This window comes from Thalia democratica, chromosome 1 (assembly GCF_965202585.1).
Source record: "Thalia democratica chromosome 1, ktThaDemo2.hap1.1, whole genome shotgun sequence".
Classification (NCBI taxonomy): domain Eukaryota; kingdom Metazoa; phylum Chordata; class Thaliacea; order Salpida; family Salpidae; genus Thalia; species Thalia democratica.
Window position 1 is genome coordinate 50,249,647 of NC_139165.1, and position 129,544 is coordinate 50,379,190.

At 25.4% G+C, this 129,544-nt stretch overlaps 7 protein-coding genes across 10 annotated transcripts; 5 read left to right on the forward strand and 2 right to left on the reverse strand.

Moving 5' to 3' along the window:
* The first annotated feature begins 3,256 nt into the window (after positions 1-3,256).
* Positions 3,257-6,994, forward strand: LOC145837210 (ATP-dependent RNA helicase TDRD9-like). The gene has a single exon (XM_082944988.1). The coding sequence runs from the start codon at positions 3,263-3,265 to the stop codon at positions 6,992-6,994; it is 3,732 nt and encodes a 1,243-aa protein (XP_082801114.1). The 5' UTR covers positions 3,257-3,262.
* Positions 6,995-7,971: 977 nt separating this feature from the next.
* LOC145831333 (growth hormone-regulated TBC protein 1-like) lies at positions 7,972-18,937 on the forward strand. Its single transcript, XM_082938556.1, has 9 exons — positions 7,972-8,068; positions 11,331-11,488; positions 12,184-12,230; positions 12,364-12,451; positions 12,510-12,676; positions 13,017-13,177; positions 13,468-13,576; positions 14,469-14,654; positions 18,574-18,937. Exons 1-9 carry the CDS (start codon positions 7,992-7,994, stop codon positions 18,664-18,666), a joined length of 1,086 nt encoding a protein of 361 aa, XP_082794682.1. The 5' UTR covers positions 7,972-7,991; the 3' UTR covers positions 18,667-18,937.
* Positions 18,938-19,991: 1,054 nt separating this feature from the next.
* On the forward strand, positions 19,992-25,714 carry LOC145830362 (polyribonucleotide 5'-hydroxyl-kinase Clp1-like). Its single transcript, XM_082938261.1, has 9 exons — positions 19,992-20,296; positions 20,586-20,694; positions 20,885-21,021; positions 21,299-21,446; positions 22,511-22,623; positions 23,071-23,264; positions 23,892-24,071; positions 24,381-24,550; positions 25,331-25,714. Exons 1-9 carry the CDS (start codon positions 20,127-20,129, stop codon positions 25,418-25,420), a joined length of 1,311 nt encoding a protein of 436 aa, XP_082794387.1. The 5' UTR covers positions 19,992-20,126; the 3' UTR covers positions 25,421-25,714.
* A 6,229-nt stretch (positions 25,715-31,943) lies between these two features.
* Positions 31,944-68,156, reverse strand: LOC145849134 (centrosomal protein of 290 kDa-like). Of its 2 annotated transcripts, none has more exons than XM_082954231.1 (63): positions 68,000-68,156; positions 67,367-67,474; positions 64,783-64,977; positions 63,837-63,992; positions 63,538-63,720; positions 62,901-63,110; positions 62,569-62,733; positions 62,243-62,312; positions 61,328-61,413; positions 60,567-60,746; positions 60,230-60,363; positions 60,041-60,104; positions 59,854-59,976; positions 58,882-58,941; positions 58,602-58,751; positions 58,508-58,540; positions 58,204-58,335; positions 58,116-58,139; positions 57,849-57,974; positions 57,712-57,735; positions 56,339-56,470; positions 56,238-56,261; positions 56,023-56,169; positions 55,047-55,169; positions 54,778-54,930; positions 54,369-54,518; positions 53,344-53,478; positions 52,749-52,892; positions 52,552-52,666; positions 52,187-52,299; positions 51,846-51,963; positions 51,280-51,414; positions 50,963-51,114; positions 50,552-50,707; positions 49,907-50,041; positions 49,569-49,706; positions 48,592-48,745; positions 48,173-48,298; positions 46,264-46,411; positions 45,086-45,218; positions 44,713-44,796; positions 44,542-44,643; positions 44,325-44,431; positions 44,095-44,218; positions 42,205-42,345; positions 41,600-41,812; positions 41,327-41,475; positions 41,037-41,130; positions 39,612-39,725; positions 39,253-39,414; positions 38,992-39,131; positions 38,555-38,689; positions 38,358-38,493; positions 37,946-38,059; positions 37,626-37,729; positions 37,304-37,481; positions 36,480-36,647; positions 35,826-35,996; positions 35,446-35,570; positions 35,238-35,379; positions 34,953-35,029; positions 34,654-34,744; positions 31,944-32,655 (listed from the first exon to the last, which is right to left on the reverse strand). In XM_082954231.1, the coding sequence occupies exons 1-63, from the start codon at positions 68,102-68,104 to the stop codon at positions 32,383-32,385; spliced, it is 8,103 nt and encodes a 2,700-aa protein (XP_082810357.1). In that variant the 5' UTR covers positions 68,105-68,156; the 3' UTR covers positions 31,944-32,382. The 2 variants fall into 2 exon arrangements, with proteins under 2 accessions (XP_082810357.1, XP_082810356.1); XM_082954230.1 differs by having other exon boundaries at positions 62,243-62,411.
* Positions 68,157-73,661: 5,505 nt separating this feature from the next.
* LOC145831503 (uncharacterized) lies at positions 73,662-75,125 on the forward strand. Its single transcript, XM_082938784.1, has one exon. The coding sequence runs from the start codon at positions 73,687-73,689 to the stop codon at positions 74,800-74,802; it is 1,116 nt and encodes a 371-aa protein (XP_082794910.1). The 5' UTR covers positions 73,662-73,686; the 3' UTR covers positions 74,803-75,125.
* A 287-nt stretch (positions 75,126-75,412) lies between these two features.
* Positions 75,413-77,835, forward strand: LOC145829334 (gamma-tubulin complex component 4-like). Its single transcript, XM_082937102.1, has one exon. It carries the CDS (start codon positions 75,597-75,599, stop codon positions 77,574-77,576), a length of 1,980 nt encoding a protein of 659 aa, XP_082793228.1. The 5' UTR covers positions 75,413-75,596; the 3' UTR covers positions 77,577-77,835.
* Positions 77,836-87,135: 9,300 nt separating this feature from the next.
* On the reverse strand, positions 87,136-107,562 carry LOC145848290 (uncharacterized). Of its 3 annotated transcripts, XM_082953857.1 has the most exons (16): positions 107,285-107,562; positions 106,880-106,983; positions 105,981-106,141; positions 103,375-104,171; positions 102,728-102,928; positions 100,669-100,836; positions 98,974-99,132; positions 97,683-97,797; positions 97,223-97,400; positions 93,990-94,099; positions 93,697-93,852; positions 93,440-93,539; positions 92,950-93,102; positions 90,864-90,998; positions 90,436-90,456; positions 87,136-88,709 (listed from the first exon to the last, which is right to left on the reverse strand). In XM_082953857.1, exons 1-16 carry the CDS (start codon positions 107,485-107,487, stop codon positions 88,477-88,479), a joined length of 2,994 nt encoding a protein of 997 aa, XP_082809983.1. In that variant the 5' UTR covers positions 107,488-107,562; the 3' UTR covers positions 87,136-88,476. The 3 variants fall into 3 exon arrangements, with proteins under 3 accessions (XP_082809983.1, XP_082809989.1, XP_082809984.1); XM_082953863.1 differs by lacking the exon at positions 90,436-90,456 and having other exon boundaries at positions 87,136-88,097; XM_082953858.1 differs by lacking the exon at positions 90,436-90,456.
* Between the last annotated feature and the right edge of the window lie 21,982 nt (positions 107,563-129,544).

Below are 129,544 nucleotides of genomic sequence, written 5' to 3' on the forward strand. Positions count from 1 at the left end.
TATTTTTTTTTAAATTAAAGACAAAGGTGCGTTCTCTAAAATAAAATAAAAATTTTTTAGATAGCTTTTAAGGTAAGGAAAATAATTGACATTAAAGTTTTATGTTTTTTGAAAAATTAATAAATTTGCCTATAAAATTAACTTTATGCTCGTGTTTTACCAGTCTTGTTTGAAATGTTTGTTTTTATCTCAGCTAAACCAGTTATAAAACAAAACAGTTAAGTGAGAATTTTCGTGTAATAAAAAAGTATTTCAACTATAAGGTTATAAATTTAAAAACATAACAGTTATAAATTGACTCAAACAAATTTAGGGAGAGTGTATACAAGAAATTTTTTAGAGTTCATACTTCATCAAGACTCAATTAAAATGACTTATCATTTATAAAAAATAAAACCTGAATAGAGTCTTAAGGTTAAAAATCCTCAAAATATTTTTAAAAACTTGATCTATATTAATACCCTTTTGACAAAGATGAAAATTAATTGTAGCCTAAGTTATTTTGTTTTTTAGATCTTAAAAAACCTAAAATTTTAATAAGATTTTACATATAGAAGTATGAAATTTAGTTTAGTTAGATAAAAGAATAGCTTTTTTGTATTATTTAGAATTTTATTTATTATATAACACATTAAAGTAGTTTTACACTCTATCTACATTTCATTTTACTTTTTAGGATAGTTTTTTAAATTTTATACTAAAAATGGACAAAAAACTAGTACATTCAAAAACCTGGAACAAATTAAGATCAGTAAACTATGACATAATTTTTAAAACACTTATAGAAACCCTGTTTGTTTAACAAAAAAAAAATCACAATTTTATTTTTTTTCAAATATTGAAGTACATTATCATCTTTTCAGTAATTTAAATTATTTTTTTATCTTAAAATTTAATCTTATACTAAAAAAAATACTATAAAGCTTTCACTTTTAAAAACCTTTAAATTTTTATAGAAAACCATTGGTTATCTGTACTTTTTATTTTATTTTAATTTTTGTCTTAAATTTGGGCTAGTTTAATGTTACTCATACTAGTGTATAGTCATTCCAACTGGCTTTGTTTTTAAAGAGTGACAACCCTGTATATTGACAAGTATAAATGGTTACAGTAACTTAATTAATTTTAATAAAATTTGAAAATCTGTTAAGAATAGTTGATAAAAATAAATTCATATGAATAATATGCTTTGAAAAATAATTTAACTAATAAAGATTATTTCAAAAGTTTATTATCTTTTTTGTTTTAATTAGAACATTCAATAGGCTAAAAAGACTATTTTAACAAAGTCTTTTCTTCTACAGTTTTTAATCAGCTGTCATCAATTTTTTAGAAATTGTTATACAAAAATTATTTTTGTCATAGAACAATTATTTTGAAAATTCCTTTTTTCAAAATAAAGGAGTTCATTATAAGGTTTCAGTAGGGTTGCCACACACTCAGGCTACTGAGAATAACATGGCTAGTTTAAAATTTTTAAAGAACTTTTACAATCTATGCTAGTTTGATTTTTTTGTAACTCGGGCTAGTTTGATGTAACTAAGAATAGTTTTTGGTAACTTAAACTATTTATTTGTCTTTATGAGTTGTAACCCTGTTTTACTTACAAAATATTTTTTTATTTTAAGTTTAAAAAATGTATTTTATAATTTTGGTTTAAATTTAACTACTGTAGTTCTCTACTTAGATATTTAAGTTAACATAAACTTAAGATTCTACCACATGGATCATCAGACCATCAGCCCTTGGTAGACTTGTCAGTATCAGTTTGGTTTTTATAAAAACTTGTCAGTCAGTTGCTACAATGTATCATGTTTTACCATAAAGCTATTGTTTGCTGGTATGATCATTTACTGTGCAACGTTTAATACATTGTTGTTAATCTGACAAGACAGCTGGTACTATTATTTAATACAATCAAAAAAAACAATGGCAAAAGTTTTTATATTTAACTTTATGTTATTTTAAGATTGTCTCACTGTACAACAAAGTACAGGCTTTTTGGCTCTGTTAGACTTTTGCTGATATTTTATTTGATCTTAAATATTTAAGATACATGAAACAAGTACTATTAGTAGTTGTGAACATATATTAAAAATAAAATCTATGTTAGCGCAGCTTGGTTAAAAAAGCTTTATTTTTGGCAAAGTTTGCTTTAATAACTAAATTACATCTGGCATCAAAATTAGGACCATAGGAAGTAAGAGCTTTTAAAAATGTTAATCTTGTTTTAAATATCTCTAACTTAGCTAACAAGTGGCTTATACTGTTTTGTAAAATTTAAATTAGTTTTTAAGATTTGATGTTACAGATTTGGAGAGTTCAATAGGTTGGTTATGGAAGAATTAAAAACAGAAAAACAAACTATTTTATTTAAAATCTATGACTTCCTACAGTTTTCAAGCAATTGTACTTGAACTTACTCAGTTTAATCTTCACTTAATAATAAAAGTTCTATTTGGGAATCTTTTCATTTTGAGTATTTTTTTTATAAAAAAAAAGATAATTTGTTTAATTATTGTTTTCTATTATTAAATTAGTTTTTGTTTTTTTTAATCATTACAATAGGACTTTTTTAACGGAATAAATATTTCCTGTAAAGTTGAGACCAATTGACCAAAAAAAAAAGAGAATATTTTTCAAAATTCCACCAAAACTCAGCAATATTTTTCCTCCTAATGTTTGCATTGGAAACTTTTTACACTACTGACAATATCTGAAACATTAATTAATATTTTTTTTGTTCTGTGAAAAGTAAATAATAGTACATTATTATTATAGCTTTCATATAAGGTCTAATGTTAATTATTGTAAAAAAAAATTTGATGCTTTAATGCCATTTATCATTTTATGTTATGCTATTTTACTATTTTTCCCTGTACCTGTTTTTTTATTTATACTTAAACATTGTTAAAATAGTTTTTAAAATTGAGTGATTGACAATTTTAGGGTTTAAATTAAATGAAAATAAATATTTTGTTTTTTTGTTTAGCTATAATTAAAATCACAAAACATTATGAATGACAAATCTAAAAGTGGTAGAATGCTTGCTAAGTTGACACCTAATCAATGGTTGGATTGGCTCAATAATAAAACTGTGAATGTAAAAGTCATATCAGAAAAAAAGTATAAAGATGTCTATGAGTCAAAGGAAATTCCATCTACTTCTTTAAACAACAATTTAGAATCTTATGTTGACAATGTTGACTCAGAAAATAGTGGAGATGATGAAGAAAGTATGTTTGAAAGTGTTTGCGGTGAAATGGATAATTTAGACATTGACACTATTTTATCCGCACAAGATCCAGCTATTAAGTCAAATACTGATGTTTATAATCATTATGATTTTAAAGAAAAGCCAGATTGTGGACTTCCTATCTATGCTTATAAGAATGATATTTTATCTACTGTTGAATATCATCAAGTGACAATAGTTCATGGTTCTACTGGCACTGGTAAAAGTACTCAATTGCCAATGTACATACTTGAACAGTATGCCAGGAGAAAGAAGTACTGTAATATTATTGTCACACAGCCAAGAAGACTTGCTGCACTTAGTGTTGCTAGAAGAGTGTCAAAAGAAAGAAAATGGTCTGTAGGTCAAGTTGTTGGCTATCAAGTAGGATTGGAAAAAGAGACTTCATGTGATACCCGCATTACATATGTAACTACTGGTGTTTTGTTGCAAATATTGATCAGAGCTAAAAGTTTAAACCCATACACCCATATAATAATGGATGAAGTTCATGAAAGAGATAAAGATACTGACTTGGCACTTTTGATTGTTAAAAAGTTATTGTTTTTAAATTCTAGACATGTGAGAGTTGTTTTAATGTCAGCTACAATGGATACTACTGATTTTGCTAAATATTTTAGTCGCGTTGAAGAAACTACATGTAGTATTGAACTTGCTCCAACAATTTCAATTGAAGGGAAAATGTTTAGAATAAGTGAACACTTTCTTGATGATCTTTCTGTTTATGGTACTTTTCCAACACCTGATTATGATAATCCTTGTATTGAACCAATGATGTATGATTTGGCTGCCAGATTGATTTGGGATCTTGACCAAAAAGAGAAAAAAAGTAATAAAGATTCTTCTGCTTTAGGAGCAGTTTTAGTTTTTTTACCTGGTTTATACCAAATTGAAGAAATGGAAAATACATTAAGAAATTCTCAAGCATCTAAAAACTTTTTAATAATTTCTCTTCATTCTACAATTACTCTTGATGAACAACGAAATATATTTTCACCTTTGAAAAATGGTTTTAGAAAAGTCATACTGTCTACAAATATAGCTGAAAGCTCTTTGACAGTACCAGATGTAAAGTATGTTGTGGATTTTTGTCTCACTAAACAAGTTATAAATGATCATACAAGTAGTTATCAAAGTTTACAGCTCCAATGGGCATCAAAGTCAAATTGTAAGCAGCGTGCAGGTAGAGCTGGTAGAGTTTCAGAAGGAATGGTGTTTCATTTAGTGACTCGTAAATTTTATAATGAGTGGATACCAAAACAAGGCACTCCAGAGCTACAAAGATGCTCCCTTGAGTCAGCAATTCTAAGAGTTAAGCAGCTTGATCTTGGGTCGCCAAAACACATATTGCGACTTGCAATGTCTCCACCTAATCTCACTAATATTGCTAGATCTATAATGTTACTTAGAGAAGTTGGAGCTTTATCTGCAAGCTCTAAAAAGCTAGATGGTAGACTAACATTTGTTGGAAACGTTCTTGCTTCTCTTCCTTTAGATATGAGGCTTGGAAAATTACTAGTGTTGGGTTATGTTTTTGGTTGCCTAAAAGATTGTATAGTTATTGCTGCCTGTCTCTCAAAGTCAAGTTTTTTTGTTTGTTTACACCAACATAGCAATCAAAGTTTTAAAAAGAAGTTAGCATGGGCTAAAGGAACTTTTAGTGATTGCTTGGCCAGTTTGAATGCTTACAATAATTTCCAGTACTCAAAAGAAAATGGTATTATTAAATCTCATCGAGATGCAATGGACTGGTCACGTAAAAATCACATTCATTTGAAAAGAATAAAAGAAGTTGAGTCTCAAGTTCAAGATCTAACTCAACGATTAGAACGAGTAAATATTCATACCTATAGAAGAACACCAGTTTGGAATAATGAAAGTAAATCAGATTCCTTATTGATACTTCAAGTTGTGCTTGCTGGAGCGTTTTATCCTAACTATTTTGAAATGAATAAAGTTTGTGAAGAAGTTGCTTTTAGAGAAATGTCTACTTTAAACCCGAATACTACTGTTACTATTAATAACTTACCGTTGGGTGAAGGACCTTTGTTTAAGAACTCAATTATTCATGCATTATCAGAATATGGTGTTTGTAAAAAACTCTATTATAATGGACGCAAAGTTATGGTTGAATTTGAAAAAGATAAACATTTAAGTAGTAGTCAAATTCTTTCTTCTGTGTATTTGGCTTCTAAAGGAAGGAAAAACTTCAGAAAACGACTTCAAGTTTATAAAACTTTTATTAAGCCTGATAAAAATAGTTCACCATTAACTTCAGAACAATCAAAAGCATATTCATTTTATTATGAAAACACCAACATAAAAAATTACAAATGTTTTTTACCAGTTCCATTATTAAAAAATCCATTAATTCAGGTAATGGTTACCCATGTATCATCACTTGATAGCTTTTGGGGATTAATAGATAATGAAACCTCACACAAACATTTACATAAAATCAAAACAACTATTCAAAGAAGTTTAGAAGCCCAAAAGTTTTTAAGTAATGTGAAAAATAATAGTTTTGTTCTTGCACCGTACAAAGATGGTTTAAATTATGACTACTACAGAGCACTTGTATTAGAAACAAAGCCAAAATTAAAAGTTTGGTTTGTTGATTATGGAAACATTGAGATAGTTGAAAATTTTAGTAAAGTTATAGATATGCCTTCAACTCTATTGAATGTTCCTTTTCTAGCTGTTAAGTTTGAGCTCTGTAATGTTATGCCAATTGCTATTAATGAAGCTTCAGCTAATTTTTTGTCAAATATTTTTCAGAACTGTAATTACAGTGTTTGGATTAAAGTATATAGTATAGTTGCTGATGTAGTCAGAGCTGAAGTATGTATTAATGGTTGGAATGATACTCTAAATAAGTACTTAATAAATGAAGGAAAGTGTGATGAAATTGATGAAAGTTTGTTTTCTCAACAAGAGCACAAAATATGGGAATGGGCTGAAACTGATGAAGAGACATTTAAGTTGTGTTGTAATCAATGGCATGTTGTTGATGGAATGGTTAGAGGTAAGGCTTGTAAACCTTATGGTCATGAAACATCTGCTAAAGGTCCCTTTTCAACACTTGAAACAGAGTATCATTCAATGTTTAAAGCAGGTTCAAACAAAAGTGTTAAAGTGTGCCATTCAAGCATAAATGAAGTAGTATTGGATACTGATATAAGTGGTACTCGCAAAAGGTTCATGGTTGCTTCTGACATATGTGTTAGTCAAACGGGAAGCTCAATGACCTGTAGGGACACTACACTGCTTCCTGCTATTCCAGCTTTAAGCTCTTTGATATGCATAACTTTTGCACCTATAGTTGATTTGAGATACAGCAAGAGTTTAAAAAGGTTCACTGGAGCCTTGTGTGGTCTTGGCGCTGTGACAAATCTTTCAGGAGGTACAGATGCTGTATTGCCAGAACATGATATTGAGTTAAAATTTTCCCGAATTATTAGTAAACAAGATATAAAAGCAGTCAATGGTATAAGAGCAATTGTTAATACTGCAATTGGAAGTTCAAAAAAAATATCAGAATGGAATTTACAGGTTATGCGGCGTTTTCAAGAAAGTATTAGAACTCGTCTAATTCAACTTATACACAAACCAAGAATGCGATGTGATGAAGTTTTTGGCGACCAACCTTACTGTTGCTGGAAATCTAATAATGATAGTATTGTTAAAAATGAGTACTACCCTATAATACATATAGACTTTGAGTCAGAAGATTTTTGAATTATTTCAGTAAAAAGTCATAGTCAATGTTATTTAGTATCTTATTTGAAATAATACTTAACTGTTAAAAATAAGAATTTTAATATTTTATAGCAATATTGATCTACTTAATTTAAGAAACTGTTGCTTTTAGAGAAAATCTTTATTTTTTTAGTTATAAGTATTTTTAAAATTTCAAACTAGAAGTAGAGAAAGGTTAATTGTATAGTAAAAGTATAAAAATTAAAACAGATATGTTATTTATTAGTACTTATATGTTTAAAAACACCATAGTTGACTTTTGATATGTAAAAAGTCTTATAAATTAAAAGTATACCTATAACTCTAATAATCTATTTTTCTTTTAGCTAAGTAATGCATGAAGTGATTCTTTTGTATACATAAAGTTTGGATTACTAGTTATTAAATGTTATCAAGACATTTTGTTTTACAAAGTTTAAAGTACAAATTTTGTTTTAAGATCTAAATACCATGTTGAAAATCGAATTATCTTGTTTTTTTAAAGCATTCAAGTATAAAAAGTTTTTGACTTTAGGCAATTCGAATAGTTTTAAGGTATTCTTACACAATTTTCTGTCATGTTGTTTAGTTTTTATTTCAAGTACAATATTACTAAGAATTAGATTAGTTAAATTCGTTTTTTCAAGTTACTCTTTTTATTACCAATATAGGAGATACAATTTTTAGATTCAGTTTTACAGAACAGTGAAGCCATAAATTTTTAAAGTTATTATTTTAAAATAGATAGAGAACTGTTGAAATTAGTATTTCTCAAAAACATAATAAAAACTTAAAGGTAGTTGAACATAAATTACATTCTTACACAGCAATTACATTGTTCCTATAATTTTTAAGTTGATTAACATCTTTTTTAAAAATTTAAACAAGTTGTCAAAATAGCTTAACATTTTTTTTTCAATAAAATATTTTTTTCAATATTATTAAATAATAAGTTACACTCATAAATCTCTAGAATATTGATAATTTAAAATTTTTAATGGCAACTAACCCCGCTAAAGATGTTAAAAACTATACAGAAAAGATGAGGCAAGATAAAGCAAGGCAGCAAACTAGGTGAGTAGTTAGTATAATTAAAAAAAATATTTGTCTTAATATAGATCTTAATTTATGCAAAGTTTTACTATACCGAAACTGATTTTAGAGACCAATATTTATAGAATTGATTTATTTATAGATGAGGCTTTGGCTTTAATGTTAAAAAGTATGCTTGTTGGTACTAGTTTGGGATATTTAATTATTAAAAGTTTGAGATTCAAACATTAACCTATCCACATGTTTAAAAACTTGCTGAAAACTTAAAAATTTTATGGTGACAAGTAATGTTAAGAAAAATGAAAAGAAAAATAAGAATGTTTAAGACAAAACAAAAGTAAGTTGTTTGCAAAAAAGATTTTTGCAACACTAAACTGATAGTTTATAAGTTATAAGCTCTGTTTTATATTGTAAATACAAAAGTTTGTTTAAAATTTTTTCTCTAAGTACTTGTTACATACTACTGTTATAGTTATAAATTAGTAATGAAAAGTATTATTAAAGTGTGCCCAAAATACACTTTACAAAAGTTTATAGAAATAAATTATCAGATTTACCAAATAACTGTTACAAATTGTATGATGATTTTCACCATCAAGTTTGTATAGTTAAACATATAATTTATTCAAGTCTAATACATGTAAAAAAACAACTTACTGGTAATGGTGCCTAACACATAATTTTTATACTACTAGATAATTGTTATTATTTAATTGAAGACTTGTAATGAAGTGCTGCAATTACTTGCATTGCATATGTTTTGAACTTTGAGTATGTAGAGTCAGATAAATCCCCTCAACAGTAACTTTTACTATGTTGTTTTTAGATTTAATTATTATTGTGTGTATAAAGTACCTACTGATAAAGTTGTATAAAATTTAGTTATTTGTATGTTGATTTTCTAATATTGTTGAAACATAAAGTTATTATCTAGATCATATTTTAAAATTTTAAATCTTTTGAGTAAGATAAATAAGTATGTTTTATAGTTTACTGCTCACTAAAACTTGATTATTATTAAGTTTTAACTATTTCAAGTGTTCAAAAAAGCTAAATAAGTGATTGGTATTTTTTAAATATATAGCTATGATTCGTATATTTTAAATATAGTGCTTGTATTATTTTATTGTGGTTTGTTTATAAAATTGATAAAATAAAATAATACAATCACTTTATTTCAAAAATACAAATTACTTTTAGAACTTTTTGGAACACTTGAATTTTTTTTTACCAATTTTTTTGAAGCTTTTTTTTATATGTGTTATATTGAGTACTTAAACTTTTATATAGAATTTTGTTTGTTAATTACTTTACAAATGTGGTTCTGGGTACACAAAAATTGTGAGCTTACTAATGTTTATTTAATTACATCATATGGTTTTAGTAAAAAGATAGCATAACACTTGAAAAAAAAAAAGTTGCTTTTGGGAGGCAATATATACAGAGTTGCAGAAAAAAAATCTGGAAAAATCTTTAATTGACAAACTTTGAAAAAAACCTGGAATTTTAATAAATTTCACATGTTCAGTAGTAAAATTTCGAATTGGAGTGTTCTATATCTAAAGCAACACTCATTGAAATGACATTACATTATTAATATCTTTCTAGTTTTATTAAGTTTATTACTTAGCAATTTCTTCACGCTTACTTGGTGATCACAAGTTAATAACCTTTTTTTCTGTTTATATCTGTAAAGGCACTAAAAATCTATCTCCTACGTTTTTTAAGATAACTACCTCAAACTTTCAGGAAATGTTCCTTAATATGTTTAGAAAACTATGTCAGAAAGAATTTTTTTAGAATTAAAAAAGAAAATTTTATATAAAAAATAAACAAAAAAACAGTTTTTATTTTGCTTTTTTGTTACAAAATTAATATATTCTAATTTTATTTAATTTCTTTCCAACAAAATTTTCTAAATATTGGAAGGAACATTTCCTGAAAGTTTGAGGTAGTTATCTCAAAAAACGTAGGAGATAGATTTTTAGTGATTTCTAGTTAATTGCTGTTTTAGTTTGTGCCTCCCATAAGGAGCCTATTGTTGCCTCCGACTTTGACCGGATGTATCTCAAAAATTGTTTTGAATTTTTTAAAATCATCAATTGTTTTGAAATAAAAAGCATCTTGGAGCTTAGTAAAAACTGTATAAAATAAGATCAAATTGTGAAAAAAGTGTTAACCCCCCTATGCCCTTAAATTTTTTTTTTTTTTTATAGTTTATGATAAATAAGTTTAATTTTAGGTAATTACCTAATTTTATTTATGTATTTTAAAAAATAAAATTGTTAGCTGAAAAATTTGGTTAAAATAACATAGAATATAATATATTTTCAGTTTGATATTGGTGCAACATCATCCTAAGTAATTACCAAGAATTTGCTTTTTTATTAGAAATTTGCATATTTTGTGTGATTATGACATAATACTACATCAAAAGTAGTTGAAATGTCTTTAAATGTATGTCTATATTTATAAACTTTCATTTAAGATATAAATGATAAATCTAAACTTTTTTTTTTTAATATTTTTAAAATTCCAACATTCAAAGTCTTTTAAACTATAAAAGGAACGTTTCCTGAAAATTTGATGTCTCTATCTCATAAAATGTAGGAAAATATAGGTTTTTAGTGATTTTTTAAATTTCCGAGAAAATTGACCCCAAAAAACTTGCGGTCCATACGTTTGTACCAGAAACTTTTTATAAAAATTACAATATCTCAAAGGTTAAATAATATTTTTTAATTCTATAAAAACTGGCTTGTAGTTTGTACTTTAAGCTTTCATATAAGATCCAATGTTATTTTAAGTAAAAAAAAGTCAGACACCCCTATGCCCTTAATACAATATGTTTATTTGACATGCTTAGTTTTTATATAGAGTAGGCCTAAGTATGATTAATATTATTATTAGTATAGTTTAGGTTGAATTTAGTTATGGTTTTAAGTGTGGTTGTATACTACATTATAACCTTACAAAGTATGAAATTTATATATAATGATAATGCTTTCTTAAGCTAAAAGTTAAAAACTATCAATCTAAAAATACTACTTTTTTGTTAACAGTTATTAAATTTTTGGTTTTCAATTAGAGTTTTAAGTTATGTCTTTTTCCTAGGTTTAATTTTTATATTTATGTTGATTAAAAAAATACTGAGTTTTTACTGTTTTTTTTTAATATTAAAAGACAACATTTATATATCAAACTTTGTTTAGCATACTTGTAATTATATCCATATTTCTTATTTAGAACATTTTTTTATCTTTAAAGCTATTAATTATTTCAGTGAAATAGATCCTTATGGGTTTACACGGAAGGATACTTTTAATTATGCTGAATATCAACAAATCATGAGTCAGTATTTACCAATTCTAACTCGTAGAACTATAAGGTGGTCAAAAGTCATGAGCAATAATGCCAAAGAAATTCGTCATTCCAGGCAAAGTTAGTTACCTTATACTAAAGGATGCATAATTTCTTTGTTATTATTTAGATAATTAAATGTATGTAATTAATTAAAAATGATTGTTGTGTGATTGTATCATGTAAAATGTTTGTCAAAAACTATATATATATCTTAAAAATTTAATTTATATTCTAAAAAAGAGGTTTTTGTACGTAAAACTTTTATTTTATTAGTTATAACTTAAAAAAAAATTCTTATGCTTGAAAAAATGTAGTAAATGTGGTTAAAAGCTAAACAGTTATTTTTCGTCTTAAAAAAAAATACGTCATAGAGTTTCTATAAGTGTGAAGACAGTATTTAAGTATATATTCTATTTATGAAAAACTTAAAATCTTTATCTTGAGTAGAAAAAAAATTGTTATAAGTTAAAATTAACTGTATAAAATTAAATATAAAATTCACTTCTTTAATTAATAAAGCTCATTCAAGTAAGTCTTATAAAAAACATTGTTTTCAAATAATTATTACTAAGAAGTTATCATCATTATTGAAATTACAATAGTGATTATAGTATTTTCAGAAATATGTTTTTGAAGTTTTGTGTTATTTAATTGAAATAATATCTTAATTCAAATTAGTTTATATTTAATAAAACATCTTTTTTTTTAAATTATTGCTTGTATAAAGTTAATTACAGGTATAAAACAGCAAATACAATATTATTTTTTCACAGTAAAACGTTTTTGCCGAAAAGGAATACCATCAGAGTTTAGAACACAGGTTAATTTATTTATTTGGTAGTCAAATTTTAAAGTATTTAATATTAGTTTGTTTTATAAGGTGTTTTCTTGATATGTTTGTTTGTGCTATAATAATGTATGTAAATTCTGGCAGTAAAATCTAAAAGTTGTAGGTATGGATGGATTTAAGTGGGGCAAAGAGAAAAATGAATCAAAATCCTAAATTGTTTACAAAAATGATAAACATGCCGCCAACAGAAGGTAGTTTACTAAAAAAAAAATCAAGTTTATAGTTTTTAAATGTATGCATTTGTTTAAGATGCTGTGAATTCTGCAAAAGTTGAATCACAAATAAATACGGATTTGGACAGAACTTTTCCTGATAACATTTATTTTAGTGATAATTCAACCAATGACCACAAAATAATGTTATTTCAAGTTTTAAAGGCTTATGGTAATTACAGACCTGAAATTGGTTATTGTCAAGTAAGTTTTTATTGTATTATTTTTGTTTTTAATTATAAGTAATGTTATAATTTAAACTGCTTGAATTTTGTTCTTAAATCTTTTGGTGTTTTAAAACTACTAGTTATTCAGTTAATATTAGAATTATAGCCAACTAATTTTTATGTTAGTTAATTACTAAATAAGTATTTTTAAGTCGCACACAAATGATGTTACTAATGACCAATCGTAAATATTGTTTTATTTGCTTGATTACATAGTTACAAAAAAACTATTACGCTCCATATTATTCTAATTATCAAGCTTTATGTATTATGGTTTTACAATTGTTTTTTTTTTCTAAAATGGAATCTTTAAACAGGGCATAAACTATTTAGCAGGACTTTTGTTATTAGTAACAAAAGACGCAGAAAAGAGTTTTTGGCTGTTGAGCTGTCTTATTGATGACATACTTCCTTGCTTTTATGACTCTACAATGGCTCACACGTTGACTGAACTTGACGTGTTAAGTCATCTAATAAGGTATTGTTTTTTTTTCAACTTGATAAACTCATTCTAAGATTGCTTAAAAGCTGTTTTATTATTTATAAAAAAAAATTTTTTTTTACATTAAACGCTATTTTAAGTAAAGATATAGAACAGTTCTAATTTTTATTGTGATTAAATTTTTTGCTCAATAATGTGAAAATTAAATTAAAATACTAATGCGTAAGTTCTATTTAAAAGTTTTTATCTAGAAGTATATATTATTTTTAAAATTCTAGAAAGATAAGTGCTTCTTTTTATTTCTTATTGCTAATAAACATGTGCAGTGAAAAATTACCTGAGGTTTCAGAAAGAATGAAAAACGAATACAAACCCTGGATGATTATTTCTTCCAAATGGTTCATCTGTCTATTCATTGACATTTTGCCAATTGAAGTATGAATTATATTTCATATATTTCTGATTTGATAATAAAGCTTTATTTTTATTGCTTTAGAAAAATTACCCACTGAAATTTTGTACAGATTAGTATGGAATTCTAAGGCTAGAATGTAAAGTAGTTAAAACCTATTTTATACTTATGTACTTTTTACTTTAAAGATGACAATCAAAGTTCTCAACTAAAATATAAGGAGAATGATTAGTTATAAATTTTATACTAAAAGGGATTTGAGGTTTATTTTTTAATTTTAGATTATTATTTTATTTTGACGGTTATAAAACTAGAATACATATGTTTTGTTGTTCATTAATATTTTTATTAATTAAAAAAAAATAGTGTGTATTTTTTTAATTATCAACAAAGATTTGAATACAGTTAGTGTTTTCTAATATAATTACTAGTTACAGGTTTGCCATTTTACCTGGAAAAACCTGGAATTTAACAATTTAGGCAAAAAAAACCTAGAATTTTAACAATTTTAACATGATCAGTAGAAAAATTTTTCTATTAAAAACACTTAAAGTAGCTTTACGGTATCTTCTTAATGTTTTTATACTATTTTACACAGTTTCTTACCTTAAAATTAACTTTAAACTAAAAGTAGTCCTGGAAGAAATTTGGAAAACCTGGAAAATGTTTTGAAAAAAGCGAGTGGCAACCCTGTATATATAAAAATTTTAGTCGTTGTTTGTAATTATTCTGTGAAATCTGTCAAACCATTAATTGAAAACAATCTTAAGTTACTCCAGAAATTTTTCTGTGCATATTGAAAATATGGTTATTAAACTATTTAAAAATACTATGTATGAAGTCGTTAGTATAGTTATTCTGACTAAACCTAGAGCTTTTTAGACATAATTTTTATTTCAGTAAAACAACTTTCAGACTGTTTTGCGAGTTTGGGACTGCATGTTTTGTGAAGGATCTAAAATAATTTTGAGAACGGCCTTGTACATCGTTATGATGAAAGAAAATGAAATAACTAGCTCTCCAAGCTTGTCGCAAATAAAACATGTATTAGATAATCTACAGGAAGATGCTCAAGCTATGTCGTGTCATACGTTTATTGAAGTTTGTTTTCCACTATTTTGATTGAAATAACAGTAACCAACTTATAGTTGTTTTCTTACAGTATAAATAATTTTATTTATTGCATTTTATTTTTTAAGCTTAGTGTGCTTTATAATTTCAAGCAAATTTGTAACTATAAACTTGACAAAGTTGAAGTTAAAATGATGCACAACTTTTTATCAACGCAGGTTTTGAAACCTCAGTAAGATTTTTTACTTTTTCATTCTTTTTTTCCGTACAGATAAAAAATTGACTGAGAAAATTATATATAAATAGATGGGACATCATTTTGTTTATTTACTTATATGCAAAGCTTCAAACAAAAATATAAAATACTTTTGATTTTAATATTGTAAATAGATTTCTCACTCGTTGATTAAAGAGAGAAAAAAAGTATTTGTCAAAATCAAATCAAAAATATTCTATACTTTTGTTTTAAACTTTGTAGTTACGTTAATGAAAATTATATATGTGATCCATTTAATTAATGATAAATATTCTGGTTATTTTTTTATATTTACAGAAAATAATGGTTAAAAAGTTTAAAGTTGTGTCAAGAGTTAAAATCTGTCCCGAGGTTGCTAGACACTAAGCTTAAATCAGGCTTGTTTGAAATTTCAGAAAAAAGTGAACTTAGGTTAAAGCCATAGAAGAACAAAGTGTTATCTAAAAATACTTCATATTGGCTCTTGTAACAAATTCTAGAGTATGAACTATATGTCACATTTTGTAGTAAAATAAAAGTTGAGATATAGTACTTTAATAATAAAATTCCCATACAAACGTTTGGAACATATATTTTTCATCTACAATCTTCTCAGAATTTTAATATTTATTACTAATTGGTCTACTTTTAATTTTTTAAGCTAGAAACTTTAGATTTCTAAACCTTTATTTAGAAGGTTAAAAAAAAAGTTTTTTTTAATTTAAAAATATTGTAGTATGAATATTAAATATTTAAAATCGAAACTAGAAACCCTACTTATTTTAAATGTTAGTTGAAGTTTTTTCTAAAGCACTACATGTTTTACCCATTTACTTAAGTAAACTTGAGACTAGTTTGTAGTGACTTGGGCTTGATTTTGTTTCAATAAACGATAACCATGAAATTAATAGTTGTAAGATTTCATTTAAAAGATGCTAATTTTGTCGTAAACTCTAAAAAGACAAAATAACAAACAGAAATCTGTTTTTAACTCAACAAGTAATTAACACATGTACATTATAGTCTTATTCAAATTTTTTTAGTATTAATCTCGTTATCCTAAAAAAACTTTCTCTGTATCTACTTATTACCAGACGTTTAGACTTCATTGAAAAATTTTGAACAAATTCCAATTAACTAAAAAAGAAATCATTAAAATTTAGCGTATTTTGATTACTAATAAAGTTTTTTGATGATATGTACAGTACTATTGTGTATATGTCTAAGTTTATCAAAGAACTATGTTGAAGTTTTTTTATTGTCAAAAAAAAATTTAAATTGGGTTCTTCAAATCCTAATAGTTATAAGACAAAGTCAAGTTTTCAAGTTATTTATTGTTAATATTTTTTTGTTTGTCTAATGGAACGATCTTTCACATGCTCTCCATTGTTTTTATGTAAATTGTTTAAATATTGAATGTTGAGTTTTCCAAAATAAGCTCAACCAATGAAGCGTGTAGTTGCACAAAAACATTACAAAAATATAGATTTGTGTTATTATTAGATATAGAGTTTGTATTGAGATATTGCTGAAAGTTATTATTTTTTGACTTTTTTTAGAACTGCATGTTATTTATTTTTGTATGTTTATTATTTAAGTATTAAGAGTTTTTATTTAATAATACTTAATTGTTTTAAAGTTCTTAAAATGTTTTCTAGTTATCACATTAAATATATTTTTTTTAGTATTTTTCACTAAACTTAAATTGTTCTTCAGTTTTATTTATTTACATTTGGTTTATAAAAGTAACTTATATTTCTGAAGTAGAGTTTTTATAGTAGTGTTCTGTGGTTCTTTTTTTAACAGATACATTGTTTAATTGTCTTGTCTGATTTATATTAAGTAGCATCTAGTATTTATAAGATAATACCTAAATAAAGTAGGTATTTAAATATGAGTATACCAACACCCATAACCTACATTACCATTGTGACAATGTATAAAGTTACTTGTTTGTTGATAGGCATGGGACTAAAAGAAAGCAATAAGAGCATGTGAATATTTTTTTTTCTTTTTAGAAGTTTAAGTTTTAAAATTAATAACATTCAGTCGTAATAGTGTCATAAATTTATTAACACATTTATATATTTCAAAAAAAAAAGTAAGTGTTAGTATTTCAGAAAGTTATAGTTTTTAAGTAGTTTTCCGCCTATTTCTAGATGAGTTAAATTAAACAAAATCCTTATTTAAAATAAAAGTCTAATATATTTTGTTAGCTTTTTAATTGTACTTAATATATTTTTTTTTTTTTGATTAAAATATTTTTGATTAGTTTATTTGATTAATTAATTTGTTTAATTAATTTGTTTAATTAATTTTATAAGTTAATTGATTACAGTAACCTCTCGCATCTTTACGCACTCGTGACGTTACGCACTCTCGTTTAGTTACGCACTCTCGTTTAGTTACGCATTTTAGAATTCTAAAAAATTCAAAAAATAAAAATTTTAGTTTTTTTTAGTATTGCACAAGTTAGGTTTGTTGTATATTTTTAATTTAAAATATGTTGTTAAATGCTATCTCACCTTTCTATATCTTTAGACTTAGTAAACTTATGTTCCTTGACTAATTGATAAGCATTTAGATTAATTGTGTTAGCAATAAGAGATTAAATAAAAATTCTGAAAGAAATATGACTGTGTTAAATAATGAAAGTATAATGAAATTATGAGAGTTAAAAACACAAAAAAACAATACAGCACACTTGCACTATATATGAATAAAGCAACACAAATTTTAATATAGACACCACACCATTTTTTAATTGTAACCAAATGCTTTATTACAAACTGAATTTGCTAAGTAGTATAGAATATGAATGTTAAGTATCAAATAAATGACATTTAAATATAGATAGAGATAAAATCTACTTATTATTTTAGATATATTTTTAACCTATTTTTTAGTATATGTATAGTTTTATCTTTTGTTTTCATATTTATAAATAAAGTAAACAAATTGTTTTGAGTGAGAAAGTTCCCAGTCTACTTTTAACTAGAAGCAATATCAAAAAACAGCCATTATAGTTAGTATATTTGGTACCTCTTGTATCTTTACGATATCTCGCATCTTTACGCACTTTTTCTGTGGACACAATGTGCGTAAATAAGCGAGAGGTTACTGTACTTGATTTATTAATTTTATTAGTTAATTTAGTTATTTGATTATTTATTAGATTAGAATAAATTATTCTATTTGATTACTTTCAATATTTTACTTTTGAAAAACAATATGCCTTATTAATACTGAAAATTTATTTATAGAAATTATAAGTTACTAGCTTTATATAAATTAAATTTCATGAAAAATTGAACATGGAAGGTTTTCTTGGTGAAATTATTTTGAATGAACTAATTTATGTATTTATGAAGCTAACTTCGGCTTAATGAAGACATATTTATTTAATTTTCCTTGTGCAAATGAAGTATTTCTAACAAAGTAGATATGTTGCATATACAATTAAAGTTGTTAATTGTGCTTAATCGCTGTTTTTTTTTCTTTATGTTAAAAACAGAGTTTTAATATATTTTTTTGATTGAAAGCTCAATAATATGTAATATGTATGTTTAATTCACAAATTTTTGTTATTTTTTGTGAAATATATAAAAGTATTACTTAGCCACACAAATATTTCTCATTGTAATCTATTTGTTATAATTAAACTTTCGTTATTTTTTAGTAATCAAGTTTAAACAAATAAATTTTATGTAACAGGATATGCTCGAGAAAACAAATCCAATGAAACGTTCAAAAATTGCGTCATTACGAGAACATTACTTGAATATAGTTCAATCCTCAACAAAATAGTTTTATCATATTCTTTTTGCTTATTGTTACACATTTAATTGTGATATTAGTCATTAAAGTTTAAGTAAATACACTGTTTTGTATATTTTGCAAACTTCAAAACTTGTTTATCATAATTTACACGCCTTTATTACATTTTATCTGAATTTATCGTACTCAATACTTTACCTGCGTATACTTTTTTTTGCAATAAATTATTTCGTTACTGTTAAATTTTTAAAGCAAGTAGATTACTTGATTTCATGTTTTTTGGCAAGTCATATAATCTTAAAAAGTTGCAATCACATTTTTGTAAGTGTCAAAACTTTAATTTTCAAAGTAAAAAAAAAGATTATGATTAATGTACTGTGTATATATTTATACTTTGTTTATTATTACTTTTATGAATATTTTTGTGTAATTATTTTTTTAGTAATTTATGAATTCTAATTCTTCAAAAGTATGATAAAAAAATCAGTTGAAAACTTGCTCTCAATCATTATGGTATATTATCGTTTAAATTTTAAGTACACTTTACAGTCATGATTTTTTACAAAAAAAATTATGTCAGTTGATTAAACTATTGAAACTCATACTTTGTTCTTTGTATTTTTTGATGTTTAAATGTTTCTTTTTGGTGTTTTACTTAGATAAACATCAAAGGAATGCCAATTATATTTATAGTAAGATCTAAGTTAATTAATATTTAGATTCAAGAGTAAAACAATGAGTTTAGTTCGTTTTTAGGCAATCTAAATGATATCAATAAAATGTTTATCGATATTAAATATTTTTTTAAACAAATTTAAATTTTACGAGTTAAATTTAGTTTTAGTTCACCATTAGTATATTTAGTTAAAGTTGTTACAAATAAACAATAATTTTTTTGATTAGTTTTGGGAGTTTATTTAGTTTGTTTATTTTATTGACTTTCTTGGGTGCACGACTATTCAAATTCGGACAATTCAAATTCCGACAATTCAAATTCTTAAAAAAAAATTGAAAGGGCCACAACTAAAAAAGTAATGTCTATTTGTCAAATATAAAAAATACATATGTAAGTCCTATTAATATCTTCAAGCAATTTTTTTCTTTTTGCAAAACATTGAATACTTTTTGGTATATGGTTTAAATAAAGTAAAAAACATAGTTATTTTTAGTAGTTTTAAAATATCTTAAAAAGTATTTAAGATTTTGCAAAAAATAAAAAGTGGCTTGTAGATATTAATAAGGTCTACATAAACATTTTTTATTTTTCTCAAATTTCAATTACTTTTTGAGATATAGTCTTCTAATTATTTTTTTAAGAATTTGAGTTGTCGGAATTTGAATTGTCCGAATTTGAATTGTCATGTAACCGACTTTCTTACCTATAGTTAGCACATTAATTAAGGAACGCAATTATTAATACTACCTTTCAGATAACTTTAATTTGCTTTCTAATACTTTGAAAAGTTACAATAATTATACAAACACTAACAATGGGCCTCTCAAAAGAAGAAATATCTGAAGATTCACGCAACACGAGCACCTTTGTTCTGGAAAAAGAAGAAGAATTGCGCTTCGAAGTCGAGTCAAACTCCACCGAAGTCCACTTGCAGCTCATTGACGGAACTGCTGAAATATTTGGATCTCCTATTGTCAAGGAAAAGTAATTAGTTTTTTACGTGTATTCACAGTTAAATGATTTAAATTATTTTCTTTACTTCTTTTTTATTTGAGTTGTTTTTGTTAACTCGGTTTAGGATTAACTAGTAAATAAAAGCATAAATTTGAGCAACTAGTTTATTTTTTTACCACAAACTGACATTGTTTTGAATTCTAAAAGCTTTTTTAAACACCTGACTGAAATAAAAAATAGTAAAGTTGTTTAGTATTTTAGTTCATAACGGTTTTTATTTTTTTGCAAAAAAAGTAAAATACATTGCAATGTATAACAGGGCTTACATCTTTCAATCCCAAGCTAGTGTTGCTGTTTACAGCTTTAATGGAGCAACGGTAACCTTATCTGGCAATGAAAAGTGTGTAAGTGATGCGTACGTCTCAAAGGTAAGCGAAAATGAGTGTTGACATTTTGTCATAACAACATTTAAATCCAGAGTTTTACTTGAATATTTTTTTAAGTTGATTGTAGATATATTTATAAAGCGATAGTTTTTCAGTTTAAGAAATTTTAAGCAAAAAAATTGTTTTGATTTAGCAATCAGAGCCAAGTTAATTTAATTTTGTATCATTTTAGGATACCCCTAACATTTTAGCTGTTAACATACATGGAGTTTTGGAAAACATGAGAGATCAGGCCGCAAAGGAAGGTAGAAGAGGACCGTGTGTCATGGTAGTGGGCTCCTTGGAAGTTGGAAAATCCGTTCTTTGCAGGTAGTAATAAGATTTAACTCGTGCATTAACTGGTTCGAAACTGTATTATATTAATAAAACTTTTTGGTTATATTAACTTAGTTGCAAGCCTGTAATAGTTCACAAACTTTCTACTTATTTAAATTTAAAATTAAAAGACTTTTAAATTTATTAAGTTAAATTTAATTAACATTTACGTTTTTTAGTTTTGTGATCTGACCACTTTAAATTACAAAACTTGTTTTATTAAATAAGTTATAAAGTTATACAACTTATATTTTGAAAATTTTGTTAACAGGCAACTGATCAACTGGGCTGTAAGGTCAGGTAGAGCACCAACTCTAATAGATCTGGATGTCAGCAACAACAGTATTGCGATACCGGGAACAATTTGTGCTCTTACTACTCGAAAGTTTGCAAGTCCCGTCAATGGATGGGATTCTTCAGTTGGTTTTGTTTTATTTATGTAAAAATTTTAGAAATACTTGACAGGGCTTAATTTTTGAAAAAAATGTAACAAAATTATTACTGTGTATAGAAAGACTTGAGTTTAATATTATAGATAAATCAATAATAATAGAAATTAAGAATTCAATTTGTTCATATACAATTAAAAGTCACATACAAATTTGTCACTATATCTTATAATGTTTTACTAAAAGCATATAAAAGTTTAATTAGTTTATCTCAAATGTTTTCAACGCTCTTAAACATGATTTACTAATGAAAACAGCATAATTTGAAAATTATTTATTGCATCTTTAACTTATGCACTGTATTTATGTTTAAAAAGTTTGAATATTTATTTTTTGTTCAAGTACAATAATAACTTTTATATAAAAAACACAAGCTTGATACAGCAAATCACAGTTCTTAAAGTTTTTTATCTTTAACTCAGGCTAGGTTCAAGTTTTTTCAGGCAATCTGGATTTTTTTTTGTGCCTATTAGATTATTTTAAGTTTAACTTAAGCTATTTAATACTTCTATTAATTTCATAAGAAATATTTTAGTTTTTTTAGTCTATTGAAGCTCAGCTATTACTTTGACTTTATACATCGTGGCCACCTTCACTTATTTACTTGATTTAAGTCGAATTATAAGCTTAACTCAGGCTAGTTTTTTATGGCAATTATGTATCTATAAAACTTTAATGTTTTTAATTTACTTTTTTATTTTAAGTATAAGGGTAAACCATATGAACACTATCACCTTTATTGTTTTTACAATAGAAGTTGTAAATGTTTTCAACAGACTGTTTTTACTTTTGTATGTCATTAGTTATATATAAATTTTCTTTTCTTTTACTAAATATTTAAAAAACACATAGCTAGAAACATATATTATTACTTTTTTTATTTTTCTAAAATTTGATATAGATAAAGTTCAGTTTTTTAGTTTCGATCTTTTCTAAACTAGAAATCAATTGAACCTTGATAAATTATTTTTAGTGATTCTGTCGATAGTACAACTTTTACAAATTTCAATTTCACTTAACACTTTTACTTTTAGGAGCAAATAGTGTATCATTATGGGCACACCACATTGCAAACTAATCCTGATCTCTACAACACTTTATTGGCGCGATTATCCGATGTGTGGGATACTAAATGTTCTCTTGACCAGTTAGTTAATAATTATTTAATTTTATAAGTGCTGTAAAAGTTTTTTTCTCATTATTTAACTTTTTTTAAGTAATAGAACTACAGGTAAGAAAGAAAATGATTCTATATGTTTTTTTTTTTTGCTATTGGATAACAAAACTCTTTAAGCTTAAACTTACAGATTATAAAAATTCTCTATTTTGCGTTATATATACATTTTTATGAAATGATTGTAGTATAAATTTAGGGAAGACGGTACTTATGCAATTATTTTTTCAAACAATGTTTAAAATAACTCTTGTAGACTTCTTTATCCTCCTTGATTTTAATTACACAGAGTTTTAAACTAAATACTTTATTTTCTTTGTGAAAACACTTTAACATACTTTTCGAATTTGAAAAGCCGCTCTTCTCTAAACACGACTAAAGTAAAAGCAGCCAACATGCTAACCGCCGAAACACCGACAGGGACTTCGCGTCGTCGGGGTGCGTCATCGACACGTGCGCCGGGGTGAAGGGCGAAAACTACGAGGCGATACTGAACATCTGCAGGGAGTACGCGCCGAGCGTGGTGGTGTGCGTCAACAACGAGATGGTGTTCAACAAGCTGCGCAGGGCCCTCAGCGACGACGTCGAGCTCATCAAGTATCCCAGGTCCACGGGTGAGATTTTTTTCTTGAAAAATTTTTTACAGCAGTGTACAGGAGAGTTTAAAATATGTACCGATAAAGCGTTGCAGGTTTTAAGTATTCTTTTTTGTATTTTAAAGTGTTTAAGTCCGCTTTAATTAAGTTTGTTTATAAAATAAATTTTCGGCTATAAATTTTTAGATTTTTATCATTAAAAACACATTTTTTAAACTTTATTTTTTGAAATATTTTTTGATTTTGTTTTAAAAAAGATCGTAGTAAGTAGCGTATGTAAACAACTTTATTTTAATAGATTTTCAAGTAACACTTTTTTGTTGAGAATGATAATAAGTAAAGTAGTATAAAATTGAAATGCGTATACATTAAAAAAATATTCTCTTTAAAAAAAGTTCTCAACATATATTTATACTTTAAATTTAATGATAATTTATAATATTGATTCAAGTTTTTGATCGTTTTATAACAATATTCTAAATTTAATGATAAAAACTAATCATTAAACGAAACACGATTAAGTTCTACATAGTTTAAGTATTATGTAGCGAAGTTATTAAATAAATTTAATACATACGTGTCAGACATAAGTAGTTTTGTTCTGTAATATTCGTTTGTTTCAAATCGGTCATACAATTTTTTTAGGAGTTCAAGAAAAGACAAGGCAAGCGCGAATGGACAGCCGTTATAATTCCATTCATAAGTATTTTTATGGATCGAAAGACGAGAACCCCCTCTTTCCTCACACCGTATATCTCAATTTCGACGATATCATGCTTTACAGAATTGGAATTGACGACATCCCGGAATCCTGCCTACCAAGCAGTCAGTAAAAAACTTCTATATTTTTCAAAATAAAATAAAGTGTTTTAGTCCACTAAGTTAAGTGGCAAAACAAAAAAAAGCTTAATTTTTTTTAAATGAGACTTAAACTAGGTTGTGATACCAAATGGTTGTGCTCCATTTTTGATATATAACTATATACAAAGAAAATAATTTCAATTAAAAAAAAAGATAATCAGTGTTGTCATTTTTAGTAAGTTATAAAAACTTTAAATAAGTTTTATCAGTCAAAAAAAAAAAATTAAAAAATAAATCTAAATACTATTAAATAACACAAACATTTTTGTGCAGATTACGAGGAAAAGGAGGACAAGGCGACCAGTGTGATGCTGATCGAGCCGACCAAGGACATTGTCAACTGCCTGCTGTCGGTTTCACTGATGGAAGATGAGGACGAGTGCTTGAACGAAACCAACATCGGCTTGTTCCTCGTCGTTCTGGACGTTGACGTCAACAAAAGGGTAAGATCATAAGTGCTGTTAGTTAATGTGTTTTTTCAAGTTGCTTGAAAGGCAATGTAAGCATTATGGATGTTTTTTTTTTTGTTTTAGGCTTTTGCTGCACTAGGTTAAATATAAAATTTTATATTATATTTTTTATATAACACATTTTTTTGATACAGAAGGTGGCCATAAAACCTGGAAAATCACAGATATTAAAAATCTAGACAAAAAAGTTATGAAATGTTTTATATAAAAAAAAAAGATTAAAACAAACAATTGAAAATATTTTTATTTGTTACTTGTTTTCTGTACATCTAACAAAACTAAATAAGAAATGTTTATATATGTGACTAGTAAAAATAACAACTTCAATAAATAGTGAATAGGTACCTTTCTGTAAACAGTAATAAACACTTTTTAGTGAAATATTTCTGATGTTTAGAAAATTCTTTAATTCTTTTTTAACTTGATGTTTTTGCAGTAATTAATTGTTAATTTATTTAACTTGATGCTGCTTTGAACCAACATTTTTGTAAAATAAGAAAATAGAACAAAAAATAGTTTAAAAAACATCTTGTTTTACATGTAAGGCTGCTGATATAGTATACTAATGAGTAACAAAACTGTTACAAAAAATATTGTGAAGTTTTTATAAATGTTCCATTTACTTATTCTTTCTATTTTAGAAATTGTTTGTTGTTTTATAATTCTATATTTATCTAAAAAAACTTCAAATAAATCAGTGGCCACCCTTTGTTTACTCTTTTCGGTTTTTATTTATTATACAATAAATTGCAGACGATGAAGGTTATGTCGCCAATAAGTGAAGATAATTTTCCGAGCAAGTACCTTGTTGTATCAAACATGAGATTCGTTGAGAAAAGTTGATTCCAAACTAACTTGTTTTGTTTCTTAGGCAAATTGTGTGTTCTTCTTTACTTTTTATGTTGAACTTAAAACGAAGTGATTTTGTTATTAAAATAATATAACAAGTTACAATATTTTTTTAGCTTTGAATATAAATAACTTGTTGCTTTTTTAATACATGAAGTGAGAAATGTTATAAATTATATTTTAATTGTTATTGCATTATTGCAAAAAATATTTTTTAATTATTGTGACCAATTTTTACATGGTATGTAAATAATTATAACTTTTAGTTTCATGAATTAAATAGTTTATTTACAGTTTTGTTGAAATATTTTCTAATTTTTTTTTTTCAATAACTTTTCATTTACATTTATTTGAGCTGAGAACTTTAATTGTTCATTTTAAAACGTAAAGTTTAATGATAAATAATTGATATAATTAAAAAAAATTGAACTTTACTTATTTTTTAGCTAAATAAACTCATTTTTTAAAACTTTTAGTGTTGTTTTTACTTTAAACTGTATAGCATAAACTTTGTAATTTGTATAAGGTTTTGTATTTTTTTTTTGGAAACAAGTTAATAAAAGTTTTGTACAAAAGTATGCTAATTTATGACAAAAATAATATCTCCTATTTTAGTTCTAAAATTCTTATAAAAATAAAGAAAACTGGGTTCGAGGTACTAATTTACGATTTTTACTTTTATTTATCTATAATGTAGTGCTTTTTAAATGACCAACTGGACATAGTTGTGCTTTAAATAAGTAAAAAATACATTATATATTTTACCAAAATTGTTATAAAGATTGAAAATTAATTTTTCTTTTTGTTTTAGCTTAGTTTATCAAAAAAAGTCTCAAAATAAAATTATTTAAAAGATAGTAAAAAACATAGTAACCTACTAATTGAATTTAATAGTTTAGCATATTTATTTTTTAACATTTATGATTATTTATCAAATGAGGTCAACTTACATAATACTGAGGATTAAGTAAAAAATAAACTGATTGCTTTGCAAAGTCAGTTTTATTTGAGCAGTATAGATTAGATCTATGAACTGCACCAGCAACAATTTTAGCAACTAGGATTGGAAAAATACTTTCTATTTGAAAAAAGTCGTTAACTTGTTTATAATTTAAAAAACATGTTAATCACAGTGCTATTTTTTGTACTCTAAATTAGCAGTGTACTGTTTTGTTACGGTAACTTAGCTAGCTACCTACAATCTTAATTTCAATGCTTATACTTAAAGATAGTATTTTACACATATAAATAAGTTGATCAGTGGCGTGTTTTGATTGGTTTCCTGTGCAACCCATAAAAAATTGGAACAAACGTAATAAAAAAGAGATTGAATATGGGTTTTTTTTAAATTAGTTTACTAAAAAGTTATATATTACTATAAAAAAGATAAACATTGTAAACACAAAGGTATAAGATGTAATATCAACTAAAAATATTTTAAATACCCTTTCTCTTAAGAAAAACAATTTGTGTTTCAAAAGAAGTTATCTTTGACTCTTTTACACCTAAATCGTGAATATAGTTTTGAACTTATCTCCAATAACTAAATTAAGTTGGAACATTAGCAAAAAAAATTTTTTTTTGCATATTAATATCAAAGCTCTAAACACAGTAGAATCTTGGCCATTTTACTTATAATATTAAGAAAACAAATCAAAACTTTATTTGAAACTATTTCTATTTACTAGCTCATCTTGAAGATTAGAAAAACAATCAAACATTTATGATAACTTTTTTTAAATATTTAAATTAACTGATGCAGGGAAAAAAAATCACTAGTAAAAACAATTGACTTGTGTCCTGGACCGATTTGCGAATTATTTATAAATCTTAAATATTTCAATGAAATAAATAATTTTTACAAATTATTAAGGTTATTCTAAACTCTTAACGCATTTTTTTAATACTAATTGTCTAGGTATAAAAAAGTTTTATTCAATTCTTAGTCAAATATTTAAAGCTAAAAAACGTAATCAAAGAAAATCTTAGATTTTTAACCGATTTATCTATAAATAATCATCAGATTGAGCAAAGATTCATTCTATACCATCTTGCTGCTGCTAACATGTTATTGAAATAGACATTTGTATTTTTAGTTGTTTAATGTAAAGTTCTTTTTCAAACAATATTATTTCTTATAAGAATTTTTTTTTATTTAAATTCTTAGTAGTTAAATGTAATATTATTTTTTGCATTTCATAAAGAATATTCTTATAATATATTATTATACCTAACTGTGTTTAAGGCTTTAACTCTAATTATAGAAAATATTCTATACTAAAGTTTTTATAACTTTTTTTTTAATGGTTCTTTATACAATACGTTTATTTATGTCAAGTCTAGTATTTATAAGTAGTATATATATCTGCATTTGTTATAAGTTAAGTATAAACTTTACTATGGTTTTAATTGTGGTTGTACACTTCACCCTACATGGCGTCCTCAAGGTAAAGAATCACCAGTCTTTTAGGTAACAGTTATTTAAGTAAAAGACAGTAATTTACTTCATATGCATGTTACTAAACAAGATTAATAGTACATTATTAAACACAAAATTATGTTAATTTTCGTTTAGTTTTATTTTCTTTCATTTTTCTTTTCGTTTAATGGATTGTTCATTACTAAAGATCTAAATATTTAAATGATAAAAAAAACTATGTGTAATAGCTCGTAAGAAACTTTATAAGCATGTGGTGTACGACTCGATAACCGAAAGGTTCCTTTGTACACCAGGTCCTTCGACCGATCTTTTTGAGCGCTTTTTTATCGTTCAATAAACAGTATACTCAAACAAATTTTCTTGTATACATTTTAAATTTTATGTTTAACGTAGTATTTATCACATTTTATTGCACATTCTTATAGTTTTGTCATTTTTGTTATAAAAATAATTTTACTTAACAGTAGATCTAGAAAATTTTACAACAAACCTTGCATTTAACTTTTAACTCACATTTACTATCTGTCCATTTAAAAGCCTTTGAGTTTTTACCCATAACCATAAAGAAAAAGGGGTTAGGAAAACCAATAGGCAATAGGGGTCATATTGAACAAAGTATCATAGCGGGTTTAAGTAATAAATAACATGGGTGTTAAAAAAAGTCCAAATAAGTTAAAGAAAGTTTTGACAATGTTTTAGTCAAAGTAAACCACAAAGCGTATTGACACAGTTTCACTAAATTAAGTTGGAATGATAACTAAAAACAAAATTTACGTATTGATGTTATAGCTCTAAATACAGTGGAACATATATTGGTTTTTGAAGGATTTGGTCCTAAGACCTGGTGTAGAAAAAAAAAGTTCGGTTATCTTATTAAAATCTTATCTATGTTTAAAAAATGTACTATAAAGGTTAATAATTGTATATACTTACTCAAAAAAGCATACTGTTGCTTGATATTAATTCTTGACTCTTTTTTTTTTTTGTGATTATTTACCGAAATCAATTTATGACAAAGAATGCTGTTTAACAAGATTCACATAATTTTTTTTTATCATGTTTAAATTGTTGTACTAAAAAAAAGCCATTAAAAAAATTATAGAAAGTTAGGGCGGGGGTTTGTTGAAATTTTATAAATTATCTCATTAAATTGAATAGAAATTCAGGGAAATTCTATGATTTTTTGACGGAAAACAAGTTAATATTTAAGGAAAAATTTCAAGTTCAATTTTTCTTTTTTAAAGCTGGTTTTTAAATTTTAGATTATCTTTAATGTTAACTATCTGAACTTATTAAGTGTATAGCAACCCTAGTTCAAACTTTTTTTTAATAAGCGTTTGTGTGGTATGACTGTAAATTAAAAAAAAAAATTGTTAAATTAAAATACTTGATTGTTATAACTTACAACTTTTAGTTAAAACAAATCTTCAAATAGAATGAATAAGATGTAATGATAGCTTTAACGTATATATTTCTACTAAATATATAAGCTCAGTTATAGTAATATTTTAGTGATAAATATATAAAACTCATTGTTAACATTGAAATGAAGCATAATACTAGTTAACTTATATTTATTTATAGCTCTTTTAAATTGATCTCATTGTTTTCTATGAATTTAACGTTTTAATATTATTACTCTACTAACACTTGCTTTTTAATACAAACAAGAAAAAAAACTAAACAATAATAATTAAGAAAACCTTTTAAGTGTAGTTAATTTAGTTTTACATTATTGTCTAGTTGTTGTTTAGCAGTATTTTTCTTGTAGAGTGCACATATCAAGTGTGTTTTTTTTAATGTTTTTAACGAGCAATTTTTCTCATCAGATCGGATATGTTAAGTATTTTTGGTTAACTGTTGTGCTCTTTGGAGTGGAGGACAATGTTGTTTGTTTGCTTTATGATAAGCGGTTATCCTTCCAGATTTATTTGGTTATTGTTTAGAATTATTCCTTTTTGATTATTAGTTGTCCTATTTGTCAATGCTTATATAAGGATACACGAACAACAAAGTGTACAGAATTGACTGTTAGAGTAAAAATAAAATTAATATACTAGAACTTTAGTTATACTGTTAGTTCAAAAAAGTATAACTTTATTTATGTTAAAAAAGGTGAATTATGTTAGCTAATATTTTTCAATCAGGTATTTAAATTAAAAAAAAAAATATTTTAAAAGTATATTTTAATAAAAATTTTCGAAGAAATGTACATAAAAAATAATTTTTTATCTTAAATTGACCACTAATACATAAAGTGAAAATTATACTTATTGTTATTTTATTTTTTATCTTAGACATACTTTTGCGCACATAAGTTAGAAAAAACAAAACTTAAAGTAATGCTGGACAAAAGTTAGACACTAATTTCTAAAATTTGTTAAAAGCAACAAGTTATAACCAATAAAACCATTTTTTTTAAATGTTTTTATCTTGTTAATTTTTAGTAGTATAATCTAGTACAGTGCTTCTGAAATAGGGTTCCGCGGAACCCTAGGGTTCCGCGACGTCTCTCAGGGGTTCCGCGAAGCCTATCGAAATTTAAAAAAGAAATTTGAAAAAAAAAACATAAATCATAAAACTTCAAAAAAAATGGAGCACATAAAATGGAAAACATATATAATTATAGCATTTATTGATCTGCTTAGTGTGTATCAAGCGGTAGGACTTTAAATGGGTATTCATTATTAATAGGTGTCCTGGTTACGCAAATTTTTGCAAAATTTTGAATTTCTATTTTTAGTGAAGTCATGAAAATACTGGTATTATCACTAAAGCAAACAATGTAGGAGCAATGAACTTAAGCATGCAAGGGGAGCAAAATTTCATTTTTGTCATGACAGACAAGATTGAGTTGTTTAAAAATAGAATTAACTTTAATAGAAAAGAAAAAGGTTAGCAATGGTAATTTTGCGATGTTTCACCGGTTTGATGAGGCCCATGAAAAATGCATAGAGTTCATCTTCTCTGACGAAATATACAACCACTTTGATCTTTGGTCTATAAAGTTTCAACATTATTTTCCTGAAGATGTTCGCATCGGAAATTTATGGATTTTAAATCCTTTTATGTTTGATATTGCTTCAGAAGAAGTGAATCTTCCTACAGATACAAAAGACGAATTGATGCAACTATCTGAAGATAGCAATTTAAAATTGAGTTTCAAAGGGAAGGAGCTTTTAGATTTTTGGATATGTGCAATTTCAGAGTACCCCGTTTTAGCAAAGAGCGCAGTAAAATTTATTTTACCATTCACCACCACTTATCTTTGCGAGTCCGGCTTTTCGCATGTAACAAACATTAAAACGAAGCAAAGGAACTGTATGCTGACTCCAACCTTATCTACCTGTCTCCGTCTCAGTCTATCCTAAATCCAGTCGCGCATTGACATGCTTCTTGCTAAGAGACAAGTTCAAGTTTCGCACTAAATGTTTTTTATTTAATTTTCGTTAGGCATTTTACCTGTTTATTACAGTAATCTGTGAATTCGATTAGGTTCATGTTTATTTCGCTATTGTTTGTAGCTCTCATTTTGTTTTTATTATGCAAGGAATGATTTTTATGACGTTGCGATTAATCATGTTTGCTTTCGTTTATTTATTATAGAATCATAAAATACCTATTGCCTCTGGCGCACTTTGAGTTTGACTCGACTTAATACTATTACAATTGGTATGATTTCTGAAAATGATATAGTTTTGCTAAAAAATTAGTTTTTCACTGAAATTCTTTTGGTTTTGAGTAAATATTATATTAAACATTTATGTAAAATTAAATTAGGGGTTCCGCGGAAAAGTTAAAATTAGGAAAAGGGTTCCGCCACTAGAAAAAGGTTCAGAAGCACTGATCTAGTACTTAAGTACCAATAACTTATATAAATATGTTACTAGCATCTTAAATAGAACAAAAAGCTTATAAATATAAGTTAAATTTTATTAAAATATTCTTTTTTTAAAGAATTACTTATACTTATATTTATATTATATAAAAGAATTTTTAGTTTTCAATAATGAATAATGTATTTTAGTAAAAAATACATTTTTGCATAACAAAATGAAGTCTTTTTATAATGTAGGATAACTTAAAACTTATATTTCAATCTATATAAGTTTTATTTAAATAAAAAGACTCCTACTGACTAACAAAAATAGTTCACTTAAACAAAACTTTTTGTAATCGATTTGTACTTAAATTTAAATTTAAGTTAGTAATTTAAATCATTGGCACAATAAAAAACAAGTTAAAAAATGAATCATTAAAGAAAGTACATAAAAAATATGACATAAAAGTGTAAGCTATTAAAAAAGACATATTTAATAAAGTTTAACGACATTTTTAATAAAACTTATAACTCTGAAACGGTAATTTTTGTAAACATTTGACTGCATAGGTTATTATATGTGCAACAAAGACTTATTACAATAAAAAAAAAATTTGATGTAAAAAACCAAATAGTAACAGTATAAAAAATAATAAAGTAATCAATGAAAAGAAGTATTTTTACTTTCCTACGGAATTAATCACTGTCAATTGAAGGTAGGCTGACTGAGAATCCGTATTGTTGCGAATAATTTCTAAGTTGGTCCTCGTACAAAACATTCTTCTTGACAGACTCGGAGTAATTGTACTTCAAATCTTCTATTTCTTCAAAAAAGTTCTCATCAAACTGGTTGAGTTCATTTTGCAAGTTTTCAATTTTGCTTTGTAAAGACTTGTTTTGGTCGACTTTTTCTTTCAACTCATTTATTATTTTAGATTTTTCTTTTTTGAACTTGTTCATTTCATCACTCTATAAATAAAAGACTATTTTGTTTAAAACCACAAAAATAATTTTATCGAACATACTTTTCAGACTTTCGATAGAAAATAACTAGAACATGTGGAAAAAATATTTAAATAATGTTTATATATTTAGAAAACTTTTAATAGAGTTTAAAAACTATTACAAAACTGAATTCAAATTGATAATATAATTTATGTTATGCAAGGGAGTTATAAAGTTAAATTGATTAATTAGTAACTTAGTGAAGTATTTCAATATATTAAATATTTTGATCGATACTAAATTAATAATTTTATAATTAGGTTAAAACTATTTTACTGATAACTTAAAAATAAAGCTTGAACTAGAGTAGGGTTTCCCAAAATAGGCCATTTTAGAAATTCAGGGGGCCATAGCTGCAAAGGGGCTAAAGGAGGACGTGACTGGTAAAGGTGCCATAACGCTATAATTTTAAGTTTACACTTTTTGTTCTGGAGTTGATGGTGAAAAGCAAAAAGAAAAGAAAAAAGTTCTAGGCGTATTTAAGGGAAGTTTTTTTTTGAGAAGGAGGCGTTATGAAATAAAGTTTGGGAAAACCTGAATTACAGTATAATAGCTCATACATCTTAATATGTCAAATATATGCTGAAAAAATTATAAATAGTTTAATTTATTCTAATCAAACTTATTTTAAGTGTTAAACCGGTTGTAAAGCACAAAACATGTAGCTAAATACTAGAAAAAGTTTTTTTCAAAAAAAACATATATAACATACTAAAACTTTGCAAACTTTAAGTTGAAGCAACAATCAAGTTAATGCATAAAATTCTCACAAAAACAATATAAGATAAAATATTTGCTGACAACTTACTTTACACTGACAAAGTACTCGTTTTTGGGTCTACTTTTAGTTTAAAGTTAAGTTTTTGATTTAAAACTGTGTTAAGTAGTGTAGCAACATTGAAAATATACTGTAAAGCTAGTTTAAATGTATTTTTATATAAAAAAAAAATACGATCACAAAAAATACTTTATCTATATGATAGATTTTTTGTGCTAAATCAAAAAACTTAACATGAAAAAAATGTTTAAAATTTTAGGTTTTTCCAGTTTTTTTTTTTAATTTTCAAATTCAAGGTTTTTAGCCTAAATTGTCAAATTCCAGGTTTATCCAGGATTCCAGGTTTAGTGGCAACCCTGATGAAAACAAAAAAGTTAGGAGTTTATATAAAATTTTTCAAATTCTACTAAAATCATAAGTTAATGGGCATCATAATAATTTTTTTAATTTAAGTCTTAAAATGAAAGTCATATTTCTTAAAACCAAAAAACTCTTAAATGATGGAAAAGAATTGAGAAACAAAAATTAATCATTGTTCACAAAAAAAATACTGGAAATTAAACTTCTTGACGTACACTAAAACTGTCTCTAACATAGTGTTTACAAAATTTTAAAACTTACAAAAAACTATGATATAACAGTAAAAATGTAGTTTTATCAAGAACTTTCAACAAAAAATATGGTTCAACAAATAATATTTAACTTATTTTTTAAAATATATCAATTTAGCATTATTGTTTTGCAAACAAATAAAAACATAAACTCTAAGTGTTTTAATAAAACTACTGTTTATTAAAATTTAAAAAAACATGTATCTATAAATTTACTTTTACTACAGTTTTTTTTTGTAAATTGTAAAACATCAAATTTAATAGTAATCTTTACTTTAAATGAGTTACTTGAAAAAAAGAAGATAAAATTAAATAGTTTATATTTTATCAAAATAATTATACAACTTATAGGCAGTTGAAAATGTTTACTTAAAAATACAAAACATATACGAGCTGTACAACTAGTTAAATATCTTAAAAATTAATTTAGCTGTGAATAATTATTTTAGCTTAAATTAGAAAGAACAAAAAATTCAATTAATTTAAAAAACACAAGTCGTTCTTTTAATTATCAATTGTATATTTAAGTTTTAAATTGAAAATTAACTACTAAATAAAAATAAATAAACTAACACTTTGAAATTCATTTTCTATTTTGTTTTTAAGAATGCTTACGACTTCGTTTAAGTTGTTGTTCTCATTTTCCAGTCGAGCAACAGAAAGTCTTATAAATTTCACAGCATTAATTTTTATTAACGCATAAAAAATTAAATTTTTACAATTTTACAATCAATAATAATTTTAAAACTTAACATACTTTTTTCGCAAAAAAAAAATTAAGAACTTAAGTTTATTTTACAAAATCGCCATTTTTTTTATTAAGTAGAGAAATATAAAAAAATTTATGTGCAAAATAAAAGTGAACACCAAACCTAGTAACTTGCAGCTCTCTAACTAATTCCGTGTCACTCTCTCCTGCCCCCGGCGGAAAACGCTCTAAAACTTCAACCTAAAAATGAAAAATTATAATTATATTGTATTTGTCTTAAAAATTTAAACTTAAATATATAAAGTGGTTTTGTACAAGAACCATTGTAAGCGACTACTGTTGTATATGACAAAGCCTAAAATTTTTTTAAAATAATAAGAGTTTTTTAGACTGGCCACTAAATTAAATCACTCAATTTTTCATCTGTCACATATAAGTTTATATTTACTTGTTCTTTCAATTGATTGTTTTCCTCAACTAATGCACTTTTGTCTTTCATATTTTCTGTAATGTTGTTTTCAAACTGCTCTAACTTTTCGGTTTTCAACTTCAATTCTTTCTCTAACTTCTTGAGTTTACTTTCCAGCATTCTAGAATGATTTTATTTTTATTTTACAGTCATTGAAAATATGAAAGTTTGAATTAAAGCAAACTACTTGGCAGTAATAGCCGACTGATACCCTTTGTGCCCGGCACCAGTAATTTTAGGAGCTTTATTTTCAGCAGCTATTAACTTCTTCTTAGTTTCTTCCAGCTCTTTTGATAATTTTTCCTTTGCTGACTAAAGTTATGTTTTATATTAACTACTTGTTTAACTTTGAGAAAAAATATAATGAAAAATAAACACCCTACGTTGATTCATATAGCTAGATTAATTAAAATAATAATTGGAATAAGTAAAAACTATTTGTATAAAAAAGTACAATAAAAGACAAAAATAAAATAAATAAATGAGTAGGACGTCAAAAAGTTTTTACAAAACTGTTTTGATTATAACAAACAAATAAACATATGTGGTATCTTTTCAATGACTCACCTGTAGCCTTATACGATTTTGCCTTAATTTTTCAATAGTAGTTTTTTCTTTATCTAACTGAGATCTCAAACTGTTATTTTCTTGTATAAGTTTGTCAAAGCTTTTAGTTTTTGATTCATATCGAGTACTCAGTCTACCACCAATTTGGTTTGTCAGTTCTTTAATACGGTTCTGTGTAAAAAAGCCATAAACAAAAAAAAAACAACTTTACGACCATAATTAGTATAAACTAAAAGTACTAACGTGATTTGTGTGTGAAAATTTATAAAAAAAATTTTTTGAAGTATACCACACTAATTTAAATACTCAAAAGATTAATAAAATCATAAACACTATTAGCTAATGTGAATTGGTTATGATAAAAAATTAAACAACATTTTTCTTAAAAAGTATGTAAGTATTCTTAAAATGTTCTAACAAAATATTTTATAATCTCTCTTTGACATAACATGTAGTAGTAAATAGACCAATAGGTATTTTGTATTTACTACTTTCAATCATAATGTACTAAAATTACAAACAGCATATTAACTTGTTTTTTTTTTCCACGTACACATACATACATTAATGTACAACTTAACTTTTTTTTAATTTTTAAATACTCGTTTAATTTTGATAGAAAATTTTACGGTCAAAAATATTGAACTTTTAAACTTTTAACTGGTCGTTTTCGGCTTGCACGCTTTTCAGCGCCTGATGAGACACGACAGCCGGTGACTGCTGCAGCTGAATGTTTTCTCTTTCCACCCTCTCCACTACGTTCTTCAACATTTCCACTCTCTTCTCCATCTCTTTCAGCTGGTCATCTCGTGTCTTTCCCATCTGTATATTTCCCAAGTTAAAAAATTACATCAGAGAATTACTAAATTTAGAGCTCAACAGCCATTCATCTGTCGAAAGTGTTTACAGATTTATCAATAAACTTTTAATTAATTTCAGCTGATCTAGGTGATCTTATTGAACATAGTTTGCATTTTTCAAAGAATGAAACTATAAAAAATCATTAACTGAACTGACATTTAGATTCTCTGTTCTCTTTAGATGTGAGAAATTCGTAAATAGCTTATATAGTAACTGTTTCCTCAACTTATACTCTTAACAGTATGAAATATTTAATACAAATTAATATATTAATAGCTTACTTAATAACTTTATTTATCTATTCTTAAAAACTGCAATTTTTTTGTTTATTACAATACATTAAACAATCTAAATAATTTATAAGCTATTCAACTTTACTTAAATAAAGTATTATCCATAATTTTATACAGTTATATGAACATTTGTAAGCTATAAAAATCATCAATTATTTGTTAATTAAAAAAACCGTGTTAAACAGCTATTTTCGAAGAAATAACCACGAATAACTATTTAAAAAAATCATTTTAATCATATAGGAAACTAACAATATCTAAATTTTAAAATTAGTTATAATATATATAAACATAATACATAATATATTTTTTTTTTCAACTAACTTCTTCAGGTTTGGAGGTGATACTGGTTTGTTGAAAGTTAGTTTGATTGTTCAGTAAATTTCGTAACTGTTCTTGCAACAAGCTATTTTGTTTTTCTACTTTTTCTAAATGTTCTATTGGTTTAAGCTTGATGTTTTCTCGTAAACTTTCGTTTTCTTTTCGAAGTTGGTTAACTTCGCTATGTAACAAACACTTTACATTATATATAAATCTCTATAATAAGTATTGTATAAAAAAAGTTATTTCTACCAATTGAGATATAATAGAAAAATACTTGTATATAAGATAATATGTAAAAAAACTATTATAACAAAAAAATTACCTTAAAATAACTTGATAATTTTCATTTAGATCTTCATTTATTATTTTATTTGGTTTTGTTCTTTGTTTTTTTAACCTTTTTATTGTTTCTTTTAAAGAATTTACCTGTAAAAAATCCACAGTAATAGCATTGTGGTCACCAAACAAAAACTAATCTTTGTGTTTTTTAAAACGAATTATACTTAAAAATAGAGCTTACTTACTTTGAAAATAAATTATATGTAAACTTAATACTTTAAAAGTAGTAGTTTTTTATTTAATAAACATTGTTTATAAAAACAAAAACTAGAATTTAAAAAATAAAACTTTTAAAACACATACTTGTTTTTCAAATAATTTTAGTTTTTCTTCTTTTTCCTGTAACTTTGCTTTCAAACCTTCTACTTTCTTTTGAGCAGCTTTTTTAGCTTCCCACTTAGCAACTTCAATCGCAGACTAAAATAAAAGTATTATAATAAAAAAAACGAAACAGAACTTTCAAAATGAATGTGTAGCAAACTTACTACACGACACTTAAAGACAATTAAATCCAAGTGAAAAATTCTAGCGTACTTGACAACTAAACAAACACCAAACTATTGAAAAATCACTCAATCGTATCGACTATTCACGAATTTAAATAATGAAAAAATAATATAATATTTTTATTAATCAGTCAGACTTGGTTTTTAGATTATGATTTTATTTTTACATTTTTACATGCAAAATAGTTTTAAGTACAAATAAAAACAACCTTCTCTGTCTTCTGTGGTTCGATTTGTGTTGACAAGCTATCGATTTTATCTTTAAGCTTTTTATTTTCTTTCTTCAACTTGCTAACCAGCTCTTTGTTATCTGAGTATATGGTCTTGCGAGCTGGCCTCTTAAACCTGCGAATTTGTATTGCTGCTATGCAAATGTTAATAAAAATTAAAATTTTACCAAACGAACCGTTCAGACTCGATTTCGGAAGATTCTTCACCGCTTGGTGACTCACTTTTTAACGCACCACTAGATGGTTTGGGAGCATTTGTTTTACCACTCGACTTGTTCGCTGCAGTCTTTCTTCGTAGTTGTGATTTTAATCTAGTAAAAAGATGTTTACTTTGGAGATAACTTAAAAAGATTTTATAGAACTATCTTATAATTACTGTAATAAAGTATTTTATTTTTCTCCTAAAAAATGTACATCGTAGTTCAAAAATTTAAAGTAAGACTAATATCACTAGTGAATGATAACTAGAATGTTTATAAATGTATAAACTTTGCTACATTTTTCTAGTGCTCTACAAACTAATTTAAAATACATTTTTTGTTTTTATTCAATAAATTGCGTATTTAATGAATGATTGAGTTAAGAAAAAATATTTCTGATTAAATTTTAGTACCTTTCAATTTCCCTTTTTTTCTCTTCAAGTTCCACCAAAGCATCTTTCAATCCATTTTCAATTCTCGTTTCTTTATCTTTCATAACTTTCAGTTTGTTTTTAAGTTCACTGTTCGTTTTTTTAACTGCATCTAATTGATCCTAGAATAAAATAATTAACAAAGTGACTGAATAAAATAAACACATGGCGTTAACAAGCATAAATAGAGAACAAAAATATTAAGGATTGCTAAAAATTAAATTAAACATTTCGTTTAATTACCTTAATCGGTTTAATCTTGTTTTGCAACTTTAGTTCTATAACTTCAGTGTTTAACTTCTCTTCATTTTCCCTTGCTTGCAAAGCTTTCAAGTTTTCATCATTTTGTTTTGTTTGCGCTTGAGCAAGACTCAACTTTGATTCTTTCATTGCTCTTTCCATTGCCTGTTTGAAATTGGCATACTAATCATCAAGAGTAAAAAACGTACTGTAACCTTTATTGAAAAGTAATAAAGTATAAAAATACTTTTTGAGAGTTCAGAAAATTTTGTTAAACGAAAAAGGTTGAATTAATTAAAATTTGCAGTTGTTTGTTAAAATTGTATTTAGTGAAAACAACTATATTAAGAAAAAAAATGTACCTTTAGTTTAACTTCTTGCTGCTTGATTTGTTGCTTGAGTGTGCTGACTATTTTTTTTACAACACCAGCAGGCGGATTGTCTTGTTCTTGTTTTTCGCGAACCTCACACAGCTCCTACAACAATTGAAAATTTTACTTTATGCACCAATTTTTTACATAAGATAACATTTACCCTTCAAGCCTTCGTATAACGTAAAACTTAGTATCAAGTTAAGCCATTTACTAGAAAATAAAAAGAAGTATTTGTCTTTGGAAGAAGAAAATAGTCGTTGAACACAGAATCTTTATGTAAGAACATGCGTGTAGTTTTAATACGTTACTGCTAAATTATCATGAAGTTGAAAGAATTTTTAACTTTACATTTTAATAGTGATTAACTCAAGCTCCAAAATAATCATTACTAAAACTAATTGAAAACAGACTCAGTAGACGGATATCACCGTGTCTTTTGACAGTTCTTTACTTTTGAGCATCAGATATATTTTTTGTTTTACTTTAACAAGATTTTTGTCGGAAAAGGGAATACAAAAGTAACATTAAAAAAAGTAATGTTAATTTAATTGTACACGTAAGTATGCTTCTTGGGTAAAAGTGGGCGTGTTGAAACCATCAAGGGAAAATATCCATATGTTTCGAACACAGTATGACTTAAAAACACTTGTTTCAAAAGTTAACTACAGATAAAAGTATATTTTAAAAGGTGCTGATCACTGGTTGGTATAAAAAGTTAATGAAATGATACAATAAACTTCACATTTTATTCAGTGTTTTGATGATCTTAGATAAAAAACTATAAGAAATTGTATGAGAAAAACAGTCTCGCCTCCCAAGTGAAAAATGGCCAAATTAAATTTAATTTTGGTTTCAGAAATATGTGGGGTAAGTGAAGATTTAACAATTGCTTTAAGGAAGCTAGTCTTTTTATATACTAAAAGATAAACAATAACTTAATCAAAATTTTGATTTCACTTTACCAACTGTGAACTAATAGAAAATTAGAAAAAGTATAAGTTAACACATAAGTTATTTGTGTTCCAAAAAATAGAAATTAGTTTTAAAATACCAAAGTTTATCTTTTTAAAACTTAACCTTAGTACGTACGATTCTCTGATTGATTCAGGCTGAACGAATTTTAGCTAATTATATCAAAAGCTACAATAACAACTTCAAACTTAAAAAAATTAAAAAAAAATTGTTTTTAAATTGTAAATTGAATAGTTTTAAATCTCTTAATGAGTAAAAAACGTCTCTCAAATTTTTCTTTTTTATTCTTAAATATTACTAAAGTTTATTTTAAAACAATGATTCTTTAATACTATGAATAAATGATAGTTTAAGCAATTAAATTTGTATAGTTTTACTCTAAAATAAAATTAATTTTAAAGTAACTGTGCATTTAAATTTTCTTGTTTAAACAAGACTTACTTTTTCAAGTTCTTTAACCCTGTTGTTCTTTTTTACTAATTTAGCCTTGATTGCGTATATCAGTTTGTCTTGGTTTTCACTTCCTTTTTTGTTCCTATTTTTAACTTAAGTTTTATTTATAGAATATGGATTAACTTTAAAAACTCTTTTATTCATCAAAAGTAATATAAAACTTAAGTCTTTTCAAGTTTTAAACGGTAAGTTTTTGATTTTCTATATTTTATTTATGAAGCAAAACATTATAGGTATAGAAACACAAACTATTTTTAAAGGAAATTGTAGCAACGAACTTAAGTGCGATAATTTCTGAATTAGCGGATCTTATTTTCTCCATAAGAGAGCTTATGGCACCGTCTTGCTCTTTCACGAGATCTTCCAACTCCATCAGTCTGTCCGTATTTTCTTTCTGCTTGTTGTCTGGAGGTACCAACACTGGCACCTATGCAAAATATAACAAAATAATTTTCAAAGGTAAAAAAGATGATCACTGTCTAGTTAATGAAAAATTAAAGAAACTTTACATTCAATTTAAAAAAAAATATATAATACAAACTAATGCTTACCACAACTTCTTTATTGTTAATAATTGCTTGCTTGATTTTATTCTGCATGGCCTTGACCTGCTCTTCGTTAGTAATTTTCATTAAATTGTTTTCCCTTCTCAACTCATCAACTTGTTGTAATGAATTTACTAAATTTTCTTCTTTTAGTTTTAGTCTTTCTTGTAAACTTTCCAATTGTTGTCGTGCCATTGTCAGTTGCTCACTCTTGAACTCCTGTTAACTTTATAGTTCAGAAAAAAAACTTTTTGACGTTTTTGTGTGCATAAAATCTTCTCTTCAGTGTAATAAAACTTATACCACTAAAAATTTGCTTTTTTTTCGAAATAAACTGAGTACTTTTTAAATACAAATTTTAAAAAATACTAATATGAAATTTAAACAAAACTTATTATTAGTTTGTATTTCTTAAACAAAATATGTTTGAGTACTTTTTTCTTGAGTATTTGTAAAGAAAATACAAAAAAATATTAAGTTTATTTTAAATTCTCTATTAATGTTTTTATTTGTAACAAAATATGTTGTTAAAGTTTAATTATATTAAGTTTATAATAACTATAATATTTATAAATGTACAATCAATCTAAAATGAAACAAAAACAACGGACAGTCACAGGGGCCAGTGTAGAAGTCGGTACAGTGTAAGGAAGTTTCAGTCTCATTTCGTTTATCAGTTTGTCTCGCGACATTATTTCCGTTTCCATGTTGAACCTCAAATCGCGTAACCTTTCGACTTCTTCATCTAACATCTGAGTAGAAAATAATTCTATAACTGTTTTTGACCGGAATAAAATATCTATGTCAGTGCTTCTGAAATAGGGTTCCGCGGAACCCTAGGGTTCCGCGACGTCTCTCAGGGGTTCCGCGAAGCCTATCGAAATTTAAAAAAGAAATTTGAAAAAAAAAACATAAATCATAAAACTTCAAAAAAAATGGAGCACATAAAATGGAAAACATATATAATTATAGCATTTATTGATCTGCTTAGTGTGTATCAAGCGGTAGGACTTTAAATGGGTATTCATTATTAATAGGTGTCCTGGTTACGCAAATTTTTGCAAAATTTTGAATTTCTATTTTTAGTGAAGTCATGAAAATACTGGTATTATCACTAAAGCAAACAATGTAGGAGCAATGAACTTAAGCATGCAAGGGGAGCAAAATTTCATTTTTGTCATGACAGACAAGATTGAGTTGTTTAAAAATAGAATTAACTTTAATAGAAAAGAAAAAGGTTAGCAATGGTAATTTTGCGATGTTTCACCGGTTTGATGAGGCCCATGAAAAATGCATAGAGTTCATCTTCTCTGACGAAATATACAACCACTTTGATCTTTGGTCTATAAAGTTTCAACATTATTTTCCTGAAGATGTTCGCATCGGAAATTTATGGATTTTAAATCCTTTTATGTTTGATATTGCTTCAGAAGAAGTGAATCTTCCTACAGATACAAAAGACGAATTGATGCAACTATCTGAAGATAGCAATTTAAAATTGAGTTTCAAAGGGAAGGAGCTTTTAGATTTTTGGATATGTGCAATTTCAGAGTACCCCGTTTTAGCAAAGAGCGCAGTAAAATTTATTTTACCATTCACCACCACTTATCTTTGCGAGTCCGGCTTTTCGCATGTAACAAACATTAAAACGAAGCAAAGGAACTGTATGCTGACTCCAACCTTATCTACCTGTCTCCGTCTCAGTCTATCCTAAATCCAGTCGCGCATTGACATGCTTCTTGCTAAGAGACAAGTTCAAGTTTCGCACTAAATGTTTTTTATTTAATTTTCGTTAGGCATTTTACCTGTTTATTACAGTAATCTGTGAATTCGATTAGGTTCATGTTTATTTCGCTATTGTTTGTAGCTCTCATTTTGTTTTTATTATGCAAGGAATGATTTTTATGACGTTGCGATTAATCATGTTTGCTTTCGTTTATTTATTATAGAATCATAAAATACCTATTGCCTCTGGCGCACTTTGAGTTTGACTCGACTTAATACTATTACAATTGGTATGATTTCTGAAAATGATATAGTTTTGCTAAAAAATTAGTTTTTCACTGAAATTCTTTTGGTTTTGAGTAAATATTATATTAAACATTTATGTAAAATTAAATTAGGGGTTCCGCGGAAAAGTTAAAATTAGGAAAAGGGTTCCGCCACTAGAAAAAGGTTCAGAAGCACTGATCTATGTTATATAAAACAGTATGGATATAATTAAATACCTTAATATGATTTAAACTTACAATATATTTGTTTGTATCAGTTATAAACTTTTGATATATGCTAATCTATTGTATGTCTGAAACTAAAATAAATTTAAAATACTTTCTACTCAAAAAATAATTATGCAATAAACAAATTCATTTACTGTAAGATAATGTAAAACAGATTTTTATTTTAATACGTTTTATAATATAAATCCCTTCAAACTTAAGGCACATTTATAGTTTTACGGCAAACTGTAGTCGGCAAACAATAAAAGTTCAAATAAAGACCTTTATTTTGACTTTCAGTGATTGTATAGAGTTCGATTGGCTTTTGATGGTTTCAACGGCAGTTCTAAGCTGTTCATCCTTCGACTTCGTAGGATCGGGAAGTGTTTTCGTCAGATCGTCCATTCTGCACAAACAACAACTTAAATGCAAATTAAAACTTACATACATTTCACCGAAGATAGCCACATAACATTGTAAGATCTGCGCACGTTTGTGGTAAAGTAACTAACCTGACGGCCTTCATGTGAACTTGGTTCTGTTTGTCTTGCAAGCTTTGAAGCATTTGTTCCAAGTCAGCTTCGCGGCTCTCCCATTCTATTTGGTGCTTTTCCTGTGCCTGTTAAAATATAAAATTTAAAATATAAAATGACTAACTTGAATTTATAAGAACACTCTAACCTTAACAAAGAACAACATATTAATAATATTACGAATAATTTTACTAACTTGTAAGAGCAACACAATATCCTCTTCTAAACTTGAAATAGTCTTTTCATGCTTCAAACTTAGATTTTCCAAGTATTTGACTTGCTCACCTTGTCTTATAACCTTGTTTAAAGATATACATTTTATAAATTAAAAAAAAACTAACAAGCTAAATTAAAAATAAAAACTAACTTGTCGTTGTAACTTAAGATCACTCAGTCGCAACCTGTCCATTTTTTTGCACCATTCTTTAATTTTTTCAGCTGTTCTATTATCCTTAAAATAACAAAAGGATATTATTATGTTATCGTATATAATTTTTAAAAAACATAATCAAACGAATAAAATAGAAAATTCTAAATTTATTTTAAATGAAAAACAGGTGGCGAATGAATTTAAAAAGCATATAAAGCTTAGGTTTTTATATCCGATGTTTTCATTTTACCGATTTTATATAATTTATGATTAGTAAACTTATAACTTAACTGTGCAGAAAACTTTAGTTTAGGAAAAAAGTAATCATAGTTTTTAGCAAAATATAAAAACTCAAAAACACAAGTCATACTTTTAGAGCTTCTTGCATTTCAATGAGACTTTGTTTTTCAACTTCAAATTTGTCTAACTTATCATCGACAACTTTCCTGGCCAGTTTTGCTCTCCGAAGTTCATCGGAAACTCTTGTTTTGTCTTCACGAAGTCTTTATAAAAAAGTTTTTAGTTGTAATAAATTCATAAAAACATTGATAGCGGTAAAAACAATTAATAACGACTGAATAACTTTTCAAGGTGGCCACTTTCTTTGAAGTTGTTCAAGGTTTTAAAAACTAATTCAACGATTTTTTGTTCTATTAAAGTTTTTTAAATGTAAAATACTTCTTGATAATAAACTTAACATTAAAATGGTGTTTTCAGTACTTAAAAATTATTGAAATACTCTATCGCTAGTTTAAACGTGTTTTATTCCATTGCAACTTGTACCCCATAAAATTCCAGGTGTTTTTTGCCTAAGTTTTCAAATTTCATGACCTACAAGGTTAATCCAGGATTTCCAGTTTAACGACCACCCTGATTCGTACAGATTACTAAGATAAAAACGAAACCAATAACAAAATTTTAGGACATCAATTAAAAAAAAATACTTTGTATGCATTTGAACTATATGTAAAAATGTGTGCAATATAAAATTGTTAAAATAAAATTATGTTTGTCATACTTTATTTAGTAAAACATTGTGGTATAAAACTTGAAATATATGTAAAAAACTTAATGAATTAATATAGTGACTAATAAATTATGTTTAAATAACTTTTCAGTTTACTAACAATAAAAACAAAACCGAAAGTACTGTATCCATTTATTTTGTATTTAAGTATCAACTTTTCTGTATATAAAAAAGTTTTCCTAGATAATTGATAGTTGTTGGGTAATTTTCAAAGTAACTATTACTACTACTAGTACTACCAGTAATATTTTCTGATAAACCTCAAATAACTTTATAAATATTCAAGGTAATACTTTTACTAATTTGGAAAAGCGTAAAAAGCATAATCGCTTTACTTTATGTAAAAACAACAACAGTATTTTTAATATAACACTTGTACTAGCATTTGATATCAAATTCTAAATATGTAAAAATACTATGTCTATGTATATCAAACAAGTTTTCATTAAAGGTTTCAAGTATCTTAATAAAAAAAAAGAGTTTAAAAACATATGTTAAAGACATAGATTACACAATATTACCTGTTCATCGAAGATGTGAACTTTTCTAGTTGAGCAAGAGGTATGGAGCCACTAAACTGTCTTCTCAATCCTTCTATGGTATTTCTCAGTTGTCTGCATTTGTTATTAGCCTCCGTACGACACATGTACAATGAATTATCGTTTGTATCTGTAAAAGGGTTAAAATTTAGTAATAGAAAACTGTCAGTATATTTAAAAATAAAAATACTTTCAGTAAATAAGGTTAACTTTTTATTGTGTTTAATAATAAAATTGTTTTTAATCTTCAGCTGTAGGTAACATACTTATATATATATATATACTTATATATATAAGATGTAACGTTATAAGGCGTTAAATCCTGGAGATCCTGATAAGCTAAGCTTATCGGAATGTATATCACAGATGTTCTTGTGCTAAAACTTTATTTCAACTAACGGCGTTTCACTGCTCTCAAATAAATTTAAGAACAGATCTACGGAGTCTATAAAATGTTAACACACATTAGAAAAAAAGCAGAAAAAAGCATGTATAATTATGTATAGTGTTTATCTAGGTAGTAACTATAAATGGACTTTATGGTTTAAAAACAAAGTTTAGGATAAAAGCATAAAATTATAAAATTATCTACAAAAAAAACAAATTTAATAAAAGTAGGCACTAACCTCAAAAAGCTCTAAGAATAGGCAGGTTTTAAAAATGAAAATTAAATTGAGTTGTGCAGAAATGTTACGTCATAATAATTTTAACAAATTGTTCAATAATTTATACAGCTTGAAAACATGAAGTATTAAACTTGCAAGTATATGTAAGTTTTGTGAAATAAATTAGTACATAAGTAGACAGAGTTATTTAAAGTAGAATCGTCGGTTATGGGAACATCTGTGATATACTTATATATATATATATAAGTATGTTACCTACAGCTGAAGATTAAAAACAATTTTATCTAAATATTTAATAAATTATTAATAATCTAAATATTAAATAAAATTGTTTTTAATCTTCAGCTGTAGGTAACATACTTATATATATATATATACTTAATTTATTCAAATGGCGATTTTAAAAATTCTGGAACATATGTTTCACAAAGCTTTAATTTTTCATAAAGCTTTGATCATCAGCCAGTTAAATTCAAAATACAAAGCACTGTACTAAACAAAGATACAAAAGTTATGCAAAAAAACAAAAAACAGTATGACGTAATATTGTACATTACAAATATTCAGTACAAAAATCGATCTACCTTCTAACTAATTAAACAACTAAAATTAACGAAAACAACAGTTAATTGACTATAAAATGCTTCAAAATTTGTTGTGTTTTAAAAGAAGCTTTTTTATATGTCTACAAGACGATATAAATTCGCTTCGCTTATTTAAACAACCTTCCTTTTTTAACGCATACATAACGGCTGTTGATTCTTTTAAGCACAGCCTACAAACAGGGTTGTTACCATCTGCTATTGGCTGTGCTCTTTTTATCACCTCCCAAGTTAATTTAAAATCAATGTTTTTGCGCTTAAGGCCGCAAACATACTTCGAAAGCTCAGTTTCATTTTCGTATACACCACCTTTAAAGGATTTTTTATGGTTATATTAAAGCTTTGTGAAACATATGTTCCAGAATTTTTAAAATCGCCATTTGAATAAATTATTTAAAAGCCCTTCAAGTGGGCTCAGTTGAAAGTGTTTACGTTTAAACATTAACCTTATTTTATATATATATACGTTACCTACAGCTGAAGATTAAAAACAATTTTATTATTAAACACAATAAAAAGTATTATTATATATATATATATATATATATATATAACAAATTATTTAAATTCACAAATATACTTATTTAAATAACTTTAGAATTTTTCAACAGGTATAAAAAGAATATAAAAATTTTTAGAACTTATATTAAACAAAACATATACCAATTTCATTTTCTAAAAGTTTGGACTTCATTTCTAGTTTTTTAATCTGCTTGTTTAGTTTTTCGATGGTGATTTTCGAATCGGCATTTTCATCTTGCAGAGCTATAACTTTACGGTGAAGCTTGCCTGAATTAATTAAACATAACATAAAAAAATATTAGATAATTGAAAGTTAATCAAAGTATAAAAATGTGTTTACTTTATAAGATATCTTATAATAAGCTAAAATAAAATATAACACTTCTACAGGCTTACATATTCAGTTTATAATTCTGTGTTTGTAAGTAACTATTTTATAGAATAATTTTATAGTTTAATATTTTGGTTTATACCATTTACAATTATTAATCAAGTTTAAGGGGTCTAAAACTCTAGTTGTAAGACCCTAATTATGATTAAACATAATAAAATTAAATTACTTATGATAGCATTTCCATCTGATTTAACTTGGAAATGCTTAATTTGTTCCTGAAGAGATTTCACTTCGTTTATTCTATTATCTTGTCTATATTGCACAAACTTTAATTGGTTGCTGGAAATTTCACATGTTTCTTCCAATTGTGAAATTTTAACCTTAAAGTAAATTAAATGATTAAATAACAATCGTAAAACATACAGCGCATTTTTAATACAAAATGATTGCATTGAAGAAAATATTAAAAGTAGTGTTATTTTCGAAAACTTGATCTTTAATTCAAGTTTCAAATTTAGTTACGGAACTAATTTTTCTGATTGAAAACAAATTATAATATTTCATTAAATATATTAGTTCAAAGATTAAAAGTTGACAAAAGTTTGTGATGAAAGATACAAGTAAAAAGTTAAAGTAAGATTGTAGAAATATGTTTTGCCTAATAATATAATCTACAATGATCAGTTTATAACCCTTTTTTGTAAAGTATTTAAAAAACTAAATTAAAAGTGTATAACTCTTTTAAGAACTCATGTTTTAAGAATTTACTTAATGTAATTTGTCGTTCTAATGTAAAATTTTTTTTATTTGCCTTAAAGTGCAACTTTTAAAAAGAATATTTCAAAGTTTGTAAGAATCAGTTTACGAAATATTAAAATTTTTAGTTTAGAATAAGTTGAAAATAAATTGTAGTGAACTTTAAGTTTTCTGCGAAAGTTTTTAAATTAAACAGTTTTTCAAATATTTATCAGTATTTTTTTTTATACAGACAATATTTGTAACAAAGGCTGGAAAAAAGAACCATGATCCTAGTTATTGGGCTTAAATATAAGAAAAACACAAAAAGTTCTAAAATATTTGTAAGTACACTTAATCTAGGATTAATAATTATGAAACCAAGAGTTTTTTTCTAAACAACGAGCAACTTGTCCTCAACGAAAAAAAATTATAAACGCAACTATATTTTATAAATGTAAAACTTACCTTGTACTTCGTTATTTGGTGTTCGTATTCTGATAGCTTCTCGCGGTCTTTCTCATAAACTTGTTTTGGGACGACACTAGCAAGTTCATCTCTTAAATCTCTTTCAGTTTGTTGAGCATTTAAGTTCAGCTTAGTCAACTACAATGTGTGTTTTTTGATTTAACATAAAATACTTACAGAAAGTTTAAAAAGTATTGTACAAAAACAGTTTTAACAAAAATATAAGTTTTCATTTCATTATAACAAACTTATATTCTATTTAAAAATTAAGGTGTGATAACAAAGCATAACAAAAGTAAACTAAAAAGATTTACACAGTAATCTAAATATAATCTTACTTGATTAAATTTGTCTTCTAGTTCACTGTTGCGTTTTTGGAGTTCGTCTATGGAGCTTTTTAGCTTGTGGTACATTCTTGTTGCGTGCTCAGATTTCTGACGTTCGTTCAGTTCCTTCATTTCTAGCATGGCCATCTATAGAATGGTAGTTTTTAGAATTAACATTTTTTAAATGGCCCCTTTAAAAAATTGAAAAGGCTATGGCTTTCTCCAACAAGACTACTCAAAAAACTACCATTTAAAAACACCTAAGACCTTTTTGTTTTGCTCTTCATCTGCAACTCAAGAATATCTAGTGTAAGTTTCAAATTTTTATGATTGCCCAAAATTTTAAAATTACCCCCCTTTGTCCCCGACTTACTAAAATCGCCCCCATGGGGCAATAATGCCCACTTTGGGGAAACCCTACTGTAAAGGAAAAACTTATATATATATATATATATAAAAGTTTATTTAAAGATGCAAAACTCAAAGGACTCGAGTTTTGCATGTTTAAATAAAACTTTTTAATTAATAAAGCCCTCAAGGTGGGCTCAGTGTGAAAAATTTAATTTATTAAGTTAAATAACTTAATTCTATATATATATATATATTCATTTTTAACAGAGGAATTGTTGAACTAAATATATATTATCACCAACTAGCCTTTTTAGTTAAAGAATGGTTCAATTTATCGTCAAACTTGTCTTTGGTACTTATGTATTTATTATTGGTTTCTTCTAACAATATTCTTCTTTCCTTTTCTATTCTAAGCTCAGATTTCAGTTTTTCGTTTTCTTCTTCCGAAAGTTTTTTTTCTTCCTTTATGGAAAATACATGCTTTTTTAGAGATTTACTTCAGTTTTTTAGAATTTGAATTAAATTTTTGTTGTTAATTTACTGTTAAAATCATCACTTAAAGCTCAAAAGTATATTTTTTTCATTCACATAATAGTAAAACAATTGAAAGTTTTCTTAAATTTTTTAAGTTTCTATAAAGATATACTGCTTAATATACCTCTTAATGATAGATTTACATTCAGTATTCACTTTTGAAAACAGTTCCAAAAAACTAACTTTTAATTCATCAATGTATAGAGTTTTTGATTCCGAATCACTCTCTTTTTGCAAAAGAGCTCGGTACTTAGAAGTGAGCTCATTGAATCTTCTGTTGAGCAACTCTAAATCACTCTCACTCACGCTTCTTTCAAGAGATTTTTGAAGAATTGCTGTGTAAAATTTGTTTTATTAACAAAAATTTTGTTTATTTGTTTTTTTTTTGAAAACTAGTATTATCAAAAAAAAAAAAATTTTTTTACACATATTAAAAAAATAATTTAAGTTGAATGGTATCTTAGTTTACTTAAACAAATTTAATATTGATATTTACATACTAATTTTGTGTAAAGATACAGATTTGTGCCTTTCTAAATAGCCAATTCTTTCAGTCACACATTTTTCCATTTCGTTTATATTGTTCTTTAACTTTACGTTCTCTTTTCTTAGCATTTCATCACTTTCCTCATAAACTAAAAAACGGAATTTTGTATTAGATTTAGTTTTACATACATGCTACTTTTTTAATGTATAACTTTACTTTTAATTAAGTATCTTTGTTGTTGAAAATTTAAATTAAAAAGCTAATTATTTAGTACTAAAAACTATTACTAGTTACAACAAAAACAAACTCTAAAACGTTAACTTACAATTATTAATGATGTTTATAATAAAAGATCCGATCGAAACAAGTTTGTTATAATAAAAAAAAAACTTTAAAAGTACTACTTTTATTAAAACTAATAACGTTTCTCTACTTTAAATTAATAAAAAGTGCAGAAATTTTTAAATGGTCATTATAGTACTTAGTCTTATATATAGTCTTAAATGTTAGTTTAATAAAATAAGTACTTTTAATTCTTTTTTACAACAAAAGTAGATATCTTGTAAAAAAAAAGGAAACTTTTGTTGTGTCTGATGAGAGCAACTTCGTTAACTTTCAACAGTGCCATCTTGCGGTAACAGTTTGCCAGATCTTTCTTCATTGCATCTTCTCCCTCGTCCAAAACAGTCAGCATTTTCTATCATGTTACATTTTTCAATTATATTAAATTACCTATTTCTATACACAAATAAAAAAGTACAAATACTTGAAAATATATACATTGTATGTTTTGCAAAAAGAGATAATAAATATTCATTTTTCTTTACACAAACTCAGAGACGTGTGTACATTACTAGGGTCAAAAAATACTTTTTTAACAATTATTATTTAAAAATCTAAAAAATAAAATTAAATCTCACATCAAACTCTTCGCACTTAACATCGAGTTTTGAAATTTTTTCGTGCAAAGTTTCATTTTGTTGTTTTGAATTAAGAAGGGTTTTCTCAAACTCTTGTCGTTCTTTTAAGTGCTCTAAAATTATTAAAAATCTTTATAATAAAAACATATAGCTTCAAAAAACTATTTTCAAAATTATAATTCCGTGTCAAACCTATGTAAATTTTCTATAACTTTAGTACTACTCCATTTAGTAAAAATCATATTTTATTACATTTAACAAAAAAATGTTAAAAACTTCAAATTTTTTTTTCTTTACTAAGAAAAAAAATGTATATTTGATAGAACTAAAAAAGAAAAAGATTATACTCAATTACAAAGACTCACCTTCATAGGCTATATGTAGCTGGTGCTTGATAACATCTATCTGCCTTCTACAGTCTTCAAGTGACTCAACAGTTTCTTGAGCACTCTCTTCTTGCTTGCTAGCATCATTTAACGTCTGTAATTAAATATCATATATTAACTATCTAAAGTGCTCATAGTTTTAAAAATGTAGAAAATAAAAGTAGAGATAAACAAACAGAGATAAGTTGCTCGTTGAGTGCGTTTATGACGTCATCAGAAGTGAAGTCACGCGACTTCGGAAGAGCAACTACTGACAACTTTCTAGTCTTGTCATTGTAGGCAGCATCTAGCTTTTCTAATTGATTCTTCAAACTCGAAACCTGGTTGAAAATCACTTAATGAAAATAGCATTAAAACTATCTTTTATACTCAAATTTTAACAAATTACAGCTGAAATTATTTTTAAACAGTTTTGAATGTAAATCAGATACTTATAAAGTGACAAAAAATACTTATATTTTACTTTTGTTTAATATACAAATCAATGAAATAAAGCAAAAAAATTTTCGAATAATCTTAATTCTGTAGAAACAATATAAGTCACATTAACAGCATTTGGTAATCGAATTTCATCTTTTTAACTAAATGTGACTTTTGTGTTTTTTATGGTTTGATATATTTGAACGAAACTTAACTCGGGTAAAACGCACGGGTGAATTGCCAACAGCAAAACAACATTATTTAGCAAGAAATATAGTTCTTTAAGTATAAGAAACTCAAATACATTCTTACTTGCTTGTTTTTACGCAAAAACAAATGCACTAAACATACTTCTTCGGAAAGTTTGAAGTTATCTTTTTCAAGCTTAAGACGTTCCATCATGTTCAGTTGTAACTGGTGCCGTAATTCTTTTACTGAACCACTGATTTCACCGTAGTTGTTGTAAATATGTAGAGTATCGTCTTCCTAAATTATAGCATAAAGATTATTCATGTGTTACGTTCGTTAGTATTATGAAATGGTAATTAGGATGTTTATAAGATAAAGAGCACTTGTAGTAGATTTCAAAGCTCTATGAAACAACTTTAACTATAAGAATTTAAAATACGTTAGTATTTTAACTTATACTACTTTTATTTTAATTTTTTTATGGAATGTGTGCTATTTTTACTCATGATTTATTGAAGAAAAAAGATATTGTATCTTTAATTAAGTTGACAAAAATATTTACACTTTATACTTTAATCATAACGCACATACGTAACCTACAAATTGCATTAAAGGTTTTTAACTTGATCGAATATTTAAAAACAAATTTTAAACCAAACCAAGTTGAATACTTGCATAGTTTTCTATAAAATAAAGTAAAGTTTTTGGCTTGAAAACTTAAAAATAAACAACCATATACATTTAAGTATACTGAGTCTCTCTTCTTGATAACAAACAGATCAATAAGTATTAACTTGAGGCAAATAAAATAGATTGGTAACATTTAAAAATACCTTAAAAAATTAAATTGAGTTAAATCTTATTTGTTTAAGACAGAGTAAAATTCTTGGATTCTTATAAAAACATGCATTTATGGATTACATATTATATGTTTTAAAATAACTATTTCAAAAACTCAAACATTCAACAAAAATTAGTAGTCTTAGTTTAATAAGTAAACTATTTTTGTTATTTTAATAATATTACACTACTACTATAAAATTCTAGCAGGTAGTTTTTTTAATATAAATATACCTACATATACTTATCTCAAAACTACTAATTAAAACGTTTTAATAAAAAATAAAACCATCCGTGTTGAGCTTTAAATAACACAGGTTTGTTATTAAATATAGAAGAAAACTCACGGAGTTTTTAAATAGTTTTTGTATAAATGGCAGCCGCATCAGTTGTTGAGTTTCTGGTTTCATTGAAATATCAACTTCTTTTAAGCTTTCAACAAAATCAACAACTGCTTGTCTTACTTTTTGCTCCTTAGCTGTTATTTCGGTAGATCTCTAAAAAAATAGAAATGATTAAAACGCAATTTGTTTGATTAGTATAGCTGTTAGTCTAAAAATGTTAACAACAAAAAATCAAAAAGTATTTTTTTATTTAAATGTAACTAAACAACTACCTAAAAACTAATTCAAACAGTCAAAGCTTTGACAAAAATAATGAAAAGTTACAAAACTACATAAGTAAGAGTTTCTTGATTAAGAAATATTATAACTATAGTAAAATAAGTATCAATTTTTTTTATTTTATTTTAATAACCTTGAGATACGTGTACATAGCTGGTAGTCGTATCATATCATCAGATGACGTAACAACATAATTTTCTTGTTTGAGTAGATTTAATACTTGTGACATCGCATGACGTAACAACGAGTTATCTTTATACGCGTTTTTGTCTCTGACCTTGTTGTTCTTTGAAAAAAATATTATTTATAACTAATTTATTCAAGAATGTCTAAATTTTTTTAATATTATCTAAAAAAAAACATATATATACTTTTTTTAAAGTTTTATTGTATAAAACATACACGAAATAGCTGGGAGACTTTGGGTAGCTGCAGTATCTTAGTCATCGAAGGTGTTTCGTCGCACTGTTTGAGGTGACTCAAAATTTCTTTCATTGCAGACTTCAGTTCTTCTGATTTCGAATACTTTAAAAAATATATAGTTAGAAACTATTGGTTAAAACTTAACTTTTAGTTTTATTATTTAATTTATAATACCAGTAAAACTAAACAAAAGTTAAGAAATAAACAACTATAGTGTCTTTACATATTATAATTGAAACATAAAATATTAAAAAAAAAGTATTTGTATTTTTACAAAACTAACATTAGTAGACTCTAAATGTACTTGTAGAATAAAATTGTATAGATATTTAGTTTATTTGATAAATTTTTACACAATAATAAAGTTATACTACGGTTTAAGCTAGTTGAACTTTTAATTTTTCTTTAGTAGATCATAAGAAAAAAATTGATCCTTATATTTAAATTTTGTACATTCTTAATAAAAACTGCTTTATTTGTGCTGATCTTAATTTGATCTTTTACTGTCAGTTCTAAATTGTTTATCATCTTTATTAATCGCAAAAAACATCATAATTTAGTGGACAATTTTTTTAGATTTTAATAGGCACTAGTTTTATAAGGTTTTATACAAGAAGTAAACTTAATAGTAGAAAATATGGTTCTTTAATAAATGACTATTTCCTTCAAAAACCTTCTTTTCTTTATTTGACAAAATTTGAAATTTTTATTTTATTATAACAACTGCTTTTATTTACAGTAAACATGTAAAAATATATTTTTAATTTTCATTTAATTAAAAAATTATGAATATTACATAAATTTATAGTTATACTATATGCACAATAAGTTAGATAAGATAGGTTTTTAGATATCAACAAAAGATAATTTATTGTTCATAAACAACTAAGGTCTTCAAAATATATTTTTTTTAAATTACGCTACACTTATTTAAAAAGTTATTGCTCCTTTAAACCTTAAAAAGTTTTGCTACTTTAGGTATGTTTAGCAAGTTTTCAGTATTCGTTGATTGAGATTCAGACAAAACATTTAGAATTTCGGTCATAGCACATCTTAAATTCTTTAAGTTTGTACTTTCTTCCACATTGGAACCAATTGCGTTCTAAAATAAAATGTTAGACTGTTAGAGTAAACACTGAAACACTAAACAGGACTTTAACAAGTACTTACTTCAAAATCTTTATCCTCCATTACCTGAAATTGATAAAATTTGTTATCAAAATAATTTCATATTTTTTTAGATAGATCGTTTAAATAAATAAAAAACAAACTTGAGTTAGCTTAACAACTTGTGGAAGCTTGAAAACTTGTTGAATAGTTAGAAACTTTTCGCTTTTCTTAAGAGTGTTTAATATTTCTGTTAAAGCTGATTTTATTTGCTTGTTTTCTTCGCTCGCTAAGCTCTGTTGTGTTTTAAGAACCTCAAACTGTAACCTCATATATTTTTTGGTATCATTTAGTCTAATTGAAACATAGAAAAACTAACATTTAGGACAAATAATAGTCTAATTATTCTTTATGATATCAATATTATTTACGGTTTTGTAATACTTTAAGGCAGTGGTCGGCACGGTGTACACTGGTGCACACTAGTGTACATGAAATTTTTTTTAGGGTGCATGAAACTTTTGGGGTGCATAAAACTTTCTTTGGGGTACATGAATTTTTTTTTTTGCACAGAAACTAAATTAAAGTTTTTTTAAAGTCTTTCTACATTTAAGACATATCCAACCTTGATATCTAATTGACCATTTTGTTGTTAATAAAACGACCATTTTTGTACTCTCCTAGTTCTATTCTGTTACATTATGTAAAAGTTCTTCCACCCTTAGCCGCCCAAAGAAAAACCGAAGTGAGCAAATCTCATAGATTCTTAAAACAAAATAAAACGGTTAGTTTTCTATTAATGTTTAATTTTATTAACTCTTAATGTTTAAAAGCGTTTTGTTACACTAAAAGTCACTATATTAATCAGCTTAATCAACTGATATTTGACAAAAAATTAGTTAGGCCAAAAAATTCAATTATGTTTTACATAATTTATGTTTTACATAATTTTTCATGTCTTTTTTTTCGTTACTTATTGGTGTCATTATTTTATTTCGTCATTTGTTCGTGGCAATACCTTTGTTAAACACAGATAGTAATCGCTTAATAAAAAATTATTAAGTTAACTTAACTAAATATTTAAATTTACCATTCAATAAAAAGTACCAAGACTACTGATTGTAAATTGGGGTAGTGGCAATGTATTAAATTAATCTAGTTAATATTTTAGACCCAGGTAACACAAGTAAAATTTTGTTGTAAAAATTAGACCATCGATATTAAAAGTTTATTGAAATGCATAGGGTAAACAGGTAAATTTAATGTTAGCGTGTAAAAATTAACTGGGTGTTACCGAACTTTTAGTAAAAAAATTATTAAAAGTGTTTACATATTCTTAAACACTAGCGGCGCTAAAGAATGCAAATTGGGGTGCACAGAATTTTAATTTTTTGATTTAAGGTTCACGGATTTGAAGTAGCGTGCGACCACTGCTTTAAGGATATTTTACTATTAAATAATGTACTAAAAAAGATTAGCTCTTAACACTAAAAATAAAAAAGCATAAATAAAATGTTAAAAACAACTAAAAACTCACAGAAGGAGGAGAGTTTTCAAGCAGCTGAAAAAAAATTTAAATGAAATATAATTTTATAATAATTAAGCTTTTATTTAAGAATAGTCACAAGCCTAAATCTGATAAGACTAAAACACTTACACATTACAAAAAATTACTTTTTTAAGTCTAGAAAACTCAGGGATGTTTTCTGTTTGTTTAACAGAGTTGGGGATGCGTTCACATCCTAACAACTTCTCAACTGCCACTAAAAATGCATCTTCTATATCTGAATTAGGAGAATCCTATAAAAATAAGAACTATACTTATAAACAAGACATAATAAGAATAAGTTTATCTAAAGTTTAGTTTATAAATATAAACTTAAAACTAAAAAAAAGTTATAAAAACATCAAATACTTATATAAATAACTTCTAAAACTTACAATTTCAGTCCTTTCTTCAACTGCCTGAAAAAAAGTGTTTTTGTTATAAATTTAAACTTATTCTTTTATTTCTTTTTTATTAGCTCACCCTCACAAATCTGAAAACTTCTGGCAGCTGCAGTGTTTCTTCTAAAGTAGGCATAGTTTCGCTTTTTTTCAGCTTTTTATATATTTCTGTCAGAGCTAGCTTAATTCGCTTGTTTTCAATAAACAAATGGTCCTAATAAATTTTGCATTAGTACAGTACAGTTTAAACCTTAAGTTTTGTTAGAATGTATTTTAAAATTGATAATACACATTTAGAAACTAAATTGGTAGCAAGCGATTGAATTTTAAACTTTTGAAACCTTTTAAATATAACGTTAATATTATACATATAAATCATTAAAAACCTCTACATCCGTTTCATATTGCTTTTCTAGAATCTGTAAAAATATAAACAAATAATAAAAATTCTAAAAAATCACAAGTATAAAAATTAATTACTTTAGAGAACTTGTAAACTGATGGAATTTTAAGAACTTCTTCTAAATCTCTAGTATTTTGAACTTTTTTAAGTTCTGAAAATACTTCAATTAACGCGTATCTTAAGACTTTATTTTCTTTCTTTGCTTCTGAAACTTTATCCGTCGCTTCCTAAAACAATACAATTTTAATCTTTAAAAAATAGGAAACTTTTAAAACTTTGTTTTTTACACTTGTACAGAAAAATAGTAGATAATCAAAACTATGCTATTATGTCTAAAAACTAAGAGTGAAAACTAACCTTTTTAAAACTGCCAGAATAAATTTCATGATTTTCTTTCTGAGAAGATTTTTCAAGAAGCTGTTTTAAATATTTAAATAAATCAACTAATCACAAAATAACTTATTCAACTATCAACTTTCAAAAAAAATCAATTAATAATAGTTAGTGTTTATGAAAACTATTTAAGAGATACTATAAAACTAGTCTTGTAAGTAGTTTATCATAAAAAACAATTTTTTTAGAAAATGCTATACAAATTTTGCTATTGAAACAAAAACTAAAAACAAATTAAATAAGTTAAGCTTTAAATCTAGAATTAATATTATTAAATCTACATCAAAATTTTATAATTTTATTTTTTGAAAAAAATCTGGTCCAAGCTTATTTAAAGATAACTAATTGAAACAAAACTAAAAATTAAAAATTAACTTTTAAATTTCTTTTCAAGTAAAATTTTACATAATAACATAGCAATTAAATATTATTAATATGATATCTGTTATAATTCGTAATACTCTTTAAACCTGAACGCACAATTTATGAATAATAAAAACCATTTTTTTAATAAACTTAAAAGTTCTAGACTACATAAAACCTACAAAGTTGTCTATGCTCGCTTCCTTGCAGTATAAAGTTTTATGAAAATTTGGAAAAGGAACCAAAGAAAAATTTTACTAGATTTATTTTTTCATATTAAATGTATATATCTCTTTTTAAAACAACTTTTATAAATTCTACAGTCATATATCATTTTATAAACTTGTAAAACCTTTTAACTCTAGGTGAAAACAGGTTTTTATTGGAGTTTTTTCTTAACAAGGATTTTTTTGAATTATAAAAATTTTAGGAATTTTATAAATACAACTTCAATTACTTTAGCATTTTAAAGATTGATAGTAGATATAAGATAGCAACAACTAAATATTTTAACAAAGATCAAAATGGATATCTAAATAAACAATTATTAACTTAACAAACAACAAAATTTACTTTAATTAGGCTCTCAACCGACTTTTGGCTGTGTAAAGAAACATTGTTGTTCTTTAAATTGTTTAGGATGTCTTTCATTGCAATACGGAGACCATCGTTTTCATCGGACAACTTCCGAGCATTCTGCAAATATACTTGAAAAACTTCTTAAAACACATTTAACCACAAAAACAGACGAGCAACCCACCTGTTTCAGTTTTACAACTTCGGCTTGAGATCTTTGAATGGCAAGTGCTGCAGCATCTGGCGGCCTATTTTTTTTTAAATTAAGTGTATATTCTTAACTATACCTTGTCCAATCAAAGTTTGCACCATATAAGTATTTTTAACTTATAAAGTTTTAGTATTTATGCACTTTAAAATGATAAAAACAAACTTCCAATTTTTACTTCCAGATTTTCTTTTGTTTTGCTTTAGTTCTTCAATGAAGTCATCAATTATTTCAATTTCCTCATTGGAAAACCCCTCACTAACAACTCTTTGCGAATAAGACTGCGACATTTGTCTTATCTGGGTAATTTTTTAATAAATTTTTCAAAATATTCAGATTAAGTTGTGTTTCATAGAAATTATTTTTGTTAGATTTTAAAATAATATAATTATCGCGAAAATAAAGTAAAATCTATCTTTAATACAAAAAATTTTAAAAACTTGTATTAAAATGAAAATGATCTCATTAAAACATTGAATTCCGATTAAATCTATTAAACAACCATTTGTTTCATTTGAATTCTTTCTTCCTCCAGTCTTTCTACTTCTTTCAGTAAAACATGATTTTCATGTCTATATTGTTGCTGTCTAATGAATCTGTAACTTTTGAATGTTTCTAAATCATCTATACTTTTAGGGTTCAATCCCAATCTTTCCCTAAAATCTTCATTTTCTTCCAAAAGCTAAACAAAAAGGAATATTAAAAGCTTAACCATTTAACAATCTGAATAGTTTTCTTTGTACTTAGGAATCTTGCTTGAAGAAGTAGTAATAAAGACAGTATTTATGTTTAAACTTTGCTTAGAACACTATATTAAAAGTTATGTATTATTTTGTCGTTATAATTAGCAAAAAAATAAACTTTTAAACATAAAATGCTGACATAATGCTGTGTACTATCAAAGTTATTAACATAGTTATACAAAGTTTTAATAAGTTCGAATATAAGACTATATAAAAAACTTATTTTAATCCGTAGAACTGTGTTTAAGTTTTACATAGATATATGTCGTTAGTTCTGTAGCAACAACATAAAGACAAAAATCAATGTGATTATACTGAAACAAGTTTTACAAATTAACTTTGATAAAGGTACTGTTTTAAACTAATTTATTTCTCAATAGATTAAAAGTGTTTAGACACCAGAAAGAAATGAGATAGTTCTAAGAAGTCATGCACTAAAAGTCAATACTAAAATTACGCATTAAAAGTTTAGTCTAGTTTATTTTTTAATGATTCATACAACTAAAATCATAAAACCGACCTCGTTCATTTTATCATCAAGTTCATTAATATTTCGAGTCAGTTGCTGCATCTTTACATCTTTTGCGTGATTTGATTCCTTCCAATCTGTGAAAACAAAAAGAATAAATAGTTATATTTATTTAAATATAAAACAATTAAGTAAGTTTGATTTTGTAAACCTTTTAGTTTAGTATAAAGGAAACTTAAACTTTGTTTAATTGATTTAAGAACAAACAACATAGTATTAGTTCAATGTATTAGTTCAATGTAGATATTTGAAAACTAAATAGTTTTAAATACAACTAAATTGTTTTTGATTTGTTTATATCCAATTTTATTTATAAAGTCTAGCTACTATTACATAGACTTTCAAATTAACTTTAATATTTCAACCTTGTAACACTAACTGTTTTTAAAACTTAAAAAAAACCTGACAAGTAAAATGAAAATATCTAGTTGTATTAATTTTTGCATGACAGACGACCGTTTAACCTACAGCTAGACTTCAGTGTAGTAAAAAAATAAGTTAGTTATATTTTTCAATTAAAAATATACGTTTTCTGTACAAAAGTTTAGCTAATCTAAAACTATTAATTTATAAAATTTATATTTTGTATCAATAAGCATTATTTCGATAATTTACAATGCTAGCTTATTAATACAAAACATAATTTTTTAAAGTTTATAAAAACTACTTATCTGTATCATAAATATATATATATATAAGGTCTTGTCAAATTGTATTATAATTTCTGCCAAATAAGATAACTTTTTCAATTTTTATATTTTAAAAACATATAAAGATATGTAAAAGTTTGTGATAAATCATATGTTGAACAACTAAAACAACTAATAAAACACAGACTATTTTACAACTTTGACACGCTGAGCTAACGAAAACTTAAAAATAAATAAAAAAAATATTGTCACAAACCTTTAATTTCTTTTATGGCTTCTGTTAGACCATATTCTCCACTTTCCAGCAATACAATCCTTTTTTGGGCCTGTAGAAGTTTTTTATCACTTTCTGAAGCGTCGTTTTCAGCTTTTTGAAGCTGCTGTTCAGACTTTTTCAGTTTTTCAACCAAGTTTTCTATTTCTTCCTTTAATTAATGCTTACAATCACAAAAGATAATTACAAAAATAATTCAGCTTCTACTAAGCTATTCTTTGACAAAATATCTTTAAATACAACGATAGTGATTTATAAACAAAGCTTGATTTTGAAGGTATTGTAACATTTATAAACTTTTAAGTAACCTCTAGTTGTTTTATTTTCAACCTCATATCAGCACCATCGTTATTTTTAGAACCTATTTTCATGTCTTCTACTACTTGGGTATGTTCTAGCAGATCTCGTGTAGCAGATTGTAACTCATCTTGTAGCTTTTTTATTTGTTCGTCTTTATTTCTATTCTCAAGTTTCTAACGAATATTTTTTTAAATGAAACATAAATGGTTTTACACAGTAACTACAAAGATAAGTCAATTTTTTATGTAGTTGTACAAGAACCACAGAATGTTTTATAGTGTAAAATATAAATCCAAGTTCTTAATTTCACTATATTTTGTTGTAAACTTATAAATAAAACCTGAGAGTTTTCATCATTTTTAATACCACTTCTTCCCCTTAATTCTCGTACTTTTGCTTTCAAGTCTTCCAACTCACGATTTTGCTCAACTATGACGTCATCACGCGTCTTCATCTTTTGACGCCACTCCTCAACTTTTTCATCAACCATCTCTGCAAACTCTTTGTCTTCTTCCCTTTTTTCCTGCACCTCTGCACGAACCTCCACTAACTGTAAGTTTCAAAAATAGAAACTAATAATTCTAAAAGTTGTTTAAAAAACAGTATGAGAAATAACTGGGTTTAAGAAACAGTGAACTTATTTGTGTGTAACTAATTTGAATTCAAAATTACTAAATGATAATTTTTTATTTATACTTTATTTAATACAATGAGCAAAAAAGTATTAAAAAATATGTATAACACAGTAATAACTATTGAAAAATTGTAGACTTATTTTTATTCTTTGAAAAATTACAAATTGTGTTGTTTAAAATAAACGAACTACAAAAAATAAAATTAATTCTTTAGTTAGTTTGCTTATGTTAAACGTTTAAAATAAATACACTTTAAATAGATATAAACTGGATGAAAATAATTAAAACTTTCTATTCTTTAAACTATATATTTTTTTAATCAATGCTAAATCATAATTTAACCTGCTTACGCAGTTCATTGTTTTGATCTTGCAAGTTTGTAAAAGCTTGATCATTAGCAATAATTTCTTCTTTTATCTTTTCATATTCCTCTGTCATGTCTTCTAACTCATCTTTACCCTTCTCCATTTCTTTGGTCATTTTTCTGTTGTTATTTTCTAACTCGACATTGCGTGTTTCTATTTCCTAAAAGTAAAATTACAGTGTTAAATAGCATTTACTTTCTTTTTAGACTAGATGAAATACAGACTTTCTAATATTTGAAGGGGAAAGTTTTAAGAGTAAACTAAAAGTGAACTTACAGTTAGTTGTGTTAAAAGCTCAGAAATTTGCTTGTTTTTCTTGTTTAGTTTTTCTTTTATTTCTTTATCTTCTGTTTCATCACCTATGTGTCTATTATGAGTTTGTTCGCGAAGTAAGTTTTGAAATTCTCTCGCTTGCTCATTTAGCGTTTTAATCTGAAATAAAGGTAGACATGCAGCATTAGTTATAAAACAAATAATAAAAAGGTTATAAAAATACGTTTCAAAAATTAATTCACTTAAATTTTCAACTTAATTAAATAAAATCTTTACACTTGGTATCAGTAGAACTAATTATTACTCTTATAATATTTTAAACTTTTAAAAATTGTTGTATTGTTAGTGTTATATTGTAATTGAAACTAAAAGTTTCATAAAAGAGCTTGTAATTATTATAAAATTAATTATTCAACTTAAGTTATATAAATCATTCAACTGTATACCAAAATTATTTTATGTAAAAAATACTAATGCTTTCTTTAACTTTATAGTATTAAATAGAAAAAACATTTATCTCATGGAGCAAAGAGTAACAAGATTTTATAAATAATATTAACACTTTTTAACTTGAAATTTTAAATAATTGCATAATTTTTAAACAGTGTAGCCTTTTTAGCTTGTATCTTAATACTTGTTTAGATTAAACTTATGTTTTTTAAAACATATTGCTAATAAGCTGTATGAACAAAATGATCAAAAATTATCCGATATACTTTTCTCCTAATATATAACTTAATACAACAAAAGACCTAGTATATCATAACCATCTAAATCCCTTTTATTTTTCAAATTACTTTAAAGTTTATTAATCAGTAAAATACATTAAAACACTAATTTTTTTAAATTATATATGTTTGTAACAAAAAAAAATATTAAACTTTGTAACTATAAAGAAATATTTTTTTACTAAGTGTGTAACTAAAAACATATTATAAGTACAACTAACATCACCCTTTAGTAAACTGTTATTTCTTCTTAAATCTTTCACTTCTCGTTCAAACTTTTCATTTTCCCTGGAAAGTTTGGTATTTTCATCTCTTTCCTCATTTAAATTTTCTTTCAAGTCTCTTACTGCTTCAGTTAGTCTCTGGTTTTCGACCATGTAAAAGTCATTATCTCGTCCTCCAGGGTATGAATCTCTCTATTAAACTTCTATTTTTTTTATATTCTTAAATAAGCATAAGTTTATTTGAAACAAATACTGTTTTAATTACAATACTAAAAACACTTTGTTCAATAATACATTTACTTCTAAAAATATACATCAACAAAACATATTTTTATAACAAATTTAATGCATAAAATCATAAAATTTAACTTTTTAAATTTGAATTTATACATTTAATATGTTTAAAATAAAGCATTATATATTAAATAGTATTATAAGATATTAAAATTGCTATGTACAAAAATATTTTTAAGGTATAATACACTTAAAGTTCAATCTGATTTACATCTTTGCTGAGTTGGCAAAAATAAACAAGTTTTTTTTCATGTTATTTTTAATTTTAATTTTAAATAATTTATTTTTTGAATAATTTTTAATATGTTTGAGTAAGGTTGGTTAGGGGGTATACCAACAATTCCCACCCAATCAATTTCCACCAGAAACAATTCCCACCCAAGTTGTTCGTCACTTTTGCAAGATTTTTTTTTCACATTGTCATTCAGGTTTCATTTTTACATGAAAAGTTACTTTTGGACAGTATATCCACATTTGGCAAGTATCCACTTTAGCATGACACTTTAGCAAGTCTTCATTTTTGCACAGATGACATTGTTATTGTTTTATTTAACTATATTAATAAAAAACTATATTTTAATATATTAAACTAAGTTCAACTTAAATTTCAAAAACCTTAAAAAAATTAAATAAATAACTATAATGTAATCTCTACCCAAAAACTATTATATATTTAGTATATGATATACTAAAACCAAAATAAACTTACCCTTAAACTTTAAAAAATCTATTTTTCTATTTAGAATTTATTTCTAAGTAAAATATTTAATATATTGAAAAAAAATACATTAAATCTTTGCTACTTTTTTTTTCTTATAAAATTAATTTAAAGATAAGTATTACTTTGTTTAAAATCGAAAATACAAAATAAATTACATTGACACGGAAAAACACGCACGAACCAGCATTTTTGACAATGATTTTAAATTAAATTCTTTCAAGTTTAGCTGTACAAATATCAAGAGTCTTTAAAAAACTTTTCTAATTGAAAAATTTGTTTTGGTAAAGTAAAACATTTAGATTTGTGTGTAAATACTCTTATACATTTTTATTATGATAATTTTATGTCTTACAAGCTCAAACTTCCGTACAACTTAGAAGTTATTTGTTGTAGAATGTATGTACTGATTCTTGTTCTAGTGTACTTTTCGCTTTGTTTTTCTTTTACAAAAAAGTTGATGTAACTTTTAAATTATTCATATTTGATTAATACTAAAAAATAGTATTTTAAATTATAGGCTAAAACTATTTACACTTATTTAAATTCTTATTTTTTCGAAGTATTTTAGCAAGCAGTAATCTTATAGCTTAAAATTCATACTAAGTTTAAAATAAGATGGTATAAATTTTGTACGTTACATTTCAAGTAAAATAAAAAAATTGTTTTGCTTTTGTTTTCAGCATTCTTGTCTTGAACAGTTATTCTGTTATCAGAATCTGCTTTGAAAAAGATGTTGCTTTAAGAGCGCATAATTAAATGTGGATATTCGGACATGGTATTATAAAAACAATGAATACCAAAGTAAAAATAGAAATACAAATAAAAGACTCAAATTAAATAACTTGTTCCCTAAATTGTCCGTATTTTTATAACAATAAAACTCAATATATATTTTTAACTCTACTTAAAATAGTTTTAATAAGCTTTTAGTTATATTTAGTTGTATTTAAATTTTAAGTCAAACTTATTTTGATTTATAATCAAGTAAAAGTTATGTTAGTTTTTCATTGATACATAATTTATATTTAACTAGGTAAAGTTTAATTTTTATACAATTTTTGTTTAATTTTTTTTTTTATAGAAGTATTTACATAAATTTCGTAAACTTAGTTTTATCAAGTTTTTTTTAAGTCAGCCGTGTGCAAAAGTGACAACTGTAGCAAAATATAGCACCTGTAAAAATTGATGTAATGTAAACAGAATGCTTTGTGCGAAAGTGCAGGCATAAAAAATGATAATTCGTGTAAAAGTGACACCTATGCAAAAATGACTCTCCTTGCAAAAGTGATGTTGTGTAAAATTGATTGAGTAGGATGAACTGATAAGATCGGAATTGGTTTGGGTTGGAATTAATCTGGTGGGAATTGGTTTGGATAGGAATTGATCGGGTAAGTTATGAGTTGCGTAGGTTAAAACTGAGCGGTTCCCACTTTAGTCACTTAACAGTTTTACTTTAATTATTCTAAATAATTTTAAATGTTACATATATATTCTGTACATTTAGTCATTTTGTAACTTATTTTACATCAAAGAAAGAACAGTACATACATAACAAAAAAAACTAACAGAAACTCCATCAGAAACTTGCTTCCGTAAATGATTCAACTCAATATCTTTTTGTTCAAGCATTTCTTCATTTCCTTTTATCAAATCTTCGGCCGTGATCTCTTGATACTAAATTTTTAATTTTAAGGGTAGAAAATAATTGAAGTGTTATGTAACATAAACAGTGTTTGAACTTTTTTTTTATTCAAAGTGCCTTTTTTAATCAAAATCTAATTTCTAAATGTTGTTTTTCATGTGCTTCTTAACTCTTCTATATACTTTATTGCAAACAAATTTTAGAAAACTTTACAAAATTTTTTGAACTAGCTTAATAGACTTGAACTATAAATTACTGTTATAATCAGTTAGATTAAAATATATTGATCTCTAAATTTTTAGAAAAAAATTATTAAACTTATAAATCAGGTATATATAAATTATTTTTTTTATTTTTGTAACAATTTAATATTTTTTTCTACATGTTATCAGAAACATACAGTATAAATTAAACATAAAAATCTGAGTAGGGAAAAATATTAAACTGTTACAAAATTTAGAGTGTGTAATTTTATTTGTACCTGACTAAAATGAAGACTCATGTTTGTAGTTTTAAATAAACTTTTAAACGTAAATAAAATTTGAAAACAAACTAACGGATATTGCTCTTTGGCAAGATTTTATTATTGCATAACATTTTTCAAGGTCATCTTTATAGTCAACAGAAGTTATCTCTTTGAGAATTTCTAAACCCCTCTCCATTAAATCTTCATCATTAATATCAGTATTTTTTGATGATATTTTGTTTATGGTTTGCCAATCAACATCAGGAGCCATTTTTATTTAATTTAAACTTATAAAAATCATATAAACTAGCAAAAATTGCACTAGAACATGTTTTAGTATTATAAAAAAGCTTAATTAAAACTTAAACTTTACTTTACTCTTATTAATATCAACTTTAAACTACTAGAATAAGGGTGAGAAACTTTTCTAGCTTGCTGATATTTACCAGAAAAAGTATTTTGCTTGCAACACTTATAAGAATTAAAAAATTCCTTATAGACTAAAATCAAATAAGCTCTACTTTGTACAGAAAAGAGTACAATATAAATAACTTAATATAAAAAATCTTAATCTTAATTAAAAGAACATTTTATTTTCAAGCTTAAAAATACGTTGTGGGCCAGAGATTTTGTTGTGAGTGAATCATACTTTTCCCAAACCTATACTAAAACAATGCCTTAGTATAGAAGATAACTCTAGATTCAGTGTTTCTTAGTCTTGTATTACTACCTGCACTTTTACACCTCTTCTGTCAGTCCTCCGAGGTGGTCTTCAAAGAGGACAACATTTACAGGCTGACCACTCAAACTCCTCCCCTAATTGTTGAGAGGAGACAGCAGGAACCAGCAGATGCCAAGATATGGTTCCCCAATCAAGAGGAACACCCTTACATGAGGTAAGAGGTAAAAAGAAGTAGATATTAGTATTTTGGGTATCTTGTTTAGTTGTTACGAGCTTTAATTTTGGCATAAAATTAAGAAGTATTTTTGGAAAGTTTTGAATATAAACTAAACAAAATTGGTTACATTTAAACTTCTGAAATACTTAAAGCAGATGAAAAAAAAAAACAGTTTTAAAACAAAAAAGTCCAGTTCTATTTAACAATGTATAATTCTTAGTAAGTTTTATAGTCAAAAAAGTCAATTTTTGCTTGCTAGCTCATAGTTTAACAGTAATTAATTTCTATACATACAACAAAAGTTTTGCTGTTCTTAACAGTTCATAAGCAGTAAAAATAAAATAGGGTGTTTGAAAACAGGAAAACAAATGTTGTTGTCTATTATGAATATGCTGATCACTGATTAATGTATCTTTGGACTACATTTTCCCAGGCTACAATTCTTCACACTGTTGTGATTGAAAAAGTTTTGTAATATACATAAGTTAAAACTGAAATAAAATAGTCTTATTAAGCTAAAAACTTAAAAACATACTTGCAAATTTTCAGTTGTTTATGTAATAAACTGTTTGAATAGAATTCAAACAATATTTAGCTTATATTTTAATAAAGCCATTGTACAAGTCATTTTCTATAAAAGTTCAAACAGTTTTTATCTTAAAATAAAGAATCTATAAAATAAAAAAGCAATATTAAAATTAAACAACAAACAAAATTCCTAAAAAGTTATAATTTTTTTTTTCAAAAAGTATTAGCTTTAAAATAATAGTTTTTTTCATGGTAATAAACATCAGTCTCAAATTCTTCTCCTTTCAACAATAAAGTTTTCTGAGAAAAAGGAAGTGTGTTACGTCATGTGTGATTTTACATGCCCCTTTAATATTTAACTTTCAGTTAACCAGAAAATAAAAACTATTTTTTATACAAAAAAAAAACCTTGGTGATAAGCCATTTGGAAAACATTAACAAGACTAAAATTTCAACAATAATAATCATAAAAAATGAGAAAATCATGAAGCTCAAATCCCCTGCAAGTGTTCACCAAATCACAACAACAATAATCCAAACATGTGATCACTGTCACTTAAGAAAATGTAACTTTCCATTAAAAGTATTTCTTTCCATCAAAAACCCAGTTGAAGTGTGTTATTCGTTAACACACATAAACATAGGTTGGTACAATAAAGGAAGATTACTGTATAATTGTTTTTATTTATATTCCAGTGAACTTGTTTCACAAGGATCTTTTGTTAGCAATTGATTAAATCTATTTTTTGAACAGTTGTATTTATAGTATTCTTATTCATTTAGTATGTTATTTATTTCGTAACTGTTCACATTTTTCTTTCTTTTATGTCTTAAATACTTAAAATTTAAAAAGTCTAACCCATATGTTAAATTATAATCTTAAGTGTTTTAGCTTGGTAAATTGTCAATAGTGAATCAAAAATTCGTTGTAGTTTTTAGCATCTTCTAGTGTTCAAATATTTTATTAAAGTCAAACAGGTTCTTCAAAATTTGAAAATAAAGTTTGCTAAGCTTAGTATTTATTGTAACTTAATTGTTTTTAAACAAAAAGCAAGTATTTTAAATACCTTAATATATTATATATAAAAAAAAGTTCATACTTTAAGACACTTTTACTTATGCTGTGCTATGTTACTTTAACTATGGCGCTGTTATACCGATGTTTACTTAAACGTCTTCTAATAATAAGTATTGAAAGTTATACAAGTAGAATTGATGTTCGACTAATTCTAGAATTTACAAAAGTTTTGTTTTTCTTATTTTTTTAATTGTATGCTATACAAGCAAAAAATTATATTACAAACTGCAATTTATAAAATTCATTCAATATTTATTTTTAGCTAATATGGAGTTTATTTTCTTTTAAATCAAATTTTTGAACAATTTTTTGACTTAACTGAATAACAAGTTCTTTAAAACACTTTAAATTAATACTTTTATCTCCGGTAAAATGTTAGTTTGTAAAAAAGCCAAATTGTTAATCTGCTTCAAAACTACCTAATTAAAATCCTAAACAATATTAAATTGAAACTAGAGTAAAACTGTATAAAGTTTCTATTTGAAGTTGTGTGATGTTATTTTGTTAGACTTTTTAAAGATTGTTACATGACAGCTCAAACTCTTTAAAAAATGTTTTAAGGGTCATAACTAAAACAGTAAATATTTTTGAAAAAAATTAAAAACGCTGTTGTAGGTCTTATTAATATTGTAAAATAAGATTATGATAATTAAAAAAAAAGTTTAATATTTATTAAAGACAACTTTTTAAATTACAATTAATTACTTTATTTTAAAACTATTTTCAACCATATCTCAAAAATATTGAAAATGCTCTCATATGTAATTAATAAGGTTAACTAGTATAAAAAAGTTTAAAAAAATGTATATTAAATGAGGTAGTTAGCAGCATTTAAATTGTCCAAGTTTGAATAGTCTTAAACCCTTAAAAACAACATTAGTTTACATTTAGATCAACACTTTATGATAGATCTCAAAGTTACTATTTTACAAAGCTTTACTGGATTATGAGGCCTGATGGTGTAGAGGTCCTAATGATAGCTTTTTTGAAAACTCTTTGAATTAAATGTTGCAAAATAAAACCTAGTTTTGGTCATATGTACAAAAAAAAATTTCTGGTGTTTTAGTCTGAAAATGTTTTGCAGCATACCAAAATAGAATAAATATTCAAATTGCTTAGACCAATTTGTTTTAATTTTTTAGATAAGTAAATAAAACTGGTAGCAAAGTTTTTATAAAAAGAATTAGACAAGCTTTCAATAAAATTTATTTAATCCTCTATGACCTTAACTTTTTATTATTTAAATTAGATTAAAAACAAAACTATTTTCTTAAACAATTTTTGTAATAAAATCTTAGTTACATGACATTTAGATAACACTCACAAGGCTAAAATCTCAATAATAAAAATAAAGGGAAAATCATATAGATCAAGCACCCTGTAGCAAAATTTAAAAAAGCAATGTATTTTCCTGATTTTTTATTGTAGTATATAAATTCAATAGATACATCGTACTTAATAAAGTTAGAAATTTAAAACTAAATTTAATTTAAGTCAGTTTTAGTTTTGGTGCATTGTAAAAATATATCATTCTTGTGAAGTTATTATTTGATGATTGTTTGAAAGATGAAAACTTATTGTTCTGTAAGTGTTTTGACTTTCTCTTTATCGTTTAATTTTGTTTGTGTTATCATATATTAAACATGCAAGCCTATAGCTAAAAGTTACTTCATAATATAGAACTTAAAAAGTTTTCCGAGTTGAAGGAATATTATAATTTAAATTGTTAATAAGTTTGATAACTAAGTTATTTGAGTTAAGGCCATAGAGGTGGTTAAAACACTTTTTTTACAAAAATTAACTTCAGCTTTTATATGAAAGCTTTAAATACAAACTACAATTCATTTTTTATAGAATTCTAAAATATCATTTAACTTTTGAGATATTTTATTTTTTGTAAAAAGTTTCCAATACAAACGCATGGACCGCATGGGTCAATTTTCTCAGATATTTCAAAATTCACTAAAAATCTATCTCCTCCTTCATTTTTCATTTAATTTTTTTCAAATGTTCAGGAAATTTTCCTTTACTAAAAGAAAAAAATGTTACTTAAAATTTTTTTTAATTCAGAAAAATAAAAATTTTATCACAAAAAAAAAGTGCTTTTTTTAATTCAAAAGTAACTTTTTTTTGTTTTTGTATAAAGATTAGACTGTGAAAGTTTGAATAAGATTGCTTGAAAAATGTAGGAGGAGATATGTTTTAAATAAAATAGTTTTTTTGCTGTTTTAGTTTTCCCTTCCCATTAGGAACCTATTATGCGGCCCGTTTTTGTCTGGTCATATCTCAAAAAATAATTCAAATTTTTTAAAACAATTTTAAAACAATTAAATACATCTTGAAGCTTAGAAAAAACTCTATAAAATAAGATCAACTTGTAAAAAACATGGCTTACCTCCCCTATGGCCTTAAAAGAATATTTATGATTTAAGTTGTTACTAAGTTTGATTAGAAAGTTATTAGAGTTAAAAGTATATTTATAATCTAGTTTGCTGATAAGTTTGGTTTGATTATAAATTCTATTACAAGTAATTGAAAAGTAAAATGAGTGCGCTGGGTATTTGCTTTTGTAAGAAATTTTTAGAAAAGGGTACTAAATTTAACTTATTTAAGATTGAGTTTTTGTATTAATATTTAAGCCATAGGGAGATCCGTCATTTTTTTCCAAAAATCAGTGTTGGCTCTTATTTAAAAGCCTGAAGCATATGCTATAGGGTAGTTTTTATACAACCAAAAAAACACAATTAACAATTGAAGTAATTTTAAATATTTTTAAATATAAATATATTTCAGTTATTTGTATTAAAAAGTCTAATTCATAAGATCTTCACAATAAATTATTTATTATGAAGTATGTGTTAAAGCTATGAACCAGAATAAAGTTGTTCAAAAGAATGCTATAGTTTTAGCTAGTTATTTTTTAAACTTCTAAATACTTTACAACAAAGCTAATCTTAAATGCATCATTTTTAACCTCAATAAACTTCTTACTACTTAAAAAAAACTAAAACATCTGTAATTGAATATGTAATTATTTATTTTAAGTTTTATGTAAACACCAAAATATAAAATTTAAACTCGTTAAAATGTTAAACATGTTAATTAAACAGTTGTATATCTTCTAAATTCATAGCTTTTAATATGGCAAGTGATTTTTTTATTATTAGTATCTTACTACATAGGTAAAAAAAATTATAACAAGTTTAATTGTTTTACAATCAAAATGCAAACAGTGTATTTACAGTTGTTATAAAATCTTTTATAATTTTGAAAATGGAAAGTGTCTCATTTGACCAGTTAACAAAGCCAGATATTGTTGAAAGTGCAGTGGAGTTTGTGGAGTCTTTTAGAAAGTTTGCTTCTGATGTGCCTGCAGCTGTCCAATTGAAATTATCAAAGTTTAAAGAATTCCAGGAAGTGACTAGTGAGAAATGTCATGAAGCTAAAAATTTGATAAGACTATTGAACGAAAGTAATGATTTAAGCAGTACTGATAGCTACCAAAAGGTTATTCAAATTCAGAACATAATGAATTATTGTAAAACTCTAAATGATGAAAAACTCAGATTAGCTCAAGAAGTTTTAGAACTAGTAATCCAGAATAGTAAAAAAGTTGAAAAAAGTCAAGAATCTTTTATGATGATACATGATCCACAATGGAAAGAAGAGCTTATAAAAAAAGAAGCAGTAAAGCTTGAACAGTCTCGTTCTAAAAGATCAAAGCGTAGACCACATACTGATAAAGGTCAAGATGCAATAAAAGCCAAAATTGGTAATTATGAGGTTGCTAGTACCAAATTAAATACTAGTTATAGTACAAGAAACACTTCTTTGTTACCTAAAAATGAAAAAGTTGAGGAAGAAGTTGTTGAAAAGAGGGATTTATTAGATAGGGGCAAAAGTAATTATAATAAAAAGTTTTCTAAAGATAGTGAAAATGGGTCACAGAAAGATAAATCTGTGTTGTTTATTGGCTCAGATCATTCGTCTAAAGCTTCTTCAAAGTTTAAACTTTCATCACATAGTTTATCTACCCCAAAAAGAACTAAAGTTTCAAGTGAAATCAGGGCAACTCCAAAAAGCTCTAACAAATCTTCAAGCACAATTAGGGGAGACAGCACACTTAGTCGTAGCAAAAAGAAGAAGAAAAGGCAAGTGAAACAAGCAGTTTCTCCTTCTCAAGAAGAGCAAGTTGCTGATCACGATTCGAATGAAGAACTGTTTTGTTTCTGCCAACAAGTGTCATTTGGCAACATGGTTTGCTGTGATGGTCCAAACTGCAAGTATGAATGGTTTCACTTTGACTGTGTTGGACTTAGCCAATCACCAGGAGAAAATCAAAACTGGTATTGCCCTGATTGCAAAAAGAACTTTAAAAAATCATCTTAGGTTGTAGAACTGTACTTGAAAGCTTACTATAGGTTATCCTAAATTAGCTTATGTTTTGGGTTTATATATTATTTAATTTGAAATAAGTTTAAATTGTTTCAATAACCTAAATTATGTTCAAAACTTTTAACAATTTTATTTTCAATATTTTTAATTTTTTTAAGTATTAAAACAAATAAATATATTTTTAAATAATCCTGTTCATTTTACTGAAACTTAAATTTATTGTTCAATATCATAAAAAATCTACTATTTGATACAATATTTGTAATGTTTATTAAACAGTTAAGAATTTATTTAAATAACTTATAGTTTTGGTGATTGTTGGCCATTTGTTCTTATGAATAAATTACTAAAAATTTTTAATATGTTATATTAAAAATGAATAACTTATACAAATAGTATTTAAAGCTTGATTAGAATTTTACTAATTAAATTTTTAATTCAAAAATTTCTAGCATGAAATATTTTCATATGCATAAGAATATTTTTTGTCTAAATAAAATTTGTTGTGAATATTATTGATTGAAAATATTCTAGAACTTTTGTATCTACTATAGTTTAGTAATTGTATATCTGTCTTAGTGATTTTTTTAATGTAAAATTTAAGTTTAATTAAATCAGCTTTTATATCAAAAGAGGATTAAATTCTAGTTTTAGGACCTTTACCAATTTCTAACAGAACACTTTTTATATAAATACAATTTTTAGTATAAACTGTTTCTAAAATTAGTTATTGCTTGTTATTAAAACAAATAACTTAATCCTCTTGAATAAATTTAGGTTCATGTAAAATGTTGCGAGATTTGCTTCTTGCTCTAAATGGCCACACCGGCTCTATTTTTAAACTTAAAGATGGACAAGTAAAAGTTGTTGAAGGTCTTCCAAACATATCTCCCTGGGAGCTTAATGCATTGAACAAACTGTTGCACTTGTCTACTACAGTATTGTTTATTAGACAGTTTGTAAATAAATATAATACTATAATAACTAATGAATGCCCAAATACTAAGGGAATGCTGAAATCAGGCTGTTACCTGCGAGGTTTTTGTAAAGGACTGAATAACGTTTTGTTACCATACGAAAAAAAATTATTAAACGTTGAAATGGAGCTACTTAAAAACCAACACTTGTCTTTTTTGTATGTTCAACAAGCAGTCAACAATTCAGTACCTGTATTTGATGCCATAAATGATGTTATAAATGAAATTATAACCAGTAAAAGTTATGGTTGTCAAATTTTAGATATAGTTTACAACGGCACTATAACTGGAGATGAAAACATAAGAAAGACCATGCTGGTAATTTTGAAGCAATGCCACGCTGTAATGTACCACCAGCTGTCAGCATGGCTGTTATACGGTGTTCTCAACGATCGCCACAAAGAGTTTTTCATTCAAAAAAAATTGAAAACTGATGAAATTTCTGCATTTGAAGAAGTTGACAACCTGCAAAACCCTGCATTGGATTTAAATAAAGAAACTAGTTTTTCACTTTGCTATGAAAATCTTCCAAGCTATATATCCAATAGATGCGCAAATATAATCTGTTTTATTGGTACTTCGCTTAACTTATTTATAAATGATGATTATTCCTTTTCTCAAAATTCTCAAGCCGTTGGCAAATCCAGCTTTGACATGAACAAATGGAAGGTTGAAGGTTTGCTGAAGGAAAAGGAACGAGACTATTTGATTAGTTTAAGAGAACTTCAACATTCTAATGACTTTGTTCTAAACGATTTCGAGAGGTTGATTGATCAAATAAGACTGACAGTTTCTCGTGATCTGTGGACTCTGTGCGTAGACCACGCGCATCTTGTATCGATGTTTCACACGCTAAAAGATTTTTTTCTCTTGGGCAGAGGTGAGCTGTACCAAACTTTCATTGACGAAGCCAACGATCTGTTGAAAAATCCTCCTACAAAAGTTACAGAGCACGACGTGAGACAAGCGTTCATGAGATCAGCTACTCAAGTTCAAATTGAAACTGAATCGTTTCCGTTCAAGCTCTTTTCTCTGACCGTTGACAACACAAAGCAAGATGCCCAGGACTTCCTCATCCAGCCTTTCCCCAAATACGAAAACGTAGACAACGGCTGGTCCAGGCTGGGGCTGACTTTTGAAGTGCAATGGCCGCTGCAAACGCTGTTTAAAGACACAGACTTGGAAAAGTACAATCAGCTGTTCAAGTTCCTTTTGAGGGTGCGGCGCACGCAGTCACAGCTGCAGCAGGCGTGGATGGGTCAAATGGGTCAGTGCAGAAGCGACAACAGTGAAGAGCTAAGCCAGCTGATGCGGCTTCAGTGGACGTGCAGGCGGCAAATGCAGTATTTCGTCGACAACCTTCAGTACTACTTGCTGGCTGACGTCATTGAAAGTCAGTTTCAGCGTCTCACTAACGTAATTAAGAGCTCCGACGCAAAAGACCGCGACTTTGAGGTGGTTTGCGTGGCGCACGAAAGTTTTCTAAACACTCTTCTGTCACAATGCTTCATTTTGTCATCAAAAGTTTGCAGTTGCCTCATTCAAATTCTAGACGTGTGCCAGAAGTTTTGTGAGGTCATACACACGTCGTCTGTGCTTATATCGAGACATGACGTCATAACACAGCTGACAGAGCTTCATGACGAATATTCTGATCGAGTTGATGTCTTTTTTAAATTAATGACTGGAATTAGTTCGAATCAGTGTAACCCTCACATTACATTGCTTACTTTAAGACTAGACTATAACAGGTACTTTAGTAAAAATAATGTTACAACGCTTAGAAGCTGAAAAATAAATAGAATGTAGTATTTTTAATTGTGAATTTTTAATATGTTTTTTATCTTGTAAAGTATAAACATGTTACGGTTTTTTTTAGTTTTTTGAACTATTTAGATCTGCAACAAATTTTGCATACCATTGTTTTGAAATTGCTTGAAGAAGTTATAAGATAATTAAATTTTACAATTTTCACCACCATAAAGTTATTAAAAAATATTAATTATAACTATTAACCAATATTTATGTCTTTAACTTTCCAGTAATAAATATATTTTACACACCAATATTGTTTAAAAAATTTTACCGAGTAGTGATTACGGTGGACTAATTTTTAAATATACGGCCAAAGAGTATTAGTTCAATAATTGAATTGCACAATTAAACTTTTACTGAAACATTTTAAATATTACCTTTCTAAGCTAATTTTATTTAATGAAACGAACTAGAAATATATGTATAAGGTGTAAACAATTATTAAAATAAAAGTTTAAACTAGTTTTTATTTTTAGTCGAAGAATAAAACTTATAACTTTTTATGTTAAACTATAATGTATTTATAAGTTACTAACTTTTAAACTAAATTTTATGCACCATTTTTGATCTTTAAAACAATTTGAGATTTCAAAAAATTAGAAAAATTTAACAAAATTATAAACTAATGCCTGTAATTAATCTCTAGGTTTTTATCGTTTTAGTATAGATTTCGATTGTTTCTATATTTATTTATAAGAGTGTTCTAGACTTTGTTTAAAAAAATCGAGTCTTCTCGAATTTTGTAACGAACGTTTTAAACGCTCTTTGTTTCGAAATGAATTAAAATTGTTTAGCATTAAGTTCTTCCAAATATAATTTCTTTAACTTCCTTTTTTACTTAAGTCCCTAATATATTATTGCTTATAAGATTTTTAAATATTCTAAAATATCGAGCTAATTATTTAGTTTCTCTAAAATCTTATATGCAGTTAGAATAAAGTTTTAGTCATTAAAGACTAGTTTTTTTCTAAAATTCAATTAATAGCCAAAGCTCATCACATAAAATACTTAAAAAACTAGGAAACAATTTTTATACAATAATTATAAGTATTGTTATTACATACTAGTTTTGCAACCGAGTCTAATTTATAAAAGACCCTTAGTCATTTCTATCATTGTCAATAAGATTAAAAGACTGTAGATTTAACTAGTACAGTACTGATAGCTTAAATGACAATTCGTATTACGACATTTTCTACTTTAGTAAAAAGCTGTAAGGTGCCATATCTCTAAAAGTAATTAAAAATCAAGTAAATGTACTTAAGGTCTAATTCATGTGACAATGATTTTAAATATGTATACAATAACTAAAAAGAGCCGTATTTTGCAAATTTTAAAACTTCTGTTAGTCACATCTCAAATAGTATTTTTTTAGTACTACTGTAGGTATATATTAATATGGTAGAGAAATAATTTTAGAAACTCCGGACTAACACAATTTTAAACGTCGGAATTTAAAAGGTCGTGCACTTCTGCTGATAGTATTAAAATAAGCTTGGTTGATTTTAGTAATTAAGAAAATTAGTTGACCATCGGTGAAAACTTATTTTTATGCTTGCGTATACAAAATTTGCTTTATGGCAGAGTGACACAAAATGGGCTATATGGCTCCCTTTAGAAATTTAGGGGGCCATAATTTGAAACTTACAGTAGATATTCTTTTTTGAAGTAAAAGAGCTAAAAAAAGATTAAGACATATTAAAGGGTAGTTTTATGGAACTTACACCAGAGGTTACGAGAAAATTTAATCTAGACTAAGGGCTCCCAAAGTGAACCATTTCGGAAAGTAGTTAGAGGGAGGGCACAAGGCAATCATTTGAGACTTATACTTGATATTTTGAAGTTGGTGATGAACAAAAAATAAAATATTTTGATAACGTTTTGATAAACTTATTTGTAGGGGTGATTGCTTTTTTAATTTCTTCAAAGGGGCATTAAGAAAAAAATAAATGGAAAACCCTGCTCTAAAGCGATCATCCAACATTTTTTCAAAATAAAACCGGTCAGGTTTTTCTGAAAATGCAAGATGACCATCAAGCACAAACAAATCCACAGTATATATGCTTTAAATTGTACCTGTTAAGTACTGTAAACTTACAAGTTTCTTCTTTACAAAAAAATTTGATTGAAATTCTAAATGGAAATTTTTAAATTGTAGTTTAGTGGCATATGTTTATCTTAAATGGATTAATTAAAGCATGCTGATTAACTTTTGTCATTTTGCTTTCTTTTTTTCAAAACACTACGTACACTACTTTTTATCTGTACTGTTTAAATTTTTTGTGAATTTATTTTGTTATTTAATCATTGAATAACTTATCAGTTTTATTTTTTTAAGGTTTAGCAATTTTAGTAAATTGGTAGGATAATGACAGCTTTTTGTACATAACATGCAGAAATTTTTAGTTTATCGCGAGCTCCTATACTTCTTTTACTTAATAGTTATCTTTAACTTGTGTAAGCACAAAGTTATAACAATAAACCATGAAACAAGCACCAAATTGTACTCTCAATTTATTTCATAAATATCATTCATCAATTTCTATGTTTAATACAAACTGTTACGCTTTGATCCTGCAAAACCGATAGGTATTGTAAATTATAGTTACTGTTTAAAAGTTAAAATTATATATAAAATCAGGCTTCATTATTGATTTTAACAAATTTTATTTCACATAAATAAAAAGTACATTTAGGGTTTTTACAGCTTTTAATCTATATCCGATATTGTTTCTGATTTTATAAATTGTACTTTTTATTATTACTGATCACTGTACAACGTTGGCTTTAGGCATCAAAACCTTGTTCACTTATCCAAAACAAAAGACGCACAAAAATGAAAGAACACAAGTATTACATATCAAGTAGACACCTAATTTATAAATAATTAGTCAAAAAGATTAAAAATACTCCAAAAAAAACTAACACATGTTGTTATTGCATTGAAACTCAACACAAATTTAGTATGAAAAATATAATTTTTTTTTATGGTAAATGGATATTAATGAAAATAATATCTACAAACATAAAACACTTAGTCGATAATAAATTTCATTTTTACAATTGAACGAAAAAAAAAGCGCTTAAATATTTGGTCCAAGGACCTGGTGTACAAAAAAACCTTTCGGTTATCGAGTCATACACCAGGATACAGTTTAAAGTCCAGTACAACTTAAAGTACTATGAGTAAGATTCGAAATTTTTTAATTCGAAAATAGTTATTAAACATTAGCAGTATTTAATTGAGAAAATATTCAGTTTTATAGACTATTTAAATACTATTTGTTGATATTTATTGAATTCTACCAACAATTTTTATTTAAAATCTTTGTTTAAGCTTAAACTAAAACTTACCTTCTTACACGAAAACACTTATTAAGATAATTTTTTCAACAATATTATTATTTTGTAGAAAAATAACTTTTATAATTATTTTTAAATGTCGTTTTTTTTTTGTCCTCTTACATTGTTTTTTTAACTTGAAAAAACAGAACTAAATAGTAAAAGACCTTTTGTGTACTACTTCAAGTTTTTTAAAAGAATATAACTAAAATTCAAATCTCTTATATTTCAGGTGCTTTAAACCAAGTTTAGTTAACTTTTTTACTTTTATAAATTTAATGTTTTGATTTTCCTTGTACTCTTACTACTTTACTAATATCGTTTTTAAAATAGAGAAACCAATTTGGATTATAGTGTTAAATATAATCTTGGGAAGAACATATAATATAAATTTATTTAACAGATGGGTAACTGTAATTAGATTTATAGTTTTTTAGTAGTATGACACTGATACAACTTTTTTTCAACTAACGTGACGGTAAATTTACAACTTAAAGTACTATCAGTAAGATTTGAAAATTTGGTCAATTTAAAGTATAGAATTAAGTTGCAGACATTATAATAAAGCTGTTTGATAAGTAAGTCTGTATTTAAACTTTACACAAAAACCCTAATTATGTGTAGTGTACAACCATGAAAAAGACATTAACTTATCTCTTTTTTATGGGAACGGATCTAAATTGCACGAAGACAAAAATGCACGTGGGTACTAAATTGCACGAGGTGACAAAATTGCACGAAGACGATTTTGCACCAACGGTCAATTTTGCACGAGTTACATTTTTGCATGTGAGTAAAAAAATAAAGAAAAAAGAAAAATTAACAGAAAAAATAAACTAAAAAATTATTAAAAAAAAAAAAGGAAAAAGAGTTACTGACCGAGAGTAAAGGTTAGGGGTAATAGTGATAGTAATAAAAAATAATAGCTAATAAAAACTATAAAAGAAAAATAATAATAATAATAATAATTGATTAGAAAAAAAGCTATTAAAAAAAGTATATAAATAAATTTAATAATTAAAATAAAAAAAGTAAAACAATTTTAAAAATAAAATAAAAAACAAAAAAAAAAATTACCGACCGAGGGTAAGAGTTAGGGGTAACAGTGATAGTAAATAGAAATTGATTAAAAAAAAAAAATTATAAAAAATTAGAATATTTAAAACTAATAAATAAAAAAATCAACCCGTGCAAAATTGACCCTTCGTGCAAAAGTATCTTCGTGGACTTTTATCTCTGTGCAATTTTATCCCCTCGTGCAAAAGTATATCTTCGTGCAATTTTGTCCCCTCGTGCAACTTGTACGCTCACGCAATTTAGACAGCTACCTTTTTTTTATGCCTTTAGCGCACTAGTACTGTGGATTTAAGCTTATTTTGGTGAAAAAATTGTGAAAATCTAGCAAATTGAGTAAAATTTTTAAGAATATAAAAATAGATCACTTAAAGCTTGGTTAAAATATTCATCAAATTCAACATAAACTACTCAGATTATGCTTGCATGGGTTATTTCTTTGCCTTATCATAAAGAGTGTCTGGGTTGGGTTGTGAAAGTCGAAATTCTACCTGTTGCTAAAATGGCCCTTTTTAAATTTTTTCCTAAAACCAGGGACAATTTCAGATAAGTAAACATTTTTTATTGAAAAACATTATCATTAATAATATATACTGCATTTTCGTGTTTTTATAGATTATTGAAAGAGTAATTATAAAAAATCAAACAAGCGTATTTTTTCTAATTATTATTAAACTATCGGTAGTATACTTACATTAATCAACATTTGTCAAACACAACAGCTGTGAAAGTTTATAAATGAACTCACAAGAAAAAACTTATAAAAAACTGCAGCACAATTAAACTATTAGCAAAAATTTCCGGTTATGAAGCAAACAAACTGCATTATGACGTCGAACAAGTTGACTTTCCAAGCGAAGCATTAGTACGCTAGAATGGCCACCCCTACGTGCGTAGAATACTTGAGAAAAGCACCGACATGTCGCATGATCACTGACAACTTCGAGAACAAGAAGACGAGAACTATCATCATAACAATAGCCCATACCGTGTTGAAGTTTGGCATATCAACCAAGCAGTTGAAGTACATTGGTATGTCGTATGAGAACATTTTTCTCAAGTAGTAGGTCCATGACGCTGCAGTGTGGCGGCGGTGGTAGTTTTTGAATAGACTGCATACACAGTGTCTATTATAATTTACAAATTTCTGAGAAGATAACAAGTTTAGTTATAACACATGTATGCTAATAGTAGCAAACTGTGTATAATATACAGTAACAAAATCTTTACTTTTTTTTAAAATATAAAACTGATTTAAAAATAACAAAAGATATTTTTAAGAGAATAACAACTATTTGTGTGACCATAGCACACTCAACTTTCTTAAATGAAAAAAGGAAAAATATATTTCTTAATTTATTAGTTAAATTTAAATGTTTTGTATAAATATTATTAGAGAATTATGCTAAAAAACAAATAATAAACTGCTTGTATACTCTAATCAAAAAACTCCATTTTTTATAAACAATTTGTTAAGTTAATAAAAATGAACTAGGTATTTTAAGTGAGCAAAACTATTAAATTTTTGAATAACGAGAGGTGTATAAAATATTTTTTCATACTGGCCAAATCACTCACTTTTTTTTTTGTCCTTGACAAGATATTAAACTTTATCTATGGTATACGACTCGATAACCGAAAAGTGTTTTTATCCTTAAACAAAAAATTTTAAAATCTTTATTTCTGTCGTTCAACAAACAGTATTCAGTGATGCTTATTTAATAACTACACAGTGGGTAAAAAGGGCACAAATTTTTTTATAAAAAAAACTGTTGCTAGAAAATAAAACAAGTTTTTTTACATAGGGTGATAGAAATGGATTTATTGTTTTTAAAACTGGTTTTGTCTCCTTTGCTTCAAGTATTTCAAAAATTAAGTTAATTTAAATGCAACCAACTTTTGCTTCTTTTAAGTTCAAAAATTACTAAAAACTCTTCGTAATTTATGTCTAAACAACACTTTCAAAAACTACACCAAAATATCTAAATTATTTATTTATAAATAACAATTCAATATTTTTTGATAATGTCTAGTGTCTATCAGAAAATAAGACAAGTTGTTTGAAAATTAAAGTTTGTTGATTTTCTTTTCAAATTACATAAAAAAACAACATAAACTGGCGTAAAAATGTTACAGAAACCTGTTAAAAAAATAAGTTACTAAAAAATAACTATCTGTAAACTCTTTTTTAGCTTTCCTAGTGTACGTACTAAAGAAACATGATGGATGTTTAACTATAAAATTTTGAGATATAAGACATTGGATATGCCTTTAAATTGCCCTACAAGGTCCATTTTATAGAAAAAGTAAAAGTTTTAAAAAATTGAAAAATACATAAATGTTTTAGTTTTCAATGATTTTTTATTATTTTACAATTTATAATTTTACAATTTTATTATTCTTTGTTTAATAAAAATGGTAAAATAATAGTAATTTATTAGTATTATAGGTATCTTTTTGTAGTTGCTGCAGGCTTTAATTTTGAAATAAATTATATAGCATTTTAAATTTTTTTTGAATCTTTAATTAAAAATTTGGCTATATTTAAACTTATATAGCTTGAAAAATACTAAAGGTGAAAAAGCATAGTTTTAAAAAGATAAAACCCAGCTCATCATAAAACACTTAGTTAATCTATTTTAGTTTTAAAAAAGTGTTTGCCTGCTTAACCCGCTTTGTATAATTTCATTGTAATTTTACTATTACATTTTTTTTTACCTACAATCTTTAAAAACTATGTGGCCCACTAAGACTTTTTTTAGAAGTTCAGCCCGCAAAAGAACTTTCTAATAAACCTGGCCCGCTGACTAAAAAAACTTCCTACTATAACAGGCAGATAGTTTGTTGGAGTAAATATAAAGAGCTAAACTAAACAACTCAGAAATACAGCTGCAGTAACAAAGCTAAATGAACTGTGCCTTTATTTAAAATTGAGTTTAACAAAGTATTTACAGTTCATCATCCAATAATAAATCAACAGACTATTTTTTTTATAACTTTGTGTTAAAAAAACACTACAATTTAAGAATTCGGATCTAAACTTATGAGATTATGATTGATTCAGTTGTGTACAAGGTAGTTCTTCTGTCAAAATGTTTCTGTTTATGTTATGTATTTGCTGTAACGAGTTGAAAACTGTTTATTTTTTACTGAGTCAAAAGGTTTACTTAAAGAAAGAAAATCTACTTTTTTGTTCACTCTATTTCCTAGGACATTAGTTTTTCTCAGAACATAAAAAACTAATGTTTTAGTGTTAGATATTTTTGCATAACGTTTGTTTATACTTTTATAACTTTTAGTATCACCTTGATTTAAAATAACACTATATTTTTATAAACTTTTATTACATTTACATTTATTTTAAAACATATTATTATTGCTTTAAAAATTATGTTCCTGATGTGAGTTTTTTTTCTAATCAATTCTTTTTACAACGAAATGAAGTTAACCAAAATGCTTTATTTAGATTTTTTTTCTTGATTTATATCTAGGGTATTTTTTATAGTAATACCAACTTTGTCCTGGTCTAGGCTTTTTATATTCTTTTTTATTTTATATAAAAAGTTAGTCTGTTTTATTATCTCTCGTAATTTCGACAAACAACATTACATTTTTCAATCAAATTAATCAAAATATTTATTGACAAACTAATAGTAATTAAAACTCAGTAGAACAAAAAATATTAAAGTTAAATCAACTAAAGTTATCTGACTTTTAATACCTAAACATTGGTTCAAGAAGTATTTAAGAATTCTGAGACATATTTCTTCGTCTTTCTTGTCTCAGAATGTTGAGAAACTCGAATATAGCTTTTTTTTTCAAGCAAAATACATTTATGAATTAAATAACTCAAGTTAGTTTATACTATTAATTTAGTTTTTAAGTAATTTTTTTTTTAGATCAAAATACATCAAAATTATACAGCGCCTTACCATTGATGAACTTTAAGTAAGGTATTTAAATAGTAAAAATTCACTGACAACTGGTTTCTAATTTAGTAAAATACTACTAAAGATTACCATAAAAAGGATTTCTGGAGCCTACATTAATCATTATAAATATTAAGAATTGCTGAACGAGTTTTTGAGATAGAAAATCTTCGTTAAGTTTCGTGATTAGACTTAAGAAGCTTTATATGGTGTAATATATGAAGAATAACTAGTTTTAAGTATTTAAAGGTTTTTTGCATATTTATTTTCGATATTTAGGTTTTTAAAATCTTAAAAACAAAGTGCAGATGAAAACAGCTGCAGTGTATGATTTTGGTAAAATAGTAGTTTGCTTTATCGCCACAACATTGTTATTGCAGATAAGGTTTCTAAACTGTTAATATTTTTTATAAGAGTATTTTTTGATGATGGGAGTGTTGTGCAGTTTTAACGACAAGTTTTTAGGTAAAAACCACATATAAACAGTTTCACTTATGTGTGATATCTACTAACGCAAGAGTTTCATTTCGAAGCAACTATTAGTTTTTACACCATTGAGTTTCATTATGAAGTATAAAAATTTAAACTAATATAGTTAGTTACATTTAAAATTTGTTGTTCAAAGTAAAACGTTTTCGGTAAAGTGTTTCTTAAAGATGAATTATTATCATCTGCTAATAAGATTTTTTCCTAAAGTTTTTAAGAAGTTATAGCCTTTTCTATTTATTTTTTTTTAATTAAGATATTTTTTGATATAGTGATTATTAATTCATAGTTTTCAATTTGATAACAAAAGTACGTACAATCATTCAAAAATAACTATGTAAAAACTATTTTAGTTTTGTTTAAAAAACTTCTAGGTGTAAGAGTGAAACTTTATTTAGTGGTTAGATCATGTGCAACATAATTTAATTTTTCACAGCTTATAATTAATTGTAAATAAAAATGACCGCAAAAACTATCTAAAATGTGGCAATAGGGTTACGCCATAGTGTTTTTATTTAGTTTCTTAATATTAACTTTTCCAAAAAAGTAAATATCTTAATCTATTAAACATGTTTAAAACACTTCATCGTATAGTTTAATTATCTTGAGATTTTTTTTGTAAAATTAACTTTATCTTAAGAAAAATAAGTACAAGTGTAAACATGACTTTATTTTAAATAAATCATTATTAAATAAATGAAGGAAAACGTAGAATGAAATAATAAAAATGATTGCACACTCTTTCTTTGATTTTCCTAAAAAGCTATTAGTTAATACTTTATCGTATAAGCTATTTAAAAAAACGTTGCTATAAAACTACTAAAAGCATGCTATTCATTATGTTATGGAAAATTAGTTTTAACATTTAGTATGAAAATCAATTTTTAGGAAAGAGTTATAGAAAAATTAATTTAAGAGTAAAAGGAGTCTAGTAAACACTAACTCAAGCAAAGTTGCAACAAATACATAATAATATAGACTTAATAAATAAAAGCAAGTAGGGACAAAAATGATCTTAAAGTAAAAAGAAAAACGACTAAACTAATGTCTTGTATGTTATCATAATAAAAACAATTTATCATCAACTATCTTTAACAAAATAAGTTCAATACAATAAATTTGTTTAAAAAAAAGTGTATATAAGTATTGCCGTTGTAACATTTATAAATTAAGTAAGCTAATGAGAGCGAAATAATAAAAATAAAATAATGTTACGTTTGAAACGATAAAGAAACATAAGCAGCAGGACAAAAAATAAAAAGGATTAAAAGTGGTGGCTCAACAAGTATGTATGCTAGTTTATTTTGCAATAACTTTCAACTACTATATGGTGCAATGAAAATGTTTTTAATGTAAATATTTTGGAGGCAAATACTCAGAGCTTTTTATACACTTTAGTAAAACACTTTATCGTTTTTACAATTGTGCAACAATGTAAAATAAACAATTATGCTTTCTGAGCTCACTAATTCTTTTTGATACAGTAACGTTGATAAGAACAAAACTTTGATTACAAAACAAACCAAGCGTGTAAAACAAAATAAAAAGAAACAAAATATAGAGTACGTTCAAGATATATATTGCACAGCTTTTCACTACCGCGCCGTCGAATACCTGTTGTGGACCGTCCAGCTGATATTCCTCCGCATGCCTCTCTTTTCCCGACCTAATTTGATAATATGACGTCACATTCGAGACCTGAAACGTGTGAGGAAAGCAGCAGGTGGTGTACTGGTGGCGAACGCATGCACTCAAAGATCAATTTTGCAGAAACCCAAAATTGCTCGCAAACAGTTTGCGTGTTTTAATAAAACAGCATTGTTAAAAAAAAACATACATCTATCGAAAAGGCCATGCCGCAAAAAGCTGTGTGAGTTGGAAATTAGTTTTTCGTACAGTCAGTTGCAAGTATCAGCTTTTTTTTATAAACAAAAAAAAATCACAAAATATGACTAATTTACCAATAAATTTTCCAAAATTTTAAATGACGAATAATTTCATTAATAACAAAAAAGAGTTTTGTTTTCTTAGAAGTGGTGATTCCATTAAACTTGCGACGTCGGAAAGTACTTCGACTTGGACGTCCGCTTGTTCGAGGCGAAACTTGTCATTTTGGGCGACCCGCGGCCGAACACGGAGTTGAGGGCTGGAGTGGACGACCTCGTTTCGCGCATCTTCCGGCTTTGTGACGTCACTTTGGCCACTTTGAGGTGGGAGTTGCTGTTGTTGTTGGTGGACATGCTGGCGTACATGGAGATCGGCCGGTTGCTGAACTGACCTGCGTATTTGGTAAACTACAAGCTACTATTTGAAAAAAAAATAGTCAATTGCTCCAAAAAAAATTTCTTGGTCTCTAAGGGTTGGAAAGAAATACAACACTTTAGTTTATATTTGTAAAGTTTATATTTGAATTTTTTTTTAGTAATACATTTCAAATAATATTAATTTAGTATGTGTGTACAAACTTAAATAAACATTGTTATTTTCAAAGAACATTACTTTTGTAAAAACCAGAGGAATTGGTTATTTTGTTAAGAAATAAGAATAAACTAGCTCGACTTATTTAAAGAACTAATAAATTTAATGCTTTTATGTTTCTCAATTAAAACTTTATCAGATAAAAATCCAAAATGTTAGTTAAAAAAAACATTTTAATTTGTTTTATTTATCAGAAATTGACACTGCCAAACAATAATTGAAAAAAATATTTAAAATATAAAAAAATTAAGACAAATTTAATATTACTGCTAGGAATAACATTAAATATTACAAAATCACAGTAATTTTATTTTTAAGTGGTATGTGCTATGATTGCAAACAAGAAAAATTTTTATGTGTTTTTAAAGAGATATTACAGTTTTTCAAAAAATAGTAGTACTGTAAATGAGCTAAAATATCTTAATGTATTACTATATACTTCAATACAACTAACTAGCTTGACATACTCAAAATTTTCTTTTGAAATTACAAAATACTTTGATTTGTTGAAATTGTGGTGTTTTAAAAACTATAATTAAATTAAATAAGAAAGTTTATTGAACTAAAAATTTTATTTGAAAAATTCACCTATTTTTTTAGATTGCTTGTACTAAAAAGAAGAAAAAAAGAACATAAATTTACTATGATAACTTATTTACTTTTATTAACCAAAAAAATATAAAATCATAATTAGCAAAATTTAAACTTCAAAAAAACTGAATTTATAATTCTTAAAAGTTTAAGCTTTGCTAAAAAATTTAAATCGATAATGGTTTACATATATAAAAATGATGAAACCTTTTTCAAGAAATAATTCACTATTGAAACTTAATAAAATTGAACTATTTAAAATGTATAAAAGTTACTACTGTTGTAATTTACTTTATTTCCACTAAAACTTAAACAGCTACTTATACAAATAGTTTAGACGTAGTCTTATCAAAATAAAAACCGCAAAATTTTACACATAATCTGAATTGTTAGTTTTGGTCGTAAGTAGTACAATTGAAGAAGTAACAATTTATAGCTATTCTCTTTAAACTTGTTAAATACAATATTTGACAAACGTAAGTTCAATTAATTCATTTTAATGTGTAAAGTTTTGTAAGAACTTTCTTTTGCAACTAATGAAAATATTAATGTTAAAATAAACTATGATTTAGTATTATTATTTGAAAAATATAATATTACATACTACCAAAATAATAGTCTATTAAAATTATGTTCAGAATGCTAAACCAATATAAATTAGTTTTTGTTTATACCTATATCTTAAGGTTTTACTGTGCTTTAAAATTGGAGACTAAAAATAAGGAGTTGCTACCAATAGTATACTAGAAACGTATAGAACGTTTCTAGTAATTTAATTAATTATCCTGAAGTATTAATTTAACTTAAATTGTCTGTTAGTTAGTTTAACTTTTTCATAAGAAACAACATACCCAAAGTTTTGCATTCAAAAACAAATTATTGACAAAACTATCAAAAAAGCTAATATTAACAAGCAATTATTAAACAAAACTCACGTTTGTCAGTGACTTTAGTTGCTGAAAGTAAATATAAAAATAATAAACATAAAAATCATGCAGTTCTACTTAACAAAAAAAAAATACGAACAAAAGTGTTTGTAAGTAAAGGAAAAATTGAGTCGTTATAAATAAAAAAACAAACCATGCTTGTAAAAGATAAGTAGTTTATTATCCTATTAAAAATATAATCTTTTAAAAATAATTTAAGCTTGGTTAGATAAAAACAACACTTAAGCAACCAAAACTTATTTAAAAATACTATTTAATTTTATGCTTTAAACTATTTAAGGAAAATAATCAAAAACAAATGTTAAAGTATTTTTTATAAACCTTCAGCTTATTTAAACCAAATCATGAAAATAAAAACTTTACTAACAAAGATAAAACTTTCTTTTTTTAATATTGCACATTTAAAGTGTACTGACCTGTTGGAGACTTCATTCCGTTGTCGTTGAGATCGCACATACTGGCCGATATTTTCTTCGCATCATGCAACTGTAGGGAGTTCCTTCTGCTGGTGGAAGGCGATATACTGTTGCTCTGCGCCTTTTCCAACTCAGCTGTGTGTGAAAGCTTTTGTTCAATAATAGTTTTCTGTATCTATGTCTGACATAACAGATTGATTAGTTAACTTATCATCAGCCCCGGTAAACAGAAACAAGTAATTTTCAATGAACTTATTCATTGTTTTGAATGGTTGGATGTAAAATAAATCTTGTAAACATTCACATTTATACTTACTGACCTTAAAAACTCATAAGATTTAGGTTAAGAACTTGTAAATACTGAGAAAAAGCAAAAAACAACTAATTGTAAAAATATAAATGTTTTTTATTTTAAAATCAAATGTTAAAAAATTATAAAACCTAGATTTTTTATATTAAAGTACATAGAACAACTTTAAACACTTTGAGTAATTTTACATTCAAAAGTACAACATTCATTATTTTTTTTATTAAAATGCACATAATACCAATATAAAATAGTATACAAATAGCCTACAAGATTGTAGAAAACTAAATAAATATATTTTGAGAACTATGTGCATTTTTGATAACTAATAATCGTTTCTATATTTAAAAAATACATGTTTATAATAATGCAATTTATGTCTAGGGAAGCCAATTAATTAAAAAAATAGAAGCAAACCATGAAACAATCAAGACAACATATATTATATAAGTAAAATTCTATACGACAGGAATGTAAGAAAATTGTTTTTTCGTAAATTCTTAATTGTTGCGTACATTGCCTATTAGTGCTTCATTATAATATAATAAAGAAAACTATATTGTTTGAACACTTAACTTATATTTAAATTAGATTTCAAAATATGATTTCAAGCACTGCAGTTTATAACATTTTACTTTAAATAAATGGTACTAATTGCATTCCAATGCAAATTTATTAAAATAACAAACATTTTTTCAATTGAAATTAACTTTTTTGTGACGTAACTTCCTAAATATCATTTCAGCATAAACAATCTCGTTTGAAGCTCATAATTTTTTTTTTTTTTCACTTTTAAAAGTATCATTTTTTTAAATTCTAATCTTATAAAACAGTTTCAAGGTATTTAAGTCTTACAGAATTTAAGATCAAAGTTTACTTCAAATATAATTTTAATTATTTTTTTTTTGCTTTGAACAATGGTTTTTTAGTAAAATCACAAAATTATTCTTAAATATTTAATTTGTAAGAGTATAATTTTTAAATTACAATGGATTGCGAAAATTTAAAACGGTCAAACTATTTGTGTGTTTGCAATGTTATATTAAATGATTATAACTAGTTTATTTCAGTTGATTAACAACAATAACTGAATAAAAAAAACAGAAATTATTTTTCAAGTTTTCGTGAAAAATTATAAATACACATTATTTAAGGTTGGACTATAAATGTTGTAAAAGATGACAGTCATCCATTAAATGTAATAAAATTGTAAAGTATTAAAATAAATTTTTGTAAAGTTAATAATACTATAAACTTTGCAATACTCAAAAGTTAATATAAAACTATTAAGTACAAATAATTATTGAAAGATTTAGTCAAGTTTAAATCTATTTTGCTTTGTATATTTGATAATTAAATTACTTAAATGTTTTCAAAGTTAAAAAGTACTTATTTAAATTACTTTCCTTAAAGTTTAATAAACTCTTAACTACAGGCTTGCCAAATTTCTTTGAGAATTTTTTTCTGGATTTTCTGAAGGTTTCCAGGTTTTCAAATATAGATATTTTTGGGTCTAATTTTAATATGAAAACATAAAAAATATAAAACTAAGTTTAGGGTAAAAAACTGACTTAACCAGTATGTCAAAATGAAAAAAATACTGAAAAGCTACATTAAACATATTTCAAAAAATAGTAATAACAACAACAAAAAAATTATACGACAGACTTATTGTGTCAAACCGAAATTTCATTAATTAACATGTAAAAATTGTTTAAAATTCCAGGTTTTTCCCAGGATTCCAGGTTTTTTGACAACCCTGTAACTATTTCAAACAACCTCCTATGCGCATGCTTTCCATTTGTTCGACCTCAGCAATTGCTTCTTTCAAATCAGCAACAAATTTGCTGCGATCCCTCGAACTGGGCGCATTGAACATCATAAGTGGCTTGCTGTCCATACTCCCTATCAGCTTCACACCATTGCTGAAATCTGCATGTTTCATAAATAACTATCTTCTTTATTTTCAAATAAAAGTGAAACTTAAAGAATTAATGAAGAAAAATGTTTATTTACATTCAACTACTTGTAGATATTTCAAGTATAGTTTTGTAAAGTTGTACATAATTATTGTATAAATTTAACTTCCGCAATTCTCGCACAATTATTTTTTTTTAAACAGTATAAGTTTCCACTTAATTAAAACATTAAAAGTAAACATTCCAATATATTTCAAACTAATTATGTGAAAATAGGAAACACTATAAATTTGTTGAATAAGAAGTATTTACATATATATATTTTTTTTTAATCTTTATTATCAACTAACTAGTATTTTCAAAAAGTAGAAATGACAGTCCATGCAAGGACAAAGAATGTTTGAAAGTGTATGTTGTTCCCATTTTCTTTTTTTGCAGAATTTTTGTAACCTATGAAATTTTTACTTTTAAATACATGACAACACTGGACCAAATTTTATTTTTTAGCAAATTTTTCAAAAGATTTTTCAATTACCAAAGGCAATTCAATTTAAAATTAGTAACTAATAAACAATACACTTTTTATTAAATATAAAATGTAACTGACAAGCATCATGTCGTTGAAAAGAAATACTTCTCTTTGATGCAGAGTAGATTTCTGAGGTTTTAGCGGGTCAATTACTTGGTACAGCCTGCAAAAACACACCAGCCTTCGGTGTGGCACTGCTAGGTTCGGCTTTTTGCCCACTATGTTGTTTTCAACCTAATAAAATATTTAAGTTAACTGTTTGCTTTATGAAGATAATTCAAAGGGTCAGAAAAGTGAAACAGTGTTTTCATTTGAAAGACCCTTAAAATGCGTTTTAGCTATTAAAAAATGCTGATAAAAGTCAAACATACAGAAAGGACTTGCGTAACATGGTCATCATCAGTTATCAATTCATCTTTTTTTATTCGCTCATAAACATTACGTAGCATATCTTCGCTCAGATCTTGCCCATCATCTATGCCTAGAAAATATAACAGTAAAAATTTAAAACTATTTTTGTTCACGTACTTTCACATAACTTTAAAAGCTTAAATATTTGATATTTTTCTAAAAAAACATTGTAACTAATATTGTTGCGCCAATAAATAAGATTTGTGCTTAAGCCTTGTATACTAGAAAATACCTAATTGGAAAAACAACCTTTTCAAAATGTTTAACTTTTTAATTCCTCTGAGTTAGATTTTTTAGTACACGCAAAACTTCAAAATGATTCTTAAACTTGGTAAGTATTTCTTAAAGTAATTATAACTGAGTAGGTCAGGTTAACAACAGAATAAAGCTTTTATGAGCATTCATACGTTTGTGCATGACTAATGTTATTTAAATAGTTTATATAACCACATTTTTAAAATTACGAGAAAAATTACTCGATTGTATTATTTTCAAATATTATATTTCATCGCTAAGTTTTGAGTTCAAAGATTAATAATTAAAAAGTTTAATATATTTTAATTTTAAAGTAAACACTAATCTCAAATGAATTGCTATTGGATTTACTAAGAACACAATGAAATTAAGAATTTGCATTCAAATGCTATCCAATGAAAATTTTATTACATCACTTTCAGCGACTTACTTTTTACATGTTCAAGTCTTTATCATTAACAAAATAATCTTAATTAATGCAAACTAAACTAGTTGCAAAGCCTCTTTTTCACTAATCTTACACTTAATAGAATTAAAACACAACAACAAATGTTCACTTTTAATGTTTCGACTATACAACGTATATAAATAGTTTGTTTTTTTTTCAACTCAAACCAAGCATACACCAATATACCTACATACTAAAGTGGTAACAAGTAAAATATACTGACTAATAAGTATAAAATTTTACAATTTAAAAACATAAGTATTCTTAATTAAAATCAAGAAAAACACTAATCGAATGTCTTGTTTTTTATTTACAAGTGTAAGTGTGAGAATAACTTTCTGCTTGACTAACCAAAGAAAAGATTAAAAACGATACATAGCTTTTTAATGAATTAACAACTTTAACAACACAATAAAAGCATCAGTTTCTTAAGAGTAAAAAATAAGAATTTGAAAGCTAAATTTACTTTTTATTACTTGTTAAGTTATTTATTGTGAGAGTTAATAATTAGTTCAACAATTATTATTTTAAGCATAACACTCAGCTTTTGTTTCTAACAATTGTAAAATATTGCAAAACGTTTTTATATAACTAAATAATTTTCTAAACAACCAATGAAAATTTTTATTATTTAATACTTTGGATTACTAAGAATATATATGTATAGTTATCTATTTTTCTTTAAAACCATTCAAAAAGTGGAAATCTTAAAAAAGTGACGTATAAATCACACAGATTATTCACACAATAATGACGCAACAAAACGTACTTCCGTTTAGGCTCGCTTACTATATCTAGTAACACAATCTAGCATTTCTATCGTTTGTATTTCTGATAGAACCACAATAAGGCGTTTTTTAATTTTTAATTTTATTTCAAATGCTTTTAATATTACAAGCTGCTTATTCAAATTAATTTATTGAGTTCTTATACATAAATAATTTTTAAACATAGAAACTGTGAAAACTGAGTTTTAACATTTTTATTGCAAAAAATAACAAACTTATAATATTGTTCTAAATTTAAAAAGCTTACAGATTTTCAAAAACAAATGTATTCAAAAATTTTTAAAAAGACTTTTTTTAATAATATAATATACTAATAAAATTAAACGAACATTTTGCAAACAAGTTGAATACTGTCAAATTAAAGTTTATATACATATTTAGGTTTTTTTAAAGCTAAATAACCATCTTTTTTCAATCCGAAATTTTATGTAGAGTGTCAAAATTATAATATTTTGAGATTTAAGAAAATCTAAACCACATAATACTACAAACAACTAGTAATGGAAAATTTGAAGTTTTTTTTTCTAAAAAATTTGTTAAAAAACAAAAAACTAATAACTAATTAATTTTTAAAATTCTAAAAATTTTCACTTAGTATAAAAAGAACTTTAGTTTAAAAATATAAGCATATATTTAAAATAGATTAAAACAATTGAAATAAAGTAAAGTTTTTATTCTTATACACAAAAGTACCATTATAAATTTAAGCATAATAAAACTTTGAAACAGCTAAGTAAGTCTTGATGTAAACAAATATTGCAAAAATTCTAAATCTAACTAAACTACATTATGTTTTTTAAACTTTAGAAAGTTTTAATTTATATCTTACAAAAAGTTTAATTCCTAAACTACAGCCTCTTGATACGTCATAGTAATATTCTTTTGTTCGCTCAACAAAAGCATTTACTTTGTAGATGCTTAATTAAATGAAAAAACAATTTGTTGTTCAAATGTAATTTAAAAATAATAAAAATTGTAAACAATAAACAATAACCATTGCCGCTTTGTATATTAATAAACGCTTGTAGCTCAAACCAACCGTGAGCTAAATAGTATTTGTCTCATACAACTAAAAGTGAAAGTTTAGAGTGGATTTCGGCTACGTATGAAGCACACAATCAATAAATCAATCCGACGCAATACCTTTAAAACTATAGCTTAGTCGAAACAATAAACTTTTATATTATGATACTCGCTTTGATATGAACAATTAAGAAACTATTTCAACTTTACTACATCAACAATATCGTTTTTCTAACTAATGGAATAAGTCTAAATAAATAAAACTAAAATTTATAAAAAATTCATAATAAATTAATTTACTTAAGGAAATAAACATATTAATTTCTGATCAAACACCTTATGACTTTTATAACCAATCTATTATAAAACATTTATCATAGGTTACTGTAACAAACAAAATACCACAAAAACTTCAATTTCAAACCACAACTACACACCGCGTATTACGCAATTGCAACGCGTTAGTAGTTTTCATGTAATCGATACCACACTAATATGTTATATGCAAAAAATTTAAAAACATCATATAAACCCTCAACTATAGTTGCAATAACTTAGAGTTTTATTGCTTAGGCTCATGTAAACTACAAGCAAATTCACAAAAAAGCTCTAAAATGTTGCAACTATGCCCTAAAAACAAAAAAAAAACTCATAATCAAAAACATCCGCGAGTTCAAACCTCTGAGATTTCTGATGAAGCCCTCTTCCGTCATGCGCTTCTCGTTCTTCATGTTAGGGGAGTGGAGGTCGGTGTTGAGCATTATGATGGCGAACGCCAGCAAGAATATCGAGTCCTTGTTCCGCACGTCCCGCATCAGCCCCTCCTTGTTGCACTCCATGTACCTCGCGCTGAACGCCTGTTGTGACGTCATTAACGTGCGATGAGTGCGCCAACACTTATAAGTGGTATATATTTAATTAAGACAATGACTTGGTACGCTTTTTTTCAAGTTTTTCAAATCTATTTTACAAAAATTAAATCAAAGCTTACGATTTGTTAAGCTAAAATAGATTTTTTAACGTTGGAAGTAATTTTAAATAAAATACCTATGTAACTGTTTTTTAATTCGTTTAAAAAATGAAAACAAAAAATTTCTTATCAAGTTTTTTTAAGATAAACATATACGGAATATAGAAACCTCAATGAGTCGCTCAACTTTTTGTGCCTCGCCCTGCACCCTTACTTGTGATTGAAATTTTCTCAACGCTTGATCAATATCCATGTGAGTGAAGTCCATGCTGTGACACGCGTGCCTGATATTTTTTATAAATAATGCTAGTTTGAAAGCAAAAATTTATATAAATTGTATAACCATAACATGTCGTTTTGTATTGGTTCTTAATATGTTAAAATAAGACTATTAAAATATACAGTTATAAATTAAATTAGTTTGGTTAATACATTTTCTTTGACTTACAAAACTTAGTATAAATTATTAATAGTTTACTACTTTGAAAATATTGCTTTTAATATCAAAAAACCTATTAATATAATCAATTATTATAAAAAGGTTGTTAATAAAAAAGAATTTTGTTAAACATAAAACAGATATTGTTAAAAATAGCTTTTACATGTTTTTATTTAGTTGTCTAAAAATTAGTGGAAGTTAAACATTAATTATAAACTATATTATGGTTTAAAGCATTGATATTTAAACAGCTACAACTGTATATAATACATTCTTGTTTAAATTGAGTATTTTTTTTTCTAAATAAAGCCAAATTAACGGTTTAATCCAATCATAATTGATAGATCTCTTTTTTGAAAACAAAGATTTTTTTTGCATTTATTAAAGATTGTAACCAAGCAAATTAAAATAAAGATTCTAAATTACTTAAACTTAACTTAACATCCATGTAGAATATATAAAAACAATTGCTGTTTTTTTATTTACACAAGAAAAAAAATTTAAACATTTTTATTAAATGTTTAAAAATAGATTATGCTTGGAGCTTTTTTTTTTTGTTAAATATTTACTTTAGTTTATGCTACATATAAGCTATCTATATTACTTCAGTAAAACTTTTTTTAGTGCAAAGAGAAGATTACTAGTAGTTTAGTTTCTTATTAGTTTATATTCAACTATTTTGAAATATTAAAAAGACCATTGCTTTTAAAAGTTTTCTTACTTCACAACCTATTTTGTAGAATCATAATTTACCTTTTTTAAATGCTGATTTCATTAACACTTATTAGATGTTTAATGTATAATTAAACAGTATACTCAACTTACAACCGTAGATTTTTGTTATAGTTTGAAAGAAAAGAGTTAAAGACTTTGATTTAAAGTATTATAAAACCATGAAAAATAATAAAAATTAAATTTATAAATGTATAAAAATTTTGCAACATTTTAGTTACTAAGTAGTTTATTTGATTACATTATGTGTTTATTTAGTTTATTGTATGAAAAAAAAAATATTACTCACTGTAAAACTTGTTTTGAAAATTCAGAGTTGTTGCCCAAAAATTCTCCAACCATTTGTCGGCTCAGACCTTTTCTATTTATTAAAAATTTTCCTACTTCTGCTGCAGACATGCCACAAAACTTTTTTTCAACCAAAAATTCTAACCCTTTAGTAGGTTTTCTGTAAAGTAAAAGTTAAACAGATACAAATATTTGTTCGAAACATAAGCAATGCAAAATATTTTTATTTTAACTTAATTTGTCACAGTGGATGGAAAACTAAAAAAAATTATTATCAATAGTTTAAAATAATTTCCTTAAGCTAAACAAAAAATCCTTATACAGCAAACGTTAACAGATTTGAAGTGATATTTCATAGACTTTTTAGCTGCATTTTTAGGTGTTTTTAATGGTAGTTTTTTGAAAAATCTTGCTGGAGGGGACCATAGCTTTTTTAACTTCTTTAATGGGGGCCTTTTGAAAAAAAGTTTCAGAAACCCGGATATAGATGCTTAGTAACTGTGAAGTAAAAGATATTTATCTTTTTTTCCTAACTATACGGTAGATTTTTAAAAGGTATTTTCATCTAACTTTTGAAACAAAGAAACACATTTGACATCTGTAACAAAAAAGGCCTTGTAAGATTATTTATTTATACTTTTTGAAAAAGTTAAGTATTTAACCTTTTATTCATATATTTATTGTGTATAAAGTCAAAAATTTTTAGGCGTTACTAAGCTAATAAAAGAGCAAATAAAACAACTTTTTTTTTCAAAAAAAAAATTTGAAAAGACTATTACTTTAAAATTAAATACAAAACTTTAAAATATATTTTAAATATGTGAAAAAATAAATTAAAAAAATATTTTTTACATATTTAGCTAGATCTTTTTTTTTTTCATTGGTTTCATAAGTTGAGTGTTATTTAAGTTTTTTTTGACTAAAAAACCTTTGAATGATCTTGCCCAAAATGGCATAAATTCTGTTATATATGGAGTTTTTTATTTGATTAACAGTTCATAAGATACATAGCTTTGTGGTTAATAATTTTCAAATGGAATCATAAAAACGACTATCTCTTCTTTTGGCTCTACTGGTTTAAAGTTTAATCAGCTAAACTACTCATAGAGTGTACAGAAATAAAAGGACGTTATAAGTTGCATCAATTTCAATAAACCAAGCTGAGAAAAACTTAAACTTTGACGTTGTTAAACTATAAAAAAGAAAAAAAAATTCATGTGTACTAGTTTTAAAAATTATGCAATAGACCAGCATTAATCAAAATTTTATTACATCACCACAAAAAGTAACTGACTTAGAACCACTAAAAAAATGCATATAATCATAATGACGGAAGAATAAGCTTTTAAAGTTTTGTTGAATATAAATTATAACTCAATTAATCTTTTCTGCTTAGAAATAATAAGTTTCTAAGACTACCAAAATTTTTAATATTTTTTTTATTTACGTTATACCATTTATAACAAAACTGTTAAATATATTAAATAATAGTATTGATAACTTTTGAAATTGATTACTTACATATTTATATTTAATTTTTAAACCTAGTTACAAATTAATTTTACTAAATTAATCAGCTATAATCTCTTCGAAAAAAACACTGTACAATTACATTTTAATGCTTACTCACCGCACTTATTATCAAAATTTCAACAACCAAACAACATTTAACGAAGCCCAAAAGCATTTGCCGAACCTGTTGAATAAATTTAATCCGATGCGGTAGAACCTCTTTCTCAAAATGTCATTGTCTGCGTGGTGCCAGCTTTCCCTGCTCACAGTGGACCTGCGCTGGTACATCAGTTGTTCTTGAGACGTTGTTGTCGACGTTGAAAGCTCCGATGTCATGCTCGATGTATCGTAACTGAAAAGAGAAAAAAATTATAACTTTTAATTGTTAAAAAGTTAAAGTGACATTAAGAGTTGTACGTTGAAATATTAGTTACTATATGATGAATTACTTTTTGTCATATTTTGTTTGCTCAAAAGATCATTCTAACAGAATATTAAACTTTAAAAGCACTAATTAGTGTACTGTAAAATATAAAACTTTATTAAATCGTAAAAATAAAGTTTTTGAAAAACTAAAGACAAATTAGTTCTAAACAACGCTCACTTTTTATTTAAAAACAATAAACTTTAATTTTTCAGAAAATTATAATAAAACTAGTGTAACTATTCAAAAAACAACTAACTTAAAAATTTAAAACATATCAACATTTTTCTGAACTTTATACACTTTTTCATATATATTAACTTAAATTAAACCAAGCACAAAAAAATATAGCTAAAATATATTTAAATAATAACTTTACAACACTACAAATTATAAGTAATATTTTTTGTTAAAATTTACTCTGCTACAAAACCAAGAAGAAAAAAAACTTATTGAAAAATATATGTATATTCAAAAATGTAAAAATCAATTACTCAGATTTTTTTGTTTTTTATATACTATCGAAAAGAGTCATATGTTTATTTATTAAAAAACTGAATCTATTTCTTAAAATTTTTCCTGAGTAAATTTTACAAGTATTAATATTGATATTTAATTTACCTACTTTTTCAATTTGTTTGGTTTTTCCTGTAATTATATGTCATGTAACATTTTATTAAACGAAATTATCGATTTTTAACAAAACAAGCAGTATAAACAAAAAATTCATAATAATACTGTTTTTTTAGGACATATGAAATTTTCTTTTATAAATAATCATTTAATTAAAACGTTTTTGTTTGTATCGACTTTTATAGAATGATATTTTAGTCTTTAAAATATTTAAAACTACAATCAAACAAAAATTTAATTTATATTAATTAGATTTAAAAGTATAAAGTCGAAACGGATATTAACCGTAGCTAAATAAACAAACGTTAATGGAACAACGCGCAACACATGACATAAATTACACAATTTAATTACAAAGCTCGTAATCAAAAAAAGATCTAAATTTATAAAAAAATTATATTGAAACGAAATTAATTTTAGAAATGTTTTGTTCACTCAAGATTTTTTACAATATTTATTACAAAATTGATTTATTTCAACAATTTTTTTTATTTTGTTTCAAGAAAGACATGCAATCGATTTTTTAAAGGTAAACAACAATATTTTATATACTAATTTTTAAAATAGTACAAACATAAATTTTCTAACTATTTATACCAGTATTTTTAAATAACGTAATTAATGGTCAAATTCTATTGTAAATCAAGAAAAAAAAAATTCAGATTATTGTAAACAATTGTAAATTTACAAACTGTAGAGTCATGTACTGTAATTATCATCAAAACAAAACTTTAATTCATTTTTAAAATTCTATATAATTTAAAAACAAATTTAAAACTCAATCTTTATTTGAATTGTATTAGGTATTTTATTTATTATTACATTAATTATTAGGTTAATGATATCTTGGAATAAATTTACATTATATAATGGCTAAATAATATAAGATTCTAACATATCGTAATATACCTTAAATAGGTTTAAATTTGTACTTGTAATCTAATATTGAAAGTATCAAAAATAGACTTAATTTTTAGATTTTTAACTTAGTTTTCAAGTAAATTTACAGAGTTAAAAAAATTCAATATTTTATACTTACTTTCTAACATATCCCACATTTTGAAAGTCAACAGTTTAATTCCCTGTTTTCGATTACTAAACAATATATGAAATATATAAAATCAAAACTTAGATCAAGTGTTAAAAAAACAGTTAAACGTACAACACAAAACTATTTGTAAACTACCTTTTCAGGCTGCTGTTGTCGACAGTGGTGGCAGTAATTTCTGTGTTGCTCTGCAAGCTTGTAGATGACGAGTTGACACTCACCGTTGAGTCTGCCAGTTCAACCGCTTCATTGCTGTTCTGATCTTGCACTGAAGTATTTTCAGGTTTTTTGCTTTCATCGTTGCTTGCTTGCTTCTTAATTTCTTTGACAGTTTCATAACTGAAAATATAAAAATGCAAGATGTAAACTATTTTTTTATTACGATTTAAACTGACATTGGAAAGAACTTTTGTTTTACTATATAATTTAACAAGTACTAATTAGTTCGTTTCTAAACACTGTGTTATAAAAACGTTAAATCCATTTAAATAGCTTTAACTAAAATTTAAATCCCTATCTATTTTAAATTGTACAAAAAATTAGTTAAAAGTTTTTTTGTTTTAAAACGGTTTAGATTCTTGGGATTTGATAAAACACAAAACATTGTACAGAATTCAATAAATAAAAAAGTATCACAACTATAAAAGGTGGTCGAAGCATGATAATTTAAGTATAAAAACTGACAAATTTATAAGGTAGCAAATAGACAATTTTAAAATTTCGATCAAACAAAAAACTTTTTAAGATATCATTTAAAAACAGTTTACTATGAAACTTATTAGTACCCGTGTCTTTTTCGTTGTTTCCTTTTTTTGTACAAAGAAGAATTCGGATCCATGTATGGCATTACGGGGTCGTTAGCAAGAATGCGCTTGACAATTTCTTCTTCAGTAGGTGGAGCAGTTGGAGGTTTCTCATTTAAAACTTTGGATTCTGTTTCAAGTGGCTGTGGTAATTCTGCAAGTTGTGCATCTTCTATCGCCTCCTGCTTATCCTCAACAATCTTTTCTAAACCAGTGGACTCTTGTTTGAATTCAGGAAGCTTTTTGTTTGACTGAGCGTTTTCTTCCGAGCACGCTTCTCCACTTGGTAGAAAATAAGTATTGTTTGCTGAAGGTGAAATGATATCCTCTGTGTGAAGTTCCGAGTTTGATGTTGAATTTTTAATGACTTCATATGTTGAAGGGATCGACTCTATACTAGAACTTGACGTAGGACTGGTTACAAGAACTTTAGGACTTTCAGGTGCTTTTTTGTCATTTGTATATTCATCACCAGTTTGTAAGTTGTCAACTGACAGCTTACCAACTGATTCGTCAGCTTTCATATTGATTTTGAAGTTATGCTTTACGCATCCTTCTGTTTCGTTGTATGAAACATCTGTATCACTTTGACTTGATTTTTTAATGTAACTACTATTACTGTCTATACGCCTAACACAATCCATGGTAAGTCGTCTGTTGTGCTGTTTGATAGAGTGTTTTCGTCGAATTTTACTGAACTTTTTTTTCATTTGATATTGTCTAAAAGCATGTTGAATAATACGAGCAGCTTTGTCACTTTTTTCAGCTCCATAGTAGTTCTTAAAAGTAAAAATATATTAAGTTATGTTTGCACTTAATTAATTTAATTATTCAAAATTTAATCTTTTTTTAATGTTACCTTAAAGTTTAAGTTAATTACTTAGCACACAAAGATTGAAAACAATGATTTAAAACATAGTTTTTTTTTTACAGTTTAAAAGTACTTTTAAGTTAAAATTAAGTTGATCAGAATTAAATTGTTGTACTTATAAAAAAAAAATTAACACTTAAACTTAAATCATTGTACACAAATTAAAATAGTTAGATACAAAATAACTAGGTTTAAAATGAATTAGTTGTAATTATGTATACTATCAAGATTAATTTAATATGCTTAATTATGCTACAATTGAAACTTTTTCGTAAGAAAAAATACTCAAGAATTTATATATTATAAAAACTTTTTTTTTAATTTCTATGCTATAATTTGTTGAAGAGATACTAAAATTTAAAATATTGTTATCAATAAGTACTTAGTTTTAAATTTAAGTTTTTTTAAACAGAAGTGAGTAAAACAAGTATATATAAATACATAAACACACTGCCCTTTAATAACAAAACTAGGTTACTTCATAAAATACTAGGTTAATACACTACATATCTTCAAGTATGACTTTTTAGCTAAATTGTAATTGAAAAGCCTAAGTGTATTTAAATAATAAAAACTTAACCTATAAACTTAAATTTATAAGTAAACAAGGTTTCTACTTTTTGAGGCAAAAAGTCTATCTGAGTGAACAAAAACTAGTCTGAGTTGGCCTGAGTTTAAACAAAAATGAAAACAAATTAATAGGAGGTTAGAACTAAAAATAAACACTATTAAAGCCATAGGGGGGTCCAACATTTTTTTTTTACAAAAATTAACTTTGGCTTTTATATGAAAGCTTTAAGTATAAACTACAAGCCAGTTTTTATAGAATTCAAAAATATCATTTAACTTTTGAGATATTTAATTTTTTGTAAAAATTTTCCAATATAAACGTATAGATCACAAATTTTTTGGGGTCAATTTTCCCAGAAATTTAAAAATTCATTAAAAATCTATCTCCTCCTTCATTTTTCAAGCAATCTTCTTCAAATTTTCAGGAAACGTTCTTATAATAAAAGGAAAAAAGGTTACTTTAGAATTAAATAATTTTAAAAAATAAAAATTTTATCACAAAAATTAGAAAAAAAAGTGTTTTTTTTTCAAAAAATACATATTTTTACAAAAAAAATTTTAAATTCCAAAGTAACGTTTTTTTGTTATTGTATAAAGATTAGACTGTGAAAGTTTGAAGAAGATTGCTTGAAAAATGTAGGAGGAGATAGATTTTAAATGAAATAGTCTTTTTCCGCTGTTTTAGTTTTCCCTTCCTATAGGGAACCTATTATGCGGCCCAACTTTGACTGGTCATATCTCAAAAAATAATTCGAATTTTTAAAAACGATAAAAAGCATCTTGAAGCTTAGAAAAAACTCTACAAAATTAGATTAACTTGTAAAAAACATGGTTTACCCCCCCCCCCCCCTATGGCCTTAATCAATTTTAAATACCTCGAAATACCAAAACAATAAACAAAAATACTTAGTATAAACATAATTTTAGAAAAAAAATAGTGAAAGTTACATAAGATAGCCTGAAATCTAAAAAAAATCTCAAAACCAGCCAGAAATTTGCAATAAGATCAAACAAGCCTGAGAGTGTGAAAATCTCGGAAATTTTAATAACATCTTTATTAACATAAGTTTGACATTGTGGAACTTTTAAAATACTCTATAATGCTTTAAACAAAAGTTTATATTTACAAAAAAAAATATGAACAAACTCTAATTGCTTCAATTTGTATATCTTTCATATCAGAACTTAATTCATACTCAGTTGATAGTTTTGATGAAGTTTCACTAGGATCTTGGATAGTTTTGTTCCGCTTAAAACTACTAGATCTACTTGTTGATGTTGAACTTTCTGAACTTCTAGTTTCCTCAGCTAAATAGATTATTTTCTTTTAAAAAACTGTATTGCTTAATTTAAACCAATAGCTACAACAATATTTTTTTTGGTTTTTAGAAACATTCATAAAAATTTTTAAAACTTTAAACTTTATTTATAGCAGTCAAGTCTAATAAATTTCCTTGAAATTTAAAGACATCTTTAATGCTTGAAAATTAAATAATGTTTTAGTTTAGTCATTTACTTATACACTGATTTTAAAATGACCACTTAAATCTGAAATAACTAATAGAGAACTTTTTTATTATGAACACAAAAAACAAAAAAAAAGTTAGCTTATATTTTATAAGTTCCTTTAAAATATAATACCTAACTCGTAAAAATGTTTTAAAACTTTTTTATTTAATATTAATAAGATTTTTATTTCAAAAAATGTTTCTTAAGAAAAAACAACTGTAGTAATTAAAAACTTATTGTAATAAATCTTAAAAAGAAATTGGTTATTTAAAAAATTTTATAGCCAAAATATAAATAAAATTATTAAAAATATTCTGAATTTTGAATACAGATTATCAAAATGCTTTATTTCTTATCCTTTTATGCCTGTTTTCATCATATTAGAATTTATTACACAATTTTTAAAGAGGAACACAAATTTTGCAAAAAAAATATACACAAATAAGTAAGTTTACAAAATTAGAACGATCTTGTTTTGTAGCTAGATTAATCACTAAAAATAGAAAGTTAAAACAAGCTTATTACATAAATACTTACAATTCAATTGAATAAGTTCATCACCGTTTTCTTTAATACTACTTGTAGATGGTTTTCTTGATAATGATTTTTTTCTTTTAGTACTTTTTCTTGATTTTTCTAGTCTGTAAAAAACAAAAGTAAATAAAACTAAATTGTCTTTTAAAATATCCTAGGAATTTAAAAACTTATGTAAATTAAATAATATCAAACTAATACTTTATCATGTTAAATAAAAAAAATCTTGAACAAGAACATTTTACTATAAACATTATATATTGAGAACACAAACAATAATTTGTAAAACATATTTAGTTTGTGTTTAGATTACAATTAACTTACTTAAAATGTAATTCTATAATCTATTTTACTTAAGCTTTATGTAGGAAATAGTCTATAAAAACATTAATATTCATTAATACTTACTTAAGGCTGTTTTCTAATTCTTTAATTCTTTCAGTTAGTTGAGTGTTTTTTGCCTCAAAATTTATATTTTTTGCAATCTCATTTTCAAGGCTTCTCTTTAAATTTACGTTTTCTACATGCTGCTTGTTAATGATATTTTTTAAGTTGTTTAAAAACAACTCTGCTTGAACTTGAAAACTAGAACTTTCACAGTTATCCATCATCACAATATTGTTTATTTTTATTCCTCAGCTGTTTTTTTCATTCCTTTATAATACTTATACAAACTAATTCATAAAAACAAGTCTGCACCAACATAACTATAAATGCTAATCAAAAATACACTAACCAAGGTTTTTCATAACACAATTATTTTTAAGTAAATTTTGAATAAAATATGTTTGAGTTTCATTGAAGGCATAGGGTGTCAACATTTTTTATTTGGTATGAGCTTGTGGTGTTCTATTTTATCTTTAATATTTTTTTTTACTGTTTATGAAAACCTAAAGCTTGTATATCTGTTTGAGATATAAGGAACAAAAGTTGGAGAGTTCAATATTTTCTGTTTAAAAGGCTGAAACTAAATTGGTAATTAAAAACAATTTAAATTTTTATCTATCTATTTATTAAATTTTGATGTACTTTTTTTGACATTTTTTTGAATTTTTCAGTTCCCATTTAATTTTGTCTCTTAGAGCTTTTTTCCTAAGTCAACAATTTTGTATACTAAAAACTTAAATTAGAAGCAAAATAAATTAGTATCATTACAATATAACATTGAAAAAAATGTCTTCAAAGTTTTCGTTGCTGATATAAAGATTTGTTTGTGTTAGAAGTCAATGGTATTTGCATATTATTTTTTTAAACACTAAAAGTTTAAATTTAATGTAGAATTAAAACTGTTTTAAATAAAACAATACATAAGTTGGAATTTTATCATTAAGCCTGCAAACAACATGCCTGCAAAGTAAGTTTTTTATTTGAAGAAATACTTGCATAAAACATTAAATGGCAAATATACATACAAAAATAAAGCCTAACAAAATTAAGTTTAAAGAGACTAAATATAATATCTAATACATAAGAGTTTAAATATATTTTATTTGGTTTAATATTATTGAAAATAACTTTATTAGCTGATTTATATATAATCTAATTTCTTCTTCAATCTCAAACTAGATTTCAATATGTCAAAATATTGATGTCTCTATTTTCTTTCATATGGTTAACTACATTTATTTTGAAAAAATAGTGACTGAGTTAGCACAATCAGACTGTTGAGTAATTAATTGAGGTAGTGAAATGAGTTTTAAATTCTTACAAAGTCTTTTAATACAGTTAGTCATAGATTTTAGTATCAAAACCTAAAGGTTATAATATAAAATATTCATGTCTAATTCAATTGAAAGTTATTCAAAAGATAGAAATCTGTCATATTACAAATCATGTTGTTTCTGAGAATGAAATTTTGACAGTTGTAATGCCTCAGGGTACTTGTTTGGGTCTGTAGATGTTTTCTATGTATAAAAATCACATATTTAAGGCTAGAAAGCCAATTTCTCTGCCTGATTTGAATTTTATAGTTTTTAAACTTTTAAATCTAGTTTGTAAAACATACTAATTAATATTTTTTTTGCTTTATTTTTGTTGAAAATTCTATGAATATTTTTTTAATTTTTGTTAACTTATATATCCAATTCTAAAAAATTAATTTAATAAAGTTCATTTTTTAGAATTGGATATATAAGTTCTAAAATCACTTAACAAAAGCAAAAGAATTAAGTAAATTAAGCTTTACTCAACATTTATCTTTTTTTTTATGTTTTTAATATACTTGTTGTTGTACTCATTTAGATTTAGCTGGTTTTGAGATTTTTTTTTAGATTTCAGGCTATCTTATGTAACTTTCACTATTTTTTTCTAAAATTATGTTTATACTAAGTGTTTTTGTTTATTGTTTTGGTATTTCGAGGTATTTAAAATTGATTAATAGTGTTTATTTTTAGTTCTAACCTCCTATTAATTTGTTTTCATTTTTGTTTAAACTCAGGCCAACTCAGACTAGTTTTAGTAATTGTGTTATACATTAATAGTAATTTACCTAATTTTAAAATCTTAAAGCTGTAGTATAGTTAAAAGTAAAAATATCTATTATTGCATATACGTAAAAGCCCCTAAAAGAAACATTCATCATAAGTTATATTTGAAATCAGAATAAAAATTAACACTTATATAAAAGTTTGTAAAACAAATCTCAATTTAAAAAGAAAAGTAAAATGTGTATGTTTCATAGTTTTATTCTTAAAAATACTTAATTCTTTTTTTGATTATTTAAATAGCTTTTGCTTTACTGCAGTAGGAACTCTAACTAATGAACAACCCTTAGAAACTAAAAGATTTAAACAATATTGTTTATTAAACGACAAAAACAAAGAGTGCTCAAGATATTCGGTCCTAGGACCTGGTGCACGAAAATATCTTTCGGTTATCGAGTCATACACTATTTAAATACTTTTTAACGTCACGTCCAGGACAAATACTCTTTATTTGTTTAATTAACACATGTGTCTGTGTGTTAACAAGTTAGCGCACTTCAACGGACCTCTGTAAAAAAATAAATACTCTAGGTGAAGTAGAAGCTAAAGTAGGTGTTTTTATATGTGTTTATTAAAAAAAGGATAAATGTTATACATTATTGTAGATTAATGGTTAATAATAGATACATTACATACATTACATACAAACAATATATATACTTAATAGGTCCTGGCCTGGGCATGACGATAAACTGTTCTGGTGTATGACTCGATATCCGAAAGGATTTTTGTACACCAGGTCCTTGGACCTAACTTTTTAAGCGTATTTTTTTGTCATTACAATATATAGTGTTAAATCCGACAGTTATAAAACTACATAATATTTGTAATTATTAAGTCTAAAGTATGATAAATAAAAATACAAAATAAAATAACAAATCAAAATATAAAGCACTCACATGAAAGTTGCATAAAAACTGATTTATAAGACTAAGCATTTAAAAAGATATTTAATAAACTACACAATATAACGCTCTAATACATTAGCATTAAAAAACGTCATTTAACTTCCATTGCAAAATAAATAAATTATTCTTTATGTTTGGAAAAAAGCAGTCAGATTTAAGGCACTTTAATTTAAAAAAAGTTACAACTGTTTTAAATACATAAAAAATAAACTATTGTAAAAAAAAAAAACAATAAATATAAGTTACTTAATTAGAAAATTAATTAATTGTTTAATGTAATTAAAGTTTTAAAAACTTGGGGTAATAAATATTTTATAAATATTTATAAAGGTTAAATCTGAATTATAATATAAGTAAAGTTAGATACAACGTAAAATAAAAAATAAGAATTTAAAATTTAAACCAATTACACGCAGACACGAAAGACACCAAAGCACAAAGCTAAAATTGTTATGAAGCATTCAACTTACAACAGTAATTAAGTTACAGCAACCATAAATGCATATACATTACATATTAAGTTAGATAATAAACTATTACTTTAGAAAAAAACAGTCGAATGTTAAAAATTAAAATATCCTATACAGATGTTTTAAGGATATAATAAATTACGAATTTAAGTTTAATAAGAATGTAAAATATGAAATAACAAGGTGGCAATATGCTAAGTATAAACCTGCAGTAAAAAAGTAACTCCTCTTAGCGATCTTTTGGGCGTAGTAGGTAAAAAATCACGGTTTACTTGTAATTTGATTACAGGCTTCCAATTAAACTTGGAACCTATCATATAAAAAAACATAAAAAATATATAGTTGAGTAAGACCATGTTGGAGAATTAAAAGTGACATGTATGAAAATAAATATATAAAAGAATAAATAAAAATTATGTATTAACTTAGGATATAGAAATTTTTGATATATATGAAGTCAGCACCATTTTGAATGTGTTTGTGTTGATGTGAAAGAAAAATGAAAGTTGAGAAAGCGCAAAGGTGTTATTAGAAGAAGAACCGTCGGTTGTGTACACAGTGGTTTGAAATGTCACGTATATTGTTTAGCAACTTAGTAATTGTTTACTATATTGTACTACAATTTCAATTTGTTTAAGTTTGCATAATTGGCAGGTCTTACTTGCGCCACCGATGTTGTCGTTGTTGAACTTTTTGTGTTATTCTTCGTTATGTGTCTTTCAGTTTTAGTGATCTATGTATTGATGCCTGGGTCCATCGTAATGACAATAAGCTTGCTAATTATAATATAACTATTTCACTTATTAAATGTACTTTTGTTGTAATTGGTTAGGTTTTTTTCCAAAGTTTTTTGTAATTTCAACAGCTAAAGTATGCAGTACATGTTAATGTAATCCATTTACCAACAAAACAAGTCTTTATAACATTTGTAGTTAAATTAAATGTTTTAAATGTCTTACAAATTCCGAAAAATTAGATAGTTTGTGTTAGATAAAATGTTTTGCATTAAAATCAGTTATACAAAAAACATAAAATTATAATTACTAAAACTCACTTTAGTTATTATACTCATTAGCATTGAAACAGTATTATACAGTATATCACTAACTGATTTTAATTTTCTTTTAAGTTTAAAACGTTTTTTTTTTCTTTAAAATTTCAAGCCTACACATAATACTTTATCTGAAGTAGTAATTACAGATTTATATTATAGTATTTTCTAAATAACTAGCCAATACTATAGTAATTGACTTTTTTGTTTTACATACCTTAATTTTACTTGCAAAATCTTAATATACCAATATAATTTTGATACTTTTAGTTTGTCTGAACTTAAAAAAGTACAAAACTATATTTTATAAAACTAATAATAAAGATAACAAAATGAATGTTGAAATTGTTAATATCAGGTTTTGAAATAATAATTATTAAATAAAATTGTTTTAAAAAGTCTAACAAAGTTAGTTTAAAGCTGCAAAAATATTTTTAAAAGCTTTATTGCTTATAAAGCAATTATTATACAATTACTGGTGTACTTTAAACTTACAGCCTATACATAGAGCTTTACCTGAAAAACCATTTATACAATTGTATTTTTTATTTTTTGAAGAAAAAACAAATCAAAATTATAACTAAATACTTATTTAGTTTTTACAAACCTTAACTCAACTTACAAAACATTAACACGTTTACTTAATTTTAAGAATTTTAGTTTGTTTAAAGTTTAAAAAAGTATAAAACTATATTTTAAAGTGCTAAAAACATTTTTAGATAGAAATATCAGGCGTTTGAAATTAAAATTAATACAAAAGTTTGTGTTCTAAAAATTCTAACAATTTAAGTTTACAGCTGCAAAGGTACTTCAAAAAAGCTTAATAGCTTATAATGCGATTTGTACACATTTACTGGTGTATAAGGTTTGTATTTTTTTTAAATATATACAACAATATATTAAATGCCTAGCTGTTGTACACTAAGTGTTTTCTCAAGGAAATAAAAACAAACTCCAATTAAAAATATGTTTTTAGAAATATTTTTTTATGGGATATTCAGTGACGCTTTTCTGATTTTTTTATTTCAAAAAGAAAAAATAAACAAACTTTATATTTGAAAGCATTAATTAAACTTTACTAATCGACCTAAAGCTTTAAATTAAGTGCAGACTTATATATTTACCTTCAGCTTAAGTTGTAAAAGATACTTTTTTTTGTTTTTAAGGTCATGCTATTAAAGACATTCGACATAAATTTAGAGAAAATCAAAATGCTTAAGCTGAAAAAAAAAAAATTCATTGCAATTTTTTGAATAAATATTTTAAAATATTTGTTTTACTACGTAGAAAACTTGAACATTTATTTTTAGTTATTCTAATGCAATAATTTAAAATTTGTAATATTTCTTACTTGTTTAATTTTTTCATTGCAAACTGTGAAAAAGTGTAATTTAGAGCTAGGGTGCAACTAGTGTCAAAAAGCAAAATTAAATCCTTGTAAAAACTTTTAGCTTACTAAATAAATTAAAAAATCAACACTAAGAATAGCAATTTAGCAGATTAAAGCTAATAGAATTTGTTTAATCGATGTTTTAAAAATTTTTTAGCTAGTCTAAGTTTGTTTTCAGTTTGTGTTTACAAAAACTTTTAGTATTTTTTCGTACTTTTCGACGTAAATATTTTAAAAAGTTATTTTAAGCATTCATTCTTTTGAAAGTTTACATTAATCACAATAATCGTTTGGATTTAATACTTTTATTAAAAACTTCAGTGAAAATAGTTCGTAATATTTTATTTATTAGCTTGGCTCTTAAACTTTGATTTATTCTTTAAAATATTTTCCCACCAAAATTTATTAAAGTAGAAGCAATTGGACCGGATTGATATTAGTTATATTTACAGCTGCAACTAACTTGTCGTCTTTTTGATTGTCAGCAGGTAAAAACAGTGAGTCAACTTTATTAACAACGCTTTTGTGCAAACGTAACTTAGGAAAATCGGTTAATGAAGGCACAATTAAATCTGAATTTCAAGAATATACAAGGAGAATTTTAGAAGTTTCTAACATGTCATCACTGATGAGCAAAATGGTTCTGAGATTTTCTTGCCTACTTTCTGCTTGCGTTTCCTAATTCTAATGATGTTTGCATAATACAAAGAGCTATAGCTAGTTAATCTTTCAGTTTTCGTTTTTGTTGAAGACACTGCAAGTCAATTTTGATGATTTTTTTTTCTTTTTGAGATAAAGAAGGTTCTCGAACCTTTTTTTTAATTACTTAAGAAGTAATATATAGATAGACCATAAGCGCATGGTTCCGTCTAAGTATATTACTTTGCCATTATTATCTTTCACTCGTGACTTAAGATGCGCCTGTAGCTTCTCTAACTCATCTTTATCTAACAAAAGTAAATTACTAACTCTATAGGACAAATCTAAGTTATTCAAAAAAAGAAAATAACCAATGCATACCAACATAAAGGGATGTTTTTAACTACCGAATTCACAGACTGTTTTTTCTTAGCAAAATGGTATTTTAAGAATAAAAAAGTTTATCTTGTTAAACTATATAAATTTATTTGTTTTCATAAGTACTTCTGTACTATCAAAAGCTTCAACTATCAAAACAACATTTTTTACTATCATAAGCTACAAAATACACTTGCCATAATTAAAAGTTATTTAAAATAAGCGATACTAAGTACTTTTAAGACTTAGAAAGTTGAAGTTTTACACATATTCAAAACTAAGTAATCGCATTTTTTAACATCTAAAATGATTTTTTCTTGCTTTGTACAAATGAAATTTTTGTTTAGGCTAAACAAAGTGACAAAATCTACAAAGCAAGACGAATAATTTGAAATGATTTTTTATCTAACTTTAATAAGAATTAAAAGCTCCATTAAATTCTTAAGAAATTTGTATGGTTTATATAAAATAAGCAAAAGAAAGTTTAACTATTAGGTCAAAAAATTTTTTTGATGTTTGGTTTAATCTAAACAAAAAATATTCTTATCTAAAAAGTAAAGAAAATTGTTCAAAACATTTTTTGTCTAAATTTAATAAAAGTTGTGACCTCTAGTATATTTAAAAAAACTTGTTTGGTTTAAATAGCATATACAAAAACATAAATTAGTTGAACTTTTAGGTGCAAACATTTGACTTGCTGCTGTGATGCTAGTTTATGTTTTTTTTTTATAAAACTTCAAAAATAAGCAAATTTCTCATATATATTTAAATAAAAAAAAAGCTAGAACAAAGTTATAACATTTTTTAATAAATAACTTTAAAAACAATTAAATTTAATTCAAATCAATTATAAAATCTATAAGTTCATGTTATTCTTGAAGTTAAATGCTTTCCATAGCTTAAAATATTTGAAATGACTGACTAGAGTTTTTACTCGACCACAAAAAGGTCTTTTTAAACACTAAGTCTACTGACCATATTTACGAACGTTTATTTGTTTAGCGATCAATAAACTAAATACTAGGTTTTCTAATTAAATATTAACTTACACCACTGTTAGAGACAAGCAAACTAAACATCTTTTTAAGGGAGTATGGAAAATTAAAGATTTATTAGATTAATCAACTGGATATAACAAAACTATTAAAACAAGCTAATCGGTTTTTGAAATTGTTATACTTGTTTGTTTTCTGTTCATCTAGTAGAAAATATATATACTTTTTAAGTAAATAAATGACTAAGCTTTGTTTTTAATTTTTTTATAAAGCAATTGTGTGATTAACTTTTAATATACATTAAATATTAAGTACTAAAGTAAACACTTAACTTTTATTAAATATTGAAATTGTAGCAATTATATAAGTTTATTTTTATTAAGTAAAAAATACAATACTGAATTATAACAACTTTCATTTGAAAGTATATTTACTGTTCGAAGAAACTCAGTGGGCCCGCAGCTCAAAATAACAAAAAATATTTTGAACATATTTTTTAAATTTGTAGGTATAAAGCAGGGGTCGGCAAGCATTTGGTGGTCGCGGGCCAAATTTTAATTTTCCAAAGTCTTCGCGGGCCGCAGTTTTAGTTTTATTGACATTTGAATAATCTTTTTGTTTTAGTTTTAGTAACACTAGAGAAAAGTTTTACTTTTATTCACCTTATCATTTTAAATGACGTTTAGCTATACATAGAATGCCTATTTAAATTAATATTTATGAGAATGAAATTCACCTTGACTTGTAAAATTAAGTGTTAATAAACTATGTACTTTCATTAGCACTTAATAAGTTAAACATAATACTTTTTTAATTTTACTTAAAACCTAACTCTCTATAAAAACCAAACTTGAAAGTAATTTTATGGGTTACTTTTAAATATTTGTTATATTATCAATCCCTTTTTTCATATTTCTAAAAGTATTTACTTCAAAAAAAAGTTTTTGCGTGTTAAATAGTTTACATTCATTAAAAAATTTAGTAATTAGTTAACCTAATAATATTAATACCTGTTTGTATTCCAGAAAGCTAGAACAAATTCTTTAACATAATTAATTATCGAATACTTAAATAAAATATATTATTAGTAACTAGTCTTTTACATGGTTGCCACTTAAAAAGCAAAAATGTCTGAGTCGTATCAAACCAGCCTAAGTATATTAAAAGTTAAAAAAGCTAATAAATAGTTCTTAATAAAGCTTAAATACCTAGTAAAAATATCATCATCATCAAAAAGTACACAAAGTGTAAGAAAACAAGAAAAAACTACAACTAGTAAACTACACTACAGTCATAAAAACTATTCTGGGAATTAAAAGATTTCTTTAAAGTGTTTGAAATAAAAGTTTCACACACACCTGAGTTTTTAAACTTTTAAAATAGCCTGTTTGTGTAGCAACCTAGTTAAAATAAAATTTACAACATAAAGAAATAACGAAGGTTATTAACAGTAAATAAATTACATGCCAAAAAAAATATAAGTCAGCTGGAATGGACAATTAAATTTCTTAAACAATTTTAACAAAAGTATAAAACTTTTTTGAGTCATTAGCGAAATAGAAAAACTTATCAAAGTAATTAAAGTCTTATGAATGTTCCTTTATTTTAATTTTAAAATGATCACACTTATTCTAAATCAAGGATGATCAGTTTTATTAAGCTTTATAGCTATTCTTTACCTGCAATAAGAATATTGCACGTAAAAATATTAATTGTAAAATATAAGACGAGCTACAAAAATAAAAAAACGTTAGTTAGGAGTTATTGCTAAAACGATAAAAAAACAAATCACCAAAGTCAGTTCCAACAAAGCACATGATTATATTCAGTAACTATAGAATGATCAGAAAAAAATTGTTAAGGCAAGTTATAAAGTAGCAAAATTTAATATTTAAAATGAGATACCGTTTATAATTGAATTTTTTTTTAAAGAATTTATGTTGGCAGTAATGAAAAACTTTTGTTTTTTTCTTTAATGACAACAAAAAGTCGTATTTAGGAAATGCATTAAGGTTATAAAGTCGCATAAATCAAATTAGGACTATAATCGATCTGTTAACATGAGAGCACTGACAGAAAAACTATTGCTCATCTGATAATTTTTATTAGAGGTGTTTTTACTAACTTAGACATTTTAGTAGAATTTCTTGATTTAGTTCCAACACGAAGCACAACAATCGGTGAAATTTTACAAGTAAAGGTGCAATGCACCAATACAAAGTTTTTGGAAGTACAATTCCTTCTTTTATTTTTAGTATAAAGTTTGATTAAAGTTTAAAAAATGTCTTAAAAAATATATCAATATTAAAAAACACTGTAAAGCTACTTTAATATATTTTTTAATAAAGAAATATTTATTTGCTGAATTTTTTGTGTCAATTCGAAATTTCATTACTTAACATATAAAAATCGTTTAAAATTCCAGGTTTTTTCAAAAATTCTCGAATTCAAGTTTTTTTCCAATTTTTAAGCATAAATTATCAAGTTAAAAGCTTTTCTAGGATTCAAGTTTTTTGGCAACACTGATTGTTCACACTTAAATGTACACAATAATATAAATAATATTTTGAATTATATCAGCTGCAAGACTTAAAATTTAACATATATTATAACTAAAACTAACACTCTAGGTTGAGAAAAACTTACATCATAAGTTAAATTTGCCACTCTTTCAAGCAAAAAACCAAGCTTGAGTCAAAAAAACATTCCTAATATTTTTGTATACAAAAAGCAATTCTAGTCAAACACTTATAAATGACTTAGTTGGCCTGAGATTTGAAATCTTCAAATAGTGATAGTCTGAGTGTGTGTCAATGTTTAGTTGTTTGTTTGCTTGAATTTGAACTATTTTGATTAACAATGTACAAACTTGATAAGTTTACCATTCCTAAATCTAGTTTATATTAAATAGGTAGCTCCAAAATACAGCAAATGTGTGTATTGATATGCAAGGCATAAAAGTTAACTTAGTTTGACAAAAACAATGTTTGAAATATGAAAATGTATACCTAACAAAAACTATATTAATTTATGTCATAAATATTATTTTAAATGTGTCTGTCCAAATTTAGATACTAAATGTAGAAACAACAATGTTAGACAATTTTGTATAAACTAAACTTAAACTAACTGAAGCATTAAATGAAAGGGGTTTAAAATATGAGCATCTTTTTAAGTTGGTGTACATATAAATTAATTTAAGTGCAAAGAAAACTTCTAAAAAATTTAAATGTGTCAAAACGAAAATTAAATAAACCTTATTTCTTATTACTATGTTATTTTAAATGTTTTTACACTAAAATATAACATTTACAAACAAAACATCTATAAAAGAAACTTAGGTAAAAATAATATTGAAAAAGAATATCTAAGCTATAAAGAAATGACACTTTAGTTAATTACTGTGCCCTACTTTTGTACAAAATGGAAAACATTTGCATTTAGTTTATTTAATAAGTAGGTTTTATATAACTATTATATTAAATTAAAGCACTCTTTACACTCTTTTTTCAGATAATTTCTTGCTGTTGCAAAAAAGAAGTTATTATGAAACTCAGAAAAATATCCTGTTAGAATGCTAATCTGTCTTTTTCACATTTTTAAACTAAAGCAGTAATTTCTTCTAATTATTTTTAAATGTTATACAGAGACTTAAAACCAAACTAATCAAGTTAAATCGAATTACCGTAAAAAATTTAAGTTAAAATCTATTTTTGCTCAGCGGGCCACATTTACATACGTTGCAGCATTTAGTGTAGTATTCGCCAAGTATTCGCCAGGTATTCGAAGTCTTTTTAAAAAGATAATTTATCATATTAAAGTTAAGTATATACCAAAAAAAAAAGTACCTTCTTTTTCTGGATGGTCTGAAGTTTTAGAAAACAGTTTTTATTTTTAAGTATATAAGTTTTAAATTACCTTAAATTACGTCACAATGGTAGTATTTTTTTTCTATATTTGATATCCTAAAAAATCTTTGTTTCGGAGAATTCTCCTATAAAGAGTCAAAATTAGTCTTTAAAAGAGGTATTGGCGTCTTTCTTAAGGTCTGTAGTTTTGCAATTCAGCCTTTGATTTTTAATTTTTGACGTATTTTTTTTCAAAAATGACATCACAAAGAAAAAAAAAACAATTGCTATAATCAAAAAGTTTCGGAGAATTCTCATATAAAGAGACAAAAATGGTCTTTAAAAATTGAATAGGCGTCTTTCCTAAGGTATGTAGTTTTGCAATTCAGTCTTTGATTTTTAGTTTTTGACGTATTTTGTTCAAAAATGACGTAACAAAAAAAAGTTATTTTTCGTCGTTAAAAAAATGGTTTCGGAGAGTTCCCCTATAAAAAATCAAAAATGGTCTTTAAAAATGGTATTGGCGTCTTCCCCAAGGTCTGTAGTTTTGCAATTCAGTCTTTGATTTTTAATTTTTGACGTGTTTTTTTTCAAAAAAGACGTCATAAAAAAAGTCATTTTCGCCCTAAAAAACTTGTTTCGGAGAATACTCTTATAAATAGGCAATATTGTTAATTTAAAATAGTATGGGGCATTTACATCTATTAAAAAATTTTATTTTTGAAATTTTTTTTGACTTACTATTTTTTTAAAATTAATTCATGTAAAAGTAATCGTTTTTAAAACACTTCCTTAAAGTTTTTCCTAATAATGAAGATAAAGTAATAAAAAAACTTAAAAATCTATCTCAAGTTTTGTAGTTTTGCAAATCAGTTTCTGATTGTTTTAAAAACGTTTCAAAAATGACGTCACAAAAAACTCATTTTTTGCTTTAAAAAACTTGTTTCGAACATTTCACCTAGAAATATTAAAATTAATTATTCAGAATAGAATAGGCTCCTTCTTCAAGATTTCTATTTTTGAAAATTGACTTTTGTTTATCGATTCTATTACAATTAAGTCTTAGAAGAATAATCTTTTTTCAATTATTTCTTAAGTGTATTACATCATAACGAATATTAAGTGATAAGAAAAGATTAAGAGTCTTTATCAAGTTTTGTAATTTTGCAAATCAGTTTTTGATTGTTTTAAAGACGTTCTAGATTTAAAAAATTTAAATTTATTTCTTAAAAAAAGTATTTCCGTCCTCTTTTTACTCAATAGTTTTTCAAACTAATCTTTAAGTTTTAAATTAGTTTGTTCAACCTAAATTGATTATAAATATAATTTTTAAACCAATCTAATATAAAATGACTTATAAAGTTTTTTACATTGAACAATTTTTAATGGTTAAATAACAATTTCCAAAAAGATTGTTAAAGTTTTAATTCTTTATATAATTTTTAACAATATTAACTTACTCTATTCAATAAAATAAAGTTTAATTACAAAAATTTTCAAAAAAAAGTAGAAACGGCACATAAAAAAAACATAAAACTAGTTATAAAAACAAGTTAATAAAATATGTATTTGTCAAAGTTAAAATAGTTTTCAAAACACTAGTGCAATAAGTAATAAAATTTAAAATTAATTTTAAAAATGAAAGTATAGTTAATAGAGTAACTGACTAATTTAATCAATTCAGATTAAAGTTAACTAAAACAAGTTACTTGGTTTTTGTAAATAGCTATTAACTGATAATCGTTTGAAAAGATAATTATAGTTTGTAAAACAAACTAGATAAATTAAGGTGTAATTTGTATTAAAACTTTCAGTAATCAAATTGTTTTACAAATAAATTTTTGATTATCATGTTTTTTTTAATGCAACATTAAAATAAGAAGTATAGTTTTCCTTTTTTTGTTGTTCTTTAAAAACGATAAAAATAAAAACTCTAATGTCAGAGGAATTTTTACTGACGATGCTATATTTATATGTTCATTTTTTTAAATTTTTATTGAAAATTTATTGTTTAATAACTTGTCTAATTAATCAGCGATAAGTTATAAAAGCTTTTTTAAATTTTATACCACTATAACCTTCTTATACTATCAAAACTTTTACATTTCTGCTTTGAATACAAAAACATATTTTTTATAGTCCATAGTTTTACGATTCTTGGTTGCCACAGCAAAACAAACTCTAACTTAACTTTGTGTAAACATTTTTTGTAAACAATCTAAACTTTCTTTATTAAATTGAATTTATAAGTATTTTAAATTCTAAAAGTATATTTCTAGCTACATTATGCTTTTTATATAATAATAATACTTGTTTAAAAATTATAGATCCATTTAAGAACTAAATAAAATGCCAAAAAAAAATATTTCTCCATTGAGCCAACTTTGTGATGAGGAGCTATTTATTAAGACAGCTATTGACTGTTCTCTACTATATCACATAGAAAATTGTAGAGTTAGAACAGCTGCAGAAGTGTTCTTAAAAACAATAATTAAAGGAAAAAGATCCAAAGAATTTACGAGAAGATTTATTGAAAAAATTTTACGTGTTTGGAAGAAGAATGGAAAAGATTTTGAAAAGAAAATCAAGCAAAGAGGGCAGAATGAAAACATCACAAAAGTAAGTTCTTAAAAAGTGTATTAAATATTTTTTTCAATCTTTAAGACTTTGAATTTCCTCTTTTATACCTTTGTTTTGCTAACTTGATAAAACAGAGCTATTTGAAGAAATTTTAAAAATTTAAAAACAGGTTAAATATTATGACAAAGAATGTTCTTCTGGTGATACTTTGGATGAGCAAGTAAGTTTACATTTTGTAGTTTATTTTATTTTAAATTTCTAATAATTATAAATTTATAAACAGGTTAAATGTTATGACAAAGAATGTTCTTCTAGTGATACTTTGGATGTGCAAGTAAGTGTACATTTTTTAGTTTATTTTATTCTATACTATCAATTGTTATAAATTTATTTTATTAGGTCGTTGAAATTTATTTTATTTTTGAACAAAGAAGTAGATTTTTGGTGTTTTTTTTATGGTCATGTTTATAAAAGATCAAACATATCAAAAAATTCTACTGTAGTAGTTAATTTTTACAGAGTTTTATGTTGAAGGGGTGAAATTCTCAATCAAAAATTCCTTCTTGTATTATTTTTTCAATTTTTGATGTTATTATTTACTTCTGAAAACAAATTAAGTGTCTTAAAGTAAAAGTTACTGTTTAAAGCAGTTCTTTATTAATTGCTTTAAAAGTTTCTTTACATTTTAAGTCAACTTTATATCTACAGAAAGTTATTACTGATGTTTTTTTTTCTCTTTATTTTTACTAAATTATAGCTACTTAAATTTTGTTTATTTTAAAATTCATTGATTTTTAAATGCTAAACTTTGATTGATTTTAATTATTAAGTAAAACAAACCAATTTCCAACTAACTTATAGTTAATAAAATGCTTTTAAAAGCTTAGTTTTTTAATTTATTATAAAGCCGGATGGTAGTAAACTATTTGTAACATGTATTTTATTTTTTTTTCATCTACGAAAAAAAGTACTTGACAACAAAAAGAATATACATACTATATGAACAACAATATTGTGTAGTAAATTGATAACTTTATAGGTTTCAGAAACATTTATTTATTTCAACTTGCTTAGACGAAGACGCCAATACCTCTTTTAAAGACCAGCTTTGACTCTTTATATGAGAATTCTCCGAAAATATTTTTTATGACGAATTTTTTTTTTTGTGACGTCATTTTTGAAAAAAAAAAAGTCAAAAATTAAAAATCAAAGACTGAATTGCAAAACTACAGACCTTAGGGAAGACGCCCATACCATTTTTTTAGACCAATTTTGACTCTTTATATGAGAATTCTCCGAAACTATTTTTTATGACGAATTTTTTTTTTTTTTGTGACGTCATTTTTGAAAAAAAATACGTCAAAAAATAAAAATCAAAGACTGAATTGCAAAACTACAGACCTTAGGGAAGACGCCCATACCATTTTTTAGACCAACTTTGACTCTTTATATGAGAATTCTCCGAAACAAAATTACATCGAATACTTGGCGAATACTACATTAAATGCTTCAACGTCATTTAAATGCTCGCGGGCCACAAAATTTTCTTTCGCGGGCCGCATTCCATTCAAAATAATAACGTGCTCGCGGGCCGCAGAATTACCCTTTGCGGGCCGCAATTGGCCCGCGGGCCGCAGCTTGCCGACCCCTGGTATAAAGTAAAGATTCTACCGCATTTAGTGCGTTAATCTAAACTAAATGTTTTAATCTATAACAGAAGTTATGCCAATTTAAAGACTTTGATTTGAAGGGTTTTTGATAAATTTAAAGTTTGATGTCTTGATGATTGAAATCGAAAACCAAGTGTTAAATATCAAACTATTAAAAAACTACTTTAACATCAAAGTATTTTATTACTTTTTTTAGAGTTTAAATGAAAAAATTCTAAAAATATTCTATTTAAAACAAAATCCTTAAATTAAAAAAATCGTTTTTTTTTAACCAAAAAAAGTATCTTTTTATTTATTTTATTGACACTATACTAAACTATTTAAATAACAGGATTTTAGCACGCATATGTATTTAACATTTTAATCTTCACATTAATTAATTACATAAAAAAAAACTGAAAAAAAATATTCTGAGTAAGTAGTTTTAGTTAGTAAGAAAATAGAATTCTAGAAACTATTAGCCTATCAATTAGAATTCTATTTATAGAGTTCTCATAAAGTGTTTTTAGCATAAAGAATTCTTTTTATTGTGAAAACTTTGTATTTAGATCCTAAGAAATATCTAAAAGCTGTTAAAAAAATTAAATATGAGTTTAAGTTGCCTTATTTTTGTAATTAAATCAATGGTATTTGTTTTAAAAGATATCTGTGGTGTGCGACTCGATAACCGAAATGTTTTTTGTGCACCAGGTCCTAGGACCAAACTTTTAAGCATTTTTTTGTCGTTCAATACAGTATAAGATTATTTCTATTATAAAAAATGCAAACAGCAAAAACATTTTATATGAGCTACTACTTAAAGTCAGATAACTTTTGCTTTACTAGCATTTTTTACATTTAGTTTCAAAAATACATTAGATCAACCTTAGCTTAGTAGACTTCATTAAAATAGATATTTGTAAAAATTTTAAAATATTAATATAATAAATAAATTTATTCCCTAATTTAAATTAAACGCGATTTGGAATCTTTTGTTTATCTTAAACAAAATGGTTCTTACTATTTTGAAACAACAGGTTTACTTGCCTGAAAGAATTAGTTTATTACTGTGCTTCTGCTGACTCTCATTTAAAGCAAAACCGTAAAAATCGACTAATTCTAGCTGTTTTAAAGTCTAAAGTTTTTCGATCTTAACTCGTCAAGACTATATGTTTTTCGATCTGAGTTTCAGAAGCTATTGCTGAAGCATTAACGACCGCTAGTTTTAAACCATATCATTATAGTCTAAGAAACATTTTAAACATACATATTGTGAAATTATTAATTTTATTGAAATCTTTTATAACAATGCATCAAAGTTTGAAAATAAACTTAATATAATTTAATTTTTTAGCTTAGTTGTGATCTATAAACCAGTTGATGTTTTACAGATTAAAAATAAATGTTTTTAACTTAAATTTTGTCAAAAATAATTAAATAAGTTGCAAAGGTTAGACAAAAGTCGTTACTTAGTTCCAATTGTTAACCAGTATATTTTAAATAAATATAAAAACGAAACTTTCAAACAATTAATTAAATTTAAACATCTTCACTATAAAAAAACAGTCTAAATAATCAAAAATAAGGCGAAAACTTTTACTATAACAGAATGGAAAATTGTTGTATTTCATTGCATAAACTTCTTGTAGTTATTCAGTGTTCGACTTGTTAAATATGGTGTTTTGCATTTATTCTATTTTCAGGTGCTGAATGCTATTTGTGAAATTGAATTTATACCTGCTACCTTCACATGAACTTCTCTTAATAGCTACATCTTGTGCTTTGTTTTCTGCATAAAATTCAATAAATGTTACTTATTGGGTTAGTTGTTTTTAGCACTTATTTTGTTATCTTGTTTTCATTATATCTTAGTAATAAGTAGAAATACATTGAAAAAGATAAAATTAAAATTTTTTATTACAACTCATTTGTGTTTTTTGTCTATAGATATCATTATATGGATAATTTTTGAAAGGCAATGCTTAATAAATTTCAGTGTTGCCCACAATTAGGATAGTAAATTTTTTAAAACTTATTAAGTAAATTAATCTCAATTATGCTTGTTTGAAGTATTTAAAGATATTTTATAAATATTTTCACTAGAAGATTAAATAATTTTCTCAATATTCAATAAAAACGTGGAATTTAACAATTAAGCCAAAAAGAAACCTAGAAAAACCCAGAATTTAAAACTATTTTTACATTGAAAGTTAAGAAATTTTGGTAAGATATTATAAATCTATCATATAGTTAACTTGATTGCATCTATAAAAAAAAAAAAACATAATCTAATAAGTGTTAAGTATCTCTTCAATGTTCTTATACCATTTAAGATAGTTTTTAACCTTATAATTAATTTTATTCTAAATCTAGTCCTAAAAAACTTATTCTTGAAAAAACCTGGAAAATAAGTCTAAAAATTTTGACAACCATGTTTTTATGATAAAAGAAATTAACAAATAAAAAAACAACTAAAGATCTATCTTCTACTTTGAGATAAGGTCTTAATATTTGTTAAAGTTATAATTTCCTTGCTAAGGACTTTTATAAAAGAATTTAAGAACATTTCAACTTAAGAAACAAGTATGAGATATTTATTTTAAAAAAACATATGTCAAGATATATCATTAATTATTTTCATTTATTTGATGTTTTAAATTGCTTCTCCCATAAAGAACATATTGTACTCTCTGATTTGGGTATATCACAGAAAATAGTTTAAATATTGAAAAACTGTCATAAGTAGTTTTTAGCTGGAGTAAAATTAACAAATTATTATAAAAATAATCAACCCCCTTCCTTTATTTAAAAAAGTTTTGGAAGTCTACCACAAGTTTAAACAAAAGTTATAAAGAAAAATTCAAATTTTATCATAGTAATGTTATGAAAAGGAAGTCTATTACTTAATAATAATTAATATTAAGATTAAAACCAAATTTATTTTCATATAAATTCAGTCTTATTAGGCTTGATTCTGGCTAGTGTTTTGTTTTGAAAGAATGTCAATCCTGCTAAAAGTGTAGGAAAGGTGCTTAAATGGTATACATTTTTCAGTTGGTTGTAGTAGGAGACAATTTATTCACACTCACACATAGTTCTATTTTTTTCCTATAGTCAGGGTTGCCAAAAAGCCTGGAATTTCAATTAACTTCTAAAAAAAACATAGAAAAACCTGGAACTTGAGAAATTTAAAATAACCTTAAATAACCTAGAATTTTAAAGAATACATGTAAATTAATAGATTTAAAAAAAGTTATCATTTAAGGTTTTTTAAAATTAAGATAAGTAAAAATAAATAGTTGAATAGTATCTTTTCAATTTTATTATACTATTTTAGACACCTCAGATTTAACTTTATACTTAAGTTTGACCATAAAACTCGTTCTCAAAAAAAAACCTTTTAATATTTTAAAAAACCTTTGGCAACCCTGTATAGTGTTGAAATACAGTAGACTACCGCTTAAATACACAAATTGAACCCAACCAAAAAGTGCGTACTTAGCACGGTTAGTGCGTACTTTTTCACAACATGTATAATATGAAACTTAGTTGTTTGTTTTCTTACAACTAGCCACCAAATAGTTAAGCCAAATAAACAAGTCTTTTAATTTTAAATAACATTTAATACATAATTCAAATCTGCAAAATTTTTTAATAGATTTTAAAATGATTTATTTTTTCTATAAAAAGTTTATACAAAATTAATACATACATTTAATATAGATACTTTAATAACAGTACTGTCTTAATCTCAGGCCACTTGGACTACTCAGAATTAGTCATCCTAGTTTAAGAGTTGTGAAAGTCTCAGGCTAACTAAGCAGGTTGGCAATTCTACCTGGTACCATAAAATAATCTGGAAAAACTTGATGATTGAAAGTTTAGGCAAAAAAACTGGAATTTCTTAGAAGTTTTAATATAATATCCTTTTTTTGATAGATAAATTGTACATATAACGGCACAGTTGAAAATGTAGATTAATTTTATTAGATTATGTAGATTTTTAGATTTTTTTTGTCTTTTTGGATAAGTGCGTACTTTAGGCGGGGTGCGTACTAGAAAAAGTGCGTACTTAAGCGGTAGTCTACTGTATTGTTTCTAGTACAAGTAATTATATATATTTTTATGTTCTTAACATTCTTTTAATAATAATCAACACTTTCTTTGATGTTTAATTGACTGACAAATACTTACTTTAAAAAAGTTGTTTACCTTAAAAGGGTTGCCACACACTTAGGATACTTATTATTCTCAGGGTAATTCAAGCTAGTTTGAAAAAAAAAACTTAAGATGACTCAGTACAGTTTTTTTTTTCTGATCTTGAATTAGATTTATTTATTCTAGTTTCAATATTTTATAATTAATTCTGTTGAAAAACTTGATTTTGATTTATTAAGAAAATTAAGTTAAAAAAAAAAAATTAAGATTATTAAAAAATATTTTGAAAACTTAGGGTGACTCAAACAGTTCAAGGTCACTGCAAACAGTTTTTTGAGTGGTACCTTGTTTTAAATAGTAATGATTTTTAATTCTTTTAGTATCTCAATTAAATTTTGTGTCTATATCCTTTATATGCTTTTAATCCTTCATAGAAAATCAATGCTTAAGTATTTGGGCTACTTTGTACTTTTAGTTGGAAAATATATTGAGCAAAACATATAAAATAAAGCTATTTAATTACAACCGATTTAAACTGTATCTTTAATTAGGTTTTCAATGTACAGTAGTGCTTATTAAAGCATGTTTTGTTTACAATTAAATTTTTTTTTCAATTTCTAATTATTAACTTTTCAGGCTTCTTGCTAACTTCATCCTGTAAAAAGAATACTCTTTATAAAAAATCTTGCCAGTTCACTGAAAACATTGCCCTCATGTATTTGAAAATTATTTAAATAACCTTTCTTTTAATTGCTAAAAATTATTAGTAACTAATAAAAGATTCAATACTTGTTTAAAGAAATTATTTTGCTTATTATGTATAGATAGTTGATAACTAGTTATTAGCTAATTGTTTTCATACATAGAGCCCGTATCTTAAAAGCCTGTATTAGCTTCAATTTTAATTTGTATCCAAAATTAGCAGAGTGTGGACAATTCAAACTCAGTTATCTACTGCATTGTTTTGCTAATTTATACTTTGCTTACTATATTTAAAGTTTTAATGTATTAAATTAACAAGGTAAAATAAATGATACAGAGTTGCCCCACACTCAGGACACTCAAGATAGTTCCGAATATTTTAATGTTTTTAAAAATCTCAGTATGACTCCGGACAGCTCAAGATAACTCAATTTTTTTTTTATTTTAACTCTGGCTGACTTGTTTTTTTATTAAATAAAAAAGTCAGGATAACTTAAAGATTTTTATAAATCTTAGGTTATTTTTTCCATTGATTTTGAAGGAGATTTAGTTAGTATATATAGTTAAAATATTTTCTTATTTTATATCCAATTTTGTTGAAAAACTTGAGTCTTATTAAGGCTACATGGACCCACCTTGATTTTATTTTGTAGAGGATTATCTTACCTAACAGATAATTTTAACCGCTTTAAAAAATTCAATTAACTTTTGAGTTATAACCGATCAAAGTTGGGGAACTCAATAGGTTCCTTATAGAAGGAGCAAACTAAAAACAGGAAAAAAGACTGTTTCACTATAAATCTATTTTCTCCTTAATTTTTTAACTGGTTCATCAATTTTTACAGGAATTTCATTAATAATATTTAAGTAGATAAAATGCATTTTTTTTTTGGTAAATAAAATTTTATTACAAAAAAAAAACTTTCTTTTTGTTTTTTTATCCAAAATTTTTATTTTCTTTACATCAAAATAATTACACTGTTCAAATTTTAAATTAGAAAATAGACAATAAAAAGTTGTGATCCATGCGCATGTTTTAGAAACTTTTTGCAAAAATAATTTTTTCCAAAGTTAAATAAAACTTAAAGTTTATTAAAAACTGGCTTGTAGCTGATACTTAAAGCTTTCATGTATAAACCTATGCTATTTTTTGTAAAAATAAAAGTTAGCCCCTCTATATAGACTTGAATTTGAAAAGTTAAAAAAGCTTGGAACATTTTTTGGTCACTCAAGACAGTTTGTTTTGACTTAAAGAGTGGCAACCCTGATAATAACATCTTAACTTGTTGTGCTCAAAACTTGAACATCTACAAAATAAACAGTGATTCTAAAAATTTAGAAAAATAAAATACTGTTTTTTTTTGATATTACAGTTGCCACAAACTCAAAATAACTCAGGCTAAATTGGAATTTTTGA

Excerpts from the sequence above, each read along its gene's own strand:
- LOC145837210 (XM_082944988.1), top strand. The coding sequence starts at position 3,263 with ATGGATAATTTAGACATTGACACTATTTTATCCGCACAAGATCCAGCT.
- LOC145831333 (XM_082938556.1), top strand. The coding sequence starts at position 7,992 with ATGGCAACTAACCCCGCTAAAGATGTTAAAAACTATACAGAAAAGATG. Across the intron at positions 12,231-12,363 it reads CATCAGAGTTTAGAACACAG|GTATGGATGGATTTAAGTGG; the intron begins GTTAATTTATTT and ends TAAAAGTTGTAG. Across the intron at positions 13,178-13,467 it reads GTGTTAAGTCATCTAATAAG|TGAAAAATTACCTGAGGTTT; the intron begins GTATTGTTTTTT and ends AAACATGTGCAG.
- LOC145830362 (XM_082938261.1), top strand. The coding sequence starts at position 20,127 with ATGGGCCTCTCAAAAGAAGAAATATCTGAAGATTCACGCAACACGAGC. Across the intron at positions 20,297-20,585 it reads TCTCCTATTGTCAAGGAAAA|GGCTTACATCTTTCAATCCC; the intron begins GTAATTAGTTTT and ends AATGTATAACAG. Across the intron at positions 21,447-22,510 it reads TCAATGGATGGGATTCTTCA|GAGCAAATAGTGTATCATTA; the intron begins GTTGGTTTTGTT and ends TTTTACTTTTAG.
- LOC145849134 (XM_082954230.1), bottom strand. The coding sequence starts at position 68,104 with ATGGAGAGGGGTTTAGAAATTCTCAAAGAGATAACTTCTGTTGACTAT. Across the intron at positions 60,105-60,229 it reads TCTGGAAGTAAAAATTGGAA|GCCGCCAGATGCTGCAGCAC; the intron begins GTTTGTTTTTAT and ends AAAAAAAAATAG. Across the intron at positions 38,060-38,357 it reads AACCACAGAAGACAGAGAAG|TCTGCGATTGAAGTTGCTAA; the intron begins GTTGTTTTTATT and ends CTTTTATTTTAG.
- LOC145831503 (XM_082938784.1), top strand. The coding sequence starts at position 73,687 with ATGGAAAGTGTCTCATTTGACCAGTTAACAAAGCCAGATATTGTTGAA.
- LOC145829334 (XM_082937102.1), top strand. The coding sequence starts at position 75,597 with ATGTTGCGAGATTTGCTTCTTGCTCTAAATGGCCACACCGGCTCTATT.
- LOC145848290 (XM_082953857.1), bottom strand. The coding sequence starts at position 107,487 with ATGATGGATAACTGTGAAAGTTCTAGTTTTCAAGTTCAAGCAGAGTTG. Across the intron at positions 106,142-106,879 it reads TGAACTTATTCAATTGAATT|CTGAGGAAACTAGAAGTTCA; the intron begins GTAAGTATTTAT and ends TAATCTATTTAG. Across the intron at positions 97,401-97,682 it reads AAGTTGAGCGACTCATTGAG|GCGTTCAGCGCGAGGTACAT; the intron begins GTTTCTATATTC and ends ACGTCACAACAG.